This window comes from Pongo pygmaeus, chromosome 9 (assembly GCF_028885625.2).
Source record: "Pongo pygmaeus isolate AG05252 chromosome 9, NHGRI_mPonPyg2-v2.0_pri, whole genome shotgun sequence".
NCBI classification, from domain to species: Eukaryota; Metazoa; Chordata; class Mammalia; order Primates; family Hominidae; genus Pongo; species Pongo pygmaeus.
Window position 1 is genome coordinate 11,459,649 of NC_072382.2, and position 131,835 is coordinate 11,591,483.

The 131,835-nt window shown below is 39.9% G+C and overlaps 1 protein-coding gene and 1 pseudogene across 1 annotated transcript; one reads left to right on the forward strand and one right to left on the reverse strand.

Moving 5' to 3' along the window:
- Nucleotides 1–31,640: 31,640 nt before the first annotated feature.
- LOC129007852 (G1/S-specific cyclin-D2-like) lies at nt 31,641–32,576 on the reverse strand (annotated as a pseudogene).
- A 4,052-nt stretch (nt 32,577–36,628) lies between these two features.
- SLC22A25 (solute carrier family 22 member 25) lies at nt 36,629–111,165 on the forward strand. The gene is given in 12 exon segments (XM_054439161.2): nt 36,629–36,950; nt 37,661–37,790; nt 45,975–46,381; nt 47,054–47,157; nt 57,887–58,041; nt 58,140–58,308; nt 81,486–81,609; nt 90,704–90,819; nt 106,276–106,490; nt 107,895–108,003; nt 109,947–110,153; nt 111,058–111,165. Coding segments are annotated over 11 exon segments (1,719 nt in total). The 5' UTR covers nt 36,629–36,950; nt 37,661–37,738; the 3' UTR covers nt 111,119–111,165.
- The last annotated feature ends 20,670 nt before the right edge of the window (nt 111,166–131,835 follow it).

Below are 131,835 nucleotides of genomic sequence, written 5' to 3' on the forward strand. Positions count from 1 at the left end.
GTCTGTATGTTAAGAGTTTGGTGATCCTTGGATGAAGCTTATCTTATAATACAGAATTCTTTTGCCTGTGTCCTGGGTTATCTTGCCTCCCCCAAAAGGTAAAGAAGGTTCTGATTCAACTTATTTACAGGGAGGTATATTCAGAGTTGAGGACAGCAACTTCCTAGGGCATCTTTCTATGCAGACTTGTTGAGGCCTCAGTTTTTACAGCAGTATTTCCCTACCAAAATTTCTCCAGTGCTTCAGTATACAGTTTCCACTAAGCAAATAGAGATATGAATACTAGTTTTGCCCCCTTGCAATATTGAAAGATATCAATGAGATCAAAGGAAATAACTGAGCACAGTAGCAAATCAATTCAAACATCTTATAGAACTTAAATCAAGTCAGCAAAACAACAAGTAATTCTGAAGGAAAGAAAAGAATAGATGAAAATCAGAGCCCTTAGGCACAAAAAACAGGGATAGCAGTGGTGGTGCCCAATGGGAATTCAACAAGAAAGTGAGCAGCTTTCCTCTTTCCTCCATTTGAATAAAACATAAGCTTTTCACACTCTCATTACAGTACCTGGGCTTCTTTTGTCCAAATAATTGTAGAATCTGTGAAACAGAAGAAGCCTGGGTGCCATGAGGGTGGAATGAGAATTTTACAGGTGGGTGGTGGTATCATTACCCATAGTTTCCTAATTGCCACCAGCCTGATCCTCCATTGTGTACCCAACACTGGACTTCCTGCCGGATTTTGTTAGGCTTTATACAGTGTTCGCATCTTACTATCCCAGTCAGCTTAATGGGGCATATTACAAGACTTCTCCATGTTACATTCTTCCTTTAAACCAAGGAGGGTAATACCCATCTCACAGGGTTGTTGTAAGGAATAAATAACAGACACACAGAAATCACCCAGCCCAGTGTCTGGCACGTAGGAAATGTCAGTATATTACTAGTGATCATTATTGTCCTTACTAATGCTTTTTTCTCTGCATGCTTCTTTACTTCCTCATTACTCTAGGGATACATCATGATTTTGATCTATAGAGCATTCATTCTCTTTCCTTTTTGTGTCTATACTTGGTCACCATAGTACTTACTAATTTCCTCTCCTTTGGATTTTCTGTGTTTCATGGGAGATTTGGGGGATGGGGTACAATGGTTTCAGCGTCTGCTCTTCCAGCCATCTTGACTCTAGATATGCCATCATTGTTTCTCAGCATAAAAACAATCATTTAATTAATGAGATGAAAATAAGTCACTTATTAAAGTGAGTAAGAGGCTTTTCTTTGGAGTTAGACTACCCTGGGTCCATATTTTGGCTCTACCACTTACACTCCGTATATCCTTTGACACATTATTTAGTGTTCCTAGGCCTCTGTTTTCCCAGGGGTAAAATTTAGATAATTTAGTGAGAACTGAAGGAAAGAAAACATTATAAGTGCTTACAACAGAATTGAATACTCAGTGAATTCACAACTGTAATCATCATTTTTTTTTTATCATTTTACTCATGTGGCTCTGAATGGTTTGCTTCACTGGAACATTGACTTCTCACTATTTTTAGATAGTGGTCAGTAATTTTAGTAAAATAGAAACCTGATTTGTGCCCCTTCAAAATTCCTATGTTGGAATCCCAACCCCTAATACCTCAGAATATAACCATATTTGGGGATAAGTTAAAAGGAGGCCCATATGGTGGGGCCCTAATCAATACACCTGCTCTTCTTATAAGAAGAGGAAGAGGGCCAGGTGTGGTGGCTCACACCTGTAATCCCAGCACTTTGGGAGGCTGAGGCAGGCGGATCACCTGAGGTCAGGAATTTAAGACCAACCTGGCCATCATGGTGAAATCCCATCTCTACTAAAAATTTAAAAAATTAGCCAGGCATGGTGGCACATGCCTGTAGTTCCAGTGACTCAGGAGGCTGAGGCAAGAGAAACCCTTGAACCCAGGAGGAGGAAGTTGCAGTGAGCCAAGATTGTACCATTGCACTCCAGCCTTGGTGACAAGAGTGAGACTCCATCTCAAAAAAAAAAAAAAAAAAAAAGAAGAAGAAGAAGAAAGAAGAAGAAGGAGGAGAAGGAGAAGAAAAAAAAGAGACACCAGGTATGCACATGCATAAAGGAAAGAACATATGAGGACACAGAAAGAAGGCAGCTATCCACAAACCAAAGAGAGGCTCAGAAGAAATCAAATCTGTTGATACCTTGCTCTTAGACTTCCAGCCACCAGAACTGTGAGAAAATAAATTTTTGTTGTTGAAGTCACCCAGTCTGTGGTATTGTTATGAAGCCCAAGCAAACTAAGACATTTCTGACAATTTACAACAGCATCTCATGATTCCTTAGATTTAATCTTTAGGATGAATCCATCAAAATCGTTTCCGGAAAGAGAATCTTTGAAGGCTGGGCAGAAATCTGCATTTTAAGATGTTTCATGGATGATCATTTTGAAATTCAAGGATAAGAACCTCTAGTTAGTCTGCAGAATAAATTCTACAGGCTTTTCTTGTTTGGTTTTGCTCTTCATTCAATCAACCTATCTTCTCTCATTAATACCCTTCACGTTTTGCAGCTTTCAGCTTTTCAATATCCCATAGGTGCACAGTTATACCACACCATTTTGCTATAATTGTATACTTATTATTCTCTCATTCAGAAATTGGCTTTTTTTCATTCACTGTTTCATTGTCTCAAGAATCTTCCCCTAAGAATAGGTAAAAGTTAATTTCTACAGTGATGACTCCCTTGTCCCATGGCATCTACCCAGGAATCATTGAACAGTTTCTCTTTAATTCTTCCATAGGACACTATTTTCTTTATAGTTATGACATTACAGTATAATTACTTATGTACCGATCACTTATTAACTGGAATATGAAACTTTATAATATTGATGTCATGTTTTACTTATAAACATATAAACAGATTTATAAGTAAATAAAACCATTGCTTTATTCACAGCAATAGCAGCAGAAAGTTCAAAATGCTATTTGAAAAAAATCAACAAATTTGATGAAATAAACTATCACATAAAGATATATTCCCTTCCTCTCTACCCCTTATCTTTATTTCCCTATTTCAAAAATCTTAACATCACTGTCACTGGTATGATTTGAACTGAAGCAGAACTTCAGTTACCAAAAGTCAATATTTATACTTAACATACCACTTGCTTTAATTAGACAAGAGTGAGACTCTTGTGTTCATTAGTGTTCACTAACTTTTAGTCAAAAGTCAGTCCTCGGCAAGAAAAAGCCATTCTCTTTGCACAAAGCATAATAAAGCTGTTCACTTTTAAGTATCCAATATCCCTTTTCTGAAAAGAATGGCATACCATTGATCAGGTATAATTTTAGGTGTATTTTAGGTTGTGTGGAAATTATATCCACCTGAAAGTCCACTGTTGACTTCTCAGGAAGCTCAGAGATCAGGAGCTTTCACAGAGTAGTCTTTTAAGAACATTCAGTTGTCAAAAGATAGATGTATCTTTGCCAAATAATTATATCTGTGACTTTGCTGAAACTATCTAGCTGCCTAAACTCAAAGGACTTGAGGAAAGTCCTTCCACTGCTCTTCTGCAGTGGTGTGACAGGGCCCAATGAGAAGAAAGTGGTGTAAGGATCCACATGGCACTACTGTGACTTTGTGAAAGGGAACACTTTCTTCTTCTGAACTTATCTCTACAAAGTCATTGTGCTTCCTCTTGGGGATCACCTGTTCTGTTTCAATGGGTTTTGATATGCTCCTGAATCAAGTGGGTGGCCTGGGGAGATTCCAAATCTTTCATCCAATTTTCCTTACAATCTCCATCATTATACATTATCTTCATCTTCTATTGGAGAATTTCATTGCATTCATCCCTGGTCATCACTACTGGGTCCATATCCTGGACAATGACACCATCTCTGACAGTGACACTGGGACTCTCAGCCAGGTTGTCCTCCTGAGAATTTCCATCCCACTGGACTCAAACCTGAGGCCAGAGAAGTGTCGTTGCTTCATCCATCCCCAGTGGCATCTCCTTTACTTGAATGTGACCTTCTCAAACATGAGTGAGCCAAATATGGAGCTCTGTGTGGGTGGCTGGGTATACCACCAAAGCTCCTTCCTCTCCACCATTGTGACTGATGTAAAGGGACATGTTTAGATCTTCTGTTTATATGATCAAGATGTTTGGAGTTAACACAAAGAACAGACTTGCTTTATACCCTTAGTCCTCAGATGGTTACTGTAGCCAGCTCTTTCTTCATTCCTTCAGCAGGTAGCAGCAATTGCTCACCAACTCTACAATACAGACAAGTGCATTAGTATTGAGTGAATGAACCAAACGAACTAAACATGAACCTGCTATTATATCGTCTAATTTAGTGAGAAAGACCTACAGTGTTTAAAGTAATTGAAATACTGTTTGGCAAATGTTATGCTAGGTTAGTGTTCTCAATACTCATTGCAAAACTGATACCCACAGCAAGTAACCTCTGAGTACAGAATCCAGGCATCAGTATTTTTGAAGCACTTCAAGTGATTCAATGTGTGGCCAAAAAAAGATAGTTATTGTAGTAGTTGAATTATAAACCGCTAAGTGAAGTCAATGGCAAGGCCCTCATGTGGCCTACATGATGAAAAAAAATCCTTCCTGTAAAATTACGGGTTTCTAATATATTTTTTAAATTTAGGTAACTGAAGTTTTTTAAAAAAAATTATGTCCTTATATGTTTTTAATGATAATACCCAAAGAATGTGTATAACAACACAATAAAAGTTGGTCTGAGGGGAAAATGAATAAAGACATGTAGACATGTGAATACAGACTGTTGGAAGGTTGGGAATTGAGAGAGAGAGGCAGCTGCATTTGAAAGCCTGAAATAAGTTTAGTTTTAGAATTTGGGCTACCAGAGCACAGTGTCTATAGATGAATCTGGAGAGGGAGGCAGGACCCGCATAGCAGAGGATTGTGTACATCATATGCTGGAGTTTGGAGTCAGTTTCCATTAAAGGGCTGAAACTCTTCTCAAGCTCTGCTATGCTGATTTCCTTCTCTTCCAGTGGTACCTGGTATGTGAATCTCAGTGACTAAAATTAACCGAGTGGTAGTGGCGCACTCCTGTAATCCCAGCTACTTGGGAGGCTGAGGCAGGAGAACTGCTTGAGCCTGGGAGATGGAAGTTGCAGTGAGCCAAAATCGCACCACTGCACTCCAGTCTGGGTAACAGAGTGAGACCCAGTGTCAAAAAAAAAAATAATAATAATTAATGATTCAATCCCTACTTATGGCTGGGTCACTGCTGGGAGGTCTAATATATGGCCATCTTTCAGACAGGTGAGTGTCATCTTACTTTCTTTGGGGCTATTTTTCAGGTGATATATTCATTTCTTTATTTTATAAGTATTTAGTGAGCTCTAACTGTATACTTTGCATTGTGCTATGTGCTGATCTCTCTTTCTGACTCCAGGAAGCTACAGCTGATTAAGAATACTTGGTATTTGAATTAGAAATTATAGTTGGATATGAGCTGTTCATTGTACTGCAAAAATGAGGACAGAAAAAGACATCTAAATCCGATTCAAAGAAGTTTCAGGAAGGGATTTTTAGAGTAGTTTACAGGATTTTAGATTTACATGTAGAAGTTAGCTCAATACAGGGAGATGAAAGGGGTTTGAGGCAGAAGGTGCCTTCCTGTTTGAAAGCACAAATTTGTGAAACAGTGTTATTGGCCTTGACAATGTTCTGAGCCACTTAGGCCCTATGAGATAAATTATTACAGACTTTTAGACTGACCATATTTTCCTACCTGCAGTGTAAGTGCTTATGTGCAGTGGGTAGGCATCATTATAAAATCTGAGGGTTGTGCAAGCACTGTAGCACTCACAGGATCGGAAGACATTACATCTCTAACCTGGATGCTGATCCTGTGGAATAGCTTTAATAGGTAATTTTTGTAACCACATAAGGTAAATAAAGTAAGAACCCAAGATGACTTGGCTTAAGGATGAGATGTTTAGGGCTTTCTGTGTCCTGGCAGAGCTCCTTCTGGAGGAGGCAGTCAACCATGGCTTTCACTCAAGCATGTCACCCACAAGGACACTGAGGGGAGTTTAGATGCTCAATGCCATCTAATAGTCTCAGTTAAAACTTGTGACCTTTGAGTCTATCCCACTTACATATTACCTGTATAGATTTCTGAGTTAGAGAGTTCATTTTCCCCTCGTGTTCAGACTTAGGCCTCTGTGCCATTAATTCAAATAGCAGAATTAATTAATTAATTAAACACTTGAATTTAAAAAGTGAATAAATAAGTTTTCTCAGGTCATAGGTCCAAGTTAATATCCATTAACAGTAGAAAGATAGGCAGAGGGGGCCAAGATGGCCTATTAGAAGCAGCTGCAGTTGGTGGCACCCATCAAGAAGAGCAAAAACGGTGAGTGGATCCTGTGCCTTCAACTGAGGTATCCAGGTTCTCTCATTGGGACTGACTAAGCGGTTGGCATGACCCACTGAGAGCAAGAAAAAGCAACATGGAACGAAGGCCCACCCAGGAGCTGCACGGAGTAAGGGGAGCCCCCACTCCCAGCCAAGGGAGGCAGTGAGTGATTGCATTACCCTGCCTGAGAAGCCACGCTCTTTCCACGGATCTGTGCAACCCATGGATCAAGAGATCCCTCGTGAGCCCATGCCACCAGGGCCTTGGGACCCAAGCACAGAGCTGTGCAAGCTCTTGGTGGCTGCTCAGTTTGCAGCCGGTGGCAGCAAGACAGAGACTGCCTAAGAAGACAACCACCACTGTGGCTCCAGTCCACTGTTCTCCCCTGCTGGTGCCAGGAAGACTGGGTAGTTTGGACCAGCAGGAATTCTCCACAGCACGGAACAGTAGCTGTGGCAGATTGTGGCCAGACCCTCTGGTCCCAAATGATTCCATCCCTCTGATGTGCTACATTATCATGTGTGAAATGTCCAGAAAAGTATTATTTCATTATAGCATATGCTCAAAGTCCAGAATCTTAACATTTAAATGACGTTCAAGTGTAAGTGAGAGTACTTACATGGAGTTCTCTGGCTTTTATCTTTGTATTTGTTAATCTGTGAAACTGAAGAGACAAGACACTCGTCTCCAAAACACCCAACACACAATAATAATACAAGCATCCAATTACTACTGTAGACATTCCTGTTCAAAATGGAGGAGACGTGAGACACAAGGAGTTCAGAGCAATTATGAAGTGCACTTAGGCAAATATTAGAAGTTCTTTGAATAGGTCTGGAGGCATGAAAAATGAAAGCAATTTGGCTCTCAGCCACAACCTCTTGCCACTTGGATCCAACATTTTTTTTGAAAGACAGAACATGCCTGTAAGTGAATAGTATTCTCAGCCACCTTCCCACCCGGAGCATTTGGAGGACCACACAGCCTTTTTACTTTTGTACTGTCTTTGCCCCTTGCAGTCAAATTGGCAGCATTTTTCTGATAAAGATTTCTTTAAAAAGTTGTGGATGTTCTGTGAATCTCTTTGTGGTTTATCTTATTAGACAAAATCTACCCCAACAAATATCTTTGAGATAAACTTTTCACCTTGGGCTTCTGCTGAGATGGTGAAGAAACAATGCATCTAAGTATCCTAGAGGCTCTGTTGTTTGATTGAGGGGCACATCCTTAATCTTTTTAAAGGCCTTTATTTCTCAGTAATACACTGAAACTTTGACTTTCTGGGACCTTAAGAAATGTTGTACCAGGCAGACCTGGCAAGATGGCCAAATAGGAACAGCTCCGGTCTGCAGCTCCCAGTGAGATCAACATAGAAGGCAGGTGATTTCTGTATTTCCAACTGAGGTACCCGGCTCATCTCATTGGGACTGGTTAGACAGTGGGTGCAGCCCATGGAGGGTGAGCTGAAGCAGGGTGGGGTGTTGCCTCACCCTGGAAGTACAAGGGGTCAAGGAACTCCCTCCTGTAGCCAAAGGAGGCCTTGAGGGACTGTGCCATGAGGAAAAGCCCCAGCCCAGATGCGATGCTTTTCCCATGGTCTTCCCAACCCACAGACCAGGAGATTCCCCAGGGTGCCTACACCACCAGAGCCCTGGGTTTCAAGCACAAAACTGGGTGGCCATTTGGGCAGACACCAAGCTAGCTGCAGGAATTTCTTTTCATACCCCAGTGGTGCCTGGAATGCCAGCGAGACAGAACCATTCACTCCTCTGGAAAGGGGGCTGAAGCCAGGGAGCCAAGTGGTCTAGCTCAGCGGATCCCCCTCTCCAGAGCCCAGCAAGCTAAGATCCACTGGCTTGAAATTCTCCCTGCCAGCATAGCAGTCTGAAGTCAACCTAGGAACTAAGCTTGAGCTTAGTGCAGGGAGGGGTGCCTGCCATTACTGAGCCTTGAGAGTTGGTTTTCCCCTTACAATGTAAAAAAGCCACAGTGAAGTTCCAACTGGGCAGAGCCCTCCACAGCTCAGCAAAGCCACTATAGCCAGGCTGCCTCTCTAGATTCCTTCTCTCCAGGCAGGGCATCTCTGAGAAAAAGGCAGCAGCCCCAGTCAGGGGCTTATAGATAAAATTCCCATCTCCCTGGGACAGAGCACCTGGGGGAAGGAAGGGCTGTGGGCGCAGCTTCAGCAGACTTAAATGCCCCTGCCTGCAGGCTCTGAAGAGAGCAGCAGATCTCCCAGCACAGTGCACTAGCTCTGCTAAGGGTCAGACTGCCTCCTCAAGTGGGTCCCTGATACCCATGTCTCCTGGGTGTCTCCCAGCAGGAGCTACAGACATCTCATACAGAAGAGCTCCGCCTGGCATCTGGTATGTGCCCCTCTGGGATGAAGTTCCCAGAGGAAGGAACAGGCAGCAATCTTTGCTGTTCTGCAGCCTCCACTGGTGATACCCAGTCAAACAGCATCTGGAGTGGACCTCCAGTAAACTCCAGCAGACCTGCAGCAGAGGGGCCTGACTGTTAGAAGGAGAACTAACAAACAGAAAAAAATGGCATCAACATCAACAAAAAGGATGTCCATTCAGAAACCAACACCAAAGATCAAAGGTAGATATACCTATGAAGATGGGGAGAAACCAGCACGAATAGGCTGAAAATTCCAAAAACCAGAATGCCTCTTCTTCCCCAAAGGATCACAACTCCTCACCAGCAAGGAAACAAAACTGGATGGAGAATGAGTTTGACAAATTGACAGAAGTAGACTTCAGAATGTGGGTAATAATAAACTCCTCCAAGCTAAAGGAGCATGTTCTAACCCAATGCAAGGAAGCTAAGAACCTTGAAAAAGGTTACTGGAACTGCTAACTAGAATAACCAGTTTAGAGAAGAACATAATGAGCTGATGGAGTGAAAAACACACCATGAGAACTTCATGAAGCATATGTAATTATCAATAGCCAAATCAATCAAACAGAAGAAGGGATATCAGAGATGGAAGATCAACTTAATGAAATAAAGCATGAAGACAAGATTAGAGAAAAAATAATGAAAAGGAACCAACAAAGCCTCCAAGAAATATGGGACTATGTGAAAAGACCAAACATGAATTTGATTGCTATACCTGAAAGAGACAAGGAGAATGGAACCAAGTTGGAAAACACTCTTCAGGATATTATCCAGGAGAACTTTCCCAACCTAGCGAGGCAGGCCAACATTCAACTTCAGGAAATACAGAGAACACCACAAAGATACTCCTTGAGAAGAGTAACCCCAAGACATATAATTGTCAGATTCACCAAGGTTGAAATGAAGGGAAAAATGTTAATGGCAGCCAGAGAGAAAGGTCGGGTTACCCACAAAGGGAAGCCCATCAGACTAACAGGAGATCTCTCTGCAGAAACCCTACAAGCCAGAAGACAGTGGGGACTAATATCCAATATTCTTAAGCAAAGAATTTTCAACCCAGAATTGCATATCCACCCAAACTAAGTTTCATAAGTGAAGGAGAAATAAAATACTTTACAGACAAGCAAATGCTGAGAGATTTTGTCTACACCAGGCCTATCTTACACGAGCTCCTGAAGGAAGCACTAAGCTTGGAAAGGAACAACCAGTACCAGCCACTGCAAAAACATGCCAAATTGTAAAGACCATCGATCTATGAAGAAACTGCATCAACTAATGGACAAAATAACCAGCTAACACCATAATGACAGAATCAAATTCATACATAATAATATTAATCTTAAATGTAAATGGGCTAAATGCCCCAATTAAAAGACACAGACTGGCAAATTAGATAAAGAGTCAAGACCCATCAGTGTCCTGTATTCAGGAGACCCATCTCATGTGCTAAGACACACATAGGCTCAAAATAAAGGGATGGAGGAATATTTACCAAGCAAATGGAAAGAAAGAAAAAAAAAAAAGCAGTGGTTGCAATCCTAGTCTCTGATAAAACAGACTTTAAACCAACAAAGATCAAAAGAGACAAAGAAGGGCATTACATAATGGTAAAGGGATCAATGCAACAAGAAGAGCTAACTATCCTAAATATATGCATGCATCCAATACAGGAGCACTCAGATTCATAAAGCAAGTTCTTAGAGGTCTACAAAGAGACTCGGACTCCCAAAAATAATAGTGGGAGATTTGAACACCCCACTGTCAATATTAGATGGATCAATGAGACAGGAAATTACAAGAATATTCAGAAATTGAACTCAGCTCCGGACCAAGCAGACCTAATAGACATCTACAGAACTCTTCAGCCAAAATCAACAGAATATACATTCTTCTCAGCACCGCATCGCACTTATTCTAAAACTGACCACATAATTGGAAGTAAAATACTCCTCAGAAAATACAAAAGAACAGAAATCATAACAAACAGTCTCTCATACCACAGTGCAATCAAATTAGAACTCAAGATTAAGAAACTCACTCAAAACCACACAACTACATGGAAACTGAAAAAAAAAACTGCTCCTGAATGACTACTGGGTAAATAATGAAAGTAAGGCAGAAACAAATAAGTTCTTTGAAACCAATAAGAACAAATGCACAATGTACCAGAATCTCTGGGACACAACTAAATCACTCTTTAGAGGGAAATTTATAGCACTAAATGCCCACAAGAGAAAGCAGGAAAAATCTAAAATCGACACCCTAATATCACAACTGATAAAACTAGAGAAACAAAAGCCAACAAATTCAAAAGCTAGCAGAAGACAAGAAATAACTACGATCAGAGCAGAACTGAAGGAGATAGAGACATGAAAAACCCTTCAAAAAATCAATAAATCCCCTAAAACTTAAAGTATAATAATAATAAAATTTAAAAAAATCAATAAATCCTGGAGCAGGTTTTTAGAAAAGATCACCAAAATAGATAGACTGCTAGGCAAGACTAATCAAGAAGAAAGGAGAGAAGAATCAAATAGATGCAATAAAAAAAGATAAAAGGAATATCACCGGTGATCCCACAGAAATACAAACTACCATCAGAGAATACTATAAACACCTCTACACAAATAAACTAGAAAATCTAGAAGAAATGGATAAATTCCTGAATAAATACACCATACCAAGTCTAAACCAGGAAGAAGTCCAATCCCTGAATAGACCAATAACAAGTTCTGAAATTGAGGCAGTAATTAATAGCCTACCAACCAAAAAATGTCCAGGACCAGATGGAGTCATAGCTGAATTCTACTACAGGTACAAAGAGGAGCTGCTATCATTCCTTCTGAAATTATTCCAAACAATAGAAACAGAGGGAATCCTCCCCAATTCATTTTATGAGGACAGCATCGCCCTGATACCAAGACCTGGCAGAGACACAACAACAACAACAACAACAACAACAAAATTTCAGGCCAATATCCCTGATGAACATCTAGGTGAAAATCCTCAATAAAATACTGGCCAACTGAATCCAGCAGCACATCAAAAGGCTTATCCACCATGATCAAGTTGGCTTAATCTCTGGGATGCAAGGCTGGTTCAACACGTGCAAATCAATAAACGTAATCCATCACATAAACAGAACCAATGACAAAAACCACATGATTATCTCAATAGATGCAGAAAAGGCCTGCAATAAAATTCAACACCATTTCATGCTAAAAAAAAAAACTCTCAATAAACTAGGCATTGATGGAACATATCTCAAAATAATAAGAGCTATTTCTACAAACCCACAGCCAATATCATACTGAATGGGCAAAAACTGGAAGCATTCCTTTGAAAACTGGCACAAGATAAAGGATGCCCTCTCTTATCACTCCTATTCAAAATAGTATTGGAAATTCTGGCCAGGGCAATCAGACAAGAGAAGAAGGGAAGGGAAGGGAAGAGAGACGGAAGGAAGGAAGGAAGGAAGGAAGGAAGGAAGGAAGGAAGGAAGGAAGGAAGGAAGGAAGGAAGGAAGGAAGGAAGGAAGGAAGGAAGGAAGGAAGGAAGGAAGGAAGGAAGGAAGGAAGGAAGGAAGGAAGGAAGGAAGGAAGGAAGGAAGGAAGGAGAAAGAAGAAAGAAACAAAGAAGGAAAAGAAAGAAAAGAAGCAAAGAAAGAAAGAGAAAGAAAGGAAGAAAAGAAGGAAGGAAGGAAGGAAGGAAGGGAGAAGGGAGGGAGGGAGGGAGGGAGGGAGGGAATCAAATTGTCTCTGTTTGCAGATGTCATAATTGTATATTTAGAAAACACCATCGTCTCAGCCCAAAATCTCCTTAAGCTGATAAGCGACTTCAGCAGTCTCAAGATACAAAATCAATGTGAAAAAATCACAAGCATTCCTACACGCTAATAATAGACAAACGGAGAGCCAAATCATGAGTGAACTCCCATTCACAATTGCTAAAAAAGAATTAAATACCTAGTAATACAACTTATAAGGGATGTGAAAGATCTCTTCAAGAACTGCAAACCACTGCTCAAGGAAATAAGAGAGGACACAAACAAATAGAAAAACATTCCATGCTCATGGATAGGAGGAATCAATATCATAAAAATGGCCATATACCCAAAGTAATTTATAGATTCAATGCTATCCCAATCAAGCTACCATTAATTTTTTTCACAGAAATAGGAAAAACTACTTTGAATTTCATATGGAATCAAAAAAGAGCCCGCATAGCCAAGACAATCCTAAGCAAAAAGAACAAAGCTGGAAACATCATGCTACCTGACTTCAAACTATACTACAAGGTTACAGTAACAAAAACAGCATGGCCCTTGTACCAAAACAGATATACAGACTAATGAGACAGAACAGAGGCCTCAGAAATAACACCACACATGTACAACCATCTGATCTTCAACAAACCTGACAAAAACAAGCAATGGGGAAAGGATTTCCTATTTAATAAACCATGTTGGGAAAACTGGCTAGCTGTATGTAGCAAACCAAAAACTAGACCCCTTCCTTACACCTAATACAAAAATTAACACACGATAGACTAAAGACTTAAGCATAAGACATAAAACTATAAAAATCCTAGAAGAAAACCTAGGCAATACCATTCAGGACATAGCAATGGGCAAAGTCTTCATAACTAAAACACCAAAAGCAATGACAACAAAAGTCAAAATTGACAAATGGAATCTAATTAAACTAAAGAACTTCTGTATAGCAAAAGAAACTACCATCCGAGTGAACAGGCAACCTACAGAATGGGAGAAAATTTTTGCAATCTATCCATCTGACAAAGGGCTAATATCCAGAACCTACAAAGAACTTAAATAGGTTTACAAGAAAAAAAACAAACAGTTCAGGCATGGTGGCTCATGCCTGTAATCTCAGCATTTTGGGAGACCAAGGCAGGTGGATTACCTGAGGTCAGGAGTTCAAGACCAGCCTGATCAATATGAAGAAACCCCATCTCTACTAAAAATACAAAATTAGCCAGGCATGGTGGCACATGCCTGTAATCCCAGCTACTCAGGAGGCTGAGGCAGGAGAATCACTTGAACCCAGGAGGCAGAGGTTGCAGTGAGCCAAGATCACACCATTGCACTCCAGCCTGGGCAACTAGAGTGAAACTTCATTTCAAAAAAAAAAAAAAAAAACCAGAAAGTGGGCAAAGAATATCAACACACACTTCTCAAAAGAAGACATTATGTGGCCAATAAACATATGAAAAAAGCTCATCATCACTGGTCATTAGAGAAATGCAAATCAAAACCACAATGAGATACCATCTCATGCCTGTTACAATGATGATCATTAAAAAGTCAGGAAACAATAGATGCTGGAGAGGATGTGGAGAAATAGGAACGCTTTTACACTGTTGGTGGGAGTGTAAATTAGTTCAACCATTATGGAAGTCAGTGTGGTGATTCCTCAAGAATATACAACCAGAATTACCATTTCACTCAGCAATCCCATTACTGGGTATATACCCAAAGGATTATAAATCATTCTACTATAAAGACACATGCACACGCATGTTTATTGGAGCACTGTTCACAATAGCAATGACTGGGACCAACCCAAATGCCCATCAATGATAGACTGGATAAAGCAAATGTGGCACATATACACCATGGAATAGTATGCAGCCATAAAAAAGGATGAGTTCATGTCCTTTGCAGGCACATGGATGAAGCTGGAAACCATTCTCAGCAAACTAACAGAAGAACAGAAAACCAAACACCACATGTTCTCACTCATAAGTGGGAATTGAAGAATGAGAACACATGGACACAGGGAGGTGAACATCACACACTGGGGCCTGTCAGGGGTTGAGGGGCTAGGGGAGGGACAGCATTAGAAGAAATACCTAATGTAGATGATGGGTTGATGGGTACAGCAAACCACCATGGCACGTGTATACCTATGTAACAAACCTGCACGTTCTGCACATGTATCCCAGAACTTAAAACATAAAAAAAGTCCATCTAGGTTTGAGTTATTACAATGTTTTACTCTATTTAAAAGGAAAATAACATTTCAAAACTATTTAAAAAGAGGCAAATTGTTTGAAATCTCTGCATAGAAAATGCAAACACTTTGCAAACGTCAGATATTAGTTAAGGACAATAAAGTGGTCTTTACCCCACCCACAGAGATTGCATGTAGTGGTAGAGATCTTTGCAATTGTCTTTGTTCTACCTTAGATGGTGACTCAAAAGAATGTGCTACAGTTACAGATGTGGCATTATCTGGAGGGATCAGAGCTTGGAATTCTGATTGTTTAGGGAACATCAAATTTTAGTTTTCCAGATAGTTTTCATATGCATATTTATGGGCATTACTGGAGAACTTTGACTTTATCCTCTCCCTCAAGCCATTCTCTCTTCTTTAGCTACAGAATCCAATATTCTAGTAATTTACTGACTGTGAGCACATATACCTATGTCCCGAGCTCTGGTGTTGGTTTTAAAATATGTTCAGGGATATGCCCAACTTTCCCTTGACACTAGCCTCTTAATAAACCTCCCTCATGGTAGTGCTGCTAGGTTTTTCTTCTGCCTTTTAGCTGGACAATCTGATGTTTGCTGATGGCTACTCACTAACAGCACCTCATCCTTCTGCTTGCTTCATTGGCTATCTCTGAGATCCCCTGCAGCTGTGTTGTGAGTAGATATATGGTGAGCAGCTAGTGAGAAGGAACTAATTTCTCTAGACAAGAGCTAGTGAGTATCTCAGTCCCACCAATGGGTACATGAAGGAACTTGGAAGTAGATCTGAGTCTTACCAACAGCCATATAATTGAGCTTGAGATGGTTGCTTCCCTAGCCAGTCTTAAGACTGCTGAAGCCCTGGTAGATTGTAAGATGGCCTTCAAAGATCCAAACTTCTGATATCCATGCCTTTGTGTAATGCTGTCCTCTTGAGTGCAGACAGAAATGGTAATTTTATATATGTATACACATATACATATATATGCATACATTTATATATAAATACATATATACATATAATATATAAATATAAATATATAGATATATATAAAAAACTTTAAGTTCTGGGATATATGTGCAGAATATGCAGGTTCGTTACATAGGTATACATGTGCCATGGTGGTTTGCTGCCCCCATCAACCTAATGTAAATACCTCATTTACATTAGGTATTTCTCCTAATGCTATCACTCCTCTAGCCTCCAACCCCCTGACAGGCCTCGATGTGTGATGTCCCCCTCTCTGTGGCCATGTGTTCTTATTGTTCAACTCCCACTTATGAGTGAGAACATGCAGTGTTTGGTTTTCTGTTCTTGTGTTAGTTTGCTGAGAATGATAGTTTCCAGCTTCATCCATGTCCCTGCAAAGGACATGAACTCATCCTTTTTTATGACTGCATAGTATCTCATGGTGTATTTGTGCCATATTTTCTTTATCCAGTCTATTGTTGATGGGCATTTGGGTTAGTTTCAAGTCTTTGCTATTGTGAACAGTGCTGCAATAAGCATATGTGTGCATGTGTCTTTATAGTAGAATGATTTATAATCCTTTGGGTATATACCCAGTAATGGGATTGCCAGGTCAAATGGTATTTCTGGTTGTACATCCTTGAGGAATCACCACACTGACTTCCATAATGGTTGAACTAATTTACGCTCCCACCAACAGTGTAAAATTGTTCCTATTCCTCCACATCCTTTCCAGCATCTGTTGTTTCCTGACTTTTTAATAATCATCATTGTAACAGGCATGAGATGGTATCTCATTGTGGTTTTGATTTGCATTTCTCTAATGACCAGTGATGATGAGCTTTTTTTCATATGTTTGTTGGCCACATAAATGTCTTTTGAGACGTGTCTGTTCATATCCTTCACCCACTTTTTGATTGAGTTGTTTTTTTCTTGTAAATTTTTTAAGTTCCATGTAGATTCTTGATATTAGCCCTTTGCCAGATGAATAGATTGCAAAAATTTTCTCCCATTCTGTAGGTTGCCTGTTCACTCTGATGATAGTTTCTTTTGCTGTGCAGAAGCTATTTAGTTTAATTAGATCCCATTTGTCAATTATGGCTTTTGTTGCTATTGCTTTTGGTGTTTTAGTCATGAAGTCGTTGCCTATACCTATGTCCCTAATGGTATTGCCTAGGTTTCCTTCTAGGGTTTTTATGGTTTTATGTCTTACATTTAAGTGTTTAATCCATCTTGAGTTACTTTTGGTATAAGGTGTAAGGAAGGGGCCCAGTTTCAGCTTTCCCCTTATGGCTAGCCAGTTTTCCCAATTTATTAAATAGGAAATCCTTTTCCCATTGCTTGTTTCTGTCAGGTTTGCAAAAGATCAGATGGTTGTAGATGTATGGTGTTATTTATGAGGCCTCTATTCTGTCCCATTGATCTGCTTTGGTACCAGCACCATGCTGTTTTTGTTACTGTAGCCTTGTAGTATAGTTTGAAGTCAGGTAGCAGATGCATCCAGCTTTGTTCTTTTTGCTTAGGATTGTTTTGGCTATACAGGCTCTTTTTTGGTACCATATGAAATTTAAAGTAGTTTTTTCTAATTCTGTGAAAACAAGTCAATGGTAGCTTGATGGGGATGTCATTGAATCTACAAATTACTTTGGGCTGTATGGACATTTTCATGACATTGATTCTTCCTATCAATGAGCATGGAATATTTTTCTATTTGTTTGTGTCCTCTCTTATTTTCTTGAGCAGTGGTTTGTAGTTCTCCTTGAAGAGGTCCTTCACATCCCTTGTAAGTTGTATTCCCAGGTATTTTATTATCTTTGTAGCAATTGTGAATGGGAGTTCACTCATGATTTGGCTCTCTGTTTGACTATTATTGGTGTATAAGAATGCTGATAGGCAACTTCAGCAAAGTATCAGGATACAAAATCAATGTGCAAAAATCACAAGCATTCTTAAACCCCAATAACAGACAAACAGAGAGCAAAATCATGAGTGAACTCCCATTCACAGTTGCTTCAAAGAGAATAAAATACCTAGGAATCCAACTTGCAAGGGATGTGAAGGACCTCTTCAAGGAGAACTACAAACCACTGCTCAATGAAATCAAAGAGGATACAAACAAATGGAAGAACATTCCATGCTCATGGGTAGGAAGAATCAATACCATGAAAATGGCCATACTGCCCAAGGTCATTTATAGATTCAATGCCATCCCCATCAAGCTACCAATGACTTTCTTCACACAATTGGAAAAAACTATTTTAAAGTTCATATGGAACCAAAAAAGAGCCCACACCACCAAGTCAATCCTAAGCCAAAAGAACAAAGCTGGAGGCATCATGCTACCTGACTTCAAACTATACCACAAGGCTACAGTAACCAAAACAGCATGGTACTGGTACCAAAACAGAGATATAGACCAATGGAACAGAACAGAGCCCTCAGAAATAATGTCACATATCTACAACCATCTGATCTTTGACAAACCTGACAAGAACTAGAAGTGGGGAAATGATTCCCTATTTAACAAATGGTGCTGGGAAAACTGGCTAGCCATATGTAGAAAGCTGAAACTGGATCCCTTCCTTACACCTTATACAAAAATTAATTCAAGATGGATTAAAGACTTAAATCTTAGACCTAAAACCATAAAAACCCTAGAAGAAAACCTAGGCAATACCATTCAGAACATAGGCAAGGGCAAGGACTTCATATGTAAAACACCAAAAGCAAGGGCAACAAAAGGCAAAATTGACAAATGGGATCTAATTAAACTAAAGAGCTTCTGCACAGCAAAAGAAACTACCACCAGAGTGAACAGGCAACCTACAGAATGGGAGAAAATTTTTGCAATCTACTCATCTGACAAAGGGCTAATATCCAGAATCTACAATGAACTCAATCAAATTTACAAGAAAAAAACAAACAACCCCATCAAAAGCTGGGCAAAGGATATGAACAGACACTTCTCAAAAGAAGACATTTATGCAGCCAAAAGACACATGAAAACATGCTCATCATCACTGGCCATCAGAGAAATGCAAATCAAAACCACAATGAGATACCATCTCACACCAGTGAGAATGGCGATCATTAAAAAGTCAGGAAACAACAGGTGCTGGACAGGATGTGGAGAAATATGAACACTTTTACACTGTTGGTGGGACTGTAAACTAGTTCAACCATTGTGGATGTCAGTGTGGCAGTTCCTCAGGGATCTAGAAATACCATTTGACCCAGCCATCCCATTACTGGATATAAGCCCAAAGGATTATAAATATGCTGTCATAAAGACACATGCACATGTATGTTTATTGTGGCACTATTCACAATAGCAAATACTTGGAACCATCCCAAATGTCCATGAATCATAGACCGGATTAAGAAAATGTGGCACATATACACCATGGAATACTATGCAGCCATAAAAAGTATGAGTTCATGTCCTTTGTAGGGACATGGATGAAGCTGGAAATCATCATTCTCAGCAAACTATCACAAGGACAGAAAACCAAACACTGCATGTTCTCACTCATAGGTGGGAATTGAACAATGAGAACAGATGGACACAGGAAGGGGAACATCACACACTGGGGACTGTTGTGGGATGGGGGGAGGGAGGAGGGATAGCATTAGGAGACATACCTAATGTTAAATGATGAGTTAATGGGTGCAGCACACCAACATGGCACATGTATACATATGTAACCTGCACATTGTGCACATGTACCCTAAAACTTAAAGTATAATTAAAAAAAGAATGCTTGTGATTTTTGCACATTGATTTTGTATCCTGAGACTTTGCTGAAGTTGCTTATCAGCTTAAGGAGATTTTGGGCTGAGATGATGGGGTTTTCTAAATATATGATTATGTCATCTGCAAGCAGAGACAATTTGACTTCCTCTCTTCCTGTTTAAGTATGCTTTATTTCTTTTCTTTTCATATTGACCTGACCAGAACTTCCAACACTATGTTGAATAGGAGTGGTGAGAGAGGGTATCCTTGTTTTGTGCCAGTTTTCAAAGGAATGCTTCCAGCTTTTGCCCATTCAATATGATATTGGTGAGGGGTTTGTCAAAAATAGCTCTTATTATTTGGGATATGTTCCATCAATATCTAGTTTACTGAAAGTTTTTAGCATGAATCAGTGTTGAATTTTATCAAAGGCCTTTTCTGCATCTATTGAGATAATCATGTGGTTTTTGTCATTGTTTTTGTTTATGCAATGGATTACATTATGATTTGCTTATGGTGAACTAGCCTTGCATCCCAGGGATGAAGCTGACTTGATCGTGGTGAACAAGCTTTTTGTTGTGCTGCTAAATTCAGTTTTCCAGTATTGTATTGAGGATTTTCGCATTGATGTTCATCAGGGATATTGGCCTGAACTTTTTTTGTTGTGTCTCTGCCAGGTTTTCGTATCGGGATGATGCTAGCCTCACAAAATGAGTTAGGGGAGAGTCCCACTTTTTCTATTGTTTGGAATAGTTTCAGAAGGAATGGTACCAGCACTTCCTTGTACCTGTGGTAGAATTCAGCTGTGAATCCATCTGGTCCTGGACTTTTTTTTGGTTGGGAGGCTATTAATTACTGCCTCAATTTCAGAACTTGTTATTGGTCTATTCAGGGATTCAACTTCTTCCTGGTTTAGTCTTGGGAGGGTGTATGTGTCCAGGAATTTATCCATTTCTTCTAGATTTTCTAGTTTATTTGTGTAGAGGTGTTTATAGTATTCTCTGATGGTGGTTGTATTTCTGTGGGATCACTGGTGATATTCCCTTTACCATTTTTTATTGTGTCTATTGATTCTTCTCTTTCTTCTTCTGTATTAGTCTGGCTAATGGTCTATCTATTTTGTTGATCTTTTCATAAAACAAACTCCTGGATTCATTGATTTTTTTAAAGGGTTTTTCATGTCTCTCTCTCCTTCATTTCTGCTGTGATATTATGTGTTTTTTTTTGTTTTTTTTTTTTTGTCTTCTGTTAGCTTTTGAATTTGTTTCCTCTTACTTCTTTAGTTCTTTTCATTGTGATTTTAGGATGTCAGTTTTAGATCTTTCCTGCTTTCTCTTGTATGAATTTAGTGCTATAAATTTCCCTCTAAAGAGTGCTTTAGTTGTGTCCCAGAGATCCTGGTACATTGTGCCTTTGTTCTCATTGGTTTCAGAGAACTTATTTGTTTCTGCTTTAATTTTGTTATTTACCCAGTAGTCATTCAGGAGCAGGTTGTTCAGTTTCCTTGTAGTTGTGTGGTTTTGAGTGAGTTTCTTAATCCTGAGTTCTAATTTGATTGCACTGTGGTCTGAGAGACTGTTTATTATGATTTCTGTTCTTTTGCATTTGCTGAGGAGTGTTTTACTTCCAATTATGTGGTCAATTTTAGAATAATTGTGATGTGGTGCTGAGAAGAATGTATATTCTGTTAATTTGGGGTGGAGAGTTCTGTAGATGTCTATTAGGTCTGCTTGGTCTGGAGCTGAGTTCAAGTCATGAATATCCTTGTTAATTTTCTGTCTAGTTGATCTAATATTGACAATAGGGTGTTAAATTCTTCCATTATTGTTGTTTGGGAGTGTAAATCTCTTTGTGGGTCTCTAAGAACTTGCTTTATGAATCTGGGTGCTCCTGTATTGAGTGCATATATATTTAGGATAGTTAGCTCTTCTTGTTGCACTGATTCCTTTACCATTATGTAATACCCTTCTTTGTCTTTTTTTATCTTTGTTGGTTTAAAGTCTGTTGTATCAGAGCCTGGGATTGCAACCCCAGTTTTTGTTTTGTTTTGTTTTTTGTTTGGCTGTCCATTTTCTTGGTAAATATTCCTCCATCCCTTTATTTTGAGCCTATGTGCATCTTTGCATGTGAGATGGGTCTCCTGAATACAGCACACTGATGGGTCTTGACTCTTTATCCAATTTGCCAGTCTATGTCTTTTAAGTGGAACACTTAGCCTTTTTACATTTAAGGTTAATATTATTATGTGTGAATTTGATCCTGTCATTATGATGCTAGCTGTTTAGTTTGCACATTAGTTGATGCAGTTTCTTAATAGTGTTATTGGTATTTATATTTTGCTGTGTTTTCACAGTGCTGGTACCAGTTTTTCTTTTCCATATTTAGTGCTTCCTTCAGGAGCTCTTGTAAGGCAGGCCTAGTGGTGACAAAATTCCTCAGCATTTGCTTGTCTGTAAAGGATTTTATTTCTCCTTCACTTATGAAGCTTAGTTTGGCTGGATATGCAATTCTGGGTTGAAAATTCTTTTTTAAAAAAGAATGTTGCATATTGGCATTCACTTTCTTCTGGCTTATAGGGTTTCTGCAGACAGATCCGCTGTTAGCCTGATGGGCTTGCCAATTATTCCAGCATCCTTTGTTGAATAGGGTGTCCTTTCCCAACTTTATGTTTTTATTTGCTTTGTCAAAAATCAGTTGACTGTAAATATTTGGCTTTATTTCTAGGTTCTCCTTTTTTAGTTTATTTTTGAGACAGAGTCTTGCTCTGTTGCCCAGGCTGGAGTGCAGTGGCATGATCTCAGCTCACTGCAACCTGTGCCTCCCAGGATCAAGCAATTCTCCTGCCTCAGCCTCCCAAGTATCTGGAACTACAGGTTTGTGCCACCATGCCCTTTTGTATTTTTAATAGAGACAGGGTTTCACCATGTTGGCCAGGCTGGTCTCAAACTCCTGACCACAAGTAATCCACCCGCCTCAGCCTCCCAAAGTGCTGGGATTACAGACATGAGCCACTGCACCCAGCCTATTTCTGGGTTCTCTATTCTGTTCCATTTGTCTATGTGCCAGTACCCTGCTGTTTTGGTGACTATGGCCTCATAGTATAGTTTGAAGTCAGGTAATGGGATGCCTCCAGATTAGTTTTTCCTTAGTCTGCCTTGGCTATGTGGGCTCTTTTTTGGTTCCATATTAATTTTAGGATTTTGTTTCTAGTTCTGTGAAGAATGCTTGTGGCATTTTGGTGGGAATCATATTGAATTTGTAGATTGCTTTTGGCAGTATGGTCATTTTCACAATATGATTCTACCCACCCATGAGCATGGGATGTGTTTGCATTTGTTTGTGTCATCTATGATTTCTTTCATCAGTGTTTTGTAATTTTCCTTGTACAGGTCTTTTACCTCTTTGGTTAGGTATATACCTAAGTTTTGCTTTTTGTTTTACAGATATTGTAAAAAGGATTGAGTTCTTGATTTATCAGCTTGATCGCTGTTTGAGTATCTATGAGGCAAGAGATTCCTAGAGGGTTTTTTTATTCTGAAGAATATAATTTTTAGGTAATGGCTCATTAGTTGATAATTAATGTGAAAATAGGATCATTTGTTCACGGCATCTGGAGCTAAAACAACTGCCTAAAGTTTGGCCAAATTTATTGTTTTGGGGTGTCATTCTTTATTAAGGACATCTTGGCTGAGGAGTGGAAAACAATCACATTGCACAAAGCTCCATGATGCAAGATGCTTACAGTGCCATTTACACAGTCTACAAACTCCCATTACTGTTTACTCAGTTAATCCCATGAACATTTCCAGGCAGTCAAAGGGTCTAGGGGTGATATGGTTTAGCTGTGTCACCTGAATCTCATCTCAAATTGTAGCTCCCATAATCCCCATATGTTGCAGCAGGGACCCAGCAAGCGGTAATTGAATCATGGGGTCATGTTTTTTCATGCTGTTTTCATGATAGTGAATAAGTCCCATGATATCTGATAGTTTTATAAAGGGCAGTTCCCCTGCACATGCTCTCTTGCCTGCTGTGATGTAAGACATGCCTTTGCTCCTCCTTCACCTTCTGCCATGATTGTGAGGCCTCCCCAGCCATGTGAAACTGAATCCATTGAAACTCTTTTTCTTTATAAATTAACCAGTCTTGAGTATTTCTTCAAAGCAGTATGAAAATAGACTAATATAGCAGAATGGATGACCTCCTCCAGTACACTAGCACCTGGCAAAAGACTGAGGACAGAGGAGGCCACCCTCTCCCACAGGTGGAATGTACCAGAGGCCCAGGTTTGGCTTCATACTGTCTTAGGGAGCCCTTGGTAGCCTTGCCAAGTTTGTGGGGTGCTGTTTCCCAAACCATAATTGGAGCTGGTTATGGAGGGCAACAGGTTCAGGATCTGTGAGAGCCTCTGCTTCCAGGAGGTCCTAGTAGGTAGCCAATCATTTGTTTTTTTTAAAGTGTGTGACACAGGCCAAAAGGGGCAGTTCTTTGTTTACTTTTATTTTGTTTTTTGTTTTTTTCATCAGAAGCTGTGAGGCAATTGATGACCATCATATGTGGTTTAGAAACTCCAGAAGATGTATGAAGAAGTTATCAAAGCCTTTACAGTGAAGATGTTTCTGACTTCACTCACAGAAGTGCCTGCTGATTTTAATTTGTAAGTAAATTTTGTAAATGAGGATGTGTTGCCACCAGAACCCAAAAAGTGCTAAGAGATACTAGACTTCTATGTATTTAAGGAGTGTGTCACATGAGTCTCCTTGGAGGAGGATGTCCTCAAAGTAATGTCACACCTGTGTTCCTGGAGAAAGGTGAATATCCTCAAAATCTTGTCTGCAAAGATTGCATGGAATGACAAAGTTATGGAGATACCCCATGGGTATCCTGGAAAAGGTGTCCCTTTAGAGGTCAAGGCAAACTTTGACCTGAGGAGATGTTGAAATAGGAACAGAACAGTACATGACAGGCAATCAATAAGAGCAAATATTTACTGGTTATTGCTTAAATAGAAGCAGTCATTTTAATGAAATTGGACATTAAATATGAAAGCCTTGATGGATAGGATCATGACATTAAGCCTGCGTTAATCCATAGCGAGAGATCTTTTATTTTATGTTTTTAGATTTAAGAACAGGCAAAATTGGGCTGCCAAATGGGGAAGCAGAGGAGAAAATCAATCTTTTATTAATTAGCTTTTATATAATAAATTTTAATCCTTGAGGCCCTGTATTAATTTACATTGGGTCATATTAACTATTTTAACTGGGGATTGAAGAGGTCCCCTTTTATCAAGCCAATTTATGTCAAAGGCTAACTTTATTATTTATTATGTTAGAGTATTTATGTTGAATATGGAATATTTTAAGGCAGTGGATTCTATGACTATGAGAAATTTAAACAAGGATACAGGTTTTTTCTAACTTTTAAGTTCAGGGGTACAAGTGCAGGTTTGTTACATAGATAAACTTGTATCATGGGACTATGTTGGACAGATTATTTCATCACCTAGGTATTAAGCCTAGTACTCATTAGTTTTTTTTCTAGATCCTCTTCCACCTTTGGCCCTCAATCCTCCAAAAGGCCCCAGTGTGTGTAATTCCCCTCTACACATCCACGTGTTCTCATCATTTAGCTCCCATTTATAAGTGAGAACATGCAGCATTTGGTTTTCTTTTCCTGTGTTAGTTTGCTAAGGATAATGGCCTCCAGCTCCATCCATGTCCCTCAAAAGGACATAATCTCATCCTTTTTTATGGCTGCTTAGTATTCCATGGTGTATATGTACCACATTTTCTTTATCCAGTCTACAATTAGTGAACATTTAGGTTGATTCCATGTCTTTGCTATTGTGAATAGTGCTGCAATGAACATACATGTGCATGTGTCTTTTTAATAGAATGATTTATATTCCTTTGGGTATATATCCAGTAATGGGATTGCTGGGTTGAATGGTATTTCTTTCTTTAGATCTTTGAGGAATTGCCACACTGTCTTTCACACTGGCTGAACTAATTTACACTCCCACCAATAGTGTATGAGCATTTCTTTTTCTCCACAACCTCACCAGCATCTGTTTGTTTGTTTTTACTTTTTAGTAATAGCTGTTCTGACTGGCATGAGATGGTATCTCATTGTGGTTTTGGTTTGCATTTCTCTACCAACCAGTAATGTGGGGCTTTTTTTCATATGATTGTTGGCTGCATGTATGGCTTCTTTTCAAAAGTGTCTGTTCACGTCCTTTGCCCACTTTTCTATGGGGTTATTTGTTTCTTGTAAACTTGTTAAGTTCCTTGTAGAGGCTGGATATTAGACCTTTGTCAGATGCATACTTTGCATAATTTTTCTCCCAGCCTGTTTACTCTGTTGATAGTTTGTGTTGCTGTGCAGCAGCCCTTTAGTATAATTTGATTCCATTTGTCAATTTTTGTTTTGTTGAAATTGCTTTCAACAAAAGCAACATGAAATCATCATGAAATCTTTGCCCATGCCTACATCTTGAGTGGTATTTCCTAGGTTTTCTTCCAAAGTTTTTACAGTTTTGAGTTTGACACCTAAGTCTTTAATCCATCTTGAGTTAATTTTTGTATATGGTGTAAGGAAAGGGTCCAGTTTCAATCTTCTGCATATGGCTAGCCAATTCTGCCAGCAACATTTTTTGAATATGGAATCCTTTCCCCACTGCTAAAGTGAGGCAAACCCATTTTTCTTTATATATATTTAAGTACCTTCTCAAGATTATAGGAGCAGACTGTTTAAATTTAGTGGAATCCTGGAGTATCATTGTAATTTGAGTCCCAGTGCTGATTAAGCTTGTGAAGTTCTGCCAATGGATGCATTTTAAAAAATGTTAAAGTTAAGTTAAAGTCTTTGTTATACAGGCACAAAAGCCAATCAGTGTATTTTTTAAATCATTTTGTTATATAAGTCCTTTAGTAAAGAAATTTAGTATATAAATTTTGGATTTCTAATTGAGTCAAATTATGGAAGTTTGTTTCAACTTATTATATAAAATATACACATATACTTAATTTATCTATTTATTATATAGTTATATTAAAATATGCATATATATGTAATTTAATTAGCTTTTATTTCCCCCCCAGTATCTAGGGGCTTGTTTCTAAATCAGTAAGTAATATAGGGCTAATATCATGTTTGGTAGACCTGGTGTTTACTCAGGACTTAAGTTTAAAGTTCTTTTACTTATTTTTCAGATTCATAGCCACCTACAGCTTTTCCCTTTTGTGCTGTAGTTTTGTTTGTTGTTTTTGTTTTTAGACTTTTGGTCTTCTGAAATTGTCACTCTTAGTTTTAATTTTTGATTAAAAAAAGAGAGAGAGAGAGAGAAAGGGTGCTGGTCCATCTAAGCAGTAGTCTCTCTCTTGAATCACCCCAGACTGCAAGATAATCATTACCTCCCTCCCACATAGAGACCTTGCTTTTTCTTTTAAGTAAATATTTAGAATGACTAGGCGCTAAAAAGTTTTGTTTTTTTTTTTTGAGACAGAATTTATTTTACTCTGTCACCCAGGCTGGAGTGCAATGGCATGATCTTGGCTCACTGCAACCTCCATCTCCTGGGTTCAAGCAATTCTCATGCCTCAGCCTCACAAGTACTTGGGATTACAGGCATGTGCCACCACATCTGGCTAGTTTTTGTATTTTTAGTAGAGACAGGGTTTCACCATGTTGGTCAGGCTGGTCTCAAACTCCCGACCTCAGGTGATCCACCCACCTCGGCCTCCTAAAGTGTTTTGGATTACAGGCATGAGCCACCACGCCCAGCCTAAAAAGAATTTTTTCCCTTGCTCTCTTGATGTTTACGTGACAAGCTTCTGGTGGCTGTGAGTGGCCTCCCTTGTGAGCCTTGGCCTTAATTAGTGGTTTCCTTCAGCCCCATTTACTGACAGCCACCTCCTTCTTTTTTTTTTTTAGGTCTTGAGTTTATTGTCCAGTAGTCAGGGAGGCCTGTGCCTTTCCTTATTTGTCAGATTCTTTCATTTGCTGATTCTGTTTAAGCTCAAGGGTCAGTCACTGTGAAATGAATTTGCACCTCATTTTCTCTTTAGGCTCCAAGACTCCCAAGAACTCCAGGGTTCCCACTTTCCCCATTCTGTTGGGACTCCTTAGGGTCCAGAAGAGTGTGCTGTGCAAAGCTGGCTTTTAGAAAACTGGCTAGCTAGCTTGCTGGCTCCTCCACTTTCCTCTCCAAAACTCAGAATTCACCACTCACTGTCCTACCAGAAATCCCCTAGAATTTTAGGGTCATGCTTACTCACGAAGTCTTGAACCATTCTAAACACACATCCCAAGAGACTGACTTATCTGGAATTTCATCTCTATAGAGAAGCAGCCTCCTCATCTCCCTTCAACTATCATCCCGTACTTCTCTGAACAATTTTTCTTATCCTGCCAATTCAGTGTGATTGAAAACCTGAAAACCACTTAGCAGAGAATCTGGGCTTACATAGTGCTTGCCTGTGCAGTTGGAGACAGAGGAGGGAAAAGGAAACACCACAAATACTGCATGCTGCAGATTCATCTACTCACAGATTCAGACCTTGGAAAACTATAGAGATGATCCTCAACTCAGTGTCCATTCCAGAGAAGGGGGAAGATGGAGGAAAATGTTTCAAGATGAAAGGGCCCAATGCAGATGATGCCCTGCTTTTGAAAAAGCTACAAGCTGAGGATCTACATACAGCCTGCTGGAATTCCTTTTAGTCTGTTTCCTGATACCTGGTACCCAAGTGCAAATTATGACATCCTAGTCCACTGCATAAATGTCTGTACTGAACATCTTCCTTGTAGGGGAGGAAGGATCCCTTGGTTCAATGTACTTTTTCCATCATAATGAGCATACCAGAGTCAAAATGGGAGCCTGATGACCTTCGTGACCAAAAAGGTCCCTGGGATTAAGACCACCCTGCCTTCCACCTGAGAAGGAGTTTAGCCCTGTTCACCCTGCTTCTCTGTTCCTCACACTAATAGGCTCCCAAGCAAAAACTGTATGGTTGTGAGGTATTGTGAAAACAAAAGTGTGAATCATTGTCTTTTATAGTTATTGATTTTGTCTCGTAAGCCCAAGGTAAAGAATACTCTGTCTCTGCACTTCTCAAAAGACGTTTATGCAGCCAAAAAACACATGAAAATATGCTCACCATCACTGACCATCAGAGAAATGCAAATCAAAACCACAATGAGATACCATCTCACACCAGCTAGAATGGCAATCATTAAAAAGTCAGGAAACAACAGGTGCTGGAGAGGATGTGGAGAAATAGGAACACTTTTACACTGTTGGTGGGACTGTAAACTAGTTCAACCATTGTGGAAGTCAGTGTGGCAATTCCTCAGGGATCTAGAACTAGAAATTCCATTCGACCCAGCCATCCCATTACTGGGTATATACCCAAAGGACTATAAATCATGCTGCTATAAAGACACATGCACATGTATGTTTATTGTGGCATTATTCACAACAGCAAAGACTTGGAACCAACCCAAATGTCCAGGAATGATAGACTGGATTAAGAAAATGTGGCACATATACACCATGGAATACTATGCAGCCATAAAAAATGATGAGTTCATGTCCTTTGTAGGGGCATGGATGAAACTGGAAATCATCATTCTCAGTAAACTATCGCAAGAAGAAAAAACCAAACACCGCATATTCTCATTCATAGGTGGGAATTGAATAATGAGAACACATGGACACAGGAAGGGGAACATCACACTTCGGGGACTGTTGTGGGGTGGGGGGAGGGGGGAGGGATAGCATTGGGAGATATATCTAATGCTAGATGACGAGTTAGTGGGTGCAGCGCACCAGCATGGCACATGTATACATATGTAACTTACATGCACATTGCGCACATGTACCATAAAACCTAAAGTATAATAATAATAATTAAAAAAAAAAAAATAAATAAATTAATTAATTAATTTAAAAAAAAAGAATACTCTGTCTCTGATGAATGTGATCAGAGGAAAAAAGAAAAAAGAAAAAACAACAACCATGAATATGCAACCAGAAGAAGACAAACTACAGAAGGGCTTTTCCAGTATGAAGAACTCTTATCTCAACCATCTACTTCAGGACTCAGAGTTTAAGCAATAAAATAATATACTATAAAAATGTTTACAAAATAGCAGCACACTCCATGAAACACATGAACAAAACAAAATGAAAAATAAGAGACCCTTAAATTTTTTTCCATTTTCAACCTTCACGCTCTGAAATAAGATAGAATCTGTGTATAAAATAATTCTTCAAAGTAGCCCCGTTCTGATTTTTCTTTTTTACTTAAAAAGGCAAATATTTTAACAAATAGCTTCACTACCTGTTCAATTACAATTGTGAAAAAAAAAAAAAAGAGTTGTTGCTCCAACCTCTTTACTAACTGAATGCCTCTGTCGCAAGGACAAAAAACCAAACACCACATGTTCTCTCTCATAGGTGGAAAATGAACAATGAGAACACATAGACACAGGAAGGGGAACATCACACACTGGGGCCTGTTGTGGGGTGGGGGGAGCAGAGAGGGATAGCGTTAGGAGATATACCTAATGTTAAATGATGAGTTAATGGGTGCAGCACACCAACATGGCACATGTATACATATGTAACAAACCTGCACGTTGTGCACATGTACCCTAAAACTTAAAGTATAATAAAAATAAATAAAAAAAAGAAGGGAAGAGGAGAAAAAATTCATGTACACTGAATACAACACTGCAATAAAATTACCAAAAACAAAAAAGGAAAAGGAAACAAAATGCCACCCCCTGATGTTCAGCCATCTGTCTTTGCACCCTCAATAACTTTTCTTTCTATATCCGAAGAAGTATAAAGATGTAAAATTAGGTATTTAAAGAAATAAAATGAAGATCCTCTGTGTCATCGCAATGGTAACAGATCTTTGTTTTTAGGCTTTTCTGAGGAATGTTGTGATGGGGATGTCAGCAGAAAGGGGTGCCTCTTGTGTGCTGGTGGGAACATCAGAACTGTGTACCCAAGAATGTCAGATACCAGAGGTGAAGAGTAACCCAGATGGAGGCAGGGAGGGAGGGGGCAAGAGAGGAGAGGGGAGGAGTATTCAGTATAACTTGCAAAAAACCATCCCATCGATTGCTAGGGAACAATTTTTCAAAGTGCTTTTTGAATGGAATGGTTTAGAACAATGCTAACCTGTGGAGCAGACATGTCAATCAGCATCAACAATTAATTTTTCATAAGAAGGAATGCCAAGGTCATGTTACCCTTTTTAATACAATAAGAGAAAAGATTCCATTCTGGATGCCACCCCAGGTCTCCATCTGCCTCCATTTCATGTGAGTTTTGGTTACAGCCCATAACTACATTTCCCCCATTAGATAGCAATACTGTGGTGTCTGCAATGAACTGCATTTGGAAGCAGCAGCAAGATGTCACAGGACAAGAAATCCAGAAGCCAATCACCTGTGTCCAACTGGCAAAATAAAACATCTTATTTAGGTAGCAGCTAATGTAGACAGCAAGAGTACCTAACATAGAGATCCAACCACATTCCTGACTTAGTAACAGGTGGCTGAGAGTAAAGGTGCTTCTCCATCCCAAATGGTTCAATCATGTTGAGAGATTATTTTGTGCTCCTTCCCCATCAAGTCCCTTATTCCCAATTCCTTCTTGAGTTCATTGCTTTACAATCTAATCATGCCGTAAATGGCGTACACAGTTCCTTGAAATTATACTACAAGGGGGTGTGTGTGCTAGCTCATAACATGAAAAAAAAAAGTCTCCTCTAATTTGTTCCCATATTGCAGACATACATGTTCTCTAACTACCCTGCAGGTTTTCCTGCAAGCATTTTACCATTACTTTTACATAATCAAACAATAACTGTTTGAATATATGAGGGATTCCCTTATGCTGTACTTCAAATAAGCACCAAATGCTTTTTCTTATTCTGTTTTTATAGGACTATTTTCTGTCACTTCTAAAAGATCTTTAAACATGATCTATGTGGGGGCAGAGGTTTTTTTTTTTTTTAAGTTTTGCCCTAAGATACAAAGAACAAAACATAACCAGAAAGAAGGAGACAGCAGATTATGAATGCGCCTCTCAGCTGGACTGCCATCCTCACAGGTCGATATCTCACAGGTCTATAGGGGTGCTGGCTTGGCCCAGTTCATCCTCTGACTTGGATCTGTCCTGCTGGTCCTGATGGCACTGCTGCAGGCTGTTGAGGAACACCACCTCAATATGCTCCTGGTCGGCCTTTGAGACAATCCACATCTGTGTTGGTGATCTTCACCAGCAGCTCAGTGAGGGCATCGCAAGGTAGTGATCTCACTTCTTCATGTTGCTGAAGTCCACAGATAGCTGCTCCTACACTTCCAGTTGCAATCATTGATGGCGGGTACATTGCATACAGAGCATTGAAGGTCTGGGTGTGCTTGCAGGTTGGAGACAGCTTCTTCCACTGCTGGGGCAGCTTGTGCAAGATGTACTAAATGAAGTCATGAGGCATAACAGCTGCCAGGTTCCACTTCAACTTTCCCAACACCACCAGTTCCCACTCCAGCAGCTCCTGAGGCTTGATGGAGTTGTCGGTGTAAATGCACAGCTTTTCGGCAGTTGGCGGGCTGGACTCTTTGAGCCTGGAGGCCAGGAACGTGCAGACAGCACCCAGGAGTTGCAGATGGGACTTTGGAGTTGGGATCCCGGACAAGAAATAGTCCAGGTAAATCATGGCCAGAGGGAAAACCTCTTCTTCACATTTCTGTTCCTCACAGACCTCCAGCATTAGTAACAGGTGGCTGAGAGTAAAGGTGCTTTTCCATCCCAAATGGTTCAATCATGTTGGCCACCATCAGAAGTGGCCACCAATCAAATGGCCACCATCCTGTGCATGTTCGGCTGGATGGCCTTCTGCACACACTTGAAGTAGGAGCATTACTGAAGGTAGCGCTTCTCGATAGCGAGCAGGTTCTGCAGGACATGGTCATCTTGGAGTAGGTTGCAGTCCCTCATGGCTCTGAGGACTGGGTCTACCTCACAGCACAGCAGCTCCATGGCCAGCTCTGTGACCCCTCACTCCCCTGCTTTCTCTGGACTGGAAAAGTGTTTTTTGTTTTTGTTTTTGTTTTGGAGGGGGAAGGCAAAAGCGTTCCCCTTATCTCCTTCCTTTGGCTAAATAGGGGGTTTTCAGAGGAGAGGTGAGGGCAGAGACAAGATGGAGAAGAGAGATGAGGATTAGGCAGTGGGCGAGCAGAGCTTCCCTGGCTGCCACACTCATACCTCTCCTCCCCTTCGAACTCCACCTCCTTCTTTAGTGTGTCCCAAGGAATCTTATTTGGGTTGGGGCCAAAGAGCAATAGAAACAAGGGAAGGCAGCAACATAGGGATCACAGTCTATGAGGGTTAATATTGAGTGCCAACTTGATCAGATTAAAGGATGCACAAAGTATTGTTCCTGGGTGTGTCTGTGAGGGTGTTGCCAAAGGAGATTAACATTTGAGTCAGTGGACTGGGAGAGGCAGACCCACCTTCCAGCTGGCTATATCACAATCACACAGGAAGAGGAAGTTTTAACTAGGCCAAAGTGATGGGGTATAGCTGAGTTTCAAATAACTTATGTCAGAACTAAAAAGGCATGCCAAGGAAGCAATGATATTAAACAAGTCTATTAAATATGACACTATTCTTAGATGGGAAAACAGGAGTCATGCAAGTGTCATTGCTGTATAGCAGTTCTGAAATGCAGCTGGCAAATATTGAGTGCCCCTTGATAAGGATACTATCCTACTCCTGCCAATGAGTTATTCTATACAGTTGTTGGGTCTGACATCTGGTCTCTGGGTTCTGCCTAAGAGACATCCTTCCTTTTATATTAAAGTTAGTATGTGGTTTTAGGTGTGTGGTTTTTTCCACCTGCTCTCTGAAAGTAGAATCCAGGGGTGGAGGGGGAGGTAAATGGCACCATTTCATTTTGTTCATTCTCTGTTAGCTTCTGTCCCAACTAGCAGTGTTTCTGCCCACGTAATTCTATTAAACTTTTTCTTGGTCTCTTGTGACTGTTACTGGAATCTGCTCCATTAGACAAAAGCCACACCCAAAATATCTCCATTCATATAGATGGACTATGATATTCTGCTGAGAGGTAATGACATTAAGATTCTTAGAAACCTCATTTTTGTTTGACAGAGTTTGAATGTAATATCCTTAACCATCTTTAGAGAGCCTTTTGTCTGGGCTACAATCTCAGTTCATTGTCAGTACTTAACAAAAGGCCATTTAAGCTGCACAATCTGGTGGTTCAGAGACCCTGTTGCCCACCAATGTTGTGTCTCACCTCAGTGCATACCCACAGCTGCTTGGGTGTCTGTTGTGATCAGATGACAGAAGAAAACAGCCTTTCTAGGTTCAGATATAGGATGACTTGGTATGTGGGAAAAGTAAAACTTAGTGAAGTAATGCTTCACTCTGGGGGCCTTGATAGTCACTGATGACTGTTAACCCTCTCAATGCATTGAGCTTCAAGTAATACAACTGATTATCTACTTCGTGTATAAATAAGATAATCCTAAGGTCAGAATACAGAGACTAGGAGCTCCAGATGACTTTGTTTGATGGACTGGACCTATAAACAGAAAGACTGGATAATAGGAAGGAAAGAGGTCTGGGAAAGAGGCATGGGGATGCACCTATGGAGTGGGCATGAGGTGTGAAGGTCTTTGTATTACATGGAACACCGTGGAAGAAGGGGAGAAGCACTAACCAATCAAATATCCATAATGACAGAGTTGAAGTCCACCAGGCTCTGTCATTAGCCTCTCCAATGCAAGCAAACAGGGTTCCTTCTGTGGCTCAATTCCAGACTTTTCTGAAGGGCCATTCCAGGTTCACATCTCCCCATGGAATGGCTTCAGGCCTGTTTTGCAACTATATTATGGTTCAACAATTAGCTCCAATCAATCATATTTCATCATGCACTTACGTAAGAGCATGCCTCAATAAACCCCTTGCACACACATTTCTGCCTCAGAATTTCTTTCCCAACCAAGACAAATATTAATATTTTCATGTGCCTGCAGTTAAACATGACAAGATAGCAAGAATGTTGTTTCTGCATTTTGAGCTAAAGCCATATCAAGTCAGTCAATGCTACAAATTTTTTTTTATGGTCTCATTGTGTAAGTTAGTAGAATTGACTAGATTTGTGCTGGCTTGTTTGGAATGAGTAAAAGTAAATAGTCAAAGGATAAAGTGCTAATTTATTAGTTGCATAACAGGTTGGATGGGAGTACCATTTACACAGGCAGGCCTCGCTGTCACAGGAGATGACAACCCCGTGCATGTTACTGCTCCGGAAGACCTTCTAGTGAGACAAGATGTGAAGATGGAAAATGGTGATATTGATGATTATGACCTTGTGTAGGCTTAGGCCAATGTGAGGGTTTGGTCTTTATTTTTAACAAAACAAGTTTAAAAAGCAAAAAATAAACTTAATAGAAAAGCTCATAGAATGAACAAGGATATAAAAAAATTCTTGTACAGCTGTGCAACGTGTTTATATTTTAAATTAGGTGTTACTACAAAAGAGCCAAAAGTTTTTTAAAAACTAAAAAGTTTATAAAGTCACAAAATTACAGTAAGCCTAGGTTAATTTATTATCGAAGAAAGGAAAATATTTGTTTATATATTTAGTGCAGCCCAAGTGTACAATGTTTATAAGGTATATCTTATGATTTAAACTTGAAACAGATTTCATTATAATCTGTTGGAATTAACACAACAAAAACATTTTTCTTTGACTCTAATGAAAATGACTAACTTCCAGATCCCCAAAAGTGCCTTCACATTCACTCACCACTCACTCACTGACTCACCCAGAGCAACTTCCAGTCCTGCAAGATCCATGCATGGCAAGAACCCTATAAAGGTGTAATTTTTTTTATCTTTTATACTTTGTCTTTACTGTAACTTTTCTATGTTTAGATATGTTTAGGTACACAAGCACCAATGTATTATAACTGCCTACAGTATTCAGTGAAGTAACATACTGTACAGGTTTGCAGGATATGAGCAATAGGCTATACCATATAGCCTAGGTGTGCATTAGACTACACCATGTAGGTTTGTGTAAGTACACTCCATGAAATTCACACAACAAAATCACATAACAATGCATTTCTCAGAGCATATTCCTGTTGTTTTGAGATGCATGACTGTGAACATTTTATATCAGAGTGTGAATATTTAAGTACCTATCCCTTACTCACTATAAGAACCTTGAAGACCTTATCTTGCACTTACTGTATCCCGGAACGAGCCCAGAAAAGTTTCTCACAAATGCAGTGTGAATAAATGAACAAGCCTAGAAAAATGAGCTTGCCATGGCTTACTCTGCCCTCCTTCACTACCCTGACTCTGCCCTTTCTGAAAAACTTATGTTCGAAATGAGTTTCTGCTGTGATTTGACCTGAAGCAGAGAGTTGTTAAAGGGGAAGGACTGTACCATGTTTAAATTGCTCTAATTGACTCACACTAACTCTTTAAGCCCAAATTCGATACTGAACAAGAAAAGCACTTACTTTCAGTATTTTTCACAGGAAGATTTCTAAAAGTACATCCCTTTTGATTGTCACAAATTACACATTCTGGAAAAGACTGCTAACAATATAGCATGTTTATTTTACTCTATTTACAGAAAATGTGGAGATCAAAAGTTGATGCTTTTGTGAGGTGCTGCTGATAACGTAAATTTTCACAAAGTAGAACTTTAAACAGATTTCAATGACAACAGTTGGAATATCCAAGCAAAAATTTTTCTTTAATAAAAATTGCTAACTATCTAATCCCCAAATGATAATAAGATGTGTAACTTTCCATGGTTACACAATGGGACTTCAGGAAAGGAAGTCCCTCAATGGGACTTCAGGAAAGGAAACACTCAATGGGACTTCAGGAAAGGAAATATTTTTTCTCTTTGAACTTACCTGAATACAGTCATTTTGCCTCCTTTTAGGGATAATCTCTTCAGCCTCAATGGTATTTCAGGACTTCTTGGATCAAGTTGGTGACTTGGGGAGATTTCAGATCCTTCAGATGGTTTTTCTTATCATCTCCACGTTTATAGTTTGCCCTCGTGTTGTATGGAGAATTTCACTGCATTCACCCTGGTCACCACTGCTGGGTGCACATCATAGACAATGTCATCGTCTTGGATGAAGAGACTGTGATCCTCAGCCAAGATGCCCTCCTGAGAATCTCTATCTCACTGGACTCAAACCTGAGGCCATAGAAACGTTGTCACTTCATCCATCCCCAGTGGCAGCTCCTTCACCTGAATGGGACATTCCTCAATATGAATGAACCAGACATGGAACCATGTGTGGACAGCAGGGTGTACAACAGAAGCTCCTTCCTCTCCACCATCATGACTGAGTAAGAGGCCCCAATTTCCTCCTGCATACACAACTAGAGTGTTTACAAATAACACAAGTAATTAACATGCTACCAGCATTTTGTCACATGTAGGTGCTTATTCTCCATTCTTTCAGCAAATATTAATTGCCTCTCTGTTAAATACCAGACCTCTATGCATTTTATAAGTCTAGTGATTTCAAAAGTAGACATGTACCCTGAAATCATAGTGCTTTCATTCTTGGGAAGACCGAAGTTTAGGCAAGTATTTCATGTATTTTGTTATAAATTGTATGCCAAATCAGTAAGGCTCAGCCTGTGGTTGCAATTAAAAATACCTGGGAGGTTAATCAAAACCCCCATGCCCAGACTGTACACCCAGAACAGTCATAGGAGAAGGTCTGTAGTGATAATCATGAATCATTAAATTTTTTAAGGTTCACAAATGATTGCACTCTATGGCAAAATTGGAGAACCACACTTAGTATGGAGCAAAACTGGTTATTAATATAACCTACAGTTTTAGAGGCAGCTTCCTAGAGAAAGTTATGTTTAAGCTGAGACCTGAATGATAAAGGTCAAATAGTAAAGAAAAGGGAGTCTACAGAGGAAGATAGAGGCCTGTTGTAACGAAACATTCAGGTCATGTTCAGGAGTTTTGATCAAGTTCCTCTGAGGGGTTATAACTTGCTGTAAAACTCTATTATCCTGGTTTTTATTTCTTCTAGCAGGACCTGGTATGTGGATCTCAGTCACTGAATTTAGTGGCTACATTCCTATTCATGGAGTGGTGGTGAAAGCCATCCAATATGGCCATTTATCAGACAGATGAGCATCTCTGTTACAAAGATCACTATACTAGTGAGTATTTCCATTCACTGATTAAATATTTATTCATTAAAAAATATTTATTGCAAATCACACTGTCCTGGGACTACCTTGGTCTTCAGGGATCTAGAAACACAAATGGAGAACTACAATCTGTGTGGTGAGGGCTATCCTGTCAGCACTGAGTGTTGTGTACAAGACACAGAAATGACATCTCCATTAAGCCTGACAGGCCAGGGTTTGGAAATGTGGTGCCACAACATGTGATTTAGAAATATGAGAACAGTTACTGTCTTAGTCCATGTTCTGCTGCTGTAACAGAAGGTCACAGAGTAGGTAATTTATTCACAATAGAAGTTTATTTGGTTCATGGTTATGGAGGCTGGGAGGTCCAAACGTTTGGCACCAGCATCTGATGAGTAACTTTGTGCTGTATCATCTCACAGCAGAAGGTGGAAGGGCAAGCAAGGTCACAAGACAGAGAATGGGGGCTGGATTTCATCCTATCATCAGGATCCCCTCCTGCAATAACCCACCTCCGCGATATCCGCATGAACCTATTCACCTCTTAAAGGTCTCGTCTCTTTTTTTATTTCAACTTATATTTTATATACAGAGGGTACATGTGCAGGTTTGTTATGGGTATATTGTACCCAGGTAGTGAGCACAGTACCCAACAGAGGGGTTTTTCAACCTATACCTTTCCTCCCTCCTTCCTCCCTCAAGTAGTCCACGGTGTCTATTGTTCCCATGTTTATGTCCATGTGTGCTCAATGTTTAGCTCCGACTTACAAGTAAGAACATGCAGTATTTGGTTTTCTGTTCCTGCACCACGTCTTAATACAATCACAATAGCAATTAAATTTCAACATGAGTTTTGGAGCAGACATTGAAACCATAGCAGTTACCAATGAGAACTGAAAGACAGATATTTCATGACATGGGATTCAGCCTGTTTGAAGATGAAGATATGGAGAACAGTGTTCTATGCTGGATACAAGGGAGCTACAGCCCAGACAGGGGAACTGGTAGATAGTTAGGAGATGAAAGCATTAGGTAAGCTAAGTGTGAAGAAATAGAGATGCATATAGTTAATAAAAAGAAGTGGTAGGTGGAGCCAAGATGGCCAAATAGAAACAGCTCCAGTCTACAGCTCCCAGTGTGAGCGATGCAGAAGATGGGTGATTTCTGCATTTCCAACTGAGGTACCAGGTTCATCTCACTGGGGCGTGCCGGACAGTGGGTGCAGGACAGTGGCTGCAGGACAGTGGCTGCAGCACACCGTGCATGAGCCGAAGCAGGGTGAGGCATCACCTCACCCAGGAAGCACAAGGGGTTGGGGAATTCCCATTCCTAGCTAAGGAAAGGGGTGACAGACGGGACCTGGAAAATTGGGTCACTCCCACACTAATACTGCGCTTTTCCAATGGGCTTCACAAACAGCACACCAGGAGATTATATCCCACACCTGGCTTGCAGGGTCCTACGTCCATGGAGCCTCGCTCATTGCTAGCACAGCAGTCTGAGATCAAACTGCAAGGCAGCAGCGAAGCTGGGGGAGGGGCGCCTGCCATTGCTCAGGCTTGAGTAGGTAAACAAAGCTGCTGGGAAGCTCGAACTGGGTGGAGCCCACCACAGCTCAAGGATGCCTGCCTGCCTCTGTAGGCTCCACCTCTGGAGGCAGGGCACAGACAAACAAAAGACAGCAATAACCTCTGCAGACTTAAATGTCCCTGTCTGATAGCTTTGAAGAGAGTAGTGGTTCTCCCAGCATGCAGCTTGAGATCTGAGAACAGGCAGACTGCCTCCTCAAGTGGGTCCCTGAACCCCGAGTAGCCTAACTGGGAGGCACTCCCCAGTAGGGGCAGACTGACACCTCACACGGCCAGGTACTCCTCTGAGACAAAACTTCCAGAGGAAGCAGCATTTGCGGTTCACCAATATCCGCTGTTCTGCAGCCACCACTGCTGATACCCAGGCAAACAGGGTCTGGAGTAGACCTCCAGTAAACTCCAACAGACCTGCAGCTGAGGGTCCTGACTGTTAGAAGGAAAACTAACAAACAGAAAGGACATCCACACCAAAAACCCCTCTGTACATCACCATCATCAAAGACCAAAGGTAGATAAAACCACAAAGATGGGGAAAAAACAGAGCAGAAAAACTGGAAACTCTAAAAATCAGAGCACCTCTCCTCCTCTAAAGGAATGCAGCTCCTCACCAGCAACAGAACAAAGCTAGACGGAGAATGCCTTTGACGAGTTGAGAGAGGAAGGCTTCAGAAGATCAAACTACTCCAAGCTAAAGGAGAAAGTTCAAACCAATGGCAAAGAAGTTAAAAACTTTGGAAAAAAATGAGACAAATGGATAACTAGAATAACCAATGCAGAGAAGTCCTTAAAGGACCTGATGGAGCTGAAAACGATGGCAGGAGAACTACATGACAAATGCACAAGCCTCTGTAACCAATGCGATCAACTGGAAGAAATGGTATCAGCGATGGAAGATGAAATGAATGAAATGAAGTGTGAAGAGAAGTTTAGAGAAAAAAAAAACAAAAAGAAATGAACAAAGCCTCCAAGAAATATGGGACTATGTGAAAAGACCAAATCTACATCTGATTGTTCTACCTGAAAGTGATGGGGAGAATGGAACCAAGTTGGAAAACACTCTGCAGCATATTATCCAGGAGAACTTCCCCAATCTAGCAAGGCAGGCCAACATTCAAACTCAGGAAATACAGAGAAAGCCACAAAGATACTCCTCGAGAACAGCAACTTCAAGACACATAATTGTCAGATTCACCAAAGTTGAAATGAAGGAAAAAATGTTAAGGGCAGCCAGAGAGAAAGGTCGGGTTATGCACAAAGGGAATCCCATCAGACTAACAGCTGATCCCTTGGCAGAAACTCTACAAACCAGAAGAGACTGGGGGCCAATATTCAACATTCTTAAAGAAAAGAACTTTCAACCCAGAATTGCATATCCAGCCAAACTAAGCTTCATAAGTGAAGGAGAAATAAAATACTTTACAGACAAGCAAATGCTGAGAGATTTTGTCACCACCAGGCCTGCCCTAAAAGAGCGCCTGAAGGAAGCACTAAACATGGAAAGGAAAAACAGGTACCAGCCACTGCAAAAACACGCCAAATTGTAAAGACCGTGGAGGCTAGGAAGAAACTGCATCAACTAACGAGCAAAATAACCAGCTAACATAATGACAGGATCAAATTCACACATAACAATACTAACCTTAAATGTAAATGGGCTAAATGCTCCAATTAAAAGACACAGACTGGCAAATTGGATAAAGAGTCAAGACCCATCAGTGTGCTGTATTCGGGAAACCCATCTCACGTGCAGAGACACACATAGGCTCAAAATAAAAGGATGGAGGAAGATCTAACAAGCAAATGGAAAACAAAAAAAGGCAGGGGTTGCAATCCTAATCTCTGATAAAACAGACTTTAAACCAACAAAGATCAAAAGAGACAAAGAAGGTCATTACATAATGGTAAAGGGATCAATTCAACAAGAAGAACTAACTATCCTAAATATATATGCACCCAATACAGGAGCACCCAGATTCATAAAGCAAGTCCTTAGAGACCTACAAAGAGACTTAGACTCCCACACTATAAAATGGGAGACTTTAACACCCCACTGTCAACATTAGACAGCTCAACGAGACAGAAAGTTAACAAGGATATACAGGAACTAAACTCAGCTCTGCACCAAGTGGACCTAATAGACATCTACAGAACTCTCCAACCCAAATCAACAGAATATACATTCTTTTCAGCACCACACCACACCTATTCCAAAACTGACCACATAGTTGGAAGTAAAGCTCTCCTCAGCAAACATAAAAGAACAGAAATTATAACAAACTGTCTCTCAAACCACAGTGCAATCAAACGAGAACTCAGGATTAAGAAACTCACTCAAAACGGCTCAACTACATGGAAACTGAACAACCTGTTCCTGAATGACTACTGGGTACATAACGAAATGAAGGCAGAAATAAAGATGTTCTTTGAAACCAATGAGAACAAAGACACAACATACCAGAATCTCTGGAACACATTCAAAGCAGTGTGTAGAGGGAAATTTATAGCACTAAATGCCTACAAGAGAAAGCAGGAAAGATCTAAAATTGACAGCCTAATATCACAATTAAAAGAACTAGAAAAGCAAGAGCAAACGCATTCAAAAGCTAGCAGAAGGCAAGAAATAACTAAGATCAGAGCAGAACTGAAGGACATAGAGACACAAAAAACCCTTCAAAAAATTAATGAATCCAGGAGCTGGTTTTTTTGAAAAGATCAACAAAATTGATAGCCACTAGCAGGACTATTAAGAACAAAAGAGAGAAGAATCAAATAGATGCAATAAAAAATGACAAAGGGAATATCACCACCAATCACACAGAAATACAAACTACCATCAGAGAATACTATAAACACCTCTACGCAAATAAACTAGAAAATCTAGAAGAAATGGATAAATTCCTGGACACATACACCCTCCCAAGACTAAACCAGGAAGAAGTTGAATCTCTGAATAGACCAATAACAGGCTCAGAAATTGAGGCAATAATTAATAGCTTACCAACAAAAATAAGTCCAGGACCAGAAGGATTCACAGCTGAATTCTACCAGAGGTACAAGGAGGAGCTGGTACCATTCCTTCTGAAACTATTCCAATCAATAGAAAAAGAGGGAATCCTCCCTAACTCATTTTATGAGGCCAGCATCATCCTGATACCAAAGCCTGGCAGAGACACAACAAAAAAAGATAATTTTAGACCAATATCCTTGATGAACATTGATGCAAAAATCCTTAACAAAATACTGGCAAACTGAATCCAGCAGCACATCAAAAAGCTTATCTACCATGATCAAGTGGGCTTCATCCCTGGAATGCAAGGCTGGTTCAACATACAAAAGTCAATAAATGTAATCCAGCATATAAACAGAACCAAAGACAAAAACCACATGATTATCTCAATAGATGCAGAAAAGGCCTTTGACAAAATTCAACGCTTCATGCTAAAAACTCTCAATAAATTAGGTATTGATGGGACATATCTCAAAATAATAAGAGCTATCTATGACAAACCCACAGCCAATATCACACTGAACGGGCAAAAACTGGAAGCATACCCTTTGAAAACTGGCACAAGACAGGGATGCCCTCTTTCACCACTCCTATTCAACATAGTGTTGGGAGTTCTGGCCAGGGCAATCAGGCAGGAGAAGGGAATAAAGGGCATTCAATTAGGAAAAGAGGAAGTCAAATTGTCCCTGTTTCCAGATGACATGATTGTACATTTAGAAAACCCTATTGTCTTAGCCCAAAATCTCCTTAAGCTGATAAGCAACTTCAGCAAAGTCTCAGGATACAAAATCAATGTGCAAAAATCACAAGCATTCTTATACACCAATAACAGACAAACAGAGAGCCAAATCACGAGTGAACTCCCATTCACAATTGCTTCAAAGAGAATAAAATACCTAGGAATCCAACTTACAAGGGATGTGAAGAACCTCTTCAAGGAGAACTAGAAACCACTGCTCAATCAAATAAAAGAGGATACAAACAAATGGAAGAGCATTCCATGCTCATGAGTAGGAAGAATCAATATCGGGAAAATGGCCATACTGCCCAAGGTAATTTATAGATTCAATGCCATCCCCATCAAGCTACCAATGACTTTCTTCACAGAATTGGAAAAAACTACTTTAAAGTTCATATGGAACCAAAAAAGAGCCCACATTGCCAAGTCAATCCTAAGCCAAAAGAACAAAGCTGGAAGCATCACGTTGCCTGACTTCAAACTATACTACAAGGCTACAGTAACCAAAACAGCATGGTACTGGTACCAAAACAGACATATGGACCAATGGAACAGAATAGAGCCCTCAGAAATAATGTCGCATACCTACAACTATCTGATCTTTGACAAACCTGACAAAAAGAAGAAATGGGGAAAGGATTGCCTATTTAATAAATGGTGCTGGGAAAACTAGCTAGCCATATGTAGAAAGCTGAAACTGGATCCCTTCCTTACACCTTACACAAAAACTAATTCAAGATGGATTAAAGACTTAAATCTTAGACCTAAAACCATAAAAACCCTAGAAGAAAACTTAGGCAATACCATTCAGGACATAGGCATGGGCAAGGACTTCATGTCTAAAACAACAGAAGCCAAAATTGACAAATGGGGTCTAATTAAACTAGAGAGCTTCTGCACAGCAAAAGAAACTACCATCAGAGTGAACAGGCAACCTACAGAATGGGAGAAAACTTTTGCAATCTACTCATCTGACAAAGGGCTAATATCCAGAATCTACAAAGAACTCAAACAAATTCACAAGAAAAAAACAACCCTATCAAAAAGTGGGCGAAGGATATGAACAGACACTTCTCAAAAGAAGACATTTATGCAGCCAACAGACACATGAAAAAATGCTCATCCTCACTGGCCATCAGAGAAATGCAAATCAAAAGTACAATGAGATACTATCTCACACCAGTTAGAATGGCGATCATTAAAAAGTCAGGAAACAACAGGTGCTGGAAAAGATGTGGAGAAATAGGAACACTTTTACAGTGTTGGTGGGACTGTAAACTAGTTCAACCATTGTGGAACACAGTGTGGCGATTCCTCAAGGATCTAGAACTAGAAATACCATTTGACCCAGCCATCCCATTACTGAGTATATACCCAAAGGATTATAAATCATGCTGCTATAAAGACACATGCACACGTATGTTTATTGCGGCACTATTCACAATAGCAAAGACTTGGATCCAACCCAAATGTCCAACAATGATAGACTGGATTAAGAAAATGTGGCACATATACACCATGGAATACTATGCAGCCATAAAAAATGATGAGTTCATGTCCTTTGTAGAGACATGGATGAAGCTGGAAACCATCCTTCTCAACCAACTATCTCAAGGACAACAATCCAAACACCGCATGTTCTCACTCATAGGTGGGAATTGAACAATGAGAACACTTGGACACAGGAAGGGGAACATCACACACTGGAGCCTGTCTTGGGGTTGGGGGAGGGGGGAGGGAAAGCATTAGGAGATATACCTAATGTAAATGACATGTTAATGGGTGCAGTGCACCAACATGGCACATGTATACATATGTAACAAACCTGCACGTTGTGCACATGTACCCTAGAACTTAAAGTATAATAAAATAAATAAATAAAAATTTTTTCTAAAGGGTGAACTGTATGGTAAATGAATTATACCTCAATGAGGTATACATTTTAAAAGAACTTTTAGTCCTAATCAAGGTGCAATTTTCTCCTTATTTTGTCTACAATTCTTCCATAGCACATTGTGTGTCTCACATAATATTTACAATATCAGATTACAATTTTTTATGTACTCTATCTTACTCACTGAACTATAAGATTTTTGAACCTTGTTCAAGATACTGACACAGAAAATGTCCTCACAAATAATATCTGAAAGAATCAATAAGCCAGTAAAAGTAATCCACCATATGAGCTTAGCACTGGCTTACTCCTGTGGTTCTTATCACTACCCACTCTCCCCACATTTGAAGTAATTTACTTCCAGTGTGAGTTTGTGGTATGATTTGGCATGAAGCAGTACATCAGCCAGCAAAATGGAAGGATTGCACCATATTACTCATTTTAATTCAACTCAGATTGTGTTTATTAACTCTTAATCAAAAATTGGTACTTAACAAGAAAGACATTTGCTTTCTGTTCTTTTCACAGAGAAAAGAAAAAGCACTTTGCCTTTGAGTCCCACAGATTACACTTTCTGGAAAGACTGCATACCAAGTAGCAGGTTTATTTTAGTTTGTTTACAAAAAAAATGTGCAGACCAAAGTTCAATGCTGCTATTGGGGAGCTACTAAAGACATCTATAAGTAGATGTCTAATGTTTAAACACATTTCATTGAAAATGGTTGGAAGTATCCGAGCCAATTATTTCTTATATGACCCTAAAGAAAACAGATACCTACCTGACCCCAAAACTACTTGAGGAAATTGCTTCCATGACCTTGCTGCAAAGGGGAGAGAGGGCCCATTAAGAAGAGAGTGGGGTCAGGATCAACACACACACTTAGTGTGATTTAAGGAAAGGAAATATTTTCTCTTTGAACTTATCTGGATACATTTTGTCTCCTCTTGGGGATCACTTGTCCAGCCTCAATGGCCTTTCAGGACCTCCTAGATCAAGTTGGAGGCCTGGGGAGATTCCAGATCCTTCAGATGGTTTTCCTTATAATGTTCAACATCATAGTATACCATCAAACTTGGCTGGAGAACTTTGCTGCATTCATACCTGATCATCGGTGCTGGGTTCATATACTGGACAATGACACTATCCCTGACAGTGACCCTGGGACCCTCAGCCAGGATGCCCTCCTGAGAATCTCCATCCCATTCGACTCAAATCTGAGGCCAGAGAAGTGTCATCGCTTTGTCCATCCCCAATGGGAGCTCCTTCATCTGAATGGGACCTTTCCTAACACAAGTGATCCAGATACAGAGCCCTGTGTGGATGGCTGGGTACATGACCAAAGCTCCTTCCCTTCCACCATTGTGACTAAGGTAAGAGGCCTCATTTTCCTGTCTTGTGTACATGACCTGGGTGTTTAGAATAACACAAGAAATGATGGTGCTTCCAGCCTTTAGTCACATGTAGGTGCTTATTCTTCATTCTTTCAGCAAACATTAATTGCTTCTCTATTGAATGCCAGATACCTGCACATTTAATGAGTCTAATGAATTCAAAAGTAGATGTGACCCTGCTGTCATAGTGATTTTATTCTTGGTAAAACCAAAACTTAAGCAAGCATTTATGAATAATGTGTTAAAAAATGTTCTGCTAAGTCTGTGGTTGAAAATTATAAACCTCTGGGAAATTACTGAAAACCTCCATGTCCAGACTCTATCTTACAACAGTCATATGAGAAAGTCTAGGGGTGAAATTTAGGCATCCAAAAATATTTAAAGGTTCTCAAATGATTTCACTGTGTGGCCAAGGTTGAGAACCATTTAGTATGGAATAAAACTGGGCACTAATAATACCTAAAAGTTTAGGAATAGCTTCCAAGAGAAAGTTGTGTTTAAGTTGAGACCTGAACAGTGAATATCAGGTAAAGCAGAAAAGGGAAGCTAGGGAGGAAGATAGAATGAAACTTGCAGGCTATTTTAAGACATTTTGATAAGGTTACACTGAGGGGCTATAAGCATTGATATGAGGGTTTCCTTTTCTTCCAGTGGGATCTGGTATGTGAATCTCAACCACTGAATTCAGTAGCTAAATTTCTATTCATGGCTGGAATGATGGTGGGAGGCAACCTATATGGCCATTTGTCAGAAAAGTGAGTGTCTATGGAGCATAGCTCTCTTCAAGGGTATTTTCATCAATTCATGAAACATTTTTCATCTAGAAATATTTTTGGAAATTACACTATCCTCTTGCTCCCTTGATCCCCAGGGATCTGTAGACACAAAAGGAAAATTATAGTGAGTGTGGTGAGTGCTATTTTTTAAAATGTGTGTGCCGTGCACAAGACACAGAAAATTCATCTCCATCTGACCTGGGGGTGTTTCAAAATAGGGTTTGGATAAATCCCAGGGGAGGCAGAGCAAGATGACAGAACAGAAGCTTCCACTGATTGTCCTCCCCACAGGAATACCAAATTTGAAAACTATCTACACAAAAATGCACCTTCATAAGAACCAAAAATCAAGTGAATGATCACAGTACCTGATTTTAACTTCATTGAAGGGGGTAGGAAAGACAGTCTTGAATTGCTGACAACACTACATCTCCATCCCCCAGCACTGGCCATGTGGCACAATCTGTGCACTTGGGGGAGGAAGAGCACAGCAATTATGGGACTTTGCATTGGGACTCAGTGCTGCCAACACAGGGCAGAACTCAGCCAGCACTCATGAAGGAAGCATTTAGACCAGCCATAGCCACAGAGGTGAATCACCCATCCCAGTGTCCAGAATATGAGTTTTGGTAAGCCTTGCCATCACAGGCTAAAGTGCTCTGGTCCTAAACAAACTTGAAAGACTGTCTAGGCCACAAGGACTGCAACTTCTAGGCAAGTTCTAGTGCTGGGCTGGGCTAAGAGCCAGTGGACATGGGGAGCACAGGATCTAATGAGAAAACAGCTTGGGTGGCTAATGGAGTGCTTACATCACTCTCTCCCCAACCACAGACAATGCACCTTGCACCTCGCACCTCCAAAAGAGACTTCTTCATTCCATTTGAGGAGAGGATAGGGAAAAGTAAAGATGACTTTTTTTCACAACTTGGATACCAGCTCAGCCACAGTAGGAGATGGCACTGGGCAGAGTCATGATCCCTTCTTTCCAGGACCTAACTCCTGGATGACATTTCTAGACACACCCTGAGCCAGAAGGGAATCTACTGCCTTAAAGAGAAGGGCCCAGTTCTGGCAAGAAATAGCACCTGCTAACTAAATATACCTTGGCTCCTGAATAATCAGCAGTGGTAACCAGGTAATACATGTCATTGACCTTGGGTGAGACTCTGAGATATGCTGACTTCAGATGTGGCCCAGCATATTCACATCTGTGGTGGCTGCAAGGAGAGACTCCTTCTGCTTGAGAAAAGGAGAGGGAAGAATAAAGGGGACTTTGTCTTGCACCTTAGGTACCAGCTTAGCCGCAGTGGGGAAGACCACCAAGTAGGCCTTTGGGGTTCCCAATTCTAGGTCTTAGCTCTTGGGCAGCATTTCTAGACCTACTCTGGGCCAGATGGGAGCCCACTGCCCTAAAGGGTGAGTCCCAGGCCTGGCAGCATTCACCACAAGCTGACCAAAGAGCCCTTGGGCCATAAGTTAATATTCACCCTGGAAGTACTCCACATGGGCCTGTGGTGGTATTGGACACACAGAGAGATTCCGCTTCTGGTGGAAAGGGGAGAGAAGAGTGGAAAGGATTTTGTCTTGTGGTTTTGGTGGCAGCTTAGCTGCAGTAGAATAGAATGATGGGTAGATTTATAAGGTTTCCAACTCCAAGCCCTGGCTCCTGTATAGCATCTCTGGATTTGCCTGGGGCCCAGGGGAACTTGCCACCCTGAAAGGAAGGACACAAGGTTGGCTGGTTTCACCACCTCCTGATTGTAGAACCCAAGGACTTTTAGCAAATATAGGCGGTAACAAGGAAATGCTTACCTTGGGCCTTGGCCAAGACCCAGTGCTATGCTGTCTTCAGGTCTGACTGAGGACAGTCCTAGTGGTAGTGGCCTCAGGGAGTTTTTGTCATCCCATTGCTAGCTACAAGCAGCTCAGAACAGAGAGAAAGACTCCATTTGTTTGGGAGAAAATAAAGAAAAAAAAAAGAGTCTCTGCCTGCTGGTCCAAATAATTTTTCCAGATCTTATCCAAGACCACCAAGGCAGTCTGCAAGAACTACAGCATTACTGTTTGGAGGCCCCCTAACATAGATGTGGTTGCAGTGATCAAAAACTTAGATCACAACACTCAAGCCCCTTTGAATACCTGAAAAGCCTACCCAAGAAGGACAAGTATGAGCAAAGCCCAGACCGTGAAAACCACAATAAATATCTAACGTTTCAATGCCCAGGCACCAAAAAGCATCCACAAACATCAAGACTATCTAGGAAATCATGACTTCACTAAACAAACTAAATAAGGTACCAGGGACCAATATTAGAGAGATAGATATGTGACCTTTCAGATAGAAAATTCAAAATAATGATATTGAGGAAAAATGAAGAAATTCAAGATAACACAGAGAAGGAATTCAGAATCCTATTAGATTAATTTACCAAACACATTGAAATAATTAAAAAGAATCAAGAAGCAGAAATTCTGGAGCTGAAGAAATACAATTGACATATGGAAGAACGCATCAGAATCTCTTAACAGCAGAATTGATCAAGCAGAAGAAAGAATTAGTGAGCCTGAAAACAGACTATTTAAAAACATACAGTCAGAGGAGACAAAAGTAAAAAGAATTAAAAAGAATGAAGCACCCCCACAACATCTAGAAAATCATCTCAAAAGGATAAATCTAAGAGTTATTGGCCTTCAAGAAGAGGGAGAGAGAGAGAGACAAGGGTAGACAGTTTATTCAAAGAGCTATTAAAAGAGAACTTCACAAATACAGAGAAAGATATCAATATTCAAGTACAAGAAAATCATAGGATATCAAGCAGATTTAACCCAAAGAAGACTACCTCAAGGTATTAATAATCCAACTCCCTAGGTCAAGGATAAATAAAGAATCCTAAACACGCAAGAGAAAAGAAACAAATAACATCCAATGGAGACCCAGTATGTCTGGCAGCAGACTTTTCCATGCAAACCTTACAGGCCAGGACAGAGTGTCATGACATACTTAAAGTGCTGAAGAAGAAAAAAAACTTTTACCCTATAATAGTATATTTGGCAAAAATATCCTTCAAATATGAATGAGAAATAAAGACTTTCCCAGACAAACAAAGGCTGAGAGGTTTCATCAACACCAGACCTGTCTTACAAGAAATGCTAAAGGAAATTATTCAATCTGAAAGTAAAGAACAGTACTGAGTCATAAGAAATTATCTGAATGTATAAAACTCCCTGCTAGTAGTAAGTACACAGAAAATCACAGGATATTATGACACAGTAATTGTGGCATATAAACTAACTAAAACAACTTTTTTATTTTATTTTATTTTTATTTATTTATTTATTTATTTTGAGATGGAGTCTCACTCTGTCACCCAGGCTGGAGTGCAGTGGCACAATCTCGGCTCACTGCAAACTCCGCCTCCTGGGTTCATGCCATTCTCTTGCCTCAGCCTCCCGAGTAGCTGGGACTACAGGTGCCCGCCACCACGCCTGGCTAATTTTTTGAATTTTTAGTAGACACAGGGTTTCACCATGTTAGCCAGGATGGTCTCCATCTCCTGACCTCAAGATCCACCCGCCTCTGCCTCCCAAAGTGCTATGATTACAGGTGTGAGCCACTGCGCCCAGCCTAAAACAACTTTTCAAGACATAGATAGTACAATAAAATATAAACAGAAACAAAGGTTAAAAAGCAGAGAGATCAAGGTAAAGTATGCAGTTGTATTAGTTTTCTTTTTGCCTGTTTGTTTTTCATGTTTATGCAATCTCTATTAACTGACTATCAGTTGAAAATAATGAGTTATAAGATATTAATTGCAGGCCTCATGGTAACCTCAAATCTAAAAACATACAATGGATACACAAAAAATAAAAAGCCAGAAACCAAAACATATCACCAGAGAAAATCACCTTCACTAAAAGGAAGACAGGAAGGAAAAAAAGAAGAAAGAGAAGACCACAAAACAACCAGAAAATAAATAACACAATGGCAGGATTAAGTCCTTACTTATCAATAATATTATTGAATGTAAATGGACTAATCTCTGCAATCAAAAGACATAGAGAGGCTGAATAGTAAAAACAAAAACAATGATCTGTTGCCTACAAGAAACGCATCTTATCTATATACACATAGACTGAAAATAAAGGGATGGAAAAAGATATTCCATGCCAAAGAAAACCAAAAAAGAGCAAGATTAGCTATGCTTATATCAGACAAAATAGATTATAAGACAAAAAAATGTAAAAAGAGATGACAAAGGGGTCAATTCAGCAAGAGGATATAAAAATTATAAATATATACACACAACATTGGTGCACTCAGATATATAAAGAAAATATTACATATCAAAGAGAGAGATAGGCCCCAATATAATAATAGCTGGAGATTTCAACAGCCCACTTTCAATATTGAACAGATCTTCCAGACAGAAAATCAACAAACATTGGACTTAACCTGAAATAATTTCAGGTATCTTCTCTGACCACACTGGAATAACAGAAATCAACAAGATAGATTCTGGAAACTATACAAATACGTAAAAATTAAAGAGTATGCTCCTGAATGACTAGTAGGTATGAATAGATTAAGAAGGAAATTGAGAAATATATTGAAACAAATGATAATGAAAACACAATATACCAAAATCAATGGAATACAGCAAAAGCAGTACCAAGAGGGAAGTTTAGAGCTATAAGTGCCTACATCAAAAAGGAAAAAATAAGTTTCAAACAAACAACATAATGATGCATCTTAAAGAACTAGAAAAGCAAGAGCATATTAAATCAAAGATTAACAGAAGAAAAGAAATAAAGATCAGAGCAATAATAAAGGAATTTAAAATGAAGAAAAGAATACAAAACATCAAAAAAACAAAACTTCATTTTCTGGAAAGTTAAACAAAATTGGCAAACCTTTAGCTAGACTAAGAAAAAAGAGAGAAACCCTATATAAATAAAATCAGAGATGGAAAAAAGAGACATTACAACTGATACCACAGAAATTCAAAGGGTCATTAGAGGCTACTATTAGCAATTATGTGCCAATAAATTGGAAAATATAGAAGAAATGGGTAAATTCCTAGATACATACAACCTACCAAGATTGAACCCTAAAGAAATCCAAAACCAGAACAGACCAATAACAAGTAATGAGATTGAAGCTGTAATAAAAAGTCTCCAGGTAAGGAAAAGCCTGGGACCTGATGACTTCACTGCTGAATTCTACCAAACATTTAGAGAAGTCATAGGAATCCCAATCAAACTATTCCAAAAAATAGAAACAGAAGAAATATATTAAACTCATAATACAAGGTTAGTATTACACAGATACCAAAACCAGACAAAGACACTTCAAAAAAAGAAAACTACAGGCCAATATCCCTGAAGAACATTGATGAAAAAATTCTCCACAAAGTACTAGCAAATTGAATTCAGCAACACATTAAAAAGCTTTTTCATCATGACCAAGTGGGATTTTGAACCAGGGATGCAAAGATGGTTCAAAATACAAAAATCAATTGATGTGATACATTATATCAATAGAATGAAGGGCAGAAACCAGATGATCATCTCAATACTGAATAAACATTTGATAAAATTAAACATTGCTTCATGATAAAAAAAAAAAACCTCTCAAAAAAACTGGGTATAGAAGGAACATACTTCAACATAATAAAAGCCATATATGACAGATTCATAGCTAGTATCAAATGAAATGGGGAAAAATTGAAAGCCTTTTCTCTAAGATCTGAAACACAACAAGGATGCCCACATTCACCATTGCCATTTAACATAGTACAGGAAGTCCTAACTAGAGCAATTAGACAAGAGAAAAATATAAATAGCACCCAACTGGAAAGGAAGAAGTCAAATTATCCTTGTTTGCAGACTATAGGATCTTCTATTTGGAAAAACATAAAGACTCCACCAAAAAACTATTCAAATTGATACCCAAATTCTGTAAAGTTGCAGGATAAAAAATCAACATACAAAAATCAGTAGCATTTCTATATGCCAACAGTGAACAACCTGGAAAAGAAATCAAGAAAGTAACCCCATTTACAATAGTGACAAATAAAATTAAATACCTAGAAATTAACCTAAGAAGTGAAAGATCCCTACAATGAAAACTCTAAAATGTTGGCGAAATAAATTGAACAGGACACCAAAAATGGAAAGATATTCACATCCGTGGATTGGAATAATCAATATTGTTAAAATGTCCATACTACCCAATGCAATCACAGATTCAATGCAATCTCTATCAAAATACCAATTACATTATTCTCAGATATAGAAAACACAATTCTAAACTATATATGAAACCACAAAAGACCCAGAATAGCCAAAGCTATCTATCATGAGCAAAAAGAACAAAACTGGAAGAATCACATTACCTGACTTCCAATTATACTACAGAGCTATAGTAACCAAAACAAGATGTACTGGCATAAAAACACACACATAGACCAATGGAACAGAATGGAGAATCCAGAAAAAAATCCATACATCTACAGTGAACTCATCATCAACAAAGGTGCCAAAAACATACACTGGGGAAAAGGACAGTCTCTTTAATAAACAGTGCTGGGAAACTGGATATCCACATGCAAAAGAATAAAATTAGACCCCTATCTTTTGCCATATATAAAAATTAAATCAAAATGAATTAAAAATTTAAATCTAAGACCTCAAACTATGAAACTAATGCAAGAAAACATTGGGTAAACTCTCCAGGACATTGGACTGGGCAAAGATTTTTTCAGTAATATGCCACAAGCACAGGCAAATGAAGCAAAAATGGAGAAATTGGATCACATCAAGTTAAAAAAACTTCTGTACAACAGAGGAAACAATCAACAAAGGGAAGAGACAACCCACGGAATGGGAGGAATTTTGCAAATTACCCATCTGATAAGGGATTAATAACCAGAATATATAAGGAGTGTGCACAACTCTGTAGGAAAAAAAAAATCTAACAATTTAATTTTTAAATGGGTGAAATATCTGAAGAGACATTTCTCAAAAGAAGACACACAAAAAACAAACAGGCATATGAAAATGTGCTCAACCTCACTGGTCATCAGAAAAAATGCAAATCAAAACTACGGTGAGATACCATCTCACCCCAGTTAAAATCGCTTGTATCCAAAAGGCAGGCAATAATAAATGCTGATGAGGATGTGGAGAAAAGGGAACCCTCATGCACTGTTGGTAGGAATATAACTTAGTACAACTCCCATGGAAAACAATTTGGAGGTTCCTCAAAAAGTCAAACATAGAGCTACCACATGATTCAGCAATCCCACTGCTAGGTATATACCCAAAAAGGAAATCAGTATATCAAAAGGAAAGGATATCTGCTCTCCATGTTTATTGCAGCACTATTCACAATAACCAAGATTTGGAAGCAACCTAAGTGTCCATCAACAGACGAATGGGTAAAGAAAATATGGTACATATACAAAGTAGAGTATTATTCAGCCATAAAAAAGAATGAGATCTTGTCATTTGCAACAACATGAATGAACTGTAGATCATTATGTTAAGTGAAATAAGCTAGGCAAAGAAAGACAAACTTCACATGTTCTCACTTATCTGTAGGTCTAAAAACTAAAAACAATTAAACTCATGGACATAGACAGTAGAATGATAATTACCAGAGACTGGGAAGGGTGGTAGTGGCTGTGCCAGGGGGAAAGTGGGCATGGTTAATGGGTACACAAAAAAATGGAAAGAATGAATAAGATCTAGTATTTGATCGCACAACACAGTGACTGCAGTCAGTAATAATTTAATTGTACACTTTAAAATAACTAAAAGAGTATAATTGGATTGTTTGTAACACAAAGGATAAATGCTTGAGGTGATGGATGCCCCATTTACCCTGATGTGATTATAACACATTGTATGCCTGTTTCAAAATCTCTCATATACTCCATAAGTATACACACCTACTATGTACCCACAAAAACTAAAAATTTAAAATTTTTCCAAAGACAGAGTTTGGAGAGAAAGTGCCACAACATTTGGTTTAGAAAGATGAAACAGAGTTATCTATGGGAACAGAGAGGAACATGTTTCACGACATGAAATTCAGCCTTAGCAAGGGGTACCACGTGCAGTCCCTACTGGACACTGTGTGCTGATGGCTTGTGCCTGGAGCATGATCATTAGATTATAGTTCCAAGTGTGATGGGGCAGACATTTTTCTAAAATCTGCAGGGTACATTTCAAGGTGTCATTGATGGTATCTTAAGAAATCATGCCTGGAACCTTGATTTTTTTGTCTTTGCAAAAACAGCTTTTTAGGGTATTACAACCTCCACCTTACAACAAAAGGTAAGTAATCTAAGGACAATATTGTCACAGTCTGTGACATGAGAAGTTTGGGGTACCCTCTAACTTACTGTATGTCTTCTGAAATGGCAGGAAACCATTATCATCACCCAACCATGTCTCCACTGATTGTGATGAGGGACTTGAGGTGCCCATTGCCGTCCACCAGCATCATGTCTTCTGGTATCTCTCCTGAAACCTTGAATGTATGACAGTAAAAGTAACACTTAAAAGTGTTGAGAGTCAGAGGGTTGATTTCCAATAGTCCAGTAACCCAGCCCTCTGGGACAGTGCCATGAGAAAATGCAGATAAACCAATTTTAATGGATCACAGGGTGGTGCAAGATAAGGTAGTGGTACCAGGCAGGAGATGACAGTGGAGAACCAGCTGAAGTTGACAGGGCAAGGTAATCTAAGGATTTGGAGCTTTATAACAAACCTGGGGGGAGTATTAAATGATTATATGCAGAGACAGCCACGATCAAATTGATACTTTGGATATAACACACTCAACTGTTCATGATATCCCCAAACTAGAAATATTCTAGAATTTCGTTAATAATAGAATGAATAAATAAGATGCAGGATATTCACATAGTGGATTTTTATACAGAAAAAGGAATGAAGAACTTACTCTGTACAATAACATGGATGAATACCAAAATCCTTTTGTTTGCCACAAAAACAACAAAAAATGATTGCATACTATACCACTTCACTTATGTAAAAGTCAAAGAAAAGCAACTATGGTGTTGGGAGTCAGAAAGGTGATTCTCTTTAGGATTTCATTGGGATTGCATTAAATCTATATAGCAGTTTGGTAAAATTGCCATTTTAAAATATTGAATTTTATAGGCTATGAATGTAATATCACTCTCCATTAATTTAGATTTTCTTAAATTCCCTTTGAAATATTTTATAGTATATAGAAAAAAGTCATGCATTTTTCCATTAAATTTATTCTAATTAACTTAGTTTTTGAGGCCATAAAGTTGTTCATCATAATTTTAATTTCTAATTATTCATAGCTACTATATATGAAGGTAATTGTCTTTTTCTATATTAAGCTTACATCCTTCCAACTTGATAATTAGTTCTAGTAGCATTTTGTGGATTCCCTAAAATTTTCCACTACAAAATCATGCCATCTGCAAGAACATGTGAGTGCATGTGTGTTTTTGGTAGAACAATTATTTTTCTATCTTTTGCTTTTTATTATCTTTCTGGCACTAGCTAGGACCTTCAATACAATAACAAATGACAATTGGCAAGAGCTGAAATTCTGCCTCACCACATGCCACATTGTCGAAGTTGTCTACAGAGAGGTCCTCTTTCCCAGGAAATAATAAAACACAGAATTTCCTTTTTATTTTTTTAACCCTCCCCTGAAAATCTTAACCCACTTTGATGTATAGTTTCATGGATGTTCCTTTCACATCAGTTTGCCTAAAGCCTGCACAGTCCTAGAATTTCATGTATAGAATTAGATCTCTTGCCTCCCAGCCACTATACAGACTCTCTACTATGCTAAAGTACATAGGAGAGAACTTGTGTTAATGGTGCACTGTATGTTAATACAGGAGATATTTCTCTTTTTTTAATTTCAACTTTTATTTTAGATTCAAGAGGTGTACATGCACGTTTGTTACATGAATATATTGCATGATGCTGAGGCTAGGAGTATGAATGAACCCATCACCCAGGTAGTGAGCATAGTACCCAATTGGTAGTTTCTCAAACCCTTTTCCCCTCCTTCCCTGCCAACTCTTGTAGTCCCAGCATCTATTGTTCCCTTCTTTATGTCCCTGTGTACTTAACGTTTAGCTCCCACTTATAAATTGAGGACATTGTAATGTTTGGTTTTCTGTTCCTACATTAATTCACTGAGGAAAATGGCCTCCATCTGCATCCATGTTGCTGCAGAAGACATGATTTCATTCTTTTTTATGGCTACATAGTGTTCCAGTCTACCATTGGTGGGCATTGAGGTTATTCCATGCCTTTGCTACTGTGAATAGTGCTTCAATGAACATGTGAGTGCATGCATCTTTTTGGTAGAACAATTTATCTTCACAAGGGACATTTCTGGTGTGTTAACATTTCAACATCCCAGCCTGTCTTACATGTTTTGAATTTGTATCAATGATCTACTGGCAACAGATTGGAGAAGAAACTTTTATACACTATCTATTTACAAACAGAGAACATTCCTTCTGAGACCTGCCATTGATTAACTGTTGATTCTTTAACGTTTTAAGTGTAAAGTTTCACTTGTTAAATATCCTTTAAGTTTCAAAGTGTGCTTTCCCTTTGCTAACATTTCCCAAAGGTTGTTATTGTTCCCATTATCTAATGTGCCCCTGTTTCTCAGGTTTGGGAGAAAGTTCGTGCTCAGATGATCTTACCTCCAGCTCGCCATTGTAGGCACCTGTGCAGCCTTTGCTCCCACCATCCTCGTATACTGCTCCCTGCACTTCTTGGCTGGGGCTGCTACATTTAGCATCATTGTAAATACTGTTTTGTTAAGTAAGTCAATATTTTCGATCCACATTTTCCAAGCCTTGGCTTTGACATTGAAGCTCCACCTGTGTTTGAAGCTAAATGTTGTTTGTGTTTTCTTTCAGTTGTAGAGTGGATAACTCACCGATTCTATGCCATGGCATTGACATTGACACTTTGTGCTGCTAGTATTGGACATATAACCCTTGGAGGCCTGGCTTTTGTCATTCGAGACCAGTGCATCCTCCAGCTGGTGATGTCTGCACCATGCTTTGTCTTCTTTCTGTTCTCAAGGTATTGAGCTTGCATTCTTCTTTTGCCATATGACATCATTGAATGCAGATGTACATGGAATTAGGACATGAATTCCATTTGATCTTCTGTCTAGCCCTGAGTACATTCTCCTAATCTGTGCTAAATGTGCAATTCAAGAAGCAAAACACAAAGGGTTTCCTGATGAAATTAAGGACAGTTAATTAAATTTGAATATAAGATAATCAACAAATATTTCTGTAAAATATCCAAATATTGCAAGAGATGCAATGAAACTCAAAATTATTCACTGTTTATATGAAATTTTATTTCATCCAAATATTCAGTATTTTATTTAACTGAATAAAACCTAGGAGGTTCCATTTAATTCAAATTTCAGATAAAGAACAAATAATTTTTAGTGTAATGATATCCAAAATATCTCATGGGACATGCTTATACTAAAAAAAAATTGCTGCTCATTAGAAATTTAAATTTATCCATGCCACTTTTTTTATAAGAAAATCTTTTTTAACTTTTATTTTAAGTTCAGGGGTACATGTGCAGGCTTGTTACATAGGTAAACTTGCATCATGAGGATTTGTTGTACAGATTATTTTATCACCTAGGTATTAAGCCTAATACCCATTTGTAATTTTTCCTCATCCTCTCCCTCCTCCCACCTTTCACCCTTCTACAGGCCCCAGCGTGTCTTGTTCCCCTCTATATGTCCATGTGTTCTCATTATTTAGCTCCCACTTATAAATGGGAACATGTGGTATTTGGTTTTCTGTTCCAGTATTTAGTTTGCTGAGTATAATGGCCTCCAGCTCCATCCATGTCCCTGCAAAGGACACAATCTTGTTCTTTTTCATGGCTGCATAGTATTCCACGGTGTATATATGTACCAATTTTCTTGGTCCATTCTATCACTGATGGGCATTTAGGTTGATTCCATGTATTTGCTATTGTGAATAGTGCTGCCATGAACATACGTGTGCATATGTCTTTATAATAGAAGAGTTTCTAGTCCTTTGGGTATATACCCAGTAATGGGACTACTGGGTTGAGAGGTATTTCTTTCTCTAGGTCTTTGAGGAATCACCACACTGTATTCCACAATGGTTGAATGAATTTACACTCCCACCAACAGTGTAAAAGCATTCCTTTTTCTCCACAACCTAGTCAGCATCTGTTACTTTTTGACTTTTTATTAATAGCCATTCTGATTAGGGTGAGATGGTATCTCATGGTGGTTTGATTTGCATTTCTCTAATGACCAGTGATATTGAGCATGTTTTCATAATAGTTGGTCATATGTGTGTCTTCTTTTCAAAAGTGTCTCTTGCAAATGTTCATTGCAGCTCTATTGACAATAACAAAAACATGGAATCAACCTGAATGCCCATCAATGACAGATTAATGAAAATGTGATACTTACACACCATGGATTATTATGCAGCCATAAAAAAGAATGAGAGTATGTGTTTTGCAGGAACATGGATGGAGCTGGAGGGTATCATCCTTAGCAAACTAACACAAGAACACAAAACCAAATATGACATGTTCTCTCTTATAAATGGGAGCTAAATGATTAGAACTTATGAACACAAAGAAGAACACAATGAACACTGGGGTTCACTTGAGAGGGGAGGTTGGAAAGAGGGAGAGAAGCAGAAAAGATGACTATGGGTACTGGGATTCATACCTGGGTGATGAAAAAATATGTACAACAAACTTCATAATACATGTTTACCTATGTAACAAACCTTCACATGTGCCCCAAATCTAAAATAAATTAAAAAAATAAAAGTGTCTGTCCATGTCCTATGCCCACTTTTATTTTATTGTACTTTAAGTTCTGGAATACATGTGCAAAATGTTCAGGTTTGTTACACAGATATACATGTGCCATTGTGGTTTGCTACACCCATCAACCCATCATCGACGTTAGGTATTTCTCCTAATGCTATCCCTCCCCTAAGTCTCCCATCCCACAACAGGCTCCAGCATGTGCTATTCCCTTCCCTGTGTCCATGTGTCCTCATTGTTCAACTCCCACTTATGAGTGAGAAAATGTGGTGTTTGGTTTTCTGTTCTTGTATTAGTTTGCTGAGAATGATGGTTTCCAACTTAATCCATGTCCCTGCAAAGGACATGAACTCATTCTTTTTTATGGCTGCATAATATTCTATGGTGTATATGTGCCACATTTTCTTTAGCCAGTCTATCATTGATGGGCATTTGGGTTGGTTCCAAGTCTTTGCTATTGTGAATAGTTCTGCAATAAACATATGTGTGCATGTGTCTTTATAGCAGAATGATTTACAATCCTTTGGGTATATACCCAGTAATGGGATTGCTGGGTCAAATGGTATTTCTGTTTCTAGAACTTTGAAGAATCACCACACTGTCTTCCACAATGGTTGAACTAATTTACACTTTTACCAACAGTGTAAAAGTGTTCCTATTTATCCACATCCTCTCCAGCATCTGTTGTTTCCTGACTTTTTAAATGATCGCCGTTCTAACTGATGTGAGATTGTTGTGGGATTGTTAAGGAATCAGAGAGACCAATGGGGTTCAGGAGGATATTTATTATTTAGGTGCACCAGCCCAGTCAGATTAACATCCAAAGGACTGAGCCCTGAACAAGGAGTTAAGTTACCTTTTAAACATTTCATGGGGCAGGGGGAGATCTGTGCAGTGGGAAGCATATTACAGAAGTGAGAAACAAAGACAGTTATTCAATTAATTGAGGCATGCATTACATCATTTCTTACTTTTCAAGGAAAAACATGTTTTACAACTTGAGTTTATCTGTCTAGTGACCTTGCAGCTGCACAGCTAGAGAAAGAGCATCTTCACAGTGCTTGGAAAAGGAGGAGAGATAAGGTTCACTAGTGACAGCAAAACAGGCAGTTAATTTTTAAAAGACTCCAGCTCTTTCTCTTTCTAAGGGGGAAGTGGGTTTTCTTACATACAGCTGAGTTTCTGCTTACATGTTCTTTAATTTCTTTTAATTACTGTTCCATTCCTTCCTTTGGTGCTTTTTATAACAAAGGTGTTAATAGAAAGCACCACTATTTGCCACCTCTTCACGGAGCTGCGCTTCTTCTTCTACTGGCAGTGGCTGATATTTTGTTAATGCTATCAACTGCACAGTAGTGTGTCAGGTTACTATTGCCTCTATAGTTGACTGTATACTCCTAATAAACCGGGGTAAAAGGCAAGGGAGGATGAGGCAGATACCAAGAATAAGCAAGAACCTACCAATGAGGGTTTTGAATCCTCCAAAAGCTAAGAACCATCCTCCAAACAAGGAATCTGGGGACCACCTGGATCAAATTTGAACTGGAACATGGACCAACTTGTGCATTCTAGCTGTGATTTACATGACAGCTCAGCCATTATCATCGATTTCTTGGCAACAGTTGGTTAAATTAAATTTTCCATGTACTCCTCCTTTTGAGGCTTTTAATTCAGCCTTCTGAGCGGAAGTCCCAGAAGGTAAGGCTTGAGCCTCGACTACCGAGTGTTGGGTCACTACTGCATACCCTGCATATCGCACCCCATCTGTTATGCAACTGCTACCATCAGTGAAGTATTCAACATCTGGACTCTCCAAGGGGGTATCTCTGAGATCTTCCCAGCTCAAGAACACTTCGTCCACCATATTTATGCAACAGCGGGGAAGGTCCTGCCAGCAGTGAGGCAACCCACCGCCCTTCCAATCGGGTTTCTCCACAGACAGCAGGGTAGCTGGGTTCAAGGTATTTAAAGTCTCTAGTGTTATCTGGGGATTTTCACACAGAAGTCCTTGATACTTTAGCATTCTAGAATTGGACAGCCAACGATGTCCTCTTGGCTCCATTAAGGTGACTACAGCGTGTGGCACCCAAACTATTAACTTCTGACCTAGGGCTAGCTTGTTGGCATCTTCTATAAGGATTGTGGTAGCTGCCAATGCCCTGAGGCATTGGGCCAACCTAAGGCCAGCAAGTCCAGTAAGCTACCAGCCAATGCCAACAGCCCAACAACTGAGTTAAGACTCCAACTGCCATTCCCTTTCATTCATCCACATACAAAATGAAGGGCTTTTTTACATCTGGCAACCCAAGTGCTGGGGCCTGGATAAGAGCTTCCTTTATACCCTTGAAGGCCTTTTCCTGTTCCTTTTCCTCTTTCCTTTCCTTTCCTTTGGTAGCCTCATATAAGGGAGGAGCCTTGCTATAAGGGAGAAGTTTGGAATCCAGATTCGGCAGAATCCCACTGCACCTAGAAATTCCCTGACCTGCCACTTGTAACTGGGGTGGGCAATGCACATACAGCCTCCTTGCATGCACTTCCAAGCCTGGGCTGGCCTTGGTATACCATGAATTGTAGATATCCAACCTCTCAAAAACAGACTTTTGCCTTGTCCTTGGACAGTTTATAACCAGCTTCACACAGCAGATGAAGAAGCCTCTGTGTTCCTTGGAGGCATTCCTCCCTCGTGGGGATGGTGAATAACAAATCAATGTTTTGTAATAGCACACAATTGTCACTAGGTGGTGAAAAAGCCTCAAGATCTGTAGCCAAGGCCTCCTCAAAAATGGTAGGAGAATTTTTTTTTTTTTAATTATACTTTTAAGTTTTAGGGTACATGTGCACAAGGTGCAGGTTTCTTACATATGTATACATGTGCCATGTTGGTGTGCTGCACCTATTAACTCATCATTTAACATTAGGTATATCTCCTAATGCTATCCCTCCCCACTCCCCCACCCCACAGCAAGCCCCAGTGTGTGATGTTCCCCTTCCTGTGTCCATGTGTTCTCGTTGTTCAATTCCCACCTATGAGTGAGAACATGCGGTGTTTGGTTTTCTGTCCTTGAGATAGTTTGCTGAGAATGATGGTTTCCAGCTTCATCCATGTCCCTACAAAGGACATGAACTCTTCATTTTTTATGGCTGCATAGTATTCCATGGTGTATATGTGCCACATTTTCTTAATCCAGTCTATCGTTGTTGGACATTTGGGTTGGTTCCAAGTCTTTGCTATTGTGAATAGTGCCACAATAAACATACGTGTGCATGTGTCTTTATAGCAGCACGATTTACAGTCCTTTGGGTATATACCCAGTAATGGGATGCCTGGGTCAAATGGTATTTCTAGTTCTAGATCCCTGAGGAATTGCCACACTGACTTCCACAATGGTTGAACTAGTTTACAGTCCCAGCAACAGTGTAAAAGTGTTCCTGTTTCTCCACATCCTCTCCAGCACCTGTTGTTTCCTGACTTTTTAATGATTGCCATTCTAACTGGTGTGAGATGGTATCTCATTGTGGTTTTGATTTGCATTACTCTGATGGCCAGTGATGATGAGCATTTTTTCATGTGTCTGTTGGCTGCATAAATGTCTTCTTTTGAGAAGTGTCTGTTCATATCCTTCACCCACTTTTTGATGGGGTTGTTTGTTTTTATCTTGTAAATGTGTTTGAGTTCATTGTAGATTCTGGATATTAGCCCTTTGTCAGATGAGTAGATTGCAAAAGTTTTCTCCCATTCTGTAGGTTGCCTGTTCCCTCTGATGGTAGTTTCTTTTGCTGTGCAGAAGCTCTTTAGTTTAATTAGATCCCATTTGTCAATTTTGGCTTCTGTTGGACGTGAAGTCGTTGCCCATGCCTATGTCCTGAATGGTATTGCCTAGGTTTTCTTCTAAGGTTTTTAAGGTTTTAGGTCTAAGATTTAAGTCTTTAATCCATCTTGAATGAATTTTTGTATAAGGTGTAAGGAAGGGATCCAGTTTCAGCTTTCTACATATGGCTAGCCAGTTTTCCCAGCACCAAAAATGGTAGAATTCTTAAACCCTTGCGGCAGCCTTGTCCAGGTATATTGCGATTGCCCCCACTGGAAGGCAAATACAGGCTGACTTTGGGGAGCAAGATTCAAACAAAAGAAGGCATCCTTTAAGTCCAGACATGTGAACCACGCGGCCTCAGCAGGAATCTGTCCCAACATTGTGTATGGGTTGGGTACTATGGCATGGATAGTCACAGTGGCCTTGTTTACCACCTGGAGATCCTGCACTGGCCTGTATTCACCATTTGGCTTGTGCATGGGCAGCAGAGGAGTATTCCAGGAGGACTTGCATTTCACTACAATCCCATGTTCATAGAGCCAATTTAGATATTTTGTTATTCCTTCAATCTCCTCTCTAGGTAGTGGGTATTGACAGACTCATACCGGGGCAGCATGAGGGTTAAGGTCTACTACCACCCAGGGGTCTATTTGCAGCAAGTCCAGGGGGGTTTTCCTCAGCCTATACACATGGTACCTTGAAAAGCATCCCCCACATATTGTGTAGGTCTGGCTCCAGTGGCCTTCTGGCACACAGTTCATAGAGCCACCACTCCTCAGCCCTTGGGACAGTCAGGGTCAATACCTATTGCCTTTAGCACCTCTATCTCCAGGGTCATATTCCCTTTAGGTGTAAAGGAAATTTGTGCCTGAAGTTTCTGGAGTAAGTATCTCCCTAACAAGAGCACTGGACAATTTGGCATATATAGAAACTCATGCTGCACTTTTTGTGCCCCAATAACACATCTCCTGGATTTGCATAGAGGTTTCCTTTCTTTGGCCCCAGTAGCCCCTACGATAGTAGCACAGTTCTTTGTGGGGGGGCTCATTGGGTGAGTTACCACAGAGAAATCAGCACCAGTATCAACCAAAAAATCCATTAATCGGCCCCCTACTTCCATAGAGACCATAGGCTCCCCATGGCCTAAAAATATGGAGCCCAGTCTGTCTCAGTCCTCAAAATTCTCAGCCCCCGCTAAGCCGATCAGATCAAGATCTGCCTTTGAGACATGAATAGCAACAGAATGCCGCACTCGGGTGTTAGACAATTGACCATCATCTCCATCCTTTTCCTTTTTGGGGCACTCATCTTTCCAGTGGCCCATTTGCCTGCACCTTGCACATTGGTTCCTGTCCAACCAGGACTGGCTTTCCTCTCCTGGTCTTGTCTTCCCCCTTCCTCGGCCTCTGCCTCAGCCATGCCCTCTAGCAAATCCAGGGTTAATTTCTGCTAGTGCAGCAGCTATAAATCGAGCTGTCTCTTTGTTTCTATTTCTGGTTTTTCTTTCATCCTTTCTTCCTGGTTTATGTATACTTTGTTTGCTGTTTCCAGGAGTTCACTAATGTGTTTCCCTGCAAAGCCTTCCAGCTTCTGAAGGTTTCATCTTATGTCTCCCTGAGCTTGCTGACAAAGGTCATTTTTATCATATTTTGGTTTTCAGGAGCCTCTGGAATAATTGGAGAGTACAGCCTATATGCCTCACAAAGCCTTTCATAGAATGCACTTCGGCTTTCATCAGGCTTTTGGAGCACTTCTGATATTTTACTCAATTCATTGCCTTCCTTCCTCCTGCTTTTTTCCCATTTGGGAGTGCCTTTCTATATAGCTGCAGCCATTCCATGTCCCTTGCCTCATTTGGGTATTGCTCCACAGTGAACTAGCATGGGTTAGGGGTGGCCTCTGGGGCTTCCCCTTCTAACCAGCTGAGAGCTGCCTGATTAACTCTCCTATGCTCCTCTGTATTAAATAAAGTTAGTAAAAGTTGTTGACAATCTGGCCAGGTTGGGTTGCGTGTCATAATAATGGAATTCACCAAATCAATGAGAGCCTGAGGCTTTTCTGTATAGGAAGGGGTGTGCTGTTTCCAGTGTAAGAGATCAGTAGTGGAGAAAGGCTGATAAACGTAAACCCTAGAGCCACCTTGTGTCTGCCCCTGGTCATCATAAACTTGTATCCTAGTCTCTCAAAGTGGCATCTGCAAAGCCTGTGGTTGGCCTGAGCGGAGGCACCCAGCTGCCTCACCCTGTCCATCTTCCCTGTTTTTTTCTAACGGGGCCTTCTGTTACTCTGTGAGGGGAGACTGAGCCTCACTTTCCTCCAAGCCCAACTCTCCGGACACTCCTGACTCTGCCTCCTGCCTTATCCTGGCCAAAGACGGGTAGACTGGCACATATGCGGGCCGAGATTCCCTTTCCTCTGGTGGGGCTTGAAGAACTGGTTTTGGCTGAGGCTTCAGGGATTCCTTTTCCTGGGAGACGCTAGGGGCTTTAGGTTCCTCTGCTTTCTTTGGTTGGGTGCCCGAGCCACTAATGCCTTGCAGTATCCCTTTAGGCAAGGCTGTAAACAATTGGGGTGAGTTTGTGCCACACTGAGCCAAGAGTCTATATAGGGAAACTGGTCTGGGTATCCTGGTTGTCCTCCAACTCCGGTGACCACCTTAAACACATGGCCAATTAATTCTCTGTCTTTTGTACCTTCAGAGGTCCATGGCACATTGAAAGCCGGCCAATCTATCTCACAGTATGTCCTTAATTTTTGAGCATCCAGTTTCATTCCATAATCACCTCTAAATCCTTTTTTAAATTCTTTATCATGCACTCCAAAGGAGTTGGTTTTGATGCTTTCCCTCCCATTTCCTCCCTTGTGGCACACTTTCACTCTCGGGTCCACCAGACCGGGTCCTATTATGGGAGTTTTGGATGCTGCTTAGCCAGGAACGTGACTTCCCCTGTCACAGCCTGCTACGGCCATGAAGCTGGCCATGAAGCTGGTCCTATCAGCCATATGCAGCATCCTAGTTCTGATTTCCCCCACACTCACCTTGAAGCACACAGCCCACGCTAAGGGTTCTATGCCTCCCCACATCACTCCCCACATTGGCCTCTCCCAACACTGTCTCTTTCACACACTTTCACACATCTCCCCTGCCCCAGGACTCCTCGTCAGATGAAACAAGCCTCTCTCATGTCCCAGGTGAGCCTAGTTAGGCTCCCACATTCTCACACATACACACACCACTCCTACCCCAGGACTTCTCATCAGATGAAATGAGCCTCTCTCGTGTCCCGGGTAGGTTTACACGCACCCACACACTCCCAGTTCCTGTCTCCAGATCCAGTGAACTACTTTCACATTGTTAGTGGGGACATGAGGTTCATCCAAATTAGCAAGCGACTCCTGCCACCCCCAGCCATTCTGGGTTGGATTAGTGGTTGTTCCCTGGGAGATGATCAAGCTCCCCTTTGTCCTTATGGGATGGGCTTCCCTGCCTTGGGCCCTTGCTCCTTACCATGGTTCCTGAAGTGCTGGTATCATACTGCAGCCCACCCCTGGCTCCATTGCACTGCCAGGCAGGCCACCAGGATGAGGGGAGAGCCGGTCTCCATCCAGGTGAAGCTCCCCTGTGGTGTGCCTTGGATGCTGGGTCTCCCATGGCCACAGGGCTGTAGTCCCACAGGCAAAGGAGACAGTAAATCTGTCATCTCCAATCCCAGATGAGTCCCCAGAAATGTTGCAGGGTTGTTAAGGAATCAGAGAGACCAATGGGTTTCAGGAGGATAGTTATTATTTAGGTGCACTGGCCCAGTCAGATTAGCATCCAAAGGACTGAGCCCTGAACAAAGACTTAAGTTACCTTTTAAGCATTTCGTGGGGTAGGGGGAGATCTGTGCAAGGGGAAGCATATTACAGAAGCGAGAAACAAAGACAGTTATTCAATTAATTAAGACATGCATTACATCATTTCTTACTTTTCAAAAACAAACATGTTTTATGACTTGAGTTTATCTGTCTAGTGACCTTGCAGCTACACATCTAGAGAAACTGGGTCTTCACAATGCCTAGGAAAGAAGGAGAGATAAGGCTCACTAGCCACAGAAAAATAAGCAGTTAATTTTTAAAGGACTCCAGCTCTTTCTCTTTCTCAGGGGGAATTGGGTTTTCTTACATACAACTGAGTTTCTGCTTATTCTTTCATTTCTCTTAATTCCTGTTCCAAGATGGTATCACATTGTGGATTTGATTTGCATTTCTCTGATGGCCAGTGATGATGAGCATTTTTTCATGTGTCTTTTGGCTGCATAAATGTCTTCTTTTGAGAAGTGTCTGTTCATATCCTTTGCCCACTTTTTGATGGGGTTGTTTGTTTTTTTCTTGTAAATTTGAGTTCACTGTAGATTCTGGATATTAGCCCTTTGTCAGATGAGTAGATTGCAAAAATTTTCTCCCATTCTGTAGGTTGCCTGATCACTCTGATGGTAGCGTCTTTTGCTGTGCAGAAGCTCTTTAGTTTACTTGAATGCCATTTGTCAATTATGGCTTTTGTTACCATTGCTTTTGGTGTTTTAGACATGAAGTCCTTGCCCATGCCTAGGTCCTGAATGGTACTGCCTAGGTCTTCTTCTAGGGTTTTTATGGTTTTAGGTCTAACATTTAAGTCTTTAATTCATCTTGAATTCATTTTTGTATAAGGTGTAAGGGAGGGATCCAGTTTTAGCTTTCATATGGCTAGCCAGTTTCCTCCATTTCTTGTTTTTGTCAGGTTTGTCAAAGATCAGATGGTTGTAGATATGTGGTATTATATCTGGGGGCTCCATTCTGTTCCATTGGTCTATATCCCTGTTTTGGTACCACTACCATGCTGTTTTGGTTACTGTAGCCTTGTAGTATAGTTTGAAGTCAGGTAGCGTGATGCCTCCAGCTTTGCTCTTTTGGCTTAGGATTGTCTTGGCAATGCAGGCTCTTTTTTGGTTCCATATGAGCTTTAAAAGCGTTTTTTCCAATTGTTTGAAGAAAGTCATTGGTAGCTTGAGGGGGATGGTATTGAATCCATAAATTGCCTTGGGTAGTATGGCCATTTTCACGATATTGATTCTTCCTAACCATAAGCATGGAATGGTATTCCATTTGTTTGTGTCCTCTTTTATTTTGTTGAGTGGTGGTTTGTAGTTCTCCTTGAACAGGTCCTTCACATCCTTTATAAGTTGGATTCCTAGGTATTTTATTCTCTTTGAAGTAATTGTGAATGGGAGTTCACTCATGATTTGGCTCTCTGTTTGTCTGTTATTGCTGTATAGGAATGCTTGTGATTTTTGCACATTGATTTTGTATCCTGAGACTTTGCTGAGTTGCTTATCAGCTTAAGGAGATTTTGGGCTGAGATGATGGGGTTTTCTAAATATACAACCATGTCATCTGCCAACAGGGACAATTTGACTTCCTTTTTTCCTAATTGAATATCCCTTATTTCTCTCTCCTGCCTGATTGCCCTGGCCAGAACTTCCAACACTATGTTGAATAGGAGTGGTGAGAGAGGGCATCCCTGTCTTGTGTCAGTTTTCAAAGGGAATGCTTCCAGTTTTTGCCCAGTGTGATATTCGCTGTGGGTTTGTCATAAATAGCTCTTATTATTTTAAGATACATCCCATCAATACCTAATTTATTGAGAGTTTTTAGCATGAAGGGCTGTTAAATTTTGTCAAAAGCCTTTACTGCATCTATTGAGATAATCATGTGGTTTTTGTCATTAGTTCTGTTTATATGCTGAATTATGTTTATTGATTTGCATAGGTTGAACCAGCCTTGCATCCCAGGGATGAAGTCAACTTGATCGTGGCGGATAAGGTTTTTGATGTGCTGCTGGATTTGGTTTGCCAGTATTTTACTGAGGATTTTTGCATCGATGTTCATCAGGTATATTGGTCTAAAATTCTCTTTTTTTTGTTGTGTCTGTGCCAGGCTTTGGTATCAGGATGATGCTGGCCTCATAAAATGAGTTAGGGAGGATTCCCTCTTTTTCTATTGATTGGAATAGTTTCAGAAGGAATGGTACCACTCCTCCTTGTACCTCTGGTAGAATTTGGCTGTGAATCAGTCTGGTCCTGAACTTTTTTTGGTAAGCTATTAATTATTGCCTCAATTTCAGAGCCTCTTATTGGTCTATTCTGGGATTCAACTTCTTCGTGCTTTAGTCTTGGGAGGGTGTATGTGTCCAGGAATTTATCCATTTCTTCTAGATTTTCTAGTTTATTTGCATAGAGGTGTTTATAGTATTGTCTGATGGTAGTTTTTATTTCTGCAGGATTGGTGGTGATATCCCCTTTATCATTTTTTATTGTGTCTATTTGATTCTTCTCTCTTTTCTTCTTTATTAGTCTTGCTAGTGGTCTATGTATTTTGGTGATCTTTTCAAAAAACCAGCTCCTGGATTCATTGATTTTTTGAAGGGTTTTTTGTGTCTCTATTTCCTTCAGTTCTGCTCTGATCTTAGTTATTTCTTGCCTTCTGCTAGCTTTTCAATGTGTTTGCTCTTGTTTCTCTAGTTCTTTCAATTGTGATGTTAGGGTGTCAATTTTAGATCTTTTGTGCTTTCTCTTGTGGGCATTTAGTGCTATAAATTTCCCTCTACACACTGCTTTCAATGTGTCCCAGAGATTCTGGTATGTTGTGTCTTTGTTCTCGTTGGCTTCAAAGAACATCTTTATTTCTGACTTCATTTCGTTATGTACTCAGTAGTCATTCAGGAGCAGGTTGTTCAGTTTCCATGTAGTTGAGAGGTTTTGAGTGAGTTTCTTAATCCTGAGTTCTAGTTTGATTGCACTGTGATCTGAGACACAGTTTGTTATAATTTCTGTTCTTTTACATTTGCTGAAGAGTGCTTTACTTCCAACTATGTGGTCAATTTTGGAACAAGTGTGGTGTGGTGCTGAGAAGAATGTATATTCTGTTGATTTGGGTTGGAGAGTTCTGTAGATGTCTATTAGGTCCACTTGGTGCAGAGCTGAGTTTAGTTCCTGAATATCCTTGTTAACTTTCTGTCTCGTTGATCTGTCTAATGTTGACAGTGGGATGTTAAAGTCTCCCATTATTATTGTGTGGGAGTCTAAGTGTCTTTGTAGGTCCCTAAGGACTTGGTTTATAAATCTGGGTGCTCTTGTATTGGATATATTTAGGATAGTTAGCTCTTCTTGTCGCATTGATCCCTTTACCATTATGTAATGGCCTTCTTGTGTCTTTTGATCTTTGTTGGTTTAAAGTCTGTTTTATCAGAGACTAGGATTGCAACCCCTGCCTTTTTTTGCTTTCCATTTGCTTGGTAGATCTTCCTCCATCCCTTTATTTTGAGCCTATGTGTGTCTCTGCACATAAGATGGGTCTCCAGAATACAACACACTGATGAGTCTTGACTCTTTATACAATTTGCCAGTCTGTGTCCTTTAACTGGGGCATTTAGCCCATTTACATTTAAAGCTAATATGGTTATGTGTGAATCTGATCCTGTCATTATGATGTTAGCTGGTTATTTTGCTTGTTAGTTGATGCAGTTTCTTCCTAGCATTGATGGTCTTTACAATTTGGCATGTCTCTGCAGTGGCTGGTACCAGTTGTTCCTTTCCATATTTAGTGCTTCCTTCAGGAGCTCTTTTCGGGCAGGTCTGATGGTGACAAGATCTCTCAGCATTTGCTTGTCTGTAAAGGATTTTATTTCTCCTTCACTTATGAAGCTTAGTTTGGCTGGATATGAAATTCTGGGTTGAAAATTCTTTTCTTTAAGAATGTTGAATATTGGCCCCCACTCTCTTCTTGTAGAGAAGAGATGTTGAATATTGGCCCCCACTTTTGGCTTGTAGAGTTTCTGCCGAAAGATCAGCTGTTAGTCTGATGTGCTTCCCTTTGTGGGTAACCTGACCTTTCTCTCTGGCTGCCCTTAACATTTTTTCCTTCATGTCAACTTTGGTGAACATAACAATTATGTGTCTTGGGGTTGCTCTTCTTGAGGACTATCTTTGTGGCGTTCTCTGTATTTCCTGAAATTGAATGTTGGCCTGCCTTGCTAGGTTGGGGAAGTTCTCCTGGATAATACCCTGAAGAGTGTTTTCCAAATTGGTTCCATTCTCCCCATCACTTTCAAGTACATCAATCAAACATAGATTTGGTCTTTTCACACAGTCACATATTTCTTGGAGGCTTTGTTCATTTCTTTTTACTCGCTTTAAACTTCTCTTCTTGCTTCGTTTCATTCATTTGGTCTTCAATCACTGATACCCTTTCTTCCACTTGATCGAATCAGCTACTGAAGCTTGTGCATGCATGTCGTAGTTCTCATGCCATGGTTTTCAGCTCCATCAGGTCATTTAAGGTTTTCTCTACACTGTTTATTCTAGTTAGCCATTTGTCGAATCTTTTTTCAACATTTTTAGCTTCCTTGCAATGGGTTCAAACATCCCCCTTTAGCTAAGAGAAGTTTGTTATAACCGATCTTCTGAAGCCTACTTCTGTCAACTCATCAAAGTCACCTCCGTCCAGCTTTGTTCCATTGCTGGCAGGGAGCTGCAATCCTTTGGAGGAGAAGAGGCACTCTGGTTTTTAGAATTTTCAGCTTTTCTGCTCTGGTTTCTCCCCATTTTTGTGGTTTTATCTACCTTTGATCTTTGATGATGGTGACATATAGATGGGGTTTTGGTGTGGATGTCCTTTTTGTTGATGTTGGTGCTATTCTTTTCTGTTTGTTAGTTTTCCTTCTAACAGTCAGGACCCTCAGCTGCAGGTCTGCTGGAGTTTGCTGGAGGTCCACTCCAGACCCTGTTTGCCTGGGTGTCACCAGCAGAGGCTGGAGAACAACAAACGTTGCAGAACAGCAAATGTTGCTGCCTGATCCTTCCTCTGGAAGCTTCGTCTCAGAGGGGCACCCAGTTGTATGAGATGTCAGTTGGCCCTTACTGGGAGGTGTTTCCCAGTTAGGCTACTCGGGGTTCAGGGACCCACTTTAGGAGGCAGACTGTCTGTTCTCAGATCTCAAACTCCATGCTAGGAGGATCACTGCTCTCTTAAAAGCTCAGTTGGAAATGGAGAAATCACCCATCTTCTTCATCACTCATGCTGGGAGCTGTAGACCGGAGCTGTTCCTATTCAGTTATCTTGGAACAATCTCTTGTCTTGATTTCTAATTGGATTGTGCTGTGGTCTGAGAGACTGTTTGTTATGATTTCAGTTATTTTGCATTTGCTGACAGGTGTTTTACTTCTGATCAAGTGATTGATTTTAGAATATGTGACATGTGGCAATGAGAAAAATGTATATTCTATTGGTTTGGGTGGAGAGTTCTTTAGATATATGTCAGGACCATTTGATCCAGTGCTGATGTCAGGTACTGAATACCTTTGTTAATTTTCTGTCTTGATGATCTGTCTAATATTGTCAGTGGAGTGTTAAAGTCTCCCACTATTACTGTGTGGGAATCTTTCTTGTTGGCGGTCTCTAAGAACTTGCTTTATGAATTTGGTTGCTCCTGCATTGGGTGCATATATGTTTAAGATAGTTAGATCTTCTTGTTGAATTGAACCCTTTGCCATTATGTAATGCCTTCTTTCTCTTTTTCATCTTTGTTGGTTTAAAGTCTGTTTTGTCAGAAAGTAGGATTGCAACCCCTGGTTTTTCTGCCTTTTTATTTTATTGGTTGATTTTTCTACATCCCCCCTTAACTTTGAGCCTATGTGTGTTATTGCATGTGAGATGGATCTCTTAAAGACAGCACACCAATGGGTCTTGTTTTTTAATCCAGATTTCCACTCTGTGTCTTTTAACTGGGACATTTAGCTTATTCACATTTAAGGTTAGTATTGATATATGTGGATTTGATCCTGTCATCACGATGCTAACTGATCATTTTTCAGACTTGTTTATGAGTCTGCTTTATAGTGTCTCTGTCCTGTGTACTTCAGTGTGTTTTTGTAATGGCTGGTAATGGACTTTCTTTTCCATATTTAGTGCTTCTTTCAGGAGCTCTTCTAAGGCAGGTCTGGTGGTAATGAACTCCCTCAACACTTGCTTGTCTGAAAAGGGATCTTATTTCTCCTTCACTTCTGAAGCTTAGTTTGGCCAAATATGAAATTCCGGATTAGAGTTTCTTCTCTTAATAATGTTGAATATTTGTCCCCAATCTCTTCTGGCTTGTAGGGGGTTTCATCTGAGAGGCCCACTATTAGTCCAACAGACTTCCTTTTGTAGGTGACCTGGCCTTTCTTTCTAGCTGCATTTAACATTTTTTCTATCATTTCAACCTTGGAGAACCTGATTATTATGTGTTTTGAAGATGATCTTATTGTGAAGTATCTTACTGGAATTCTGTGCATTTCCTGCATTTCCTGAATTTGAATGTTTGCCTCTCTAGCTAAGTTGGGAAACTTCTCATGGAAGATATCCTGAAATATGATCTCCAAATTGGTTCCATTCTTCTAATCCCTTTCAGGTACATCAATCAGTTGTAGATTCAGTCTCTTCTGTTGCTTTTATTCCTTTTCATTCTTTTTTCTCTATTCTTGTCTGACTCTCTTATTTCAGAAAGGCAGTCTGCAAGCTCTGAGATTATTTCTTCTTCTTAGTTTATTCTACTTTTAATACTTGTGATGGGGGGGGTGGAGCCAAGATGGCCAAACAGGAACAGCTCCAGTCTACAGCTCCCAGTGTGAGTGACACAGAAGATGGGTGATTTCTGCATTTCCAACTGAGGTACCAGGTTCATCTCACTGGGGAGTGTCAGACAGTGGGTGCAGGACAGTGGGTGCAGTGCACCTAGCATGAGCTGAAGCAGGGCAAGGCATTGCCTCACCCAGGAAGCACAAGAGGTCAGGGAATTCCCTTTCCTAGTCAAAGAAAGGGGTGACAGATGGCACCCAGAAAATCGGGTCACTCCCACCCTAATATTGCACTTTTCCAATGGTCTGAGCAAATGGCACACCAGGAGATTTTATCCTGTGCCTGGCTCAGAAGGTCCTATGCCCACGGAGCCTCATTCATTGCTAGCATAGCAGTCTGACATCAAACTGCAAGGTGGCAGCAAGGCTGGGGGAGGGGCACCCACCATTGCCGAGGGTTGAGTAGGTAAACAAAGCGGCTGGGAAGCTCCAACTGGGTGGAGCCCACCGCAGCTCGAGGAGGCCTGCCTGCCTCTGTAGACTCCATCTCTCAGGGCAGGGTATAGCCAAACAAAAGGGAGCAGAAAACTCTGCAGACTTAAATGTCCCTGTCTAACAGCTTTGAAGAGAGTAGTGGTCCTCCCGGCACATAGCTGGAAATCTGAGAATGGGCAGACTGCCTCTTCAAGTGGGTCCCTGAACCCTAAGTAGCCTAACTGGGAGCACCCCCAAGTAGGGAAAGACTGACACCTCACACGGCTGGGTACTCCTCTGAGACAAAACTTCCAGAGGAATGATCAGGCAGCAACATTTCCTGTTCAGCAATATTTGCTGTACTGCAGCCTCTGCCACTGATACCCAGGCAAACAGGGTCTGGAGTGGACCTCCAGCAAACTCCAACAGACCTACAGCTGAGGGTCCTGACTGTTAGAAGGAAAACTAACAGAAAGGACATCCACACCAAAACCCCATCTGTACGTCACCATCATCAAAGACTAAAGGTAGATAAAACCACAAAGATGAAGAAAAAACAGAGCAGAAAACCTGGAAACTCTAAAAATCAGAGTGCCTCTCCTCCTCCAAAGGAATGCAGCTCCTCACCAGCAACGGAACAAAGCTGGACAGATAATGACTTTGATGAGCTGAGAGAAGGAGCCTTCAGATGATCAAACTACTCCGAGCCAAAGGAGGAAGTTCAAACCCATGGCAAAGAAGTTAAAAACCTTGAAAAAAAATTAGACGAATGGCTAACTAGAATAACCAATGCAGAGAAGTCCTTAAAGGACTTGATGGAGCTGAAAACCACAGCACGAGAACGACATGATGAATGCACAAGCCTCAGTAGCCAATTCAATCAACTGGAAGAAAGGGTATCAGTGATGGAAGATCAAATGAATGAAATGAAGTGAGAAAAGAAAAAAGAGTAAAAAGAAATGAACAAAGCCTCCAAGAAATATGGGACTATGTGAAAAGACCAAATCTATGTCTGATTGGTGTACCAGCCACTGCAAAAACATGCCAAATTGTAAAGACCATCGATGCTAGGAAGAAATTGCATCAACTAACGAGCAAAATAACAAGCTAACATCATAATGACAGGATCAAATTCACACCTAACAATATTAACCTTAAATGTAAATAGGCTAAATGCTCCAATTAAAAGACACAGACTGGGCAAATTGGATAAAAAGTCAAGACCCATCAATGTGCTGTATTCAGGAAACCCATCTCATGTGCAGAGATACACATAGGCTCAAAATAAAGGGATGGAGGAAGATCTACCAAGCAAATGGAAAACAAAAAAAGGCAGGAGTTGCAATCCTAGTCTCTGATAAAACAGACTTTAAACCAACAAAGATCAAAAGAGACAAAGAAGGCCATTACACAATAGTAAAGGGATCAATTCAACAAGAGGAGCTAACTATCCTAAATATATATGTGCCCAATACAGGAGCACCCAGATTCATAAAGCTAGTCCTTAGAGACCTACAAAGACACTTAGACTCCCACACAATAATAATGGGAGACTTTAACATCCCACTGTCAACATTAGACAGATCAATGAGACAGAAAGTTAACAAGGATATACAGGAACTAAACTCAGCTCTGCACCAAGCGGACCTAATAGACATCTACAGAACTCTCCACCCCAAATCAACAGAATATACATTCTTCTCAGCACCACACCACACTTATTCCAAAATTGACCACATAGTTGGAAGTAAAGCACTCCTCAGCAAATGTAAAAGAACAGAAATTATAACAAACTGTCTCTCAGACCACAGTGCAATCAAACTCGAACTCAGGATTAAGAAACTCACTCAAAACCGCTCAACTACATGGAAACTGAACAACCTGCTTCTGAATGACTACTGAGTACGTAACAAAATGAAGTCAGAAATAAAGATGTTCTTTGAAGCCAACGAGAACAAAGACACAACATACCAGAATCTCTGGGACACATTGAAAGCAGTGTGTAGAGGGAAATTTATAGCACTAAATGCCCACAAGAGAAAGCAGGAAAAATCTAAAATTGACACCCTAACATCACAATTAAAAGAACTAGAGAAGCAAGAGCAAACACATTGAAAAGCTAGCAGAAGGCAAGAAATAACTAAGATCAGAGCAGAACTGAAGGAAATAGAGACACAAAAAAACTCTTCAAAAAATCAATGAATCCAAGAGCTGGTTTTTTGAAAAGATCAACAGAATTGATAGACTGCTGGCAAGACAAATAAAGAAGAAAAGAGAGAAGAATCAAATAGATGCAATAAAAAATGATAAAGGGGAAATCACCACTGATCCCGCGGAAATAAAAAAACTACCATCAGACAATACTATAAACACTTCTATGCAAATAAACTAGAAAATCTAGAAGAAATGGATAAATTCCTCAACACATACACCCTCCCAAGACTAAACCAGGAAGAAGTTGAATCTCTGAATAGACCAATAACCGGCTCTGAAATTGAGGCAATAATTAATAGCTTACCAACCAAAATAAGTCCAGGACCAGATGGATTCACAGCCGAATTCTACCAGAGGTACAAGGAGGAGCTGGTATCATTCCTTCTGAAACTATTCCAACCAATAGAAAAAAAAAGGGAATCCTCCCTAACTCATTTTATGAGGCCAGCATCATCCTGATACCAAAGCCTGGCAGAGACACAACAAAAAAAGAGAATTTTAGAGCAATATCCCTGATGAACATCAATGCAAAAATTCTCAATAAAATACTGGCAAACCAAATCCAGCTACACATCAAAAAGGGTATCCACCATGATCAAGTGGGCTACATCCCTGAGATGCAAGGCTGGTTCAACCTATGCAAATCAATAAATGTAATCCAACATATAAACAGAACGAAAGACAAACACCACATGATTATCTCAATAGATGCAGAAAAGGCCTTTGACAAAATTCAACAACCCTTCATGCTAAAAACTCTCAATAAATTAGGTATTGATGGGACATATCTCAAAATAATAGGAGCTATCTATGACAAACTGACAGCCAATATCATACTGAATGGGCAAAAACTGGAAGCATTCCCTTTGAAAACTGACACAAGACAGGGATGCCCTCTCTCACCACTCCTATTCAACATAGTGTTGGAAGTTCTGGCCAGGGCAATCAGGCAGGAGAAGTAAATAAAGGTGTCAATTAGGAAAAGAGGAAGTCAAATTGTCTCTGTTTGCAGACAACATGATTGTATACCTAGAAAACCCCATTGTCTCAGCCCAAAATCTCCTTAAGCTGATAGGCAACTTCAGCAAAGTCTCAGGATATAAAATCAATGCACAAAAATCACAAGCACTCTTATACACCAATAACAGACAAACAGAGAGCCAAATCATGAGTGAACTCCCATTCACAATTGCTTCAAAGAGAATAAAATACCTAGGAATCCAACTTACAAGGGATGTGAAGGACCTCTTCAAGGAGAACTACAAACCACTGCTCAATGAAATAAAAGAGGATACAAACAAATGGAAGTACATTCCATGTTCATGGGTAGGAAGAATCAATATCATGAAAATGGCCATACTGCCCAAGGTAATTGATAGATTCAATGACATCCCCATCAAGCTACCAATGACTTTTTTCACAGAATTGGAAAAAACTACTTTAAAGTTCATATGGAACCAAAAAAGAGCCCGCAGAGCCAAGTCAATCCTAAGCCAAAAGAACAAAGCTGGAGGCATCATGCTACCTGACTTCAAACTATACTACAAGGCTACAGTAACCAAAACAGCATGATACTGGTACCAAAACAGAGATATAGACAAATGGAACAGAACAGAGCCCTCAGAAATAATGCCACATATCTACAGCTATCTGATCTTTGACAAACCTGACAAAAACAAGCAATGGGGAAAGGAATCCCTATTTAACAAATGGTGCTGGGAAAACTGGCTAGCCATATGTAGGAAGCTGAAACTGGATCCCTTCCTTACACCTTACACAAAAATTAATTCAAGGTGGATTAAAGACTTAAATGTTAGACCTAAAACCATAAAAACCCTAGAAGAAAACCTAGGCAATACCATTCAGGACATACGCATGGTCAAGGACTTCATGTCTAAAACACCAAAAGCAATGGCAACAAAAGCCAAAATTGACAAATGGGATCTAATTAAACTAAAGAGCTTCTGCACAGCAAAAGAAACTACCATCGGAGTGAACAGGCAACCTACAGAATGGGAGAAAATTTTTGCAATCTACTCATCTGACAAAGGGCTAATATCCAGAATCTACAATGAACTCAAACAAATTTACAAGATAAAAACAAACAACCCCATCAAAAAGTGGGCGAAGGATATGAACAGACATTTCTCAAAAGAAGACATTTATGCAGCCAAAAAACACATGAAAAAATGCTCATCATCACTGGCCATCAGAGAAACGCAAATCAAAACCACAATAAGATACCATCTCATACCAGTTAGAATGGCGATCATTAAAAAGTCAGGAAACAACAGGTGCTGGAGAGGATGTGGAGAAATAGGAACACTTTTACACTGTTGGTGGGACTGTAAACTAGTTCAACCATTGTGGAAGACAGTGTGGTGATTCCTCAGGGATCTAGAACTAGAAATACCATTTGACCCAGCCATCCTATTACTGGGTATATACCCAAAGGATTATAAATCATGCTGCTATAAAGACACATGCACACGTATGTTTATTGTGGCACTATTCACAATAGCAAAGACTTGGAACCAACCCAAATGTCCAACAATGATAGACTGGATTAAGCAAATGTGGCACATATACACCATGGAATACTATGCAGCCACAAAAAAGGATGAGTTCATGTCCTTTGTAGAGACATGGATGAAGCTGGAAACCATCATTCTCAGCAAACTGTTGCAAGGACAGAAAACTAAACACCGCATGTTCTCACTCATAGATGGGAATTGAACAATGAGAACACATGGACACAGGAAGGGGAACATCACACACTGGGGCCTGTTGTGGGGTGGGGGGAGCAGGGAGGGATAGCATTAGGAGAAATACCTAATGTTAAATGATGAGTTAATGGGTGCAGCTTCCCAACATGGCACATGTATACATATGTAACTAACCTGCACGTTGTGCACATGTACCCTAAAACTTAAAGTATAATAAAAAAAAAATAAAATAAAATACTTGTGATTGCATTATGAAATTCTTGTAGTGTGTTTTTCAGCTCTATGAGGTCAGTTACATTCTGCTCTATACTGGCTATTTTGTCTGTCAGCTCCTGCAATGTGTTACATGATTTTTAGCTTCCTTGTATTGGGTTACAGTGTACTCCTGTAGCTCAATGAACTTCATTCCTATCCATATTCTGAATTCTGCTTCTGTCATGTCAGCCATCACTACTGAGTTTTCATTTGCTAAACCAATAACCCATAAGTCAGGACATAGCAATAAATCATTACCTGGGAGTTATTCATGTTCCTGACCATCCTTTCCTCAACAAGTATTGTAGAAACAGAATTATTACAAAAATGTTTTCCCCAACAGAGGAAAATATTTGGGTAGATATCCTTAATTGTGATCTATGTTTATATGTACATCCCTAGAAAGAAATTTGTGATAAAGTTTGAGATGCTTTTAATTGTTGTAGGTGATATTTGGATGATAGGAAGGGACAGCAAATTTACCTCTATACATTTCGAAGAACTGCATAGTTGCTCCAGTTAAAAACATAAAGGCAAAAACGAACAATTTACATCTTGTCCTGTGCTCTCTCTTCCTTCTATTTACTTTACAAACCCTAATGTATGATTAACTATACCCCTTCCCTTAACAAAATCAGTTCAGTGGAGGAATCCTATTTGGTCTTTACCTCAGAGAGATAATTACAGATTTAATACAGAGAAAGTTCAGATAGAGAGAAAGTGTACTCTCTGTCAGGCTCATCCATTAGTTCATGTTATCTCTGTAACAATCATACATGGTAACATTGTTCCATTTACATAGATGAGCAAACTGAGGAAGATTTAGGTAAATGACTTGCTAATATATCCAGTTTTGGTCATAGATGGTATGACCAGAAATGAGTCTAGTCTCTATGAGGCCTCAAGCATACATCAATTATTTCAGGGTCTTTACTTTAGGAAAAAGAACACATTATGAATAGACATTTGTTATACCCTTACTAGGACCTTGGCAGGCATCTGCACAAGTGATGATTCCTCATGCTTCAGCATCAGGAGCCCCATGATAAATTTGCTGAATAAGAGGGATGCCAATATGACTCAAGTGTTTATCCCAACAGTGAATGTGCACTGCACAGAGAGTCATCCTTACATTTTCCTGGTGATCGCACAAGAGAATGTAGGCTTTCATTTCCTGGTATAACCAAACAAGAGGTGGGTATTCGCTTGGAGGGGAAAGGCATCTCAGGATAAATGTTATGTGAAAAAATGAGTAAGTAGTGGTTGGCTGCACCTCTGTCCTCTTCTTTGCTCAGGTGGCTGGCAGAGTCTGCTCGGTGGCTCATTATCAACAACAAACCAGAAGAGGGCTTAAAGGAACTTAGAAAAGCTGCACACGGGAATGGAATGAAGAATGCTGAAGACATCCTAACCATGGAGGTAAGCAAGATGGGAGCTGGATATGGGATGTTGAGAAGACATAAATTGTCATCTGTACTTGTTGGTGTTCATAAGGTGAATAAAGGAGAGAAACACAGGTAGAGTTATGGGTCATCTCACCTCACAATCATTCTCAATGGGTGTCAACACTGGATTAACATTGAAAGAGAATATCCTGGGGGAGGAGCCAAGATGGCCGAATAGGAACAGCTCCGGTCTACAGCTCCCAGCGCGAGCGACGCAGAAGACGGGTGATTTCTGCATTTCCATCTGAGGTACCGTGTTCATCTCACTAGGGAGTGCCAGACAGTGGGCGCAGGTCAGTGGGTGAGCGCACCGTGCGCCAGCCGAAGCAGGGGCGAGGCATTGCCTCACTCGGGAAGCGCAAGGGGTCAGGGAGTTCCCCTTCCAGGGGTGACAGACGGCACCTGGAAAATCGGGCCACTCCCACCCGAATACTGTGCTTTTCCGACGGGCTTAGGAAACGGTGCCCCAGGAGAGTATAGCCCGCACCTGGCTCAGAGGGTCCTACGCCCATGGAGTCTCGCTGATTGCTAGCACAGCAGTCTGAGATCAAACAGCAAGGCGGCAGCGAGGCTGGGGGAGGGGCGCCCGCCATTGCCCGGGCTCGCTTAGGTAAACAAAGCAGCCTGGAAGCTTGAACTGGGTGGAGCCCACCACAGCTCAAGGAGGCCTGCCTGCCTCTGTAGGCTCCACCTCTGGGGGCAGGACACAGACAAACAAAAAGACAGCAGTAACCTCTGCAGACTTAAATGTCCCTGTCTGACAGCTGTGAGGAGAGCAGTGGTTCTCCCAGCACGCAGCTGGAGATCTGAGAACGGGCTGACAGCCTCCTCAAGTGGGTCCCTGACCCCTGACCCCTGAGCAGCCTAACTGGGAGGCACCCCCCAGCAGGGGCAGACTGACACCTCACACGGCCGGCCAGGTACTCCAACAGACCTGCAGCTGAGGGTTCTGTCTGTTAGAAGGAAAACTAACAGAAAGGACATCCACACCAAAAACCCATCTGTACATCACCATCATCAAAGACCAAAAGTAGATAAAACCACAAAGATGGGGAAAAAACAGAGCAGAAAAACTGGAAACTCTAAAAACCAGAGTACCTCTCCTCCTCCAAAGGAACGCAGTTCCTCACCAGCAACGGAACAAAGCTGGACAGAGAATGACTTTGATGAGCTGAGAGAAGAAGGCTTCAGACGATCAAATTACTCCGAGCTACGGGAGGATATTCAAACCAAAGGCAAAGAAGTTGAAAACTTTGAAAAAAATTTAGAAGAATGTATAACTAGAATAACCAATACAGAGAAGTGCTTAAAGGAGCTGATGGAGCTGAAAACCAAGGCTCGAGAACTACGTGAAGAATGCAGAAGCCTCAGGAGCCGATGCGATCAAATGGAAGAAAGGGTGTCAGCCCTGGAAGATGAAATGAATGAAATGAAGCGAGAAGGGAAGTTTAGAGAAAAAAGAATAAAAAGAAACGAGCAAAGCCTCCAAGAAATGTGGGACTATGTGAAAAGACCAAATCTACGTCTGATTGGTGTACCTGAAAGTGACGGAGAGAATGGAAACAAGTTGGAAAACACTCTGCAGGATATTATCCAGGAGAACTTCCCCAATCTAGCAAGGCAGGCCAACATTCAGATTCAGGAAATACAGAGAATGCCACAAAGATACTCCTCGAGAAGAGCAACTCCAAGACACATAATTGTCAGATTCACCAAAGTTGAAATGAAGGAAAAAATGTTAAGGGCAGCCAGAGAGAAAGGTCGGGTTACCATCAAAGGGAAGCCCATCAGACTAACAGCGGATCTCTCGGCAGAAACCCTACAAGCCAGAAGAGAGTGGGGGCCAATATTCAACATTCTTAAAGAAAAGAATTTTCAACCCAGAATTTCATATCCTGCCAAACTAAGCTTCATAATTGAAGGAGAAATAAAATACTTTACAGACAAGCAAATGCTGAGAGATTTTGTCACCACCAGGCCTGCCCTAAAAGAGCTCCTGAAGGAAGCGCTAAACATGGAAAGGCACAACCGGTACCAGCCACTGCAAAATCATACCGAAATGTAAAGAACATCGAGACTAGGAAGAGACTGCATCAACTAACGAGCAAAATATCCAGCTAACATCATAATGACAGGATCAAATTCACACATAACAATATTAACTTTAAATGTAAATGGACTAAATGCTCCAATTAAAAGACACAGACTGGCAAACTGGATAAAGACTCAAGACCCATCAGTGTGCTGTATTCAGGAAACCCATCTCACGTGCAGAGACACACATAGGCTCAAAATAAAAGGATGGAGGAAGATCTACCAAGCAAATGGAAAACAAAAAAAGGCAGGGGTTGCAATCCTAGTCTCTGATAAAACAGACTTTAAACCAACAAAGATCAAAAGAGACAAAGAAGGCCATTACATAATGGTAAAGGGATTAATTCAACAAGAAGAGCTAACTATCCTAAATATATATGCACCCAATACAGGAGCACCCAGATTCATAAAGCAAGTCCTGAGTGACCTACAAAGAGACTTAGACTCCCACACATTAATAATGGGAGACTTTAACACCCCACTATCAACATTAGACAGATCAACGAGACAGAAAGTCAACAAGGATACCCAGGAATTGAACTCAGCTCTGCACCAAGCGGACCTAATAGACATCTACAGAACTCTCCACCCCAAATCAACAGAATATACATTTTTTTCAGCACCACACCACACCTATTCCAAAATTGACCATATACTTGGAAGTAAAGCTCTCCTCAATAAATGTAAAAGAACAGAAATTGTAACAAACTGTCTCTCAGATCACAGTGCAATCAAGCTAGAACTCAGGATTAAGAATCTCACTCAAAACCGCTCAACTACGTGGAAACTGAACAACCTGCTCCTGAATGACTACTGGGTACATAACGAAATGAAGGCAGAAATAAAGATGTTCTTTGAAACCAACGAGAACCAAGACACAACATACCAGAATCTCTGGGATGCATTCAAAGCAGTGTGTAGAGGGAAATTTATAGCACTAAATGCCCACAAGAGAAAGCAGGAAAGATCCAAAATTGACACCCTAACATCACAATTAAAAGAACTAGAAAAGCAAGAGCAAACACATTCAAAAGCTAGCAGAAGGCAAGAAATAACTAAAATCAGAGCAGAACTGAAGGAAATAGAGACACAAAAAACCCTTCAAAAAATAAATGAATCCAGGAGCTGGTTTTTTGAAAGGATCAACAAAATTGATAGACCGCTAGCAAGATTAATAAAGAAAAAAAGAGAGAAGAATCAAATAGATGCAATAAAAAATGATAAAGGGGATATCACCACCGATCCCACAGAAATACAAACTACCATCAGAGAATATTACAAACACCTCTATGCAAATAAACTAGAAAATCTAGAAGAAATGGATAAATTCCTCGACACATACACCCTCCCAAGACTAAACCAGGAAGAAGTTGAATCTCTGAATAGACCAATAACAGGAGCTGAAATTGTGGCAATAATCAATAGCTTACCAACCAAAAAAAGTCCAGGCCCAGATGGATTCACAGCCGAATTCTACCAGAGGTACAAGGAGGAGCTGGTACCATTCCTTCTGAAACTATTCCAATCAATAGAAAAAGAGGGAATCCTCCCTAACTCATTTTATGAGGCCAGCATCATCCTGATACCAAAGCCTGGCAGAGACACAACAAAAAAAGAGAATTTTAGACCAATATCCTTGATGAACATTGATGCAAAAATCCTCAATAAAATACTGGCAAACAGAATCCAGCAGCACATCAAAAAGCTTATCCACCATGATCAAGTGGGCTTCATCCCTGGGATGCAAGGCTGGTTCAATATACGCAAATCAATAAATGTAATCCAGCATATAAACAGAACGAAAGACAAAAACCACATGATTATCTCAATAGATGCAGAAAAGGCCTTTGACAAAATTCAACAACCCTTCATGCTAAAAACTCTCAATAAATTAGGAATTGATGGGACGTATCTCAAAATAATAAGAGCTATTTATGACAAACCCACAGCCAATATCATACTGAATGGGCAAAAACTGGAAGCATTCCCTTTGAAAACTGGCACAAGACAGGGATGCCCTCTCTCACCACTTCTATTCAACATAGTGTTGGAAGTTCTGGCCAGGGCAATTAGGCAGGAGAAGGAAATCAAGGGTATTCAATTAGGAAAAGAGGAAGTCAAATTGTCCCTGTTTGCAGATGACATGATAGTATATCTATAAAACCCCATTGTCTCAGCCCAAAATCTCCTTAAGCTGATAAGCAACTTCAGCAAAGTCTCAGGATACAAAATCAACGTGCAAAAATCACAAGCATTCTTATACATCAATAACAGACAAACAGAGAGCCAAATCATGAGTGAACTCCCATTCACAATTGCTTCAAAGAGAATAAAATACCTAGGAATCCAACTTACAAGGGATGTGAAAGACCTCTTCAAGGAGAACTACAAACCACTGCTCAAGGAAATAAAAGAGGATACAAACAAATGGAAGAACATTCCATGCTCATGGGTAGGAAGAATCAATATCATGAAAATGGCCATCCTTCCCAAGGTAATTTACAGATTCAATGCCATCCCCATCAAGCTACCAATGACTTTCTTCTCAGAATTGGAAAAAACTACTTTAAACTTCATATGGAACCAAAAAAGAGCCCGCATCGCCAAGTCAGTCCTAAGCCAAAAGAACAAAGCTGGAGGCATCACGCTACCTGACTTCAAACTATACTACAAGGCTACAGTAACCAAAACAGCATGGTACTGGTACCAAAACAGAGATATAGATCAATGGAACAGAACAGAGCCATCAGAAATAATGCCACATATCTACAAGTATCTGATCTTTGACAAACCTGACAAAAACAAGAAATGGGGAAAGGATTCCCTATTTAATAAATGGTGCTGGGAAAACTGGCTAGCCATATGTAGAAAGCTGAAACTGGATCCCTTCCTTACACCTTATACAAAAATCAATTCAAGATGGATTAAAGACTTAAATGTTAGACCTAAAACCATAAAAACCCTAGAAGAAAACCTAGGCATTACCATTCAGGACATAGGCATGGGCAAGGACTTCATGTCTAAAACACCAAAAGCAATGGCAACAAAAGCCAAAATTGACAAATGGGATCTAATTAAACTCAAGAGCTTCTGCACAGCAAAAGAAACCACCATCAGAGTGAACAGGCAACCTACAAAATGGGAGAAAATTTTCGCAACCTACTCATCTGACAAAGGGCTAATATCCAGAATCTACAATGAACTCCAACAAATTTACAAGAAAAAAACAAACAACCCCATCAAAAAGTGGGCGAAGGACATGAACAGACACTTCTCAAAAGAAGACATTTATGCAGCCAAAAAACACATGAAAAAATGCTCACCATCACTGGCCATCAGAGAAATGCAAATCAAAACCACAATGAGATACCATCTCACACCAGTTAGAATGGCAATCATTAAAAAGTCAGGAAACAACAGGTGCTGGAGAGGATGTGGAGAAATAGGAACACTTTTACACTGTTGGTGGGACTGTAAACTAGTTCAACCCTTGTGGAAGTCAGTGTGGCGATTCCTCAGGGATCTAGAACTAGAAATTCCATTCGACCCAGCCATCCCATTACTGGGTATATACCCAAAGGACTATAAATCATGCTGCTATAAAGACACATGCACACGTATGTTTATTGTGGCATTATTCACAATAGCAAAGACTTGGAACCAACCCAAATGTCCAACAATGATAGACTGGATTAAGAAAATGTGGCACATATACACCATGGAATACTATGCAGCCATAAAAAATGATGAGTTCACGTCCTTTGTAGGGACATGGATGAAATTGGAAATCATCATTCTCAGTAAACTATCGCAAGAACAGAAAACCAAACACCGCATATTCTCACTCATAGGTGGGAATTGAACAATGAGAACACATGGACACAGGAAGGGGAACATTACACTCTGGGGACTGTTGTGGGGTGGGGGGAGGGGGGAGGGATAGCATTGGGAGATATACCTAATGCTAGATGACGAGTTGGTGGGTGCAGCGCACCAGCATGGCACATGTATACATATGTAACTTACCTGCACATTGTGCACATGTACCATAAAACCTAAAGTATAATAATAATCATAATAATAATAATAATAATAATAATAAAAGAAAAAATAAAAATAAAAAAATAAAAATTAAAAAAAAAAAAAAAAAAAGAGAATATCCTGTTGCTGAAAGGATGGGACACAGATATTTTACTCAACAGAGGCAGAGGCACAGAGTGTTAACAATGCAAATTTTGCATTGGACTCACTCTAACTCTATAATACAAAGTAACCTAAACTAGTTCATTACTTTCCAGTTATTATTCTGTGGCCTTTTTTCACGGTAATAAGGACAGAGGAAGGAAGGATTAGTGAGCAAACAGAATAGAACATAAGGAGGTTCACTTATTTGTTCACTCTGTCATATATTCTTTAATTCAAGATACATTTAGTGAGTGCCTACCTGTTCCAGATTTCATTCTTTCTTGGAAATATGATAGTGCCAACACCAGTCCAAATCTATATTTGTATGGAGTTTCTTCTACTTACTATAAGCTTATAAAGCATGACTAAGTGGAAATGCCTGGGGGAAGTCTTTATCTTTTTTTCCACCTCATGGATTATTAAGTAAATGTAAAGTATTTATCAAAAAATTATAGTATGCAACAAATGGTACTAGGTCATGAATGACAGAAAGTCAGGGTCACAGCCTGAATGGAGCTTTTACTTTAATATGAGAGAGGAGAACTAATGGACATGTTTAAATCTAAGTGTTGGAAATTATAAAAGTACAGAAAGAATGTTAATGAAGACAAGAAAAATACATTTTACCTTATTTTACTGAAACAGGAGAGGACTAGGAGCTAGTTAATCAGAGAGAATGAATAAAACACCTCTTAAGACATGGCCAATGACATATCTGATGGAACTTAGTCCCAGAAGGAAGCAGACATCCTTCAGAAGATTTGAAATAAGAAGCCTGAAAATCCTCCTGTGAGTTAATGTTCAACTGAAGGTGGCAGGAAGAAATAAATATTTGCCACAAAGATGAACCCATTGCAGAGACAATAGCACAGGCATCCCAATATAATAGTGAAAATATTGGCATAGCTTTTTTTAAAAAAAGAAATGCTGAAATTCAGATGGAACTGAATGTCATTTCTAGACTGCATCTAAATATATATAAAGAACATATAGAGAGAGAATATATAGAGAGAGTATATTATATTTTATATATATATATATATATATATACACACATATATAAAATGTGTAATTCTTTTGGGTTGACTGAATTCTTAGGTGCTATCTGTGGTTTCACACACACACCTAGCATGTGACCTATAAGGCTGGCCCAATATAGAAAATAAAAGCTACTCTTACAGAAGTTCAGGGAGATTTAAAACAACAACAACAATTAAGTGTTACAAAACACAGTAGAATCAAAAAAATAACAATGCATTGTCTCAAAGTGAATGGCAACTGACTGTCCCCTCAGCACCCAGAGGAAGGACAGTGTTGCTCAAAAGGAGCAATTGGTTTAGGATGTGGATTCTATGCATGAATGGGTACCTAATATTGTGTTAACTTGATTTTTTTATTGTGTAAATATTATCCATATATGTGTGGTCTTATTCCTGTTTCAACTTCCGTCTGACAGACTGCCTAACACACCTACTCTAGGCAGCCCCTCTAGCCTAAAGCAAATCCACTTTATGTCAATATCAATCCATTGATCAGTCTAATTTTAGTGGTCAGCTAGTTCAGTACATAACATTCATCTCCTATGCCCAAACCACACATAACTGAGAGATAGTTAAAGGGTTCAGAAACATGGAGATCAAAATTTTTAGCATTTGTACTATTGAGAAAACTGGAATAGAAGACATGACTTTACGTACCTTGCCTCAACAGGATTTCTAACACTTCTCCCCAGAGTTAAGCTTACTCACCAGTCACAAGTTTTCCCAGAGGTGCAGAGCCTAACCTGATAAATATAGGATGTGGCCCAGAAAGCAGACTTGAATGCAATCTCTTTCTAAGGGTGTTCTGGGCACTACAGCATGCCTGTCTTATTCTTCCACACTCACCAACAATACCATAGTCCTCCACAGGCAGCTTAGCGTATGTGGACAGGGACCAAGATTATCCCTGTTGAAACTTGTTCCTCATAGAAACATAAGGATTAGTTTCCAGCTTCATCCATCATTCTCAGCAAACTATCGCAAGGACAAAAAAACAAACACCGCATGTTCTCACTCATAGGTGGGAATTGAACAATGAGAACACATGGACACAGGAAGGGGAACATCACACACCGGGGACTGTTGTGGGGTTGGGGGAGGAGGGAGGGATAGCATTAGGAGATATACCTAATGCTAAATGACGAGTTAATGGGTGCAGCACACCAAAACAGCACATGTATACATATGTAACAAACCTGCACGTTGTGCACATGTACCCTAAAACTTAAAGTATAATAATAAAAAAAAAAACATAAGGGTTAGGAAGAAAGTACCCCACTCCCAAAACTCCAGTATTTCTGAAACAAGAACCAAAATAAACTCTCTCAGGAAATTTATCTCTTTCCTGAGGCAGACAAACTGTTTTTCACCAAAGGCAGTTCAGCTGAGAACCAGGTCTTTGGGGCCCATCTGGTATAAATGGAGCTTTGGAGTTTAATCCAAGTAACTCTTCATTTTTTTCCCCATCCTGATATGAATCTCTAACCTACATATTCTTTTCAATGCTCTGCAGCCAATTAAATCTCTTGTCTAAAACAGCCTTGATAAATAATTTCTCTGAGGCTTCTTTAACTCTCTAATCTAACTTCCATACCACTTTTATATTTGCCATTGCATTTTTAAGGTATGTATTTTCTGCTAGACAGAAGGGATGTCATCTATCTTGTCATCTGTTGGTTGACAAGTCCTCTTACAATGCCTACCATTTTGTGACAGCTGAACAGTTTGTTGCTTCTGCTGTTGTTGAAGGTTTTGAAATCCACCATGAAGCAAGAACTGGAGGCAGCACAGAAAAAGCATTCTCTTTGTGAATTGCTCCGCATACCCAACATATGTAAAAGAATCTGTTTCCTGTCCTTTGTGAGGTAAGTTTCATGCAGTGTGTGAGGAATGTTAAAATAGAGGAGACATAAATCCATTTCTTATTTCAAATGATACAACATGTTGAAGGAAAATATTTGGGGGATAAAAGATGATAAATCCATAAAGAGAATTGCTATTTTTAAAAGTGGTAAAAGGGTTATGAAAAGACTGACACAAAATTAATTACACAACGATTTCTGTTTATAACATAATTCTACCAGGCTCATCACTGGAGACTTATGCTGAAAACTTCAATTATGGCATAGGTTTAGACTCAAAGTTTCTTCATGTGTTTCCATTTTAATTGAGCTAAATTATAAACAGCAAATTATATGAATGTATACAGATCAATGAATATTACCATTTATTAATATCTAGCTACCACTCAGATCAAGGTATAGAAAAAATTCTAAAACACTAGGAAATGATCACAAGTTCAGCAAGATGACATAACAGAAAATCATACCCCTCTAATTAAACTAAAGAGCTTCTGCACAGCAAAAGAAACTACCATTAGAGTGAACAGGCAACCTACAGAATGGGAGAAAATTTTCACAACCTATTCATCTGACAAAGGGCTAATATCCAGAATCTACAATGAACTCCAACAAATTTACAAGAAAAAAACAAACAACCCCATCAAAAAGTGGGTGAAGGATATGAACAGACACTTCTCAAAAGAAGACATCTATGCAGCCAAAAGACACATGAAAAAATGCTCATCATCACTGACCATCAGAGAAATGCAAATCAAAACCACAATGAGATACCATCTCCCACCAGTTAGAATGGCAATCATTAAAAAGTCAGGAAACAACAGGTGCTGGAGAGGATGTGGAGAAATAGGAACACTTTTACACTGTTGGTGGGACTGTAAACTAGTTCAACCATTGTGAAAGTCAGTGTGGCGATTCCTTAGGGATCTAGAACTAGAAATACCATTTGACCCAGCCATCCCATTACTGGGTATATACCCAAAGGACTATAAATCATGCTGCTATAAAGACACATGCACACGTATGTTTATTGAGGCACTATTCACAATAGCAAAGACTTGGAACCAACCCAAATGTCCAACAATGATAGACTGGATTAAGAAAATGTGGCACATATACACCATGGAATACTATGCAGCCATAAAAAATGATGAGTTCATGTCCTTTGTAGGGACATGGATGAAACTGGAAACCATCATTCTCAGTGAACTATCGCAAGGACAAAAAACAAAACAGCGCATGTTCTCACTCATAGGTGGGAATTGAACAATGAGAACACATGGACACAGGGAGGGGAACATCACACTCTGGGGACTGTTGTGGGGTTGGAGGAGGGGGGAGGGATAGCATTAGGAGATATACCTAATGCTAAATGACGAGTTAATGGGTGCAGCACACCGGCATGGCACATGTATACATATGTAACTAACCTGCACATTGTGCACATGTACCCTAAAACTTAAAGTATAATAATAATAATAATAATAATAATAAAAAGAAAATCCTACCCCTCAACTGCACACAGAAACACTGATTAAATAATGACTGGACAAAAATACTTCTATGAGAATTTCAAAACTGAGATAAGACATTGTAATGCCCCAGATGAGTATGAAACCAAAAACAGTTGCACTGAAATGGGCAAGAAGAGTAATGTCAGTTTATACATGACAACCCCTTCCCAAAGTTGTTACAGCTCATGCCAAGAGAGGACACCCTGGCCTATGACTTTTCCCTCATAGGGAAGGAAAGAGTAGAGCATTTAGCCACAACTTGGCCTTTGGACACACTGTGTGAGGAACTGGTGTCTGTCTCCTCTCACTCAGAGCACTGATGGAACTAGCATATTTGAATGCCTGGGGTCACTGAGGACAAAGTGAATACAAAAGAAAGCTGTGACTCACACAGCTCAGTGCAATGAAAAGAAGATGCACAACTTGAGATTTCTCCCTCAGGAGGGAAAGGAGTTCAGTATGTGTCTGATATACTGATTTTCCAGGGAGATGCCCAAGAAATTAGTTTCTTTCTAGCCCAACCATTATGCCAGTAGGACCCCACACACACTCTAGGTGCCTCAGAACTACTGAGAACAAAGACAGCTGGGTGTTAAGCTGCTGCATCAGAGGACTCATGGTACGGCAGACAGACACCACAGAAAGCAAGAGATTGCCAGTTCCTGAAAAACAGAAACCAGGAAATTCCTCTAATTAGGAATCTACATGCACAAATATAGAGAAGATACTTTCACAGAGTAGAATTGAAGGTCCCCAGAATCTCTATCTGGGCTGATTGTAAAAGCCAGTCCGGGAAGACAGGAAGAGGTGGCTATTTCTTCAAATGTATAGATACCAATGCAAAGCTACAAAGAACACGAAGAAACAGAGAAATATGACACAAAAGGGAACAAAATAAATCTTAAGAAACCGATTATAAAGAAATGGAGATATACAGACCGGGCACAGTGGCTCATGCCTGTAATTCCAGCATTTTGAGAGGCCAAGGCAGGCGGATCACCTGAGGTCAGGAGTTCAAGACCAGCCTAGCCAAACATGGTGAAACCCCATCTCTACTAAAATTACAAAAATTAGCCAGGCATCATGGCCCTGTAATCCCAGCTACTCAGGAGGCTGAAGCACCAGAATTTCTTCAACCCAGGAAGTGGAGGTTGCAGTGAGCCAAGATTGCACCACTGCACTCCAGCCTGGGTGACAGAGAGAAACCCCATTTCAAAAAAAAAAAAAAAAATTACAGACTTAAATGTAAGGCCTAAAACTATGATAATACTAGAAGAAAGCATTGAGTAAATCCTTTAGGACATTGCTATTAGCAAAGTTTTCTTGAGTAAAAACTCAAAAGCACAGGCAAACAGAGCAAAAAAAAAAATGACAAATGGAATTACATCAAGCTAAAAATCTTCTGCACAACAAAGGAAAACAATCAACAAAGTGGAGAAACAACCTACAGAATAGAAAAAAAATTGCAAACTATTCAACTGACAAGGGATTAATAAATCAAACCTATAAGGGACATAAACAACTCAGTATCAAAAAAACAAATAACCCTATTTTTAAATGCGCAAGATACCTGAACAGACATTTCTTAAAATAAGATATACAAATGACCAACAAGTATAAAAAATGCTCAATACTGTTAATCACCAGAAAAATGTAAATTAAAACCACTATAAAATATTATCTCACCCCAGTTAAAATATTATCAAAAAGACAAAAAAAAAATGCTGGGGAAGATGCACATAGAGGGGGATGTTTGCACACTGTTGGTGGGAATATAAATCAGTACAGCCACTATGCAAAACAATATAAAATTTTGTGAAAAGGTTAAAAATGGAAATACCATATTATCCAGCAGTCTCACTTTTGGGTATATTTGCAAAGGTAGAAAATCAGCATACTGAAGAGATATCTGCACTTCTATGTTTTTTGCAGCAGTATTCCCAATAGCCAAGATAGGGTATCAACCTAAATGTTTATCAATGGCTGTATAAAGAAAATGGGGTATATTGGCAGGGCGTGGTGGCTCACACCTGTAATCCCAGAATTTTGGGAGGCCAACGTAGATGGATTGCTTGAGTCCAGAAGTTCAGATCAGCCTGAGCAACATGGCAAAACCCCGACTCTACAAAAAAAATAAATAAATAAAAACACAAAAAATTAGCCAGGCATGGTGGCACATACGTGTAGTCCCAGTTACTCTGGAGGCTGAGATGGGAGGATAGCTTGAGCCCAAGGAGGTAGAGTGTCACTTTTAAGACAGAGTGAGGCCCTGTTCAAAAAAAAAAGAAAATGGGATATACATTTTATATATATACACACACACACACACACAATATATATACATTATATATATACATTATATATATACGTTATATATATACATTATATATGTGTTATATATTTGTATTTGGATATATATATAATCGGATATGTAGAGAGAAATAGATACAATGGAATATTATTCAGCCATAAAAATAATACATTCCTGTCATTTACTGCAACATGGATGGAATTGGAGGACATTATTTTAAGTTTAATTATCCAGGCACCAAAAGACAAATATTGCATGTTCTCACTCATATGTGAGAGCTAAAAAATTTATCGCCTGGTGGTAATAAGTGAAATGGTGGCTACCAGAAGCGGGGAGAGGGTATTAAGAGGGATGGGCTAATGGGTACAAAAATATAGTTATATAGAAAAAGTAAGATCTAGTTTTCAGTAGCACAATAGTTACAGTTGACTATAGGTGACTATAGTTAACAATAAAGTTATTATATATTTCAAAATAGCCAGAAGAGTATATTTAAAATGTTCTCGACACACACACACACACACACACACACACACACACACACAAATGATGAATGTGTGAGATAATGGATATCCCAATTACCCAGGTTTTATCATTATATACTGTATGATTATATCAAAATATCACAGTGCCTCATAAATATGTATAATTATCATGCATCCATAAACATTAAAAATTTTTAAAAATTCACATCTAGACATTTTATAATAAAATTATCAAAAGAAAAGAATTTTGAAAGCAGCAAGAGAAGTGACTTGTCTTGTACTAAGAAAACCTCCATAAGACCTTGGTTTGTTTTCCCACAGAAAGTTTACAGGCCAGCAGAAAGTATGATGATATATTTAGAGATGACAACTGCTAACAAAAAGTACTATATCCAGCAAACTGGCCTTCAAAAATGAAGGGAAATAAAGACTTTCCCAGACAAACAAAAACTGAGTGAGTCTGTCAACATTAGATCTGCATTATAAGAAATGTTAAAGGGAACCCTTCATGTTTAAACAAAGAACCCTAACGAGCAACATGAGAGCATATTGAAGTATAAGGCTTACTGGTAAAGGAAACTATGAGAAGTCCAGAGCTAACATCATACTCGATGAAAAACTAAAAGTTCTTCCTTTAACATCGAGAATAAGAGTCACCACTTCTATTTAACATAGTACTTAAAGTGCTAACCAGAGCAGTTAGGGAAGAAAAAGAGATTAAAAGCATCTAAATAGGAAAGGAAGAAGTAAACTAAGCTCTACTTACCAGTTATATGATCTTATAAGTAAAAATCCTAAAGATTACACACACAAAAATTTTAGAGCTAATAAACAAATGCAATCTAGTTGAATGACACAAAATGCACATAAAAATCAGTTGTGTTTTTATACACTAACAACAAACTATCCAAAAATAAAATTAAGAAGCCATCTCATTTATAATACCATAAGAAGGAAGAAAATACTTAGGAATAAACTTAACCAAGGAGGCAAAAGACTTGTACACTGAAAACTACAAAACATTGATGAAATAAACAAAACAAAGGTGAATGAAAAGATATATGCATGAATTACAAAGCTTTGTATTATTAAATGTTCATGCTACTCAAAGTAATCTGAAGATTCAATGCAATCCCTATCAAAATCTCAGTGGCATTATATTACAGAAATAGAAAAAGTCCTAAAATCCTATGGGAACCATACAAATTTTAGAATAGCCAAAACTACCTTGAGAAAGAAGAACAAAGCTAAAGGCCACACACCACCTGATTTCAAAACATATTGCAAAGCAACAGTAGTTTAAAACACTATGGTACTTGCATAAAGATGGACATTTAGACCAATGGAACAGAATGGAGAATGCAGAAATCAATCCATGCGTACACAGTCAACTGATCTTTGTGGGGGTGACAAAGATACACAATAGAAAGAGAGAGTTTCTTCAACAAACGATGCTAAGCAACTACATATCCACATATATGTGCCATAAGGAAAGGATTCAATTTCATTTTACTGTGCTATCAGGAAAGGGTTTTGTGCTATAAGGAAAGGGTTTCACTTTATTAAAATGTATATATATATATACACCCAATTTTCTTTATTAAATGAAATTGAACCCTTTCCTTATAGCACACACAAAAATCAACTGAAAATGGATTCAAGACTTAACATGAGACCTGAAACTATCAAAATCCTAGAAGAAAACATAGGTGAAAAGCTTCATGACATTAGTTTTGGCAATTATTTCATGGATATGATGCCAAAAGCACAAACAATGAAAGGAAAAATATACAAATGGGACATCAAACTAAAAAACTTCTGCACAGCAAAGGAAATAATAGAATGAAAAGGCAGCCTTCAGAATGAGGGAAAATATTTGCCAACCACACATCTGATATGAGTTAATATCCAAAATATATTAGGAAAACCTACAACTCACTACCATGAATGCAAATAGTCCAATCACAAAATAAGGAAAGGACTTGACTAGACATTTTTCCAAAGAAGCCATACAAATGGCCAATGGAAAACGTGCTCAAAATCACTAGTCACGAACATGCAAGTCAAAACTACAATCAGATATTACTTCAAATCTGTTAGGACATTATCATAAATAAATTGAATAAATAAATAAGAGATAATAACTGTTGGCAAGAATGTGGAAAAATTGGAACCATTGTACACTGTTAGTGAAAATGTAAATAGTACAGCCCCTATGGAAAGCAGTAGGACTACCATATGATTCACCAGTCCTACTTCTAGGATCTCAATTCTTCAAAGAAACAATTGAAATCAGGATTGGGAAGAGATATTTGCACTCCCATGTTCATTGCAACATTATTCACAATTGCCAAGATGTAGAAGCAACTTAAATGTCCATTGACATATAGATAAGTAAAATGTGGTATATACACGTGATGGAATATTAGTCAGCCATGGAAAGAAAAATGTCATATCCAACATGTATGAAACTTGAGGACATTATGCTAAGTTAAATATGCCAGGACAGAAGGACAGACACCACCAATTCCCCTTATATGAGATATCTAAAATAATCAAATTTATAGAAGCAGAAAGTAGAATCGTAGTTTCCTGGGGCAGAGGGCAGGGGGAAATAGGAAGTTCCCATTTAATGGGCATAAAGTGTCAGTTACACAAGATGCTGTACAACATTATGTATACAGTTAAGAATATTTTACTGTACACTTAAAAATTCATTAACAGGGCAGAACTCATGTTATGCATTTTTACCACAGTTTTAAAAAGTAAATAAGTGTTTTGAGAGTTCCCAGCTAAACTGGGATTTCAGTATCTGAGTGACTGGCAAGCCTGCCCTAAGGGAAAAAGAAGAGGAGCTAGATGTAGGTGATTTCAGTGCCTTTCACAGGATACATGTTTTACCTGATGGACAGCTAGTGCCTAGTTGTCCAAACCATAACTAGGAAGGTTTGGACAACTAGGCAGTCACACAGGAAAGTAGCTTAGACTGGCATATGCTGTTGTGGTTCTTATCTGATCTATGTGCAATTTCTGCCTGCCTGACTATTGCTCTGCCACTGGGAGCCCAATCTTGTGTTCTCATTGCTATCCTGGAGAAAATCCAACCTTGATAGACTGGATTAAGAAAATGTGGCACATATACACCATGGAATACTACGCAGCCATAAAAAAGGATGAGTTCATGTCCTTTTCAGGGACATGGATGAAACTGGAAACCATCATTCTCAGCAAACTATCACAAGATCAGAAAACCAAACACCGCGTGTTCTCACTGATAAGTGGGAGTTGAACAATGAGAACACATGGACACAGGGAGGCGAACATCACACACCAGGACCTGTCAGGGGATGGGGGGTTAGGGGAGGGATAACATTAGAAGAAATACCTAATGTAGGTGATGAGTTGATGGGTGCAGCAAACCACCATGGCACGTGTATACCTATGTAACAAAAAGGCACGTTCTGCACATGTATCCCAGAACTTAAAATATAATTTAAAAAAAAAAAAGAAAGAAAATCCAACCTTGAATAGCCAGCCCCTAGTTCTTCCAATGGAAAGCATAAATTCAATACACCGAACAAAAGGAAACAAGTTCAAGGATGTCTACTTACAGATCCTGGGTAAGGATCACCAGATCACATGATGCGGAAACAGAGAATCATGCACAGAGAGACAAAAGTACATGGCAATGAGCAGTGTACATAAGGAAGTAGGTTGTGGGTCACTTAGAGCTTCCGGGCAAATGCCTGAATGGTACACTTACAAGAAGCACTGGGAAAGTCACAAACCCAATCTGCTAGGCAGGAGAGATGGCTCCAGGTTTTTATCTCTGGCCACTGGCTTGAGCCATTTGGGAGTGGCATAGAAATGGAAACTGTGTCAAGGGTGACTGAGCCCTGCCTCTAGTATAAGAAAGTTAAACCTGAATTCAAAATGGATGCTGAAGTAACATAAAATTATAAGTATTCACTACAATGAGATACAAATGTATGTTGAAGATATAATTAAAGTTTATTGACTGCCTCTTTTTTTAAATTAAAGTTCTGGGATACATGTGCAGAACGTGCAGGTTTGTTACATTGGTATACATGTGTCATGGTGGTTTGCTGCACCCATCAACCCGTTATCTAGGTTTTAAACCCTGTATGCATTAGGTATTTGTCCTAATGCTCTCCCACCCCTTGCCCCCAACCCCCAACAAGCCTCAGTCTGTGATGTCTCCCTCCTTGTGTCCATGTGTTCCCATTGTTCAATTCCCACTTATGAGTGAGAACATGTGTTGTTTGCTTTTCTGATCCTGTGTTAGTTTGCTGAGAATGATGGTTTCCAGCTTCATCCATGTCCCTGCTAGGGACATGAACTCATCTTCTTTTATGACTACATAGTATTCCATGGTGTATATGTGCCACATTTTCTTTATCCAGTCTATCATTGATGGGCATTTGGGTTGGTTAAGTCTATGCTATTGTGGATAGTGCTGCAGTAAGCATACATGTGCATGTGTCCTTATAGTAGAATGATTTATAATCCTTTGAATAATATACCCAGTAATTGGATTGCTGGGTCAAATGGTATTTCTGTTTCTAAATCCATGAGGAATCACCACACTGTCTTCCACATGGTTGAACTAATTTACACTCCCACCAACAGTGTAAAAGCATTTCTATTTCTCCACATCCTCTTCAGCATCTGTTGTTTCCTGACTTTTTAAGGATCACATTAGGCTATCCACCAGGTTAAAAAAAAAAAAGTATCCTGTGAAAGACACTGAAAACACCCACACCACACCTAGCTCCTCTTCAAACTGGCATGAGATGGTATCTCGATGTGGTTTCGATTTGCATTTGTCTGATGACCAGTGATGATGAGCTTTTTTTCATGTTTGTTGGCCACATAAATGTCTTATTTTGAGAAGTGTCTGTTCATATCATTTGCTCACTTTTTGATGGGATTTTTTTTCATGTAAATTTGATTAGTTCCTCGTAGATTCCAGATATTAGAACTTTGTCAGTTGTATAGATGGCAAAAATTTATCCCATTCTGTAGGTTGCCTGTTCACTCTGATGATAGTTTCTTTTGCTGTGCAGAAGCTCTTTAGTTTATTTAGATCCCAGTTATCAATTTTGGCTTTTGTTGCAATTGCTTTTGGTGTTTTAGTCCTGAAGTCTTTGCCTGTGCCTATGTCCCAAAAGGTATTGCCTAAGTCGTCTTCTAGGGTTTTTATGGTTTTAGGTATTACATTTAAGTTTTTTATCCATCTTGAGTTAATTTTTGTATAAGGTGTAAGGAAGGGGTCCAGTTTCAGTTTTCTGCATATGGCTAGCCAGTTTTCCCAGCACCATTTATTAAATAGGATATCCTTTCCCCATTGCTCATTTGTGTCAGGTTTGTCAAAGACCAGACAGTAGTAGATGTGTGGTGTTATTTCTGTTCTGCTCTGTTGGTCTACATATCTGTTTGGTACCAGCACCATGCAGTTTTGATTACTTTAGCCTTGTAGTATAGTTTGAAGCCAGGCAGTATGATGCCTCCAGCTTTGTTCTTTTTGCTTAGCATTGTCTTGGCTATATAAGCTTTTTTAAAATCCATATGAAATTTAAAGTAGTTTTTTCTAGTTCTGCAAAGAAAATCAATGGTAGCTTGAGGAATAGCATTGAATCTATAAATTACTTTGGGCAGTATGGCCATTTTCATGATATTGATTCTTTCTATCCATGAGCATGGAATGTTTTTCCATTTGTTTGTGTCCTCTCTTATTTCCTTGTGCAGTGGTTTGTAGTTCTCCTTGAAGAGCTCCTTCACGTCCCTTGTAAGTTGTATTCCTAGGTATTTTATTTTCTTTGTAGCAATTGTGAATGGGAGTTCATTCATGATTTGGCTTTCTGTTTGTCTATTGCTGATGAATAGGAATGCTTGTGATTTTTCACACTGATTTTGTATCCTGAGACTTTGCTGAAGTTGCTTATCAGCTTAAGGAGTTTTGGGGCTAAGATGATGGGGTTTTCTAAATATACAATCATGTCATCTACAGAGACAATTTGACTTCTTCTCTTCCTATTTGAATACGCTTCATTTCCTTCTTTTGCCTGGTTGCCCTGGCCAGAACTTCCAATACTATGTTGAATAGGAGTGGTGAGAGAGGGCATCCTTGTCTTGTGCCGGTTTTCGAAGGGTACGCTTCCAGCTTTTGCCCATTTGGTATGATATTGGCTATAGGTTTGTCATAAATAGCTCTTATTATTTTGAGATATGTTCCATCTATACCTAGTTTATTGAGTAGTTTACTATGAAGGAGTGTTGAATTTGATTGTAGGTCTTTTCTGCATCTATTGAGATAATCATGTGGCTATTGTCATTGATTCTGTTTATGTGATGGATTATGTTTATTGATTTTTGTATGTTGGACCAGCCTTGCATCCCAGGGATAAAGCCTACTTAATCGTGGTGGATAAGCTTTTGATGTGCTGCTGGATTCAGTTTGCCAGTATTGTGCTGAGGATTTTTGCATCGATGTTCATCAGGGATTTTGGCCTGAAATTTTCTTTTCTGGTTGTATCTCTGCCACATTTTGGTATCAGGATAATGCTGGCCTCATAAAATATGTTAGGGAGGAGTCCCTCTTTTTCTATTATTTGGAGAATTTTCAGAAGGAATGGTTCCAACTCCTCTTTGCACCTCTGGGAGAATTCAGGTGTGAATCCATCTGGTCCTGGGCTTTTTGAGTTGGTAGGCTATTATTTACTGCCTCAATTTCAGAACTTGTTATTGGTCTATTCAGGTATTCAACTTCTTCCTGGTTTAGTCTTGGGAGGGTGTATATGTCCAGGAATTTATCTATTTCTTCTGGATTTTTAGTTTATTTGTGTAGAGGTGTTTATAGTATTCTCTGATGGTAGTTTGTATTTCTGTGGGGTTAGCGGTGATATCCCCTATATCATTTTTTATTGTGTCTATTTGATTCTTCTCTCTTTTCTTCTTTACTAGTCTTGCTAGCAGTCTATTTATTTTGTTGATCTTTTCAAAAAACTGATTCCTGGATTCATTGATTTTTATGAGTGGTTTTTGTGTTTCTGTCTCCTTCCATTCTGCTCTCATCTTAGTTATTTCTTGTCTTTGCCTAGCTTTTCAATTTGTTCCCTCTTACTTCTCTAGTTCTTTTAATTGTGATGTTAGGGTGTCGATTTTAGATCTTTCCTGCTTTCTGATGTGGGCATTTAGTGCTGTAAAATCCCTCTTAATAGTGCTTTTGCTGTGTCCCAGAGATTCTCATACATTGTGTCTTTGTTCTCATTCGTTTCAAATAACTTCTTTATTCCTGTCTTTACTTCATTATTTACCCAGTAGTCATTCAGGAGCAGGTTCTTTAGTTTCCATGTAGTTGAGTGGTTTTGAGGGAGTTTCTTAATCCTAAGTTCTAATTTGATTGCACTGTGGTCTGAGAGACTTGTTTGTTATGATTTCTGTTCTTTTGCACTTGCTGAGGAGTGTTTTACTTCCAATTATGCGATCAATTTTAGAATAAGTGTGATGTGGTGCTGAGAAGAATGTATATTCTGTTGATTTGGGGTAGAGAGTTCTGTAGATGTCTATTAGAGATCCACTTGGTCCAGAGCTGGGTTCAAGTCCTAAATATCCTTGTTGATTTTCTGTCTAGTTGATCTGTCTAATATCGACAGTGGGATGTTAAAGTCTGCCACTATTATTGCGTGGGAATCTAAGCCTCTTTGTAAGTCTCTAAGAACTTGCTTTATGAATCTGGGTGCTCCTGTGTTGTGTGTGTATATATTTAGGATAGTTAGCTTTTCCTGTTGCACTGATTCCTTTACCATTATGTAATGTCCTTCTTTGTCTTCTTTGATTTCTGTTGGCTTAAAGTCTGTCTTATCAGAGAATAGGATTGCAATACCTGCTTTTTTTTTTTTCTTTCTCTTTGCTTGGTAAATATTTCTTTATCCCTTTATTTTGAACCTATGTGTGTCTTTGCACATGAGATAGGTCTCCTGAATACAGCACACAAATGGGTCTTGACTCTATGCAATTTGCCAGTCTATGTCTTTTAATTGGGGCATTTAGGCCATTTACATTTAAGGTTGACATTGTTATGTTTAATTTGATCCTGTCATCATGATGTTAGCTGCTTAGTTTGTACATTAGTTGATGCAGTTTCTACATAGCATCATTGGTCTTTATGTTTTGGTATGTTTTTGCAGTGGTTGGTACCAGCATTTCCTTCCCATATTTAGTGCTTCCTTCAGGAGCTCTTGTAAGGCAGGCCTGCTGGTGACAAAATCCCTCAGCATTTGCTTGTCTGGAAAGAATTTTATTTCTCCTTTGCTTATGAAGCTTAGTTTGGCTGTATATGAAATTCTGTGTTGAAAATTCTTTTATTTTAAGAATGTTGAATATTGGCATTCACTCTTTTCAGGCTTGTAGGGTTTCTGCAGAGAGATCCACTGTTAGTCTGATGGACTTTCCTTTGTAGGTAACCTGACCTTCCTCTGTGGCTGCCCTTAACATTTTTTCCTTCATTTCAATCTTGGAGAATCTGACAATCATGTGTCTTGGTGTTGCTCTTCTCAAGGAGTATCTAAGTGGTGTTCTCTGTATATCCTGAAATTGCATGTTGGCCTGTCTTGTCTTGCTAGGTTGGGGAAGTTCTCCTGTATAATGTCCTGATTTCCAACTTGCTTTTATTCTCCCTGTCACTTTCAGGTACACCAATCCATCATAGATTTGGTCTTTTCACAGAGTCCCATATTTCTTGGAGGCTCAGTTTGTTCCTTTCATTCTTTTTTCTCTAATCTTTCCTTCCTCACACTTTATTTCATTTAGTTGATCTTCAATCTCTCATATCCTTTTTTTCCACTTGATTGATTCAGCTATTGATACTTGTGTATGCTTCACGAAGTTCTCATGCTGTGTTTTTCAGCTCCATCAGGTCACTTATGTTCTTCTCTAAACTGGTTAACTAGTTAGCAGTTCCTGTAACCTTGTATTAAGCTTCCTTGCATTGGGTTAGAACATGCTTCTTTAGCTCAGGGGAGTTTGTTATTACCCACCTTCTGAAGTCTACTTCTGTCAATTTGTCAAACTCATTCTCCATCCAGTTTAGTGCCCCCTTCCTGGAGAGAATGTCATCATTTGGAGGAGAAGGCGCATTCTGGTTTTTGGAATTTTCAGAATTTTTGCACTGGTTTTTCCTCATCTTTGTGGATTTATCTACCTTTGATCTTTGATGCTGATGGCCTTTGGATGGGGTTTTTTTGGGGGCATCCTTTTTGTTGATATTGATGTTACTTCTTTCTGTTTGTTAGTTTTCTTTCTAACAGTCAGGTCCCTCTTCTGCAGGTCTGCTGGAGTTTACTGGAGGTCCACTCCAGATCCTGTTTGCTTGGGTATCACCAGTGGAGGTTGCAGAACAGCAAAGATTCCTGCCTGCTCCTTCCTCTGGAAGCTTCATTCTAGAGGGGCACCTGCCTGATGCCAGCCAGAGCTCTCCTGTATGAAGTGTCTGTTGACCCCTGCTGGGACGTGTCTCCCAGTCAGGAGGCACAGGGGTTAGCAACCCACTTAAAGAGGCAGTCTATCCCTTAGCAGAGCTCAAGCACTGTGCTGAGAGATCTACTGCTCTCTTCAGAGCTGGCAAGCAAGAATGTTTAAGTCCACTGAAGCTGCACCCACAGTCACCCCTTCCCCAAGGTGCTCTGTCCCAGGGTGATGGGAGTTTTATCTATAAGCCCTTGACTGGGGCTGCTGCCTTTTCTTTCAGAGATGCCCTGCCCAGTGAGGAGGAATCTAGAGAGGCAGTGTGACCACAGTTGCTTTGCAGCACTGCAGTGAGTTCCACACAGTTTGAACTTCCCAGTGGCTTCCTTAACACTGTGAGGGGAAAACTGCCTACACAAGCCTCAGTAATGGTGGACATTCCTCCCCCCACCAAGGTCGATCATCCCAGTTTGACCTCAGACTGCTGTGCTGGCAGTGAGAATTTCAAGCCAGTGGTTCTTAGCTTGCTGGGCTCCATGGGAATGGGACCTGCTGAGTGAGACCACTTGGCTTTCTGGCATCAGCCCCCTTTCCAGGAGAGTGAACGGTTCTGTTTCACTGAGGTTCCAGGTCCCACTGGGGGGGGAGAAAAAAAAAAAACTCCTGCAGCTAGCTCAGTGTCTCCCCAAACAGCCACCTAGTTTTGCACTTGAAACCCAGGGCCCTGGTGGCATAGGCACACAAGGGAATCTCCTGGTCTGCGTGTTGCAAAAACCATGGGAAAAGCATAGTTTCTGGGCTGGATAGCACAGTCCCTATGGCTTCCTTGGGTAGGGGAGGAAGTTCCCTGGCCCTTTGGACTTCCTGGGTGAGGTGATGCCCAACCCTGCTTCAGCTCACCCTCCGTGGGCTGCACCCAGTCTAACCAGTCCCAGTGAGATGAACCGGGTACCTCAGTTGGAAATACAGAAATCACTCACCTTCCGCATTGCTCTCACTGGGAGCTGCAGACCAGAGCTGTTCCTATTCGTCCATCTTGCCAGCTGTCTCTATCGACTGCCTCTTATTCCAAAAAGTAAAACCATAATGAAGTTAGATGCCATTAAATATTCATAACATAAAAATAGGTTTTCTTATTCTAACCTAGATTTGCTACACAAGACCATCTACAGAATGAATGCCATGAATATACAATCTGTACCCAATAAGTTGTACATTTTAGTAAATATTCCTGATTGTAAGGGTGGCAAATGGAAATTTTGGCTTCTTAGATCTTTACTGTGAGTTTGACTGATATCAGTACATTTTTATTTTTAATTGTACATTTTCATTACTGTGAATTTTTTTGCAGTGATTTTTGATGCCATGTGGCTAAATTGGTTTTAGAATACTAATAAAATCCATTGTTTATAAAATAAATAAGTAAACCCCATAGCACATCCTCCATAAAACATCTGTTGTCCCTCAATATACAATTGTTACCACTATCATCTAACCATTATTTTATGATAACTTTAAAATATCAACTTGCGAGAAAATATTCCACAAAACACACTCTGCCTTTTTACTTTAAAGAGTCCTTGGCTACCTGGGCCAATATTATTCTCATTTGCAGGATTTAGTTTCCAAAGATTATAATATGTGCCTTTTTCTGTGTTCACTGCAGATTTGCAAGTACCATCCCCTTTTGGGGCCTTACTTTGCACCTCCAGCATCTGGGAAACAATGTTTTCCTGTTGCAGACTCTCTTTGGTGCAGTCACCCTCCTGGCCAATTGTGTTGCACCTTGGGCACTGAATCACATGAGCCGTTGAGTAAGCCAGATGCTTCTCATGTTCCTACTGGCAACCTGCCTTCTGGCCATCATATTTGTGCCTCAAGGTGAGAAAAGTTCACAGGTGGAAGAAAGAAAATGTCTCTCCCTCTTTTCTCAGGGATTGCCCTGGTCACACCTATCTGGAGCCAGAAGGAAAGGGAGAATTGAGTTCTCAGGATTCCCTGATAGAAATCTGGGGCTTTAGGACAGATTTTGCCACACAGAAGTTACTGGGAAATGAGTCAAAGATGAGTAAGATTGGCTTGAATATATGGTTGTCTTCAGCACATTTGAGAAGTAGTAAGAAATTGGTGCCATTTATTCGTGATAGTTTCTCTAGGACAGCAATTGATCACTTGCCCTTTGGCCAATCAAACTCTTAGGAAGTATTCAGGTGCTGGGCCTTTGTATACCAATATGAGAACACAATACTGCTATTTCCTCTGTCTGGGCTCTTTCTTACCACTACAGCTTCTGTGACAAAGTACTCCCTAATCCCTACATATCTACTGTGTGCCTTGTATTAGGTCACCATAACTGCAATCCTGGTTTAGGGGAGTCGTCTTGACTTCAAGGAAACAAAAGTCCCGTATCTTTATGTACAGAAATGTCCAGTAGGAAGGAGGCAATTGTCAGTTAAGACCTTCTCTTAGAATCTTAGAATTCATAAATTAAATGATCACATGCAATAAATAAGGGAACCCAAGTCGTCACCAGGCTTTACCTCACTCCCAGTCTAGTAATGTACTTAAGAGAATACCAAGTTGGTGTGATCCAGTTCTCCTCTTGAATGTCAGCAGTGATACGAGTCTGGTGCAATGCAACAGAACCCACTCCAATGACATGAGGCAATTATGACATTTTTGTTTTAATTGGATAGAATCCTGCCTCTGAAACTTCCCTTCATTTGTTTCCAAAGTCTGATTTTTTTCTCCAATAAAGGTCCTTATTCTTCATCCTTGAAACATTAATACTACCCAATTTGTCCTTTAACATAGGAATCCTGTCCTTTTATGACTGCCTTTTGCAAACATAGACCCATGTCAGTATTGTGTATATATCTGGGTTTTAAAATCTATGAGGACATGGATGAGTCTTACACTCCCTAGTATTGCCCACATGACACTCCTATTTTCTGCAAGGAGGGCACAGGTGTTCCCGGACAGAATAAGTGAGACCAAAAAAAAACTCTTTAGCTCTAATGTTCCCTTTACTGCTATGGCATAACCCTGATATATAGTGAGAATTGAAGCATCAACTCAGATCCTTTTATTCACTATTTAAGTCACAATATGTAGGCCAATCACATTTCTCAGCTATTAGCCACTGCACATTCTTTGCCTCTATGCAGTCTTCCTACAGTACATTTTACCCCTGGAAACACCTCCAAAGCAGTCCTTTTCTACCTTGGGAGATGCTGATTCCTTCAGCTCAGATTTCCTGAGGCCCTGTGGTTTTCCTTTCTCCAGAAATGCAGACCCTGCGTGTGGTTTTGGCAACCCTGGGTGTGGGAGCTGCTTCTCTTGCCATTACCTGTTCTGCTGCCCAAGAAAATGAACTAATTCCTTCCATAATCAGGTACAAAAGTTTATGTGTGCTCTGTAATTCTCAAAATGGACATGTCTCAACCAATTGACACTTAACAAGGGAAAAAAATCTAAGACAAGTTAGTTAAAAAGCAATCAAATGTAATAGTCATAAAAACAACAAATTACAGCCCAAGTTTATATCAAGCTGACCTTGTTCCAGACACTGCGTTAAGTCTTTTAATGCAGTATCCCATGTACCTTCTGAACCACTTGAAAGGTTTGTGCTAAGGAAAAGCATTTTGTAAATGATAAAAATGTGTCTAGATCCCTGAGGAATCGCCACACTGACTTCCACAATGGTTGAACTAGTTTACAGTCCCACCAACAGTGTAAAAGTGTTCCTATTTCTCCACATCCTCTCCAGCACCTGTTGTTTCCTGACTTTTTAATGATTGCCATTCTAACTGGTGGGAGATGGTATCTCATTGTGGTTTTGATTTGCATTTCTCTGATGGCCAGTGATGGTGAGCATTTTTTCATGTGTTTTTTGGCTACATAAATGTCTTCTTTTGAGAAGTGTCTGTTCATGTCCTTCACCCACTTTTTGATGGGGTTGCTTGTTTTTTTCTTGTAAATTTGTTTGAGCTCCTTGTAGATTCTGGATATTAGCCCTTTGTCAGATTAGTAGGTTGCGAAAATTTTCTCCCATTTTGTAGGTTGCCTGTTCACTCTGATGGTAGTTTCCTTTGCTGTGCAGAAGCTCTTTAGTTTAATTAGATCCCATTTGTCAATTTTGGCTTTTGTTGCCATTGCTTTTGGTGTTTTAGACATGAAGTCCTTGCCCATGCCTATGTCCTCAATGGTAATGCCTAGGTTTTCTTCTAGGGATTTTATGGTTTTAGGTCTAACATTTAAGTCTTTAATCCATCTTGAATTGATTTTTGTATAAGGTGTAAGGAAGGGATCCAGTTCCAGCTTTCTACATATGGCTAGCCAGTTTTCCCAGCACCATTTATTAAATAGGGAATCCTTTCCCCATTTCTTGTTTTTGTCAGGTTTGTCAAAGATCAGATAGTTGCAGATATGTGGCGTTATTTCTGACGGCTCTGTTCTGTTCCATTGATCTATATCTCTGTTTTGGTACCAGTACCATGCTGTTTTGGTTACTGTAGCCTTGTAGTATAGTTTGAAGTCAGGTAGTGTGATGCCTAGAACTAGAAATTCCATTCAACCCAGCCATCCCATTACTGGGTATATACCCAAAGGACTATAAATCATGCTGCTATAAAGACACATGCACATGTATGTTTATTGTGGCATTATTCACAATAGCAAAGACTTGAAACCAACCCAAATGTCCAACAATGATAGACTGGATTAAGAAAATGTAGCACATATACACCATGGAATACTATGCAGCCATAAAAAATGATGAGTTCATGTCCTTTGTAGGGACATGGATGAAATTGGAAATCATCATTCTCAGTAAACTATCCCAAGAACAAAAAACCAAACACCGCATATTCTCACTCATAGGTGGGAATTGAACAACGAGAACACATGGACACAGGAAGGGGAACATCACACTTTGGGGACTGTTGTGGGGTGGGGGGAGGGGGGAGGGATAGCATTGGGAGATATACCTAATGCTAGATGACGAGTTAGTGGGTGCAGCGCACCAGCATGGCACATGTATACATATGTAACTTACCTGCACATTGTGCACATGTACCATAAAACCTAAAGTATAATAATAATAATAATAATAATAAATAAATACATAAATAAATAAATAAAATAAAATAAAAAGTGTCTAATTCACTTGTGAATCTAAAATAAATTGCTAGCAAATAAGAGAAAATTTCAAAAGCAAGAGTATGTTATCACCTCCATGTGTTTAAGTGCTCATCCATAATCACAGCAAAATGATAAATCGCAAATTATGTGTATGATTTTTAACAACTTTTCCTCTGTTGCTGTTTTTACTCCAAGGGGAAGAGCTACTGGAATCACTGGAACCTTTGCTAATATTGGGGGAGCCCTGGCTTCCCTCGTGATGATCCTAAGCATATATTTTCCACCCCTGCCCTGGATCATCTATGGAGTCTTTGCCATCCTCTCTAGCCTTGTTGTCCTCCTCCTCCTTCCTGAAACCAGGAACCAGCCTCTTCTTGACAGCATCCAGGATGTGGAAAATGAGTGAGTAAATAGCCTAGCTGCCCCTCAGAGGAGCTCTGTGCTATAGGTCTGTGCTGAGGAAAGCAAAACACCATTTAGGGCTACCATCCCTCAAAAAGGCTTAGATCTGGGCTATTCCCATGTAGTCAGTGCCTTTGCCTTTGGTATATCCTCATCCCTTCCACAGTGACCTCATACATCCCCTGAGGCTCGCCAGATCACACAGACCATCTCTGCCCAGACTGTCCAGGAGGTTAATTTGTGATGAAGAGACCAAAATTAGGTGACCTCTGCCCTTCCTGCCCTAGTATGAAATGCACACTCTTGAAGGTATTTTACAAACATGCAGAGATCCAAACACCATCTTCTCATCCCTGGGGAGCCCTCAGCCCAGTAAGTGTACCTGTTAGCTGTCTGGGATTGCCAGTGCTTACAGGCCTGACTCCCAGGACACTGAAGAATTTGTGAGAGACTGTATAGAAAATAAGAGCCCCTCCCACAGATGAGAAGTCCTTTTGTATCACACATGAGATTCAGTCTATCTAATTTTCACTGGGGAAAAAAAGTGTTGGAAAAGGGGAAAAGAAGTGATAAGTAAAGGGATTTTTTAAATAATGAAGAATGACAAAAGGTTCTAAAACTTTTCTGTGCTTCTCTTACCTTTTCCAAAATCCCTTCGGTCAATGCCATGGTGTCCAAGTGTGAGAGTAGAAGCTATTCAAGCTGCCTTCCCAGATCCTAGGCTGGGAGCTTGGTTTTTTACTTCACAGGGTTTACACAAACACTTGGGGGCAGAGGCATGTTTTTTATTAAAGCTGGTGGGCAAAGAATCAGTATGTCCTAAAGAATGCAGAACTTATATGGTTAGTCCATGTCTTTCATTTTTGTGCTTTTTTGTTTGTTGGTTTCATTACATTTGCACCAGGAGAAGACGCTCCAGAAAAGCAGGGCAGGAAGATACCTGCAGCAAAGTGACACAATTTTAAGGAATTCCAGGTGCTGATTGCTGATTAAACAGCAAGATAAAGGAAAAATCAAGACCATTTCTACATACTACTAAAATTTAGAAAATAAAGAAATAACAAGATATAATGGATAAATACATTCCATTTACAGCTGTGATTCTAAATGATTAAATATAAAATATCTACAAATAATCATAAGAAGTTCAAAGAAAACCATAACACTTTAAAAGGAATCATAATAGAGCATTTGTATAATTATATATACCTCGCATGTTTCTGGATATGAAGATTGAATAATATTTAAAACAATGATTCTTCCTTAATTATTTAATAGAGTGATTGCTTAAATAATTACAATGTAAAAAATGAAAAAAATGGAAAAAGTCCATTTTCAAGCTACATACTTTTACAAGAATGTAAAAAATAGTTCCAAAACTGGATATCCATATGCAGAAGAATAAAACTAGAACTCTCTCACCATATACAAAAATCAAATCAAAATGTGTTAAAAACTTGAATCTAAGACCTCAAACTATGAAACTACTACAAGAAAACATTGGAGAAATTTTCCAGTACATTAGACTGGCCAAAGATTTCTTGAGTAATACCCCACAAGTACAGGAAAACAAAGCAAATGTGGACAAATGGGATCACAGCAAGTTAAAAAGCTTCTGCACAGCAAAGGATACATTCAACAAAGTAAAGAGGCAACCCACAGAATGGGAGAAAATATTTGCAAACTACCCCTCTGACAAAGGACTAATCACCAGAATATATAAGGAGCTCAAACAACTCTATAGGAAAAATCAAATAATCTAATCAAAAAATGGGCAGTGTGAATAGGTATTTCTCAAAAGACATACAGAAGTCAAACAGACATAGGAAAAAGTGCTGAACATCATTGATCCTCAGAGAAATGCAAATCAAAACTACAATGAGATCTCATCTCACACCAGTTAAAATGGCTGATATCCAAAAGACAGGCAAGAACAAATGCTGGTGAGAATGTGGAGAAAAGGGAACCCTCATACACTGTTGGTGGGAATGTAAATTAGTACAACTGCTATGGAGAACAACTTGGAGATTCCTCAAAAAAACTAAAAGTAGAGCTAACATTTGACCCAGTAATTCCACTGCATCATTGTATTAGTCCATTTTCAAGCTGCTGATAAAAACATACCTGAGACTGGATAATTTACAAAGGAAAGAGGTTTAATGGACTCACAGTTCCACATAGCTGGTGAAACCTCACAATCCTGGTGGAGGGCAAAAGGCACGTCTTACATGGCAGCAGGCAAAAAGAGAATTTTTGCAGGGAAACTCCCTTTTATAAAACCATCAGATCATGTGAGACTTATTCACTATCATAGGAACAGCATGGGAAACACTCACCCCCATGATTCAGTTACCTTCCACTGGATCCCTCCCATGATGTGTAGGAATTGTGGGAGCTACAATTCAAGATGAGATAGGGTAGGGGGACACAGTCAAACCATATCATTCTGACCCTGGCCCCTCCCAAATCTCATGTCCTCACATTTCAAAGCTAGTCATGCCTTCCCAACAGTCCCCCAAAGTTTTAACTCATTTCAGCATTAACTCAAAAGTCTACAGTCCAAAGTCTCATCTGAGATAAGGCAAGTCCCTTCCACCTATGACCTTGTAAAATCAAAAGAAATTGGTTACTTCCTAGATACAATATGGGTACAGGCATTGGATAAATACATCTATTCCAAATGGGAGAAATTGACCAAAACAAAGGGATGAGGCTGTACCTAGATAAAAGGCACTGACTACATGGGAATCTCCTTCTACCATGATTGTGAGGCCTCACCAGCCACGTGGAGCTGTGAGTCCGTTAAACCTTTTTTCTTTATAAATTATCCAGTCTCAGGTATGTCTTTATCGCAGCTTGAAAATGGACTAATACAACTGTGCAGTGGAACTGTTGGGTCAAATGTTAGCTTTACTTTTAATTTTTTTGAGGAACCTCCAAACTGTTCTCCATAGCAGTTGTACTAAAGGCCCCATACAATTCCAAAATCCAGCAGGGAAGTCCAATCATAAAGCTCCAAAGTTATCTCCTTTGACTGCATGTCTCACATTCGGGTCACACTGATGCAAAAGGTGGGTTTCCATGGTCTTGGGCAGCTCTGCTTCTGTGGCTTTGCAGGGTAGAGCGTCCCTCCTGGCTGCTTTTGTGAGCTGGCATTGAGTGTCTGCAGCTTTTCCAGGCATGCAGTGCAAGCTGTCAGTGCCTTTACCATTCTGGGGCCTGGAGGTCGAAGACCCTCTTCTCACAGCTCCACTAGGCAGTCTCCAGTGGAGACTCTGTGTATGGACTTCAACCCCACATCTTCCTTTCACACTGCCCAAGCAGAGGTTCTCCATGAGGACCCCACTTCTGCAGCAAACTTCTACCTGGGCATCCAGGCATTTCTATACATCCTCTGAAATCTAGGTGGAGGTTCCCAAACCTCAATTCTTGACTCCTGTGCACCTGTAGGCTCAACACCATGTGGAAGCTGTCAAGGCTTGGGGCTTGCACCCTCTGAAGCCACAGCCTGATCTGTACCTTGGCCCCTTTTAGCCATGGCTAGAGTAGCTGAGACACAGGGCACCAAGTCGCTAAGACTGCATGCAGCAGGGGCACCTGGACCTCCTAGGCCTCCAGGCCTGTGATAGGAAGGGCTGTCACAAAGGTCTCTGACATGCCCTGGAGACATTTTCCCCATTGTCTTAGGGATTAACCTTTGGTTCCTCATTACTTATGCAAATTTCTGCAGCAGGCTTGAATTTCTCCTCAGAAAATGGGTTTTTCTTTTCTATCACATGATCAGGCAGCAAATTTTTCAAACTTTTATGCTCTGTTTCCTTTTTAAAACTGAATGCTTTTAACAGCATCTGTCACATCTTGAATGCTTTGCTGCTTAAAAGTTTCTTCTGACAGATACCCTAAATCATCTTACTCAAGTTCAAAGTTCCACAAATCTCTAGGACAGGAGCAAAATGCTGCCAGTCTGTTTACTAAAATACAGCAAGAGTCACCTTTACTCCAGTTACCAACAAGTTCTTCATCTTCATCTGAGACCACCTCAGCCTGGATTTCATTTTCCATATCATTATCAGCATTTTGGTCAAAGCCATTCAACAAGTCTCTAGGAAGTTCCAAATTTTCCAACATTTTCCTGTCTTCTTCTGAGCCCTCCAAATATTGCCCAGTTCCAAAGTTGCTTCCACATTTGTGGGTATCTTTACAGTAGCACCTCACTCTATCAGTACCAATTTACTATATTAGTCTATTTTTCATGCTGCTGATAAAGACATACCTGAGACTGGGTAAGTTATAAAGGAAAGAGGTTTAATGTACTCACAATTCCACCTGGCTGAGGAAGCCTCACAATCATGGCAGAAGGTGAAAGGCACATCTTTCACGGCAGCAGGGAAAAGAGAACTTCTGCAGGGAAACTCTCCCTTATAAAACCCTCAGATCTCATGAAACTTATTCATTATCACAAGAACAGCACAGGAAAGACCCGGACCCATGATTCAATTACCTCCCACAGGCCCCCTCCCATGACAGGTGGGAACTATGGGAGCTACAATTCAAGATGAGATTTGGGTGGGGGTGCAGCCGAATCATATCAAGGGCATATACCCAAAAGAAAGGAAATAAGTATATCAAAGATGTATCTGCACTCCCACATTTGTTGCAGAACTGTTCACAATGGCCAAGGTTTGGAAGCAACCTAAGTGTCCATCAACAGATGAATTGATAAAGAAAATGTGGTACATACACACAATGAAGTACTATTCAGCCATAAAATAAAGAAGAATGAGATCCTGTCATTTGCAGCAACATGGATGGAACTGGAGATCATTATGTTAACTGAAATAAGCCAGGCACAGAAAGACAAACATCACATGTTCTTGCTTATTTGTGTGAGATAAAAATAAAAACAATTGAACTCATAGACATAGAGAGCAGAAGAATGGTTACCAGAGGCTGAGAAGGGTATTGGGCACTTCAGGGGAAGTGGGAATGGTTAATAGGGGGAAAAAAAAGGAAGTTAGAAAGAGTGAATAAGATCTACTATTTGATAGCACAACAGGATGACTATAGTCAATAATAACTTAATTCATTTTTAAATAAAAAAGTATAATTGGATTGTTTGTAATCACAAAGAATAAATGCTTGAGGGGACAGATACCCCATGCTGCATGATGTGATTATTAATATCCAGTATTTGATAGCACAGCAGGGTGCTATAGTCAAAATAATTTAATTGTACATTTTAAAATAACTAAAAGAGTATAACTGGATTGTTTGTAACACAAAGGATAAACGACTGAGAAGATGGATACCCCATTCTCCATGACAAGATAGTTACACATTGCATATCTATATCAAAACATCTCATATACCCCATCAATATATCCATCTACTATGTAGCCACAAAAATTAAAAATAAAACATTTTAAAATATGTATTTGTTTAAAAATTTCTATTTGATGTAATGTGGTTCACTTTAAGAAACTGCACCTGGGCCGGGCGTGGTGGCTCAGGCCTGTAACCCCAGCACTTTGGGAGTCTGAGGCAGGCAGATCACGAGGTCAGGAAATAGAGACCATCCTGACTAACACGGTGAAACCCTGTCTCTACTAAAAATACAAAAAATTAGCTAGGCGTGGTGGTGGGCGCCTGTAGTCCCAGCTACTCGGGAGGCTGAGGTCCCAGCTACTCGGGAGGCTGAGGCAGGAGAATGACGTGAACCCGGGAGGTGGAGCTTGCAGTGAGCTGAGATCGCACCACCGCACTCCAGCCTGGGCAACAGAGCGAGACTCCATCTCAAAAAAAGAAAAGAAAAGAAAAGAAACTGCACCATATATGCTTTAAAAGATATATAGTCTCCGTATGTCGAAATAAGTATTCTAGGGGAGAGGTAGACCAAGATGGCAGCATAGAAAGCTCCACCAGTTATCCCTCCTGCCAGGACACCAAGTTAAAAGCTATCTACACAGAAAAAAAACTTCCATAAGACCAAAAATCAGTAGAGCATGTAACTGCCCAATGGAATCACCTTGCATGCTGCCTAGACAGAGCTGATTTATCCAGACAGGGGAATTGAAATAGAGAGAATAACTCATACACAGCCAGCTATGTGGGAGATTAGAGTTTTATTATTACTCAAATCAGTCTCTCTGAGCATTGGGGGAACACGGTTTTTAAGGACAACTTAGTGGGTGGGAAGAAGCCAGTGAGCCAGGAGTGCTGATTGGTTGGGTCAGAGATGAAATCATAGGGAGTCAAGGCTATCTTCTTTTGCTGAATCAGTTCCTGGGTGGGGGCCCCAAGACCAGATGAGCCAGTTTATTAATCAGGGTGGTGACAGCTGATCCATCAAGTGCAGGGTCTGCAAAATATCTCAAGCACTGATCTTAGGAGCAGTTTAGGGAGGGTCAGAATCTTGTAGCCTCCAGCTGCATGACTCCTAAACCATAATTTCTAATCTTGAGGCTAATTTCTTAGTCCTACAAGGGACTTATTTCTTAGTCCTTCTAGTTCCCAGGAAAGAAGGAGGTTTGTTTTGTAAATGGTCATTATCATCTTTGTTTTAAACTATAAACTATAAATTATGTTCCTCCCAAAGTTAGTTCAGCCTACATCCAGGAGTTAACAAGGGCAACTTGGAGACCAGAAGCAACAGGGAGAAGTTAGATCGAATCTCTTTCACTGTCTGTTACAATTTGCAATGGCGGTTTCAAGCACTCATAGTACCAGGTTTTAACTTTACATAGCTGAAAGAGGCACTGAAGAAAGATAAAAGAGAGAGATGCCACCCATCCCCCACCCCAGGCAATGCCAGCCTTGTGCAGAGAGCATCTCTGGGCACTGGGGGAGGGAGAACACAGTAATTGTGAGGAATTGAACTCAATGCTGTCCTGTTAAAGCAGAGAGAAAAATTGAACCAAACTCGGCTGAGCCCTGCCCACAGAGGAAGCATTTGAACCAGCCTTAGCTAAAGGGGAATCTCCTATACCAGCAGTCTAAAATTGAGTGCCCAAAAACCTCACCACCCAGGGCCAGAGTGCTTTTGATCTCTAAGTAAACTTGAAAGGCAGTCTAGACCATAAGGAATGCAACTCATAGGTGGGTCCCAGGGCTGAACTAGGCCCGGAGACAGTGGACTAGGGGGACAGGTGACATACTGAGGCACCATCTGGGGCAGCCAAGGGAATGCTGGCATCAACCCTCCTTAACCCAAGGCTGCACAGCTCACCATTTCAAAAAAGGTCCCTTCCTTCTGCTTGAGAAGAGGAGAAGGAAGAAGCAGGAGGACTTTATCCTGCATCTTGGATACCAGCTCAGCTACAACAGGATAGGGCACCTGTCAGATCAAGAGGCCCCTGGCCAGGCCCTAGATCCCAGATGATATTTCTAGATACACTGTGGGCCTGAAGGGAACCCACTGCCTTGAAAGAAAGGACCCAGTCCCACCAGCATTTATCACCTGCTAAATGAAGAGCCCTTGGGCCCTGAATAACTAGCAGTGATACCCAGGTACTATATCAAGGGCTTTGATGAGCCTCCGGGACTTGCTGGCTTCTGATGAGACCCAGCACATTACCAACTGTGATGGCTATGGGGAAAAATTCCTTTTACTTGAGAAAAGCAGAGGGAAAAGTAAAGGATCTTTCTTTGTCTTGCATCTTTGGTACTGGCACCACCACAGGTTGGCAGAGCACTAAGCCAGCTCTTGGGGTCCCCAATTCTAGGACTAGATTCTTAAATGTTATTTCTTGACCTGTCCTGGGCCAGAGAGGAGCCCACTGCCCCAGTGCAGGAGTTGCAGGCCAGGCAGCATTCATGACAAGCTGACTTAAGAGATCTTGGGCCTTAAGGGAATATTGGCAGTAGGCTGGCCTCATGGTCAGGGGTGGCAGTGGCTACAAGGCTAGGCTCCTCTGCCTTTGAAAAGGGGAGGAAAGAACAGGAAGAATTGCATCCTTTGGTTTGAGTGCCAGATCAGCCACAATACAATAGAATACCAAGTAGACTTTTAAGTTATTTGATTCTAGCCCCAGATTCCTGGAGAGCACTTCTGGACCCACTCACAGCCTGGGGGACCTCACCACCCTGAGGAGAAGGATACAGGACTAGTTGGCTTTGCCACCTGCTGATTATAGAGCCCCAGGGCATTAAATGAACATAGGCAGTAGTCAGGGAGTGGTTACAGCAGGCCCTGCATGACAGCCAGTGCTATGCTGGCTTCAGGTCTGACCTAGTGCAGTCCTATTGGTGGTGGCCACAGGGGTGCTTGTGTCACTCCACCTCAAGATTTAGGTGGCTGAGAACAGAGAGAGAGACTGTATAATTTGCACAAAGTAAGAAAAGGGAACAAGAGTCTCTGCCTCATAATCTAGAGAATTTTTCCAGATCTTGTCCAGGACCATTAAGGCAGTACCTCTAAGACACTGTAAGAAACACAGTGTTACAAGGCTTGGGGTACCCCCTAAAGCAGATACAGCTTAGGTCACAACACCCCAGCCCTTTCAAATGTATGAAAAGCCTTCCCAAGAAGGACAGCTACAAATAACCCAGCCTGTGAAGACTATAATATATACCTAACTCTTCAATGCCCAGAAACCCAAGAACATCTACTACCATCAACGCCACCCAGGAAAACATGACCTTACCAAATGAACTAAATAAGATACCAGGGACCAGTACTGGAGAAACAGAGATATGTGACCTTTCAGCCAGAGAATTCAAAATAGCTGTGTTGGGGAAACTCAAAGAAATTCAAGATGACACAGAGAAGGAATTCAGAATTCTATAAGTCATTTGCAACAGGATGGATAGAACTGGAGATAATTATGCTAAGTGAAATAAGCCAGGCACAGAAAGACAAGCATTTACTGTTCTAACTTACTTGTGGGACCTAAAAATCAAATAAATTGAACACATGGAGATAGAGAGTAGAGGAATAGTTACCATAGGCTAGGAAGGGTAGTGGTACATTGTAGTGGAGGTACGGATGGTTAATGGGTAGAAAAATAATAGAAAGAATAAATAAGACCCACTATTTGATAGCACAGTAGGGTGACTGCAGTCAATAATAATTGTATATTTTAAAATAACTTAAAGAATGTAGTTGGATTATTTATAACTCAAAGGATAAATGCTTGAGGGCATGGATACCCCATTCTCCATGATGTGTTTATTTCATATTGCATGCCTGTATCAAAACATCCATGTACCCCATAAATATATACACCTAAAATATACCTACAAAAATTTTTTAAAATAATGAATCAGTAGCAGACACAGAGATCAATGGAACAAAACAGAAAGCCCAGAAGTAAATGAATGCATTTATAGACAATGCATTTTTTACAAAGGCATGAAGAATATTAATTAACGCAAGGACATTCTCTTCCATAAATTATGCTGGGAAAACTGGATATTCAAATGCAGAAAAATGAAACTAGACCCCTATCTCTCACCATATACAAAAATCAAATCAAAATCAGTTAAGAATTACAATTATGAAACTACTGGAAGACTAAAGCTATGAAACTAAAACTAAAGACTAAAACAATGAAACTGCTGAAATAAAACATTGGGGAATGCCCCAGGACTTTGGAATCAGCAAAGGTATTTTGTGTAAGAAATCAGCATAGACAACCAAAGTAAAAATAGACAAATAGAACTACCTCAAGCTAAAAATCTTCTGCACATCAACAGAATGAAGAGACAACCTGTTGAAAGAAAGAAAATATTTGCAAACTATTCATCTGACAGGGAATTACAAGAATATACAAGGAGTTCAAATAACTCAATAGCAAAATATATATCTATATCCAACTTAAAAATTGGCAAAAAAAAACATGAATAGGCATTTTTCAAAAAATATATACAAATGGCCAACAGGTATATGAAAAAATGCTGAACATCACTAATCATCAGAGAAATGCAAATCAAACCCACAATAAGGTGTCATCTTACCCAAGTTACAATGGTTATTATTAAAAAGACAAAAATAGGCAGGGTGCATTGGCTCATGCCTGTAATTCCAGCACTTTGGGAGGCCAGGCAGGTGGATAACCTGAGGTCAGGAGTTTGAGACCAGCCTGGACAAGATGGTGAAACACCATCTCTACTAAAAATACAAAAATTAGGTGGCTGTGGTGGCACATACCTGTAATCCCAGCTACTTGGGAGGCTGAGGCAAGAGAATCCCTTGAATCCAGGAGACGGAGGTTGCAGTGAGCCAAGATCACACCACTGCACTCCAGCCTGGGCAACAGAGCAAGACTCCATCTCAAAAAAAAAAAAAAAAAAAAGACAAAAATAACAGATGCTGGCAAGGATTGTGAAAAAAAGGGAGCTAATACACCATTGATGGGAATGTAAATTAGTACAGCCACTATAGAAAACAGTATGGAGAGTGCTCAAAGAAACTAAAAATGGCACTATCATATGATCTAGCAATCCTACTGCTGAGTATACAGCCAAAGGAAAGAAAATCAGGATATCAAAGGGATATGTACATTCCCACATTCATTGCAGCAACATTGCACTGTTCAGTGCCAAAGATATAGACTCAACCTGTGTCCATCAACAGATGAATAGATAAAAAATTTTGGTACATATATACAATGGAATACTATTTAATATTTTAAAAGAATTAAATAATATCACTTTCAGCAACATGGTTGGAACTAGAGAGTTTTATGTTAAGGGAATAAAACACCAAAAGACAAATATCAGATATTCTGTCTCACATGTGGGAGCTAAAATGTTGATCTCATGAAGGTAGTGAGTAGAATAATGGATACCAGAAGCTTAGAAGGGTATGGGAGTATGGGGAGTGGGGAGAGAAAAAGGTATTAGTTAATTAGTACAAATATACAGTTAAATAGAATAAATAAATTCTAAGGTTCTATAGCAGAGGAGGGTGACTATAGTTAACAACAATGTATTCTATATTTTGAAATAGCTAGAAATGGTAAATACTTGAGGTAATGAACACTCCAAATACTCTGGATTTATTACTATATACTCTATGTATGTAACTAAATATCAAATGTATCCCATAATATGTATAAAAATTATATACCAAGTAAAAAGTTAAAAATTAAAATTAAAAAATAAAAGGAAAATGAAAAACTCTGTAGTCAAGAGGTAAGGGCTAGGAGCAAAAACTGATCTAGGAAGAAGCCCACCCATCAAGCTACCATTCACTTTCTTCACAGAAATAGAAAAAACTACTTTAAATTTCAAGTAGAACCAAAAAAGAGCTCACATACCCAAGACAATTCTAAGCAAAAAGAACAAAGCTACCTAACTTCAAACTATACTACAAGGCTACAGTAATCAAAACAGCATGGTACTGGTACCAAAACAGATAAATAGACCCATGAAACAAAACAGAAGCCTCAGAAATAACACTACACATCTACAACCATCTGATCTTTGACAAACCTGACAAAAACAAGCAATGGGGAAAGGATTCTCTGTTTAATAAATGGTATTGGGAAAACAGGCTAGCCATGTGCAGAAAACTGAAAATGGACCCCTTCTTTACACCTTATACAAAACTGAACTCAAGAGGGATTAAAGACTTAAACATAAGACACAAAACCATAAAAACGCTAGAAGAAAACCTAGGCAATACCATTCAGAACATAGGCATGGGCAAAGACTTCATGACTAAAACACCAAAAGCAATGGCAACAAAAGCCACAATTGACAAAAGGGATCTAATTAAACTAAAAAGTTTCTGCACAGCAAGAGAAACTATCACCAGAATGAACAGGCAACCTACAGAATGGGAGAAAATTTTTGCAATCTATCCATCTGACAAAGGGCTAATCTACAAGTAATTTAAACAAATTAACAAGAAAAAAACAAACAACCCCATGAAAAAGTGGGCAAAGGATATGAACAGACACCTCTCAAAAGAAGACATTTATGTAGCCAACAAACATATGATAAAAAGCTCATTATCATTTGTCATTAGAGAAATTCAAATCAAAACTACAATGAGATACCATCTCATGCCAGTTAGAATGACAATCATTAGAAAGTCAGGACACAACAGATGCTGGAGAGTATGTGGAGAAATAGGAACACTTTTACACTGTTGGTGGGAGTGTAATTAGTTCAACCATTGTGGAAGTCAGTGTGGCGATTCCTCAAGGATCTAAAACTAAAAATACCATCCGACCCAGCAATCCCATTTCTGGGTATATACCCAAAGGTTTATAACTCATTCTACTATAAACTCACATGTACACATATGTTTATTGCAAGATTGTTCACAATAGCAAAGACTTGGAACCAACCCAACTGTCCATCAATGATAAACTTGATAATGAAAATGTGGCACATATACACCATGGAATACTATGCAGCCATAAAAAAGGATGAGTTCATGTCCTTTGCAGGGACATGGATGAAGCTGGAAACCATCATTCTCAGCAAACTAACACAAGAACAGAAAACCAAACACCACATGTTCTCACTCATAAGTGGGAGTGGAACAATGAGAACAAATGGACACAGGAAGGGGAACATCACACACTGGGGCCTGTTGGTGGGTGGTGGACTAGGGGAGGGATAGCATTAGGAGAAATACCTAATGTAGATGATGGGTTGATGGGTGCAGCAAACCACCATGGCACATGTATACCTATGTAACAAACCTGCACGTTCTACACATGTACCCAAGAACTTAAAGTATAATAATAAAAAAAAAGAATTTTCTGGGAGTAGGAAATTGTTCTGCATGTTGAGAGGATTGCAGTTTACACTGCTAAGTGAAGTTATTTAAATACCTTGAAATTGCACTTAAGATTTGTATATTTCGTAATGTGTAAATTTTACCTAAGATAAAGGAGCCATAAACAAAAAATGATATGCCTGTAAATTATTTTTACAATTATCTAAAAAGTGGTTACTCACAGAAAAGCAGGAAGACATTTATTCTGAAGTGGCACACAGGTGTTTTCTTAATTATGCTTAAGTTAGATTTTGTTATTTGAATGGTGGTTAAATACATGTTCTGTTTATAATAATTCTTTTAAATATACACACGTGGCCAGGTGCGGTGGCTCATGCCTGTAATCCCAGCACTTTGGGAGGCCAAGGCAGTTGGATCACCTGAGGTAGGGGGTTCAAGACCAGCCTGACCAATATGGAGAAACCCCATCTCTACTAAAAATACAAAATTAGCCAGGCATGGTGGTGCATGCCTGTAATCCCAGCTACTCAGGAGGCTGAGGCAGGAGAGTCCCTTGAACCCAGAAGGTGGAGGTTGCAGTGAGCCGAGATCGCACCATTGCACTCCAGCCTGGGCAACAAAAGCAAAACTCTGTCTCAAAAAAAATTTTATATATACACACATACACACACACACTTGTTTTAGGTACACTTCTATATGTAAATTTCAATACTCATACAAGGTTAAGAATTTATATAGACTAATATAGATTTGCTGGTAACTATTCTAATTTTGAAAAGAAGAACAAGGAGGAGCCAAGATGGCCGAATAGGAACAGCTCCGGTCTACAGCTCCCAGCGCGAGCGACGCAGAAGACGGGTGATTTCTGCATTTCCATCTGAGGTACCGTCTTCATCTCACTAGGGAGTGCCAGACAGTGGGCGCAGGTCAGTGGGTGAGCGCACCGTGCGCCAGCCGAAGCAGGGGCGAGGCATTGCCTCACTCGGGAAGCGCAAGGGGTCAGGGAGTTCCCCTTCCAGAGGTGACAGACGGCACCTGGAAAATCGGGCCACTCCCACCCGAATACTGTGCTTTTCCGACGGGCTTAGGAAACGGTGCCCCAGGAGAGTATAGCCCGCACCTGGCTCAGAGGGTCCTACGCCCACGGAGTCTCGCTGATTGCTAGCACAGCAGTCTGAGATCAAGCAGCAAGTCGGCAGCGAGGCTGGGGGAGGGGCGCCCGCCATTGCCCAGGCTCGCTTAGGTAAACAAAGCAGCCTGGAAGCTTGAACTGGGTGGAGCCCACCACAGCTCAAGGAGGCCTGCCTGCCTGCCTCTGTAGGCTCCACCTCTGGGGGCAGGGCACAGACAAACAAAAAGACAGCAGTAACCTCTGCAGACTTAAATGTCCCTGTCTGACAGCTGTGAGGAGAGCAGTGGTTCTCCCAGCACGCAGCTGGAGATCTGAGAACGGGCTGACTGCCTCCTCAAGTGGGTCCCTGACCCCTGACCCCCGAGCAGCCTAACTGGGAGGCACCCCCCAGCAGGGGCAGACTGACACCTCACACGGCCGGCCAGGTACTCCAACAGACCTGCAGCTGAGGGTTCTGTCTGTTAGAAGGAAAACTAACAGAAAGGACATCCACACCAAAAACCCATCTGTACATCACCATCATCAAAGACCAAAAGTAGATAAAACCTCAAAGATGGGGAAAAAACAGAGCAGAAAAACTGGAAACTCTAAAAACCAGAGTACCTCTCCTCCTCCAAAGGAACGCAGTTCCTCACCAGCAACGGAACAAAGCTGGACGGAGAATGACTTTGACGAGCTGAGAGAAGAAGGCTTCAGACGATCAAATTACTCCGAGCTACGGGAGGATATTCAATCCAAAGGCAAAGAAGTTGAAAACTTTGAAAAAAATTTAGAAGAATGTATAACTAGAATAACCAATACAGAGAAGTGCTTAAAGGAGCTGATGGAGCTGAAAACCAAGGCTCGAGAACTACGTGAAGAATGCAGAAGCCTCAGGAGCCGATGCGATCAAATGGAAGAAAGGGTATCAGCCCTGGAAGATGAAATGAATGAAATGAAGCGAGAAGGGAAGTTTAGAGAAAAAAGAATAAAAAGAAACGAGCAAAGCCTCCAAGAAATGTGGGACTATGTGAAAAGACCAAATCTACGTCTGATTGGTGTACCTGAAAGTGATGGGGAGAATGGAAACAAGTTGGAAAACACTCTGCAGGATATTATCCAGGAGAACTTCCCCAATCTAGCAAGGCAGGCCAACATTCAGATTCAGGAAATACAGAGAACGCCACAAAGATACTCTTCGAGAAGAGCAACTCCAAGACACATAATTGTCAGATTCACCAAAGTTGAAATGAAGGAAAAAATGTTAAGGGCAGCCAGAGAGAAAGGACGGGTTACCATCAAAGGGAAGCCCATCAGACTAACAGCGGATCTCTCGGCAGAAACCCTACAAGCCAGAAGAGAGTGGGGGCCAATATTCAACATTCTTAAAGAAAAGAATTTTCAACCTAGAATTTCATATCCTGCCAAACTAAGCTTCATAAGTGAAGGAGAAATAAAATACTTTACAGACAAGCAAATGCTGAGAGATTTTGTCACCACCAGGCCTGCCCTAAAAGAGCTCTTGAAGGAAGCGCTAAACATGGAAAGGCACAACCGGTACCAGCCACTGCAAAATCATACCGAAATGTAAAGACCATTGAGACTAGGAAGAGACTGCATCAACTAACGAGCAAAACATCGAGCTAACATCATAATGACAGGATCAAATTCACACATAACAATATTAACTTTAAATGTAAATGGACTAAATGCTCCAATTAAAAGACACAGACTGGCAAATTGGATAAAGACTCAAGACCCATCAGTGTGCTGTATTCAGGAAACCCATCTCACGTGCAGAGACACACATAGGCTCAAAATAAAAGGATGGCGGAAGATCTACCAAGCAAATGGAAAACAAAAAAAGGCAGGGGTTGCAATCCTAGTCTCTGATAAAACAGACTTTAAACCAACAAAGATCAAAAGAGACAAAGAAGGCCATTACATAATGGTAAAGGGATTAATTCAACAAGAAGAGCTAACTATCCTAAATATATATGCACCCAATACAGGAGCACCCAGATTCATAAAGCAAGTCCTGAGTGACCTACAAAGAGACTTAGACTCCCACACATTAATAATGGGAGACTTTAACACCCCACTGTCAACATTAGACAGATCAACGAGACAGAAAGTCAACAAGGATACCCAGGAATTGAACTCAGCTCTGCACCAAGCAGACCTAATAGACATCTACAGAACTCTCCACCCCAAATCAACAGAATATACATTTTTTTCAGCACCACACCACACCTATTCCAAAATTGACCATATCCTTGGAAGTAAAGCTCTCCTCAATAAATGTAAAAGAACAGAAATTGTAACAAACTGTCTCTCAGATCACAGTGCAATCAAGCTAGAACTCAGGATTAAGAATCGCACTCAAAACCGCTCAACTACGTGGAAACTGAACAACCTGCTCCTGAATGACTACTGGGTACATAACGAAATGAAGGCAGAAATAAAGATGTTCTTTGAAACCAACGAGAACCAAGACACAACATACCAGAATCTCTGGGATGCATTCAAAGCAGTGTGTAGAGGGAAATTTATAGCACTAAATGCCCACAAGAGAAAGCAGGAAAGATCCAAAATTGACACCCTAACATCACAATTAAAAGAACTAGAAAAGCAAGAGCAAACACATTCAAAAGCTAGCAGAAGGCAAGAAATAACTAAAATCAGAGCAGAACTGAGGGAAATAGAGACACAAAAAACCCTTCAAAAAATAAATGAATCCAGGAGCTGGTTTTTTGAAAGGATCAACAAAATTGATAGACCGCTGGCAAGATTAATAAAGAAAAAAAGAGAGAAGAATCAAATAGATGCAATAAAAAATGATAAAGGGGATATCACCACCGATCCCACAGAAATACAAACTACCATCAGAGAATATTACAAACACCTCTATGCAAATAAACTAGAAAATCTAGAAGAAATGGATAAATTCCTCAACACATACACCCTCCCAAGACTAAACCAAGAAGAAGTTCAATCTCTGAATAGACCAATAACAGGAGCTGAAATTATGGCAATAATCAATAGCTTACCAACCAAAAAAAGTCCAGGACCAGATGGGTTCACAGCCGAATTCTACCAGAGGTACAAGGAGGAGCTGGTACCATTCCTTCTGAAACTATTCCAATCAATAGAAAAAGAGGGAATCCTCCCTCACTCATTTTATGAGGCCAGCATCATCCTGATACCAAAGCCTGGCAGAGACACAACAAAAAAAGAGAATTTTAGACCAATATCCTTGATGAACATTGATGCAAAAATCCTCAATAAAATACTGGCAAACAGAATCCAGCAGCACATCAAAAAGCTTGTCCACCATGATCAAGTGGGCTTCATCCCTGGGATGCAAGGCTGGTTCAATATACGCAAATCAATAAATGTAATCCAGCATATAAACAGAACCAAAGACAAAAACCACATGATTATCTCAATAGATGCAGAAAAGGCCTTTGACAAAATTCAACAACCCTTCATGCTAAAAACTCTCAATAAATTAGGAATTGATGGGACGTATCTCAAAATAATAAGAGCTATTTATGACAAACCCACAGCCAATATCATACTGAATGGGCAAAAACTGAAAGCATTCCCTTTGAAAACTGGCACAAGACAGGGATGCCCTCTCTCGCCACTTCTATTCAACATAGTGTTGGAAGTTCTGGCCAGGGCAATTAGGCAGGAGAAGGAAATCAAGGGTATTCAATTAGGAAAAGAGGAAGTCAAATTGTCCCTGTTTGCAGATGACATGATAGTATATCTAGAAAACCCCATTGTCTCAGCCCAAAATCTCCTTAAGCTGATAAGCAACTTCAGCAAAGTCTCAGGATACAAAATCAATGTGCAAAAATCACAAGCATTCTTATACATCAATAACAGACAAACAGAGAGCCAAATCATGAGTGAACTCCCATTCACAATTGCTTCAAAGAGAATAAAATACCTAGGAATCCAACTTACAAGGGATGTGAAAGACCTCTTCAAGGAGAACTACAAACCACTGCTCAAGGAAATAAAAGAGGATACAAACAAATGGAAGAACATTCCATGCTCATGGGTAGGAAGAATCAATATCATGAAAATGGCCATCCTTCCCAAGGTAATTTACAGATTCAATGCCATCCCCATCAAGCTACCAATGACTTTCTTCACAGAATTGGAAAAAACTACTTTAAAGTTCATATGGAACCAAAAAAGAGCCCGCATCGCCAAGTCAATCCTAAGCCAAAAGAACAAAGCTGGAGGCATCACGCTACCTGACTTCAAACTATACTACAAGGCTACAGTAACCAAAACAGCATGGTACTGGTACCAAAACAGAGATATAGATCAATGGAACAGAACAGAGCCGTCAGAAATAATGCCACATATCTACAACCATCTGATCTTTGACAAACCTGAGAAAAACAAGAAATGGGGAAAGGATTCCCTATTTAATAAATGGTGCTGGGAAAACTGGCTAGCCATATGTAGAAAGCTGAAACTGGATCCCTTCCTTACACCTTATACAAAAATCAATTCAAGATGGATTAAAGACTTAAATGTTAGACCTAAAACCATAAAAACCCTAGAAGAAAACCTAGGCAATACCATTCAGGACATAGGCATGGGCAAGGACTTCATGTCTAAAACACCAAAAGCAATGGCAACAAAAGCCAAAATTGACAAATGGGATCTAATTAAACTAAAGAGCTTCTGCACAGCAAAGGAAACTACCATCAGAGTGAACAGGCAACCTACAAAATGGGAGAAAATTTTCGCAACCTACTCATCTGACAAAGGGCTAACATCCAGAATCTACAATGAACTCCAACAAATTTACAATAAAAAAACAAACAACCCCATCAAAAAGTGGGCGAAGGACATGAACAGACACTTCTCAAAAGAAGACATTTATGCAGCCAAAAGACACATGAAAAAATGCTCACCATCACTGGCCATCAGAGAAATGCAAATCAAAACCACAATGAGATACCATCTCACACCAGTTAGAATGGCGATCATTAAAAAGTCAGGAAACAACAGGTGCTGGAGAGGATGTGGAGAAATAGGAACACTTTTACACTGTTGGTGGGACTGTAAACTAGTTCAACCCTTGTGGAAGTCAGTGTGGCGATTCCTCAGGGATCTAGAACTAGAAATTCCATTTGACCCAGCCATCCCATTACTGGGTATATACCCAAAGGACTATAAATCATGCTGCTATAAAGACACATGCACACGTATGTTTATTGCGGCATTATTCACAATAGCAAAGACTTGGAACCAACCCAAATGTCCAACAATGATAGACTGGATTAAGAAAATGTGGCACATCTACACCATGGAATACTATGCAGCCATAAGAAATGATGAGTTCATGTCCTTTGTAGGGACATGGATGAAATTGGAAATCATCATTCTCAGTAAACTATCGCAAGAACAAAAAACCAAACACCGCATATTCTCACTCATAGGTGGGAATTGAACAATGAGAACACATGGACACAGGAAGGGGAACATCACACTTCAGGGACTGTTGTGGGTTGGGGGGAGGGGGGAGGGATAACATTGGGAGATATACCTAATGCTAGATGACGAGTTGGTGGGTGCAGTGCACCAGCATGGCACATGTATACATATGTAACTTACTGCACATTGGGCACATGTACCATAAAACCTAAAGTATAATAATAATAATAATAATAATAATTACAATAAAAGAAAAAAAAAAAAGAAAGAAAAAAAAAAAAAAAAAAGAAAAGAAGAACAAAGCTAAATGACTTTCCCTGCCAAATTTTAAACATATACAAAACAAGTGTATAAAAACAATGAGGTATGAGAACAGGAGCAAACAGACTGATCAATAAACAAAATAGGTGTGTCTGTGCACAAAGTATAATACTTGTTAAATGATTCAGGAAGCAGAACATATAGAGGAGGTAGAAAGGCATTTTTAGGAGATCATAATGGAAATATAGCCCACTCTGAAAACAAATATAGATGAATACCACAGCATTTGTTAAAGTGGAATCCCAATATAAGTAAAGGTAATAACCAGGGAGATGTCCTTGCAAACTACATGTATGAATCAGGGTTCTACAGAGAGACAGACTAGTAGAATAGATATATGATATATATATTCATACATATATGACATATATATGACATTCATACATATATGACATATATATGATATATATATGAATGACAGGAGTTTCTTAGGATAATTGGCACATGTGATTATGGAGGCTGAAAAATCCTGTGACAAGTTGTCTGCAAGCTGAAGACCCTGGTATGCTGGTAATGTGGCTCAGTCCAAGTCTGAAGACTTCAGAACCAGGGAAGCCAATGGTGTAACTCTCCATCCAATGCTAAAAGCCTGAGAACCTGGGAAGCTGTTTGTATAAGTTTTAGGGGTCAAAGGCCAGATAGGCTGGAGTCCTGATGTCCAAAGCAAGATAAGAAAAGTGTATCCCAGCTCTGGAGAGAGAGAATAATTCACCTTTTCTCTGTTTTTGTTCTGTTTGGGCCCCCAGCAGATTGGATGGTGCCCGCCCACATTGAGGGAGAATCTTTCTCACCTAGTCCACTCAGACTCACATGCTAATTTCTTCTGGAAAACCTCACTCTAGGTACTCTTTAATTGAGTCAAGTGGACACCTAAAATTAACCATCATACTACACTTCCAGATTCTGTCGGCAATTTGATTGTGGTTAGGGCCAGGCAATAAAAGATCGTGGAATATTGGAGAGCAAAAGGAAGGTGGAAGCCCCCTTGATTTAGGCAGGACCTACATCAGTGACAATATCTCCTCTGTTGTTCCAGCTCCCACCCATCTAGCCCATTTCCTCTAGGTTCCTCTGGGTGATCCTAGCACCTGAATACAGGCGGCATTAACTCTTCTACTTGTTCTCCGGTTCTTGTAGTAGCACCTTCCTCCATTGCTGAGGTCTGAGTTGTCTTACCATTCCTTGTCTGAACTTTGCAAGTTAGTTCCCCATATCAAATTCTCTCTATTGAATAAATGATATTATGTGGTTTTTATGACGGGTTGCCAATACCTTGGAATATCTCTTTTTCCTTTGTTCAGTGTTCCACATTATTTATTTGGCTCTTAACATGTTCCAAAAGCTCCTCAAGATGATAAAGATACAAGAAAGATCAAAGCAGACTGTTTTATTGCACTGGAAGTACATTCAAGTAGTGGGAAAATAGGTAATAAGCAAATATATGGCTGGTAGTGCTAAATGGCATGAAGAAAATGAAACAGAATAAGGATATGGGTAGAGAGAGAGATGGTATCGAGATCGATATGTAAGGAGACTACATAGGGAAGGCCTCTCAAATGTGGTAACATTTGACTGGAGAACTGAAAGAACTGATGGAATTTTTGAGGCATTTTGTGGAAAAGTCAATGCAGAAATCCTGGAGTGGAAATTGCCTAGCATCATTTGAAACATAAAGAAGGCCAGTATGGGTAGAGAAAAATAAGGTAAAGTCATATGGGTAAAGGGAGAGAAGGGACTAAATCTAATAAGACCTTGAAGGTAGTAGGGTGGTTGACATTATTCTGCAGGACACGGAATCCACAGGAGATATTTGAGATTTGACATGACATGACAAATGTGAAATGGTATACTCTACAATTTGGGTGGAAGAAAGGTAGGGGGAGCAGGGGAATAGTCCAGGTGAGAAATGAGAGTGACTTAGACTTGGGAGATAGTAGGCTGGTAGTTAGGAGAAGTCAGATTCTGGACGTCATTTGAAGGTAAAGCAATTTTTAAAACTTAGAGTTTAGGGGAGTGGTTTGCTGCAGATAAAAATCTAAGAGTTGGTTATAGTATGGATGTTTGTCCCTCCAAATCTCATGTTGAAATTT